Raw genomic sequence first — 144,179 nt, 5'->3', positions numbered from 1 at the left:
AGAGGACAGAGATGAGAGAGCTTGAGTTTACGGAGTTATGGATCAAATTAGGACTTTTTTGAGGGCACGAGGGTTTGATTCTGTAACAGCTCAGATGTGTAGTCTCCCCTTTCAAGCCTCCGTTTTGTTCATCCTGTCTCTTCTCATCCAGCTAATTGTTTTGTGATGAGAAATCACAAAACTGCTGGCCAGGAAATGGACTTCCATGAAAAAAAAAAATTTCTATAAAAACCTTTGTCCTGAATCAGGCTGAAAATCCAAAATCTTTGAAATGAAGAATTGTGGACTTCCAGTTTCAGAAATACCAACCTCAACAATATCTCTGAAACAAAATATGCTCCCATATTTCCTAGGCTTCCTGGCTTCCTGCTCCTGGACAGCCTGTCTTGTGTGCTGCTGAGAGCAGGGAGACTGGCAGCCCTGGGAAATTAGATGCAGGGTTCCCACGGCTTCCCATTCCTTGACAGCCCACCAGGCAGGCTGCTAGGAGCCTGCAAGCCCTGAGTGTGTGGAAAACTTTTCTTCAGAATATTTCCAGCCAATTCTACTTCCATAGCTCTCTCCTTCACTTCATTTCCATGAAATCAGCCATGCAGTGTGATATCTAATCTAATCTTATCTATATATTCATTATGGCTCCAACTTTAGCTTTAAATCCTAACTTCTCTCTCCAATTAGTTTTGAAACCTCTTTGCTGTAGTGTGTATATATAATCCCTGCAAATGCTTAGTTATTCCAGTTTGTGCAGTGCCCCTTGATCTGAGTGCTTTGCTTTTTGATACCTGTCTCTTGGGAGGAAGGAAGAGCGAGCACCTCCTTATCAGAAATATTTTGAGGTAGGCTTTCTAGTAATTGCACTGACAGTTTGCTCTTCCTGAAAAATCCTTTGGGGAGTACATCATTAGCTCATGTTAAATAGCACCATGGTGCTCTTCAGACCCAGTACTGGTTGGTGACAGCTTTGTATTAAATAATATGAAAGACCAAGTGAAAACCAAAATACAACTTCCATAGAATCATAGCAGCAAGTTTAGAGATAGAAAAGATGTGTCAGGTCACCTCATCCAGCTACTGCAGGGCTGTTTCCTAATCGTACCGCAATGCTTCCCCTTCACCGCTAGCTTTATATAAGTGGGGCTGGAGAGATGATATAAGAGAATGTAGACGCTAAGTGTTTTGCTGTGTTTCCTGTAGCCAGCTCTAAGGGAGACATCTGCTTTTGTAGTAGATAGGGCCCCGCATCCCAGAGATTTAGCCCTAATGATCCATCTGTTTGTGACTTCCAGGTTTGATTACTGCGTCTCAGCATTTATAACACAAGCATCATCACACCCTGAAATGGCTCCAACTGGTAGAAATGCAGAAGTTTGTCTATTTTGGCAACACAGCAACCTCTGCACTGTTAAAGGTCTCTGTGCTAATATTCTCAGTGCTAAGTAGCATTGACCTGAACTACCTGAAAGATCGCCTCTCTGCCTTCATGACCATTACGTTCCTCCACAGCTATGTACCTATAGAACTATTGCATGTATCAGCCAATAGCATGAGGTTGAGTGCCAAAAACAGAATATTCACAGGAACTGCCCATATGGTAGGGTAATAGCCATGGATTTCAGTGTTCAGAAATGAATTCAAAGCCCATCGCTTGACTCAATGTTCTCACAATAGCTTTCCACATACATAGTTAACCTTCACACACACTCTCAAACTATTACCCATTCAAGTTTTATTCCTACAACTGGGGAAGGGAGAATTTTTTTGTACATTGTTATTGTTACTACTTGGGAGTACTGTGGTGACAAGTGTCTTAGACCTAAGGAATTGTGGTTTCTGCCCTTCATTCAGATACAACAGAGTTTCCATTGGTGTCAGAGTTGCAGGATGGTGCTGAACTTGATCCACATGGGAATATAGAATAAAGATGTACCAAGCAAGTGTTACTGCTACAATCTGAAAGTAACAGAAGAGGCTAGATTTAGGGAAGACCAAGAAATGAAGGAGAGAAGGCTGAGACAGATGGAGGACATCCTATAGTAGGTGAACAGAGAAGATCTGATGCCAGCTAATGGGCTTGGAGAGCTTGGCTTATGCTTTTTGGTACATATTTTGCAATCTGAACTTTGTATAAATGTAATATAAACAGAATCCATTTGATCATTTCTAGTGTCTCAAACTTTTTCTTCCAGAACTGTAACTTTTTTTATCTAAGCCATCCAAGTATGAAATACCTGCTGACCTAAACAGGTACCAGTGGCTTGGCCGGAAGGATAAGTATTCACAGTGGTTTCAGTCACATGTTCCATCTGTAGCATATAAAATAGTGCAACTTTATTGAATTCAAATCTGTCCTGACATTGGACTCTTGTTTCTAAATAATATTGCATCATATGCTTTTAGACATTATTTATTGTTCATTGGACCAATTCTCTGTGAGATGCAGGAGGTTTAAGACTTTACTGAGCTCTTACCAAAGGAATTTCAGCATATCTGTTTGGACAATATTTTAAATTCTGGTCTCCTTTATTTTGATGGAATAATCTTGCACTGTTGGCATTATCCTTTAATAAAATATATATGTTATATTCAAAGAAAAATGATCTCACCTTGTTTATTCAGATGCTTCCATATAATCTCCAGTTCTTTGGGTACTGAACTGAGAGTCAAGAGACGTAGATTGAATTCCTGGCTCCGCCACTGAGCTGATGTTTGACCTTGGGAAGGTCATGCTGTGTGGCTAAATTTCACCATCTGTGAACTAGAGATGATGTTTACCTGCCATTGTAAAGTATTTGGCCATCTTTATTAGACAATTGAGTTCCAAGGAACTGAAGTATGGAAGGGTTACTACTTCTCTTGGGACTTTATTGCACAGTCGAATCATACTTAGTCTTAAAAATTTCTACTGATATTTGCCTAAATTTTGTTTTGCTCAATATCATCCCATTCCATTACTCCCTAGTTATATTCCCATGTATCTTCCTATATAATTCTCTAAACTTTATCCTGGCTCTTTGTTCATCACCTGCCAGATAACTTCTTCTCTCACTAGGTTTGTAAATCCTTTTGACAAAAGATAACATTTTCAAAAGTACCTAAATTACTTGGAAGCCTAAAATGCATTTTCAAATGCGTCAGTCACTTACACTGTTAGTGCCATGGGCTCCCATCTCTGATACACAAGTTGTACAATAGTATAATTCTCTTGAGTTTAGTGGATCAACTCCTGATTTGAAATGGTATTAGTTAGAGGAAAATTGGGCCTACAGTGTCATGTTAACAATTATCAATAATCAGAATTTTCATCCTGCAGAAAATTCTGATATTTTGACATTTGTGTTTTTTCCCCAAATGAGACAAAAAGTTGAAATATATATTAAAAAATAATCTGTAAAGAAAAGTTCCAAAAATTTAATTTGTTAGAAAAATGTCAAAATAAAACATTTCCAAAACAATTTTTTTAACATTCTTGACGTGTTTTAACAACCTGTTTTATATTGGTGAATTTGACATTAATATGGGCTTCCCCTGACCTCCCACAGTGCCTCGTGGGAACTGTAGCTTGGGTTCCTCAGGCCCCCATTCTCCTCTATAGGCCAGACTAATTGTCCAGACCACTCTATGTTCCATGATGCACCACACTCACAGGAAGTCCATGATGTATCATGGCATTCAACTAGAGGAGACTCCATGGTAGGTTCTGGGGCCTTCACTCATGGGGGAGAATAGGGGCATGAGTTACCTGAACTACAACTCTTATGAAGCATTACAACAACTCAGACAGACACAGATTAATGTCAAACTGATAACGGAAGTTATCAAACCAAAATATTTCAATATGCTTTGACAAACTGAAATGTTTCAATTCAAGACAACCCAACCCAAAAATTAAATACTCGATTTGGATTTTCCCAACAGAAAATTTAGACATTTTAGCAAAAACAAAATTTACCCTCAGAAAATGTTGATTTTGGGGAATCAACATTTTCTGTAACAATAACATTTTGATGGAAAATTCTCAACCAGTTCTAATAATTTGCATATATCAACAAGCTATCACTTCCTCTTTCAAAGTTCCTCTGTAATTGTTTTCCATTCTGTCAGACATTTACATTAGTTTGGTATTTCTGTCCTTCTAGATATGACTGTATCCTTTACAATCACTTCCGTTATCAGGTAGATTTCATGCAAACTACAGTACTGTGTGCCTTGTTGTATTCTATTTTCTGTAGTTAGACCTTTTGTGGTTTTGTATTTATAGCACACATACTCTGAATAACATCGGACCTTCTATTTTTGGTAGCCCACAATGTATTTTTTTTTAATTGTTGAGATATTACGGATCCTTCTCCTGCCTCTGTGTGTAAAGCAATCTTTTCATATCTGAAATTCCGATTAACTCCTCTTGGATTTCCTATATACTGAATAAGGTATTTTGCTGAACCTCTTAGGAAGTGGAATAGAGAAGCCAAAATACAAGAGGGGAAAGATGGGCATGGGGAGGTAAAAGTGGCTTGAAGCTGGAGTGGCCTAGTGGCAAAATCACCGCCACTGTTAGGGGCTACTCTGACTTAGGCAGTCATGGGGTGAGTGCCACAAGGGCTGCTGTGCAGCACAGAATAGGTGGGAGGCTCTGTGTTCCCAGAAGCCTTTACACTGGAACTGAGAGGTAGCATAGGGGCATATTCACCATCCCAGCACTGCTTCAACACCAGGAAAATTCCTCCAGGTGCTATTATGTATTCCCTTTACAGGTCCTATATGCTCTCAGAGGAGTGTAAACAAGGACCACAGTGGAGACCAGGATCTGCCCACTGACTTTCAATGTTCTCTGACTGTGGGAAATATTTCACTGAGTTGTCTCCCATTATTAAAGAGAAGATTTACTGAAACTGGAGCTCATACTTCATGTCTATATTGGGGAAGGCAAGTTCTGTAAAATTGTCAATATGGCCTAGCATTTACTTTCTCTTTTGAATGGTTCCTTTATTTATTCTCATCTCTGTTTTCAAATTAAACAAATGGTGCTCAAGGTCTGTCTGATATAAGGAAGGGGAATTTGATGTAGAATGGAAATCCCCAAATAAGTGCCTTTTTTAATTATTTTATTTGCTAGGATTTAATGTCACTAAAAAATTATGATGTGGACACACAAAACTGAAGTGCCCATTCCAAAGTATTCGGCAGTGCGGCATTGTTTGTGTGGAATTAAGAAGTGAGCATCTGGCCAAACTGTATCTGTCTAATGTTAATATGGTTTTATTCTGAATCTACTGTCTGATGACTTAATCATTTTTAATATATTGTTTCTGCCTGATGAACTCTATTATCTTCTCTTGCCTTGCTCTGTATCTGTTATGCTGTGTGGACTTTCCATTTGATAGAATTTTAATAGGGTTGTGCCTGCTACTGATTTTCAGAGGCTAAATGTGTTGTATTATTTTTTGACCTCTGATTTTGTTGTCTGGCTGGTGACATGTATACAATTTTCAAGAGAGGGGGAAAAAAACCTTTCAGACAAAATAACTTCTACAAGCAATGCTGCACATTAACGCTATTAGTAGAGGTTAGCAGAACTGTATGTAGCTTGTGTTGGGATTTACAGACCCCATACAAAGACTTGTCTACCTTTACAGCATTGCAGCAGCACAGCTGCGTCAGTGCCACTGTAGTGCTTAGTGAAGACTCTACCTACGCTAAAGGGACAGCTTCTCCCGTCAGTGTAGGTCTTCCACCTCCCCAAGAGGTGGGAGCTAAGTCGATGGGAGAAGCCCTCCTGTCGTCATAGCACTGTCTACACGGGGAGTTCAGTCAGTATACCTGTCCTGAGCAACATACTTATAGTGATGTATGTTTATAGAGTAGACCTGGGCTAAGGGAGTGGAGGAGCAATATTGGACCAATGGGGGCCCTGCTCCTCAGCAGCTGTGGAGCAAATTTCAAATGGAGGAGTCCCGGTGTCTGGCACTCTCAGTTGTGGGTCACATATCAATCTTAGGTCAGACTGTCAGAAAACAGGGCAGATACCCCAAACTGGAGTTTTATAATTATATAATTAGATTCCACCAAGCCAGTAACAAATGTATGCTCTGGATTACTATTAGTCTCACCATGGAGCCACTCAGTCCTCTTAAGCTCTCCAGCACATCTTGCCACTTAAACAAGCTGGACTTCTGTGATGAAAGATTATTAAAACCAAAAATCACCTCACATTAGGTTACTCCCAGCCCCAAAGGGCCGGTCACTTACCCCAGGTCGATGGATGCTCTGGATCTCACACCAAAAATAACTCTGGTAGCCAATCCTTTAGTAAACTAACTAAAGATTTATTAGCTAAGAAAAAGAAATGAGTTATTGAGAGGTTAAATCAGGTAAAGTACATAACAGATGAAGCAGAGTTTGTAAGTCCAAATGATAGCAGTGATGTGGTATCTGCTAGTTTCCCATGGGTCTCTCAGGGTTGCCCAAAATGGCTTTGGAGATCCCTGTCTTTTATCTGGAATGCCCCCTGACAATATCCAAATAGATCAGAGATTCAGAATTGCTCCGAGGGTTCCTTCTTATAGCTGAAAACAGTCTGTCAAGCATTTCCATCACAGCATAGGTTCATAGATTTCCCATTGTTGAGCACACAATGACCCACACTTTGAGGTCAACATGTTCCTTCATTTACATTCCAAAGGCTCCAATCTCCAGTGGGTAACCATAATTTAACCACAATATGATAAATAGAAACAATTCTTCATTAGTTTTCATGCAGCTTTACACATCAAGTAAATTCACATTTAAATTTTATTAGAGAATATTTAAAAAAATAAACGATACAGAAAATTTGAAGCGTTAGTTATTGGTCATTGGGGGTAACATGCAGAGTAAAGGGGTATGTTGGTGTTTTGGGGCTGGGCAGCACACATAGTATATACAGACTGCAATATCCCCAATGAGGGGTGGGTAACCGGTGGGCGGGATCAGGAGACAGTCGATAAACGGTGAGGGTCCACCACCCATACGGGAGGCAGGGACAGTCATGGGTATAAGCAAGCGGGCTGGGTAATGGGGATGGGGTGACCCTCACGTGGCGGGATTCAGCTAGGTTTGGTGGGTTTAGGGCTCGGGGGATAGGGTCCAGCAGGGGGTGTGTGTGGGTGCACGAGGTCTCCCCGGCTCACTCTTGGTATTGGCGGTGGCCGGTGATGTGCTCGATGTAAATGTCCCGGGACCAACGGATAGTGTCCGAGACAATTAGGCGTCTCATGAGCCGCGCGTAATGACGGCCCACCCCACAGGTCCTGAGCACGCGTTCGTTACACGGGTCCCAGGCACCCAGGGCCCCAACGAGCAGAGCGTCGACGTGCACCTCGTAACCCTTAGTCCGCAGGGTGTCAGCCAGGGGGGTGTATTTTTCGAGCTTGCGGGCTCGGGCTTTGCAGAAGGCCAGGGTCCTGTTCTCGAACGGAATCGCTACGTCGACCAGGATGATCTTTTTTCCCACCTCGTCCGTGACGACGATGTCCGGGCGCAGCGGGCTGTCGGTGCCGGGGACGGTGCGGTTGACAGCGATCTCTCCCAGACGCGGGTTGATGGCCTTCACTAGACGGTCCTGGACGGCGTTGGGGCGTAGTTGCCAGGCTCTGGCGTGGGGCTTGCAGCAGCATAGGACGTGGGGCAGGGTTTCGTTGATGTACCCGCAAGTAAATTCACATTTAAATACTAATGCACATTTCAATCTAAGGCTAATTAAGTACAGGAAAACAATACTGTCAGCATCTCTCTTGATTTCTATCAGCAGAAGTGAATTGGCCTGAATACATATTGACACACTCAACCCTTCTTTGATATTCAAACACAAGTGAATTGCCCTGTTGCTCTGATCTGAGGTGGTCTGTCTGCATCACAGAGCTGGTAACCTGTTTAGAAAGCATTACAGGAAGATCTGCTCGAAAGAGGACTTGACAGTTAAGTAGAGAGAGGGAGGCTGAGGCTTGGGTTTCTTGATGACCGGGCTGCTGAGGGTCGAGGTAGTAGCTAGGAAAACCAGAGTGCTGGCTGGCTCAGGGAAAGGCAGACCCAGTTTGGAGTGGGGGTGGCACTGGGGGAAGGGGTGCCTGGTCTGAAGACTGAGCTGCTCCACAGGACTAGGAAGGAGAACAAACAGAGATGGAAGATTTAATGAATGATACTGAAGCTAGTTTAGAAAATGTTGAAGGGGATGGCAGGGAGAAGACTTGGTTAAAGGTTAGAAAAAAGAAAAAGGTGGATCTGTCTGATCCAGAAGAAGGAGCAGCAAGGAATGAACAGTGGACAAAACTTCATAATTGTGAAATCACTGCTAGCTGATGTGAAGAGAGGGGATATTAATCCCCTGAGAGTAGCAGAGTGGATTCAGAAATGGGATGGCGATATAGTAAGAGCTGAGAAACTACAGGTGGTGATTTGTTAGTGGAATGTAAAAACAAAGAACAAGTGGGGAAACTACGTAAGGTTAAGGGTCTAGGAAAACTGAAAGTAAGCTGTCAGCTGCTCAAATTTCTGATGCAAACCAGACGGGTAGTTTATGCTACTCTGATTGAAATGATTAAAGATGCAATAATAGAAGGTATAGGTAATGATAAGGTGATTTGTGCTAAGTGGTTAATCAGCAGGAGAGGCGGTGAAGCAAACCCTCAACAGCTGTCCTAGTCACATATCAAAGGGTCTCTGTCAGAAAGAATGACAATAGGGTACCAGATTTCTAGATTAATCCATATAGCCTTCCTCTTTTGAGATGCTACAGTTGACAAGGATGGTTAAGAAAGCAGTAGGAATACAATTCAGAACACTAATAAGACCATTTATTGAGTATGGGTGTCAGGCTTTTAGTTTGGCATCAATACTGAATTTAAGAAAGCTCAACTCAGTCCAAGTTCAGGTGTTGTGAATTGCTTGTGGTACCTTCAACACAATACCTCTGTGTGTACTGCGGATAGCTGTGGGTGAAATGCCTATTACTTTAAGAATGACACTTTTAGACGAAAGCTTATGCTCTAATAAATTTGTTAGTCTCTAAGGTGCCACAAGTACTCCTGTTCTTCTTTTAGACTTAACCTTTTAGGCAAAAGTAATTGGAAACTGTGAAAAAGGAAATACTAAATTAATATATGATCAATGCTGGGAATTAGGCTGTCAATGTGTAGGACAAAAACTCAAAATGACTCAGGTGAGTAGGGTTAAAATTTGGACAAAGGATCTTAGTGAAAAGAAAGACCTAAAAGAGATTAAAATCTATAGCTTTGGGGAAATCCATTATAATTGGAAAATTTTACATCCTGAGCTAGATATGAAACTGTATATTGAAATGAAAAGAGGAAAAGGAGTGTTAAATGTGCAAGATATAGCAAATAAATACTTTTGTGATAAATGGGGATGCTACTGCCTAATGTATACTGATGGCTCCAGAGAGGGTAATAACAGGAAGAGTGGGAACAGTATTCTGTGTTCCTTTGCTCAGAATCAAGACAATGGTATGGCTATCAAAATTTGTAGCCGTTTTGATGGCTGAACTGGCAAGGATAATGCTGACATTAAATTGGGTCATAGATGTGCGCCCAGCTGCTGTGGTCATCCTCTCTGATTCCTTATCAGGATTACTGGTGAACAGAAGCGGCACTTCAGATAGCAGAAATTATATACTTAATGAAATATTGCTGTTAACAGAATTGATGCAGTTGGATGTAATCATAGTAATAGCATAGATCCCAGCACATGTAGAGGTTGTGGGTAATGAGACAGCAGACAAAGTAGTAAAAGATGCTGTCAAACACGAGCAAATTGATTTAGAAATTCCTTTAAGTAAACTGGAATTTTAAAATCTAATTAAAAATGAATTCAGAAAGGAATGGCAGGATATATGGGCAAAAGAAACAAAGGGAAAATATTCTGGGAAATATTCCCAAGAGTAGAAAATGCTGATATACTCCAAGGCCCTGACAGAGTGAAGTGAATCTATTTAGAATTTTAACTGGCCATAGTGGCTTAAATAGTAATTTGTTTCTAAGAAACAGACATAAAGATGGATTATGTGGGATGTGCAAGGTCCAAGAAACAGTTGATCAAAAGGAGGTATTCATATGAAAACTTAGAGGCTTTAAAGTATCAACATTTTAACTGCAAAACCTATTACAGGCAGTCAAGCAAATTGGCCCCTATATAAAAAAGCAATATTGAAATTCTTTAAGAATACTTGGAAAAGTAAAGGACTTTAATTCTTTAATTATCTATGGTGTCCAGTGCTCGGTTGGTCATAGACTCAACAAGTGAGTTTGCTTCTCCATGAAATAAAAGAAGTAGATGGAGAGTGAAGAAGAGGCTGTCGAGAGGGAGGAAGCTGGTTTTCAGCTTCTGGGGACAAACTGATCCACAGGAGAGGGTCCGGACCGTGGGTAATACTCAACTAGGAAGATAGAGGCCTGCCCCTTTTCATCTCCCGCACTCTCTGCTCAGGGAGAATTACTGGACACTAGAAAGAGAGCTGGGGCATTCTCAGTTGACTGACTGAGCTACTGGCACTGATTGGGAACTCCTGCTGGGGAGAAAGCAGGCTGTTACTACACCCCAAATTGAAGAGAGAGTGGGGAGGTAGTAAGCAACCCAGGGAATGCTGGTCAGATGCACCAGAAAGAGGTGACCAAGACATTATCCCCTTTGGGCCCTGGGCTGGACCCAATGGAGAGGGAGGACCTAGGTCCCCCTACCTTCCCACCTTCCCAGGGTGAGAGAACTCCAAGGGTACTGGGGAATTGATAGGCCATAGCCTGCCCACTAGGCATGCTGGTTGTGACACTGCACCCATATTCTTCATAATGATGTTATTATGATATTTTATGCAAGATGGGTCATGTGAGATGTCGTTGAAAAGGTTATGATTGGCTGAATATGATTATCCTATTTGTACGTGGTTGTGGGCAGACGGGATCGAACCTGGGGCTACTGGACTAAATGCATGAGCCTCTAGCCACATGCCTGTTAACTCAGGCTGTAGCGGACTCATTAATCTCTAAGTGGTCTTGGTGCCACTTCATGGGACAGAGCACCACACACAGGATGTGTGTGGTTGCATATGAATGTATCATTTTTGTATCTGAAGTTATGAATATTGACTATGTATCTATTTCACACGTAGCTATTCCTGGGCAATGCCCACTAGGCAAATTATTCTCAGTCTAGATGGCTGGCTTGGAAGGGCCCATTCAGGTTAATGAGCAATTAGGAAGAAACAATAGCCTTAGGAGAAGCTTCTCTCCCACCTGGTGAGCCTTCCTGTAAATGCTCCAAACAACCCATGGGGGATGGCTGCTATGACTCTACAGGGACATGTGACCAGGTCAACCTGGTGCTGGACTCTATCTTGTGATGTCAGTATTTTTCCATTAACTGGTGTGGGAGCCAAGCTTTGAAACAAAGGGTTCCAGCCATATGCAAAAGCTATATAAGGCAGAGGAGTGACATCATCTTGGCTCTTCACTGACTCCTCACCCAAGAAGACTCCTGGAAATACCTGAGGAACAAAGACTGAACTGGAGGAAGTGCTGGACCCAGGCTAAAGGGATTTTTAGCTTATGAATGGAACACCTGGGGATTCCAAGCTGTAAAGTAAGTGCAGCTTCCCCTTAGGCATCTGCACCCTGCTTGTATCATCACTTAGGGTGAGAATCTGCTCTTCATATCCAATCTATTTAGTATATTAAGCTTACTTTGCTATTTTGTTTATTTGCTAGTTAATCTGCTTTGATCTTTTTGCTATCCCTTATAATCACTTAAACTCTATCTTTTGTAGTTAATAAATTTGTGTGAAAGTTACTAGTGACCCCCCCCCCCCGCCCTTAACAGCTAGCAGCCTTTATGTCAGCCAGCGGCCATTAGGGGGAAGCAAATACCTCACTACACAGTAGTCTGAACTTTTGAACTGTCTTCTCTCCTCTGCCTTGAGGCAGAGGGAACAAGCCCCAAGCTGGTTTTCACTGACCAAATAGCAAAAGCCCGGGTCTGACAACCACCAATCAAGTGTTAACACGGCAAGGGCCTTTTTCTGAATGTGTATAAAAAATCTGTAAAATGTGTGTAAAACAGAGTTTTTGTACCAAGGTGCAAAGCTCTCCTTTCTTCTGCAGAATAAAGCAACTCTTCCTTATCCCTGTCTGGCTGTTATTGGCTCTCAGCTAGATGGACCCGATATTTCGGTGACAGTTTCTGGTGACTCCGCCGGGACTCTCCTAGCTCGGACATTGGACTCCGGACGGCTGCGGCGAACTGGTAACAGCGCCAACAGGGTGTTTTGCCCCTTTTCTCTGCTTCACCGTGGTCCCTGGGGTTCGTGTTCCGATAAGGTGAGTCCTAATAGGATAAGGAGACACTATCTGGTTCTGGTTCTGGTCTGGTTCTGTTCTGGTTAACCGGTTAATGAATTTCTGTCTTATACATTTGGGCGTTAGGTGTGTGAATGGAACTGAGCCTCTCATTTGTAATTCCTCAGAGTGGAAGCCATCGCGTGCGATGAAGCTCTGAGGTCTAGTTGGGATCCTTCTGTTCCATCCCCTGTAGCGGTCAGTATTAGTAGAAATTCCTGTAATAGGATCCTATTAGGCCATAATTCCCTCTGTTCTCTGTGTAATTCTCTGTTAGAGTGTCAGCAGGCAAATGGGTGGGTCTCTGGTAAAACCCTCTAAGGATAGCCCTTTGGATTATATGTTAAGTAAATGGCCTTTACCCGGTGTTCAAAAAAGAAATAGTTACACCTTGTGTAAAAATTGATGTGGCTAGTGTTGTAAAAATTGAATTGTGGAGAGGATGTGCATTTTCCCCAGAACATGTGCAGTGTATATTGTAGTAGAGGTAAAAGAAATGCAAACCTACCAATATAGGTTGTGTTGTCTTTTTCAGATCACTGTGTGTTTGAAAGCAGAAGTTAGAAGTAAAAGGCAATCAAAAGTCTGGGAAAGTTAATTGTGTCCCTTTTTAAGTAAAAAACGTTAAGCTGTGGATAGCTTTGGATCTGGAAGCAAGCCAGAAAGCATCTGTATTAATGCAATTTTCTAACTAATAAGGTAGAAGCCACTGAAACCTGGGCTGCCTATGAAACAAATACAAGGAAATATGGGGTAATTCCTCTGTTTTGCCTAAAATCAACAAGAGTATATGTATATAAAGAAAATATTTTAAGCAATGACTGACTTCCCAGAAGGGATAGACCTCTGTTCTTTTGTCTTTCAGATCATCAGATAAAACGGATGCCAGCTGAATAGCATTCAACGTACCATGCATTTACTGGCACAATAGACGTTATTTTTGTGTTCTATGGCCAAAATTGTGGTTAAAATTTGCATACCAACAATCTTTGGAAGCAAGGACATGGAAGGTTAACCCACTCCCCATATTGTCCATGGGATCCTTCTGGCTACCTCAGATTTCTAGCCAGAGGGCTGGGGAGGGAGGAAAGCTATTGGACACCAGAGGTTGTATCGAGTGGACTCCTCAAAAGTGTGTGTGCTTGTCTTGGTTTGTTGCTCCAAAGCTCTGTAATAAAGTTATTTTACTGGAAGGGTGTACATGGCATACATTAAGTAATAAGTCTAATGTACTGCATAATGGCAATGTGTATGTGTTCATTGTTGGAAAAAGGTGTATGAGTGAAGAGTGGAAGTTTCCTTTGTAGGTTAAAAGAACCCAAGAAGGAAAGAAGAAAAAAGAACAGAATGAGTTAACTGGAAAAAAATAGCTAGCAAGCTCAGTCCAAAGATAAGATGCTGGCCCCATCCAAGGACACTGCCCACAGCTAAGACTTGGCTGACAGCCAAGAAAAGGGGGGCCTGAATGTGCCCAAGCAACTATGAAATTTGCAAAACACTGCCAGGCATTAATGAAATGTGTTAGGTTTCTTTTCTCACAGATAAAAGAAGTGCTACCCAAAGACCCTAGCAGTCCTGCCATTCATTGAAACCAGGAGACTGAGTCTACATAAAGTCCATCAATGAAAGACTGCTTTGGCTCCAGGCTGGAAAGGCCCTTTCCAAGTCCTGTTAACCACCAACACCGCTGTGAAGTGCCAAGGACTGCCTACCTGGACCCATGCTTCTCACTGTAAAAAGACCCCTCCACCTCGGGAGGACTTCCGACTGATAAGCCTATTTCTTCTTCAAGCTCTGCTGTGCCTTCTGGACAGCAGGAAAAAGGAAAAAAAGACAAGGTGAAGTGCTAGTAACCTCTCCCTTGTCCACTGACAGACCTAGTGTGCCTTTGAATTTTTTTAAAAAAAATGCAAAACCATTTCAGGGTAATGTGCTAGTAACCTCTCCCCTGTATAATGCTGAACCATGACTGTTTCAGGAAAAGAGAAGAAGGAACATTTGCTCCATTGAAACCACCAAAGTCCAGGGATTCCTGCCTACAAAAAAACATTAAGAACTGACCCTGGTAAAAAAACAAAGAATTATACACTGGCAGGAAGAAACTTATGGAATCCATGCTTGGGAATGTGATATAGTACTACACCAAAGAGAAATGTATTAAAATATCAATAAACTGTAATTAACACTACACTATGGACTGTTAAATTTTCATTACCCTTATCCAGTTTCCAGATCACCTCTACATACCCAAATTTCTCCCGGGGGGCTGCCATTAGATTAGCACAACAGAGGGCTTGGGTTATTTCCTCTAGAAAGAAGAGAGACTTGACCAGATCCCTATGGGATTGGGCCAATAGTGCAGCAGCAGTTTAAAATATTTTTAGAAGCCAAAAACATAATAAAAAGTTGGGGCAATTAAAAAAAGGCCACTAGCCTTATTTTTGGGGCACAGCTAACCCAGGTACAGGCTGGAATTGGTAAATTACATGTTATCTCCGCCCTTAGTTCTATGACCCAGAAGTTGCTGACAGAAATAGTATTAAATATCACTAAGGCTGGGAAGGCATTGCAGTGGGATCTAGCATGTTCAGGCTTGGCCCACTGCCCTTACAGACACATCATGAGTACTATCTGATCTGTGCCCATGAATCCCGCCAGGTCCATGGAAAGGATGCATGTGGAATTAGGTAATTCACCGAGACATCTAAAAAATTAAACTACCGCCGATGCCCTGGTGGACTTGGCAACCACACAAAAAAAACTAAGGCAGATGGTTCTCCAGAACCGCTTGGCTCTAAATATCTTTCCCTCCAGCTTAATCGCAAATTGCGTAACGGGCCTGACAATTTTTAAGCTTGTCAGACCCGAAGGGGGGACTGTGAAAGTTACTAGTGACCCCGCCCCTCCCTTAACAGCTAGCAGCCTTTATGTCAGCCAGCGGCCATTGGGGGAAGCAAATACCTCACTACACAGTAGCCTGAACTTTTAAACTGTCTTCTCTCCTCTGCCTTGAGGCAGAGGGAACAAGCCCCAAGCCGGTTTTCACTGACCAAATAGCAAAAACACGGGTCTAACAACCACCAATCAAGTGTTAACACGGCAAGGGCCTTTGTCTGAATGTGTATAAAAAAATCTGTAAAATGTGTGTAAAACAGAGTTTTTGTACCAAGGTGCAAAGCTCTCCTTTCTTCTGCAAAATAAAACAACTCTTCCTTATCCCTGTCTGGCTGTTATTGGCTCTCAGCTAGGTGGACCCGATATTTCTGTGACATTTGTTTTTGCTTTATCTAAACTAGTATGTGGAAATCATAACCAAGGGGCAGAAAGCTGTGGCATATTCCTCTCCACATTGAGGGAGGGGGCGAATTTTATGAGCCTATGCTGTACAGTTCCCTGTGAAGCACAAGATGGTATAATTTGGGGTTTATACTCCAGAGAGGGAGTTGAGGAGCTTGAGGAGCTGGAAGGTACCCTAGCTGGAGCCTTCCCAGGCAGGGGATAGTCAGAGAGCTGCCTGCATGAAACTGCGGCTGAGAGTGTCCCTAACTGTATATATGCTGGTGAAAGTGCAGGCTAGAGAGCGCTTTGCAGCTTGCCACAGCAGTACAATGTAAAAGGGAGTCCAGGCTGGTGGGTCGGGGGCTCAGTGGTATTTCAATTCCAGGTGGCACCCCGGGTGAACCCGTCATACTGGTCTCTGAGTGAAACTTGCTACAAATTGGTGGAGAATGCTGGCAACCTGAAAGGGGCACGGGGGAGGGGAGAGCGGGGGGGACGGAAGAGAGAGAGAGAAGGGAAGAAAAAAAGGAGGTAGGGATTTGAAGATGGACATGGACGAACTACTCAACTGGTCACGGAGCAGCAACAGCAGCAGGTCCAGCTGCTCTAGCAGCTAGTCGCTTGGCATTGGCAGCAAGCCTAGCAGCAGCAGCAACTCATTAGAGAGTTATCTACACAGCGGACGGATCAGCAACAACAGCCAGTAGAACAGAGGCCCACAATTTTATAGTCCCAGAATGTGCCAGGTGACCCAGTACCAGGAGGTGTCAGTCTGAGTCCCACACTAAGGACTTGTCTACACTTACTGTGGATCGATGCTGTGGCAATCAATCCACCAGGGGTCAATTTAGCAGGTCTACTGAAGATCCACTAAATCGACCACCAATCACTCTCCTGTTGACTCCAGTACTCCACCAGAACGAGAAGCATAAGGTAAGTCGACAGGGAGAGTTTCTCCCGTCGACCCAGTGCAATGTAGACACCGCAATAAGTTGACCTAAGGTACGTAGACTCCACCTATGTTATTTACATAGCTGGAGTTGCATAACTTAGCTTGACTTAACCTTGTAGTGTAGACCTGCCCTAAATATCCACTCTGAAACTAACAAAAATGGGGCTGGATGAGAAACCTGTGGCATTCTTTGAGATGGTTGCCACAGTGGCCTGCTGGCCCGTGGATAGCTGGACCATTCTTCTAGCCCCAGACCTCATGGAGATGACCCAGGCTGCAGATCGAAGCTTCGATTCGGCAGCTTGAAAGATTACCCTAGGCTTAAGGCAGCCATCTTGGATGGCTTTGATATTTTATCTGAAACACACCACCAGCGTTTCTGATGGGAAAGGTTCCCACCTGGGTCATGACCTTGGAGGGTGGCACAATGTCCAAGAGAATATTGTTGGTGGTGGCTCCAGCCCAACAAGAAAATGGGAACCCAAGTAGCTTAAAGAGTTGTCTTGGAGCAGTTTATCCAAACCCTCCTGGCCAGGACAAGAGTGGGTGGTGTAGCACCATCCCAAAGTGTCCTTGGAGGCTGTAATGTTATCCAAGAACTATCTACTCACTACTGGGCCCAAAGTGGAGGACACCCACCCCCCCCAGGTAACTCAACCCCACCCTGGTTGAGGCAGGCCATAGAAGAGAGAGCAAGAAAGGGATGGGGGGCAGGAGAGGGACATGGCAATCAGACCATGGCAAGACCACGGCCACAGCTCAAGGGTAGCATGTGGGGGCATAACCCCTCCAGGACCCAGGCCTATGAAGTGCAACTCGCACTAGCAGGAGTTCCCACCCCGAACTATCCAAACTTCCCTCAGGAATGTTAAGCGACAGCAAGGACTAAGTGAGCTGATGAAGACCGATTTATTTTCTGACAGAGCTGAATTTATAGAGGAGCAGAGAAATGACCCAACCTTAATCCAAACCTATGAACAGCTCTCCCAGGTTAATCAGGAGGTGGCGGAACTGCAGCTTCTAAAGCAGTGGCCACATTTCAAGCTAAAAGATAAAGCATATAGAGCGGAGAAAGACCATGAGACCAGAAAGCTTAAGAATCAATGCAACTTCTCGTCCCAAAGAAATACCGGAGGGAAATAGTATGGTTGGTGAATGCAGTATCCTGTGGGGAACACATCAGTCAGGAGAAAACACTTGCGAGAGTGATGTTTCAGTTCTATTCACCAGGTGACTGCAAAGGAGTGTGAGAGTACTGCAACTCCCGCCCAGAATTCCAGGTGGCAAGTCAAAAGAAGGTACCCTGGACCCCATTGATACCACTTCCTGTGGTGGGAACTCCATTTGAGAGAATCAGCATGTATCTGGTGGGTTCCTTCAAAAAAAGCATGGCAGGTTACCAACACATATTAGTTATACTAGACTACAGCACATGATATACATTGAGGCAATCCCCCTCCATTCCATGAAGGCAACAACCCTCACACCAGAGCTCATAAAAGCATTCACCCAGGTGGGGATCCCTCAGTAAATAATTACCAATCAAGGTACTAATTTTATGTCCCAGCTTATGAGAGACCTGTGTGGCCTGTTAAAAATAAAGACCTTAAGACCATTGATGTACCATCCCCAATCTGATGAGTTGATGGAATGATGTAATAAGACTTTGAAAAGCATGCCAAGGAAGTTGGTAGCCCTGGAATCACACCACTGGCACCAGTTGCTCCAGTCCCTCCTATTTGCCATCTGCAAGGTTCCACCAGTGTTAATGGGGTTCTTCCTATTTGAGTTATTGTATGGAAGGCAGCCAAGGGGAATACTGGACCTCCTTGATGAGACATGGGAGGAGCAAATTTCCAAGGAAACTAACTTTAGTGTTCTACAACTGAGAGAGAAATTAAAGATCTAGAGCAAGTTCACAAAGGAGAACCTAGTAAAGGCACAGCAAAGGCAAGGGCAAACCTACAAGAAGGGGGCCTGCATCTGGGAGTTCCAACCAGGGGACCAGGTATTACTTCTACTACCCACGTCAGCATCCAAACTGTTGGCCAAATGGTAAGGCCACTTTGAAGTAATCAGAAAGATCAGCACTGTAAATTACAAGATTCACCAGCCTAGAAAGAGGAAAGACACCAACTTGTATCATATCAACTTGCTAAAGGCATGGAAGGATTGGGAAGGGCTACTGATAAGCCATTTTCCCCCAAACCAGAACTTGGCCACGGGTCTTCATATCGTCCAGCTCTGACCAAGTGCCACTGGGAGAGGGCCTGTGGGCGGAACCAGAAAAACAGATCCAAAAGCTTATCCAGTCCTTCTCTACAGTCTTTTCAGCGATGCCAGGTCAGACTCACCTGGTGCTGTACTACATAGAGTCTGAGCCAGGAAAAAAGATGTGAGATAATTTTCAATTGTTGCTGAAACACAACTGGTAAACAGTGCAAAAGGAGCTGCAGCCCATGTTGGACGTTGGGGTAGTCAAGGAGTCACATAGTGAATGGCGAAGCAGCATCATGCTTATGCCTAAACAGGATGGGCCAACCAGATTTTGCATTGCCTTCTAAAAAGTCAAGCATGGTGTCAACGTTTGACACATACCCGAAGCCAATGGGTATGTGTCAAACAAATTGTTGGAGAGGTTGGGGGCCACCAGTTATATTACCACCCTTGATCTCACCAACAGACACTGGCAGATCCTCTTGACCCCAGAGTCCCAAGAGAAGACAGCCTTCTATACACTGTTGGGCCTATATCAATTCAGGATGATGCCTTTTGGCAGACACCTTTCAGAGGCTAATGGATAAGGTGTTACAACCTCATGACTAATATGCATCCATGTACACTGATGATATTATTATCTATAGCAAGACTTGGAATGATCACACAAAACATGTTACTGCAAAATCTCAGGGCTTAAAGCCAACCCATCCAGCTGCCACTTAGCTAACCAAGAAGTGATGTACCTGTGACATACAATGGGGAAGTAGTGCCTACACCCCCTGGTTGGAAAGATGCAGGCTTTGGCAGAATGCCCTTTGCCACCAACAAAAAGTTCAGACTAAGTCACTTTTAAAAACGAGACGTAACCCTTTACGTCACTTTGGCCTTGCAGTCCTGAGCAGAGCAATACCTAAGTACCTTTAAAAATCTAGGCTTTAATGCATGGACTCTGTACACATTCACAATCACAGACCCCAAAAGCTTTGATTTTAGGAATGATTTTTGGGAGCCACTGAGAAGGGGAATCAACCAACACCTAGCTTTCACATATGTTGTGATGCTACCTTGTGGCACATCATTGTAAAATCCAAATACACTTATGATTCTTTAGTTGTCGTGCATGCTATTGTATACTTGCAGAAAAGGCCAGACCCATGAAAATAAGGCCTATTCTGCAAATTGTAGGAACAATGGCAATTTGCCTATTTAATAGAATGGACTATCATGCATGATAACTTAGTAGAGAGCTAGGGACAGATGATAATGCTGTGAGAACTATTTAATTTGAAATGGAAACTATGTTATTAGACAGCATATGTATATATAATAGTGTGTTTCCATAAATTTAACAGTGATCCTTGCATGAAATTATTCAGTCAGTCAGAGAATTGCTGGCTTCTGTAGAGAAGCATCATTATAATATCCCCTTTTGTGATTACTTGAGCCCTAAATGACTCAGTTTTATATTTGGGTTGTAATGAATTGGCTAGTGTATATGTGTACCGCTAGCTTCTAATGGACAGAATCAGAACTGCTCAGTCATGTGTTATAAACAGGCTTGGAAAGATTAGATTTTTATTGGTAAATGGTAGATGTCAATTTCACTGCACACACACAAACCAATAAAATAATATATACACCAATAATAATCAAAATATACAGGTAGGCAAAGTAAGAAAAATGCTGCATGAGAACTTATTAGAGGTGGATTTAAGGCAATGTACTTTGTACATTTTTATATGTGATCTTCACAAAATGTATTAATGGTTATAAAGCTTTAATTTCTTGAATCTCAACATCTACTGTCATTACATAATTATTTTCTGACCCGTTATTGTCTGATCCTCTCTAATTTTCCACAACTGTGAAAACTTAAATCGATAAAAATTGGAAAAATGCTTTGTCACGGGATAATTATACCGTCACCCCTTGGGGATGTTATGACCCTGCCGCCAAGTCCAAATAACCGCTCTTCTTCTCAGGCAGTATGACCTACTGGCCAGAGTCTGTAGGGCCTCCTTCCTGCACACGGCAGCGTGCCTCAGCGGCTGGAGTCAGTAGGGCCACCCTCCTGCGCAGGGTGGTGTGGCCTAGCAGCCTAAGGTGGGGTGGGCACCACCCAGGAGTTGGTTGCTGGCTGGGGTAGGGGGCCCCAGGCCCTCCTACTCCACCAGGTCCCAGCTCATGGCCCTATCAGTGGCAAGCATACCTGGTGGAGGGTCAGAAGGGATCCCTCTCAAACATGCTGACTCTGTTTCCAGGACCACAACCAGATCAACATCTGGTTCCCCTGGGTTACTTCCTACTCTGTTTTTCTGCTCCATAGTCTATAGGCCCTCTGGTTCTCTGGGGTAGGCGACGGGCCATGTTCCTGATGACACCTTCCCTGCTTGGGTTTCTGCAGACAGCAAGGTATTCTCCTGGGTCTTGGCACACCTGGTCTGGGGCTCCGACAGCTCCCAGGTCAGAGCCTGCAATGCACATCCTCTTTCCTCCTCAGTCAGGCCAGAGTGAGCTGAAATGCTCCCTCTTATACTGTGGGTCCAGTTTGAACTTGCCCAGCAGGAGAGAGGGGACATGGCCTCCTCAGTCCATAATATGGCGTTAACCCTTTCCGGCCTAGTGCAGCGCAGGTATACCCTGTCACCAGTGTTCCCTCTAATTTTTTCCTTCCATGTGCGGAATAAATTTTGTTATGTGCATCATATCAAGGTAATGTGCGGATGTGTGCCACTAGTAGAAACAAAAAAACCTAGATATAAGATATATTTTTAAAAAATTACCATAGGGATAATTACTCCAGCCAAGACAGGTTAGGCATTTTAGAACTCGCTACTCAAAGAATTAAATTTAAATGTAAGAGAAATAAAAATTATGAAAAAAAATTAAAAGTAAAAAAAATAAAACAACACACTTTGAAAGAAGTATCAAGTAACAACAACAATAATATAAGTATGCGTTGGGAAATGAGTGAAAGACAGTGTATGTTTGTGTTTGTGAGACAGAGACACTGTGTGTGTGTGTGTGAGAGAGAGAGTGTGTGTGAGACAGACACAGTGTGTGTGTGTGTGTGTGTGTGTGTGTGAGAGACAGAGAGATACACACTGTGTGTGTGTGTGTGAGAGAGAGAGAGAGAGAGAGAGAGACATGTGCTGCCCCTTTAAGTACGCTGTCCTTTTAAGTAGATCGGCATTCAGCAGTCTGTAGCCTGCTTGTTCAGACAGAGCTACAGCTGCCAACAAGCTCCCTCCATCCTGAGCCCTGTCCTGCACCCTGTCATGTCCTATCCCCCCACTCTGTGGAGTTGAGGTACAGAGGTGGGAGGAGGGGGACACCCTGCACAGCCAGCAGGAAGCTCTCTGGAGCAGCTGGCCAGGGACTCTAAGGGTATGTCTACACTACGGGATTAATCCGAATTTATATAATTCGAATTTTGGAACAGATTGTATAAAGTCGAAAGTATGCGGCCACACTAAGCACATTAATTTGGTGGTGTGCGTCCATGTACAGGGGCTAGCGTCGATTTCTGGAGCACTGCACTGTGGGTAGCTATCCCATAGCTATCCCATAGTTCCCGCAGTCTCCTCCACCCATTGGAATTCTGGATTGAGATCCCAATGCCTGATGGGGCCAAAAACATTGTCGTGGGTGGTTCTGGATATATCCTCCCCCCTCTCCCGGGAAGCAATGGCAGACAACCGTTTCGCGCCTTTTTCCTGGGTGAATAGTGCAGATGCCATACCACGGCAAGCATGGAGCCCGCTCAGCTCAAGACAGCAGTCATGAACATTGTAAACACCTCGCGCATTATCGTGCAGTTTATGATGAACCAGAACCTGCAAAACCAGGCAGCGAGGAGTAGGCTACGGCAGCGCGGCAGCGAGAGTGATGAGGATATGGACATGGAATTCTATCAAACCGTGGGACCCGGTGCTTTGGAGATCATGCTGTTAATGGGGCAGGTTATAGCCGTGGAACGCCGATTCTGGGCCCGGGAAACAAGCACAGACTGGTGGGACTGCATCGTGTTGCAGATGTGGGACGATTCCCAGTGGCTGCAAAACTTTTGCATGCGTAAGGGCACTTCCTTGGAACTTTGTGACTTGATTTCCCCTGCCCTGAAGTGCCAGAATACCAAGATGAGAGCAGCCCTCACAGTTGAGAAGCGAGTGGCGATAGCCCTGTGGAAGCTTGCAACGCCAGACAGCTTCCGGTCAGTAGGGAATCAATTTGGAGTGGGCAAATCTACTGTGGGGGCTGCTGTGATGCAAGTAGCCAAAGCAATCACTGAGGTGCTGCTATGAAAGGTAGTGACTCTGGGAAATGTGCAGGTCATAGTGGATGGCTTTGCTGCAATGGGATTCCCTAACTGTGGTGTGGCGATAGATGGAACCCACATCCCTATCTTGGCACCGGAGCACCAGGGTACCCAGTACATAAACCGCAAGGGGTACTTTTCAATGGTGCTGCAAGCACTTGTGGATCACAAGGGACATTTCACCAACATCAACGTGGGGTGGCCAGGAAGGGTTCATGACGCTCGCGTCTTCAGGAACACTAATCTGTTTAAATGGCTGCAGCAAGGGACTTTTTTCATGGACCAGAAAATAATCGTTGGGGATGTTGAAATGCCAATAGTTATTCTTGGGGACCCAGCCTACCCCTTAATGCCATGGCTCATGAAGCCATACACAGGCAGCCTGGACAGGAGTCAGGAGCTGTTCAACTACAGGCTGAGCAAGTGCAGAATGGTGGTAGAATGTGCATTTGGCCATTTAAAAGGTCGCTGGTGATTGTGACTGACTCGCTCAGACCTCAGCCAAACCACTATCCCCATTGTTATTTCTGCTTGCTGTGTGCTCCACAATCTCTGTGAAAGTAATGGGGAGACCTTTATGGCGGGTTGGGAGGCTGAGGCAAATCACCTGGCTGCTGATTACACACAGCGAGACATCAGGGCGATTAGAAGAGCACACCAGGAAGCGCTGTGCATCAGAGAAGCTTTAAAAACCAGTTTCATGACTGGCCAGGCTACAGTGTGAAATTTATGTTTGTTTCTCCTTCATGAAAACCCGCCCCCTTTATTGACTCATTCTCTGTAAGGAACCCACCCTCCCCCTTCCCCCAACTTGCTTTCAAAGGAAATAAAGTCACTATCATTTAAAAATCATGTATTCTTTATTAATTGATTATAAACATAAGGAGAGAACCGACAAGGTATCTGGGTGAGGTTTGGGAGGAGGATAGGAGGGAAGTAAAATGCCACTGAAAAAATTCAATATAATGACAGCCTTATGGTTGGGCTGTCCACTGGGGTTGAGTGGGAGGGTGCACGGAGCCTCCCCCCTGTGTTCTTATACGTCTGGGTGAGGAGGATATGGAACATGGTGAGGGGGGAGGGAGGTTATACAGCGGCTGCAGTGGCAGTCTGTTATCCTGCTGCCGTTCCTGAAGCTCCACCAGACGCCGGAGCATGTCCGTTTGATCATTCAGCAGCCTCAGCGTTGCAGCCTGCCACCTCTCATCTTGAGCGTCCCTCATGACCTCATGTTCACTGGCATCTTTCCTAAATTTAGATACCGTGTCCTTCCACTCATTCAAATGAGCTCTTTCATTGCGGGTGCATTCCATTATTTCCGTGAACATCTCGTCTTGCGTCCTCTTTCTCTGCTGCCTTATCTGAGATAGCCTTCGGGACGGAGGAGGGAGGCTTGAAAAATTTGCAGCTGCTGGAGGGAGGGTTGAAAAAAGGAGAGAAGTTTTTAAAATGATACATTTTACAGAACAATGCTTATACTCTTTCATGGTGAACAACACTATTCACATTACATAGCACATGTGATTTCAGTACAAGGTCGCATTTTCCATCTTAATATTGAGTGCCTGTGGCTTTGGTGTTAGAGATCACAGACGCAGGTCCGGGCAACAGAATTCAGCTTGCATGCGGCCATGGTAAGCCATTGTCTTTCGGCTTCTGCGCCCTCCTTTCTCACATACCAAGCAAAGCCCGTTGACTGCTGCGGTTTTCCTGTTAACCTTCAGCAGCAGAAAACAAACTAACCCCCCACATCCAATTCGCTGGGATGATCGCTTTATCCGTCCCCCCACCGTGTGGCTGGTATAAGGGAAGATCCCTGCAGAAACCAAACTAACCCCCCACCCTCCCCTCCCGCCATGAATCATCTGGGATGATCGCTGTACCCCTCCCCCCACCGTGTGGCTGGTAACAGGGAAGATCCCTGCTAGCCAAACGTGAAAAGCTCAGGGCCAATTCCTTCCCCCCCTCCCCCCGCTTGGCTAACTGCAGGGAAAGATTTCTTTTCAGCCACAGGCAAACAGCACAGTAGGAACGGCCACCTCTGTCCCCTTAGTTAAATTCCCATATTTCAACCAGGTTACCATGAGCGATATCACTCTCCTGAGGATTACACAGCGAGATAAAGAACGGATGTTGCTTGAATGCCAGCAAACACCAGGCCCATACACTGCCAGGCTTTGTAATGCAATGATACCAGATTACTTGCTGCAAGCATGGCGTGGTCAAGTGTCCTACCATGGAGGACGGAATAAGGCTGCACTGCCCAGAAACCTTGTGGCAAGGCTTTTGGGGTACCTCCAGGAGAGCTTCATGGAGATGTCTCTGGAGGATTTCTGCTCCATCCCCAGACACGTTAACAGACTTTTCCAGTAGCTGTACTGGCCGCGGATGCATCCCAAGTCCTCAGGGCAAAGTAATCATTAAAAAACACTTGCTTTTAAAACAAGTTTTATATTTTAAAAGGTAAACTCACCTGAGGTCCCTTCCATGGGGTCATGGTCTTGGATCCTGGGTTGGGAGGGTACTTCAGTCAGGCTGAGAAAAAGATCCTGGCTGTTGGAGAGAACGGAGTGCTGGGTGCTCTCCGCAAGCTCGTCCTCCTCCTCCTCCTCCTCTTCCCCGTCCGCAGAATCCTAAGGTGTAGCTGATGACATTATCCCCGCCTCGGAATCCACGGTCAGAGGTGGGGTAGTGGTGGCAGCCCCCCCTAGAACTGCATGCAGCTCGGAGTAGAAGCGGCATGTCCGCGGCTCTGACCCGGAGCAACTGTTTGCCTCCTTTGTTTTTTGATAGGCTTGTCTGAGCTCCTTGACTTTCACGCGGCACTGATCTGAGTCCCTATTGTGGCCTCTCTCCATCATGCCCTTGGAGATTTTTTCAAAAGTTTTGGCATTTCATCTTTTCAAACGAAGTTCTGCTAGCACTGAATCCTCTCCCCATATAGCGATCAGATCCAGTACCTCCCGTACGGTCCATGCTGGTGCTCTTTTTCGATTATCGGCCTGCATGGTTACCTGTGCTGATGAGCTGAGCTATCTGTGGTCACCTGTGCTCTCCACGCTGGGCAAACAGGAAATGAAATTCAAATGTTCGCGGGGCTTTTCCTGTCTACCTAGCCAGTGCATCCGAGTTCAGATTGCTGTCCAGAGCGGTCACAATGGTGCACTGTGGGACAGCTCCCGGAGGCCAATACCATCGAATTGCGGCCACACTAACCCTAATTCGAAATGACAATATCAATTTTGGCGCTACTCCACTCGTCGGGGTGGAGTACAGAAATCGATTTAAAGAGCCCTTTATTTTGAAATAAATGGCTTTGTTGTGTGGATGGGTGCAGGGTTAATTCGATTGCTGCTAAATCCAAATTAAAGTCATAGGGTAGACCAGGCCTAAGGCAGAGGGCAGGAGCAGCGCAGCAGTCGCGAAAGGGACATCTGAAATGCGTGGCACTTGATAGCCTACTGGGCAGCCGCCTGGCCAAGCAGCTTAGAGAGAACTTAGCACATCACATGCTTAAAAAATAAACACTGATATTATCCATAAAAATTATTTAAAAAAAAATAAAAATTGAATTCTGCCAAGCCTAGTTATAATCCTATAATCTGAACAGCTAATGGAGATTCTTGCTTAGACCAAGTGGTAGGGGCCTTTTGGAACAGGAGGATCTGAGCTTATCTCTGCTCTCTCTGTTCCAAATAGCCATTTTGCAAAGTATAGTGATAGCAGGGATGTACTAGATGGCTATAGATTTCCCTTTGCATTAATAAAGCTCCAATCTCTGCTTTTTTCTGCAAACATTATCTTTGGGGTGGGGGGGGGCAGTTGTTCACTTGTTATTTATTGCCCCTTATATTGTAATAAAGCTTGATGTAGCCATAAAAAAGATTGCTGTACTGTCATTTTATTTAAAAAGAGATAAACTATTTTTAAAGGGTGCTTAATCTTGTTCGTAAAGCAGTTCCCACTAATAGTGGAAGATTGTGAATATTTTATTGTATCTTTGAAGCAGCAGTTCTCCAAAACAAGACATGTCTGGACACAGCTTATACTATTTAAGTAGCTAACTTATGTCATGAATTAAGTTCCTCCAGGGAATCTATCTGTATCTATATTTTGTCTTTGCTACAGTCCATCTCCATAGCAACATGTTTGTTCCCATGGAGAAAGATGAATAATTTTGAATTGAGCCTGCAATTTTTAAAATATGGATCTTGTTTTTTATGGAATAATTCTGGACAAGAAGAGCATAAAAAAGACAGAAAATACAGCTATTTGCCTGGGCTTCTTTCACCCCACCCTAGATATTTGCTATAAACAATCCTTTGGTGTTTCTTTTCCCTGATATTCAGACTGGGAACAGCTTTATAAACATGACTTTAGGAGCTGTTATAAAATCTGTTTGTTTTTTCATTCCAATTTGAAAGGTTCACTTATTGTATTCACTAATTATGGTATCATACAGGGATTCCACTTTTTGGTTAGAAATTAAGATCTTAGTTTAAAAAAACTTTGGAGGAGGGGGAGGGCAAGATAGCTTTTAAAAGACTTTCAAGATAAGACAGGTCCTCTTCAGATTGTCTGCTGTAAATTACAGCTAGTATCACTTCCTGCTCATGTTTTCTGTGGTTCACTATTTGTCAGACATAGCAACAATATGGCCAGTATGGTTTTTTATTGTATGGTAACAGAAAACATAAGAATGGCCCTACTTGGTCAGATCAAAGATCCATCTAGCTCAGTATCCTGTCTTCCAACAGTGGCCAGTGCCAGTGCCCCAGAGGGAATGAACAGAACAGGTAATCATCAAGTGATCCATCCCCTGTCCATCAAGTGATCCATTCCTCGCTTCTGGCAACAGAGGCTAGGGACACCATTCCTGCCCATCCTGGCTAATAGCCATTGATGGACCTATCCTCCATGAATTTATCTAGTTCTTTTTTGAAACCTGTTATGGTCTTGGCCTTCACAACATCCTCTGGAAAGGATTTCCACAGGTTGACTGTGCGTTGTGTGAATAAATACTTTCTTTTATTTGTTTTAAACCTGTTGCCTATTAATTTCATTTGGTGATCCCTAGTTCTTGTGTTATGAGAAGTAGTAAACAACACTTCCTTATCTACTTTCTCTACACCATTCATGATTTTATAGACCTCAATCACATCTCCCCTCAGCTGTCTCTTTTCCAAGCTGAAAAGGCCCAGTCTTATTAATCTCTCCTCATATGGAAGCCGTTCCATACCCCTAATCATTTTTGTTGCCCTTTTCTGAACCTTTTCCAATTCCAACATATCTTTTTTGAGATGGAGCGACCACATCTGCACGCAGTATTCAAGGTGTGGGCGTACCATGGATTTATATAGAGGCAACATGATATTTTCTGTTCTATTATCTATCCCTTTCTTAATTATTCCCAGCATTCTGTTGGCTTTTTTGACTGCCGCTGCACATTGAGTGGATGTTTTCAGATAACTATCCACAATGACTCCAAGATCTCTTTCTTGAGTGTTAACAGCTAATTTAGACCCCATCATTTTATATGTATAGTTGGGATTATGCTTTCCAATGTGCATTACTTTGCATTTATCAACATTAAATTTCATCTGCCATTTTGTTGCCCAGTCACCTGGTTTTGAGAGATGCAAATAGTAAAATTGTTTTCAAGCTTTTATTGCTTTTTAACATTTTATGTTTATTTCAATGCTAGTAAAACAACTGATTTTTTGCTTAAATTTATTGAGTCACAATTCAGATAAACCCAGAAAAATTATTTTATTCTAAACTTATTAAGCACAAAAATAACCAGTGAAAATGAGAAAAACTGAATCTCTAACTATATACTCTGTTATTTTACAGTAAGATTTCATGTTCAATTTTCACTACAATGATTTGAGGAATTCACATTGAGTTGCCAAATTTGTCTGACCAAAATCAGCCTTCTTGCATTATGAACAATATACCAACACTGAAAAGGCTGTGTATAAATTAGCATAAAGGAAAGACCTCTTTTTGCGCAGGCAGGGGAATCTGACGGGGTTAACCTATTGAATTCAACTCAGATGGTGATAGTAAATGTTTATCAGCATTATCTTATGTTACTGCTACAAATTCAAAGCACTTCTGTAATAGTTTAAGACAGACCCAACATCTGCATCATCTGGAGATAATGGAGCTTTCATTTTTTTTATGCCAACTATTCAAGTCTTACATCTGAAATTCAAAAAGTTTTCACAGATGGTCTGTCCTAACCTGCTCTTTCTCTACATCCTCTTGGCCTGTATTTTTGTTAGGCATTTCCCATCTGCCTGCTCTAAGATCTTTAAATAGGTAGAATATTCTGGCAAAAGGAATAAATACTGTTATTCTGTCTGCACATTCTTTCCCAGTGATGCCACTTCCACATTAGTGCTGGCATGTGGATTCTTTGACAAGAGGCATACAGTCAAGAAGAAAATATGGACCTGCTTTATATAACAGTGAATCACACTGTTGTATTTCCAGCATAGACTATGAACAAAAAGGAGAAAATGAACTGTCTGTGATTTAGTTGATAACTTTAGATAAAGGCTGTCTGGAGACCCTATTGTCTCTCTCAGGCATGATCGGTTACAAGACAGGTATTATACCATCAGCCAACAGAGAAATGTTTTTAAAATCTTCTTGATATGATAAACATGTACAGTTCTGAAAATAATTTCTGGATATAAATTAGGACAGTATACTTAAATGGTATGAAAATGATTCAGGTATCTTTAAGAAAGAAAGAAAGAAAGATAGTGTTGTTCATCCTGATGAAGGGTGATGATATAAAAAAGATAGGTGCCTTTGCTTTCCTCTTGTGTGAAAACTAAAGATAATGAAAATGGACAACTGTTTGTAATTATTAGATTGTTAATCAAAATATCACTGAAAGATTTCTAACTTTGAGCATAATCATTTAAAGCAGGATATACTGAGGATCAATAGCATTTATCTAGGAAAAAATATACATGCAACTGCAGTGGTGCCTTAGTTAGGAACGAACATCAGTTTCCCTGAAAAAGAATCTGTGTGTGTGTGTGCACTGCATCTCAAGTTTTAAGTCTGAAATCCAGTTTATTTTAGTTAGTGCCTAGGGTGCTTGGGCATCTCTGAAAATCAGGCCCTAGCTATGTAAAGTTGGGTATCCTATAACTGAAATATTCAGAATTATAAGCTGTTTTTGCAAATTTGAGCTTCAATGCATAGAAAAGGATTTTTCTCTTGCAGAGTCCACTTAATGCTTGTCATTCAACAAGTCTTTGTTTGAATGATATGTGAAAAATACAGAAAAAGTTAAAGGATTTTCAGCAGAATTGAGGAAACTGAAGACGTTACAGTTGTGTTCAGCCCATAGTGCTTGAGTCTCTGACGTCCTGACGCTTGCATTCAACAAATATCTCATGCGGTATAACATCAGTGTACCGTACTACAGTGGAGCAGAATCATGAACACTCACCAAATGGACAGAACAAAACTGAAAGTGGGTCAGAGAAGCATTGAAAGACAATTTTTTATGTTACTTGGAGAAGTAGAACAAATAAATAGATAAAAAGGGTGACCCAAAGTCTTGAAATATGTAAAAAAAACAAAATTAACAATAGGCTGACTATGTTGCAAAAAACTGAGGTGCATAATATACTATATCTACAATTTAAAAAAATAATGACACAAGGAGCATGCACGGCAATGAGATTCCCATGTAAAAAGGAGAGGAATTAGTAGCTTTTTCATGTTAAAAGAATATTGGAGGGTCATTAGTTAATCACGTAGAGCGATGGTTAAATAAACTTCCTCTTGTTTAGACTGTCTCTAAAAGTATGGAGACATCTTTGGAAGCCCATGGGAATTTTGTGTGTTTTTGGATCACATAACAAGTAAATGCCTTTTGCCTGTAGTCATATTGGAACCTATGGTGTACCAAAGGTTGAGGTACGTATGATTCATATAGGATGGTAAACATATACAGTAACTAGTCAATTGAATAAAGTGAGCCATCCTCTTATTTATAAAACTATGACAATATCTATTTTAGCTAGACACACATACTATTCTACTCTATATAGTATTTTACAGTGTGCTCACCACCATTGTATCTGAGCACTTTCCAGTAGTTTGTTAAGTAATGTGACTAGCATTTGTCATGTGGTGTTTGTTCTCTCATTCCTTCTGCAGGGGGAGAAGTGTGCGCAGAGGAGTATCTTGCTCTCGTATTTTTTTTAAATATACATGTTGCTATGTATTTATATTAAAGATAGGACGAAGGAATGTGCCTTTCACTTGGAGTGGAAGGTGGTGAAGTTTGTGCTGGTCCTTAGCTGCTGTGGGAGTTCATTCCACAGTCTTGGACTGGAGCATGAGAAAGTTCTTCCTCCTGTACAGATTAACTTTACTCTTATTATAGAGTTTCATTGTGCCAGAGGAGTGTACAAGAGTCGTTCAGAAAGTGTCTAGCCTGACCTATTTAATGATATGTTAGGATCCAACACATTTAACAGATCAAAATACTGATATTTTGATGTGCTGCTTTGTTAGCAGCCATTTTTTTTCATTAGTGTAGATCTTGTACAAGGATTTGTTGAAGTGAGTCAGTCACCGAAGATTTGAAATATGGAGAAGAATGAAATCAGAGCATTTCTTGCTATTGTAGGGTATTTCATGGGTATTTTATTACTTGAAAACCATAACCACTTAAAATGTGGCAGTTTAGTAGGAGTTGCTTAGAAATTCAAATGTATCCACCTCAGAAGGCATTTTCACCACAGGGCAATTACCCACAACTGCTATTATTATTTATGTGAGCTGACAGCCAAATTCCTTCTCCATCACACTAGAACTGTACCGTTATCTCTCATAAACAAGGCTGGATCTTACAATCCAACAGAAATACTGTAACTTGGGAGATTATTTTTAACATGTTTCTCAAACTAGCATTTTAAAATCACCCATAACAACAAATTGCATGCCATTCCCTATGAAGTTAAATGTGTCACACAATAACTTATTCTAGCTCAGCGTGAGAGAGAACATAAATGATCCACTGATCACAGGTATTTGGACTATCACTGTGATATGAAGCAAAGGATCAAAAGAAATATTTTTCCTTGAGAGACTGCATGCCTGAATGGGATGTTTGCCCAGTGATACGTTATTTCATTAAAAACAAATGCATTTACCAGCTCTTCTTCTGAGGCTTGGTCTACACTACAAACATGTGTCAGCACAGTGGTGCGGAACATCCAGTGATGTAATTATACCAAACTAACTCCTGGTGTAGACAACTCTAAGTTGATGGGAGGGCTTTTCCTGTTGACACAGTTACCACCTCTTGAGGAGGTGGAGTACCTACACTGATGAGAGAAGCTCTCCTCTTGGTGTAAGTAGCTTCTTCACTAAATGCTACAGTGGCACCTCTGCAGCACTATAAATGTAGACAAGCCCTAAGAATTCATTCTGCAATATTTTGTTATGTAAGTGAGCATAAAGTGCCAGTATCAATGAAAATTTACACGAGAGAAACTGTTGTCATGTCTTCTGGATGAAAGACTCTAGTAGCCACTTCTAATAATTTAAATATCTTATGGCACTTCTTGCAAGTGTAGGGGAACCTTTTATTGTGTCCTGGCTAAATTCAACAATGGATAACAACATTCTGCTTACCTAAGTTCCTCTCTTACTTTGATTAGATGTGATATTCTTTACTTCCTTGGCCAAATTCAGCCAATTGCAGCTAGGAATAAACAGAATTCTCAGTGCCAAATCCAGAAATGACTTGCAAGGTGGGGAGAGTTGATCCAATAGTGGGTGTAAGGGGTTATAAAAGCAAAGTAGTTGCTAAACTTGCAGTCATTGGGAATTCAGTGGGTGTATACCATGAGTTTAATCAATATGCAGAGTGGAAGGAATAGCAGGAAAAGCAACTGTGTGGAAGGTGTCAGATAAAGCAAGCCCTTCTTACTTTCACAAATACCCATAAATTCAGCCCAGCATAAAATGTTGCAAGCCATTGAAATGGAAATTCATGGTTAAAATGGAAAGCCATGGTTAAAATGATGTAAACTGCTTGGCCCCTTACACATGTTTTCTGATGTGGAACATATACAACTACTTATATCACTGCTGAATGTGGATCACTGCTCCCTGTTGTGTAAGGTTATTAGTGCCATTATAATGAATACTGCAATTTATCCTAGCGATGGCAACAGAGCGTATGCTGCATTTTACTTTAGAGGTAGTTGCATTTTGCTACTGAGTAAACAAACTGATTCTTTTCCGCATATAGTTGTTAATTATGTACATCATGTTGAAGATTATAAAATAAATTTTTGCCGCTACATGAAAGTCTTTCAGATTTCCTATTTCTAGAACTGCAGAGTGTACACTGCAGTCACCAATTTTCTTATATGAAAATGATAGTATGGTAGTCCTTATTGTGACAGATCTTGGGTACCCAGGACTATGAATTACCTTGTTACCCCTGCCTCTAGCAAGAGGGAGTCTTGTCTGTGGTAACTGGGTGCTACCTTCTAACACCATCAGCCTTTCAGCCACTCCTTGTCTGGGCTATGCTACCCCTGTCTTTGCCTTGCAGGTTAACAATAGGTGCATCCCAGTCCCCAAGTCCCATTGAAGCATTCTTCTGTGATTTCCAGCCCATGACACTGGCTACTCACAGAAATCCCAGATCCTTTGCTCCCAAAGGAACAGTGTACCTCAGTTTACCAGTTTTACCTCAAATTACTGTTCCTGTATAATGCACAGTACTTGTGAGGATTTATAATAAAGCAAAAGAAGGTTTATTTAGAAAGAATACTAGAAATGAGAGAATGATGGAAACAAATGGTTACAATCCAAAACAAATTCATAAAATGAAAACTAGGGCCTACGCTTACTAACAGTGACCTTTCCTATCGAATAAAGTAGTGCTCCAAAGTTCAATCTGCTGCAGAGCTTGCTGGCTCCCTAAGAACCAGGATCCAATCTTTCATGAAACACCCCTGCTCAACTAGACGTTTCCTCAGTGAATGGATACAGAGTCTCTTTCTCCACCCTGTACTATACTGAGTCAGTCTTTTGTCTTTCTTCCCAGAAAGAGTGATCCACTGTCTGTTATAATGTTCCCTTGGTCCTCCAAGTGGTTTTGATGTTTATAGTTTATCTTCGATGGTTTTCCATTGACTTTTCTGGATTGGTGCAAAAGTAGACAATTGAGCAATACATTACATAATCAGCTAGCCAGGGAGGGGTGACAACTCCCTCCTGCTTGAATGAGCCAGCACTAAGACACATGATTCCCTGGTGACTCACTTTCACTCCAAGACCACAAGGCCATAATTTTCAGTATAGTTACATTATTCCTTATAAATCATTGTGCTCTGGCCCTGCTCTGTTGGCCAGTGCAGAGGGTGAAGGAAGAGTGATACCCCCCTCCTTCTTCCCCTTTCCAGATGACTTGGAGGAATGGAGAGGACAGGCAGTCCCAGCTCACAATAACTGTTATTGCTATGGGCCCTTGGGCAGGGTGCAGGAGGGAGGTGAGGAGAGAGATACCATCTTGTATGCCTCCACCCCACCTATGGATGCATGCCCCAGGACTAATAAGACCCTGACCCAGAGGTAGCAAGCCAGATTAGCAGAACAACTAGGATTTTAGACTCCATGGAAGAGGTGTTTTTTCAGAAGCGACTTGCAGGAGAACAGAGTGGAGGCATGATGGCTGGCTGGGCCAGGAAGGGAGGTCACAATTACATTCTAATGTGTCCAAATGTATATTTAGCAGACGTCTTGCTTTAAGTGTTAAATTTCTATTTAATTTTGCCTCTGGGTGGACTTGAAACTCATTCTTCTAATAGGTATTCTCTACATTGTTAGAATTAGAGTCCATAAACCGCACACAAGAGTAAATCTAGGAGTTCAAATTGTAGCCCTTGGCTGCCACCTAAAGGTTTCATATGTTGCTTTAAAGGGACACCATCAGCTTAAAAATCACACTTTATGCATGGAAAATGTTTTCCTGCTGTTGTTACAAGCAACAGCTAAGGTCACTATAGCTGCAAGAGATTAGAGGGACAAAACAGAATTGAAAAAATAAATCTTGTAGGCATCTGGCAGCCCTCCAAAAGGTATGACTCTTCCCATCTGCACATCCTCTGGATTTGTGATGACAGATCTAAAAATTAGGATAAATTTCTGGGTCACACCAATTGGCTTTAGTGAAAAACAAACATACCCCACACCTTTAAGCAACAGATGGCTCTTGAGCTAATTGAGGGCCAAAGTGTGTCCAACTACCTCATGGGTTGTGCAAAGGAGGAGGGCAGTATGCAGTGGTGGAGTTAGGCACCTGCAGCCCATGTAATCACAGGGTACCCTGAGGCAGTGAGGGGCCCTCTGACATAGTGACTCAGTTACTTCAACCTGGTGACAAACACAGTGTAAGTGGAGCCAGATTGCGCCCTACCTGTGTGGAGGATGCCATTTTGTAGAAAAAATGACATCTTCTGAACAGATAGGGATCCCATGGAACAACCACTACTACTCGCAGCAGGCAGGCACAGTTGCAGTCCTTGCATTCCCCATAGACTGTTCTCTCCATATATCCTCTGGAATGCAACCATAGCCATGGTCCCCTTATATACTCTCCTGCAGAACTCCAGTCTCTACTCTGATGCTAACTGCCTTGGTAAATCTGGTTAAGCCACTTAGCCTCATTGTACCTCATTTTCCCCATCTGAAGTAAGGGGATAATACCTGCCTACTTCAGAGGTGTCTGAAATCCATTATAAATTAGGACATTTCAATAAAAGGTCAGTTTTATACAGTGGAACCTTATACATGTAGGTAATTTATAAAAGGGGTCATGGATCAGCATTCATGTTGCACTCCCCGTCAGTACCCAGCCCGGGCCGGGAAAGCTAATGATGCAACCAGCGGACCAAATTCACTGATGAATCCTGGTCATGTGCCATCTGAAGCACGTTGAACATCCGCTAAGAAGAAGAACTTACAAAAATTGTTGTGGGCAATGCTACAGTTATTATTCAGATTATACAGTCAAATTGATCTCTCTCTAGATTGGTTAATCTAATACAGTGAATCTCATACTGTGGTCCTTTGATCACCAGCTGTTCCAGTGGACTGTAGAATTTTGAATGGGGAACTGGGATGTTGGAAAGAAGGTCCCTGAGGAGATCTGCCCATGACATTATCCATAGAATGATAGTATGAGAACCACTGAGCTAATCTATAGTTTTTTATAAAAGTTATACTGTCCTTTACAGAATTAGAGCTGTTTTAATGCACAGTTTTTTAATGTTTGGGTAATTTACATGGTACTATGCTTTAGAAAAGAAAGAAAGAAAGAAAGAAAGAAAGAAAGAAAGAAAGAAAGGCAAAGAGTCATAGGTTAAAAGAGTTGTTGGAGAACTAAGAACTCTTTTTTCTGTCAACCCCTGCAGACTCTGTCTAGCATAATATTGGTTGTGAAACTAACCCTGATTCACAAACCCAAATCTACTTGGCTTCTCGACAGAGACTGATTCTTTATTTTTGGTTTACCCTTTCCTCCTCCAGGAATGACACCTCTCATGCTTTTATGAGAAAGTGGATTAACCATCCGGCAATGATGTGGTATTAAGAAAGAAATCATGACGCCACAGACAACTGATGGCTTTCACCCACTAGTGGTATGAGAGTACTGACTGACATCTCCACTTTAACCCCGTTATAAAAATTAAAATCCACAAGTTTCCAATAAATGCATAGCTATGCATTTTCAAACTCTGGTGGTTACAATGTGTTCTAGACCCTCTCTTATACCTAGTCAGTTAATGGCAAAGAGCAAAAAAGTACCTATTGTGTTCTTCTCTTACCTGTGCTCCATATAACAAGGACAGTGTCTAAACCTTCACATTAAAAAAAAATGCATAAGATCATGTTTGCCTTAGTGTCTTCTAAAAATATTTACTCCCTTCTCAGAATGAATGCACAGATTATATTTTATCCTGATATTCTGATCTACTACAGCATTTTGTTTCTTTACTTTTTTTTGTTACGTATAAGGTACCCTGTCACTATGATATTTTTTCCGGATTATGGTGCTGATTGACTTGTCAATTACACTGATTTTACACTAGTGTTGGTCTATTTAAGTAAATGGCATTACTTATGATTCACAGCAGTGTACATGAGAACCTAGTCAGGTCCTATATGCCTCCAGCCACATGTAAACGATATTTCCTACCCCAGGTTTTTCTAAGGAAGAAATCTCAGGTTCCCACAGGAACAGCACCTATCCTGTCTTATGTTATCTTTCCTCCACTCCCCAGATATTCTTTATTCAGTACTTTGTGTAACATGATGATCATTAAACTCCAGAATTTCTGCATTATTGGCCACACCCACCTCATCCAATCCAGCACTCACATGAGGATAACAAACTAAATTGTTCATAGAACAGAGGAAGTTTAAAAGATTCATAGATTTTTTTGGAGGGCCGCGGGGGGTGGTGGTACAGAAGGGATCATCTAGTACAATGTCCTACACAACAAAGGCCATAAAACCTCACTCAGTAATTTCTGCATAAATTCTGTAATTGCAGTTTGAACTATACCATATCTCTTAGAAAGATATCCAGTCTTGGTTTAAGTACTGCATGTGATGGAGAATAGAATAGAGAAAAAGTCTAATAAGATGTTCTTATCTTCTACCACAGTTAAATTTTGGGGCATCTTCACAAATTTCTTTGCAATCTTTTACTTCCACTTGTGCCCCAAAATTCTCCAGTCTAGTACCCCAGCTAGTGATTAATTGCTGGTCATATTTTTCATTAACTAAATTCTAATGTGCTTTATTAATAGTTTAGATCTCATAAAATTACTTAAAGTACTTTCAGTTTGAGATACAGAATTCATGACCTAGCCCCTGAATTCCAAGTAGCTATATGCTTTTACCACATAGTAGTCCACAATCCCTCAGAGTTTGAGGATGATTGTCTTCCATGAAATGATAGTTAATTATTGCTGGTGGATCTGCAGGTGGCTAATGAGACCAATCCAGGATCCACAGATCTTATCACAGTTGGGGCAGATGTTTCCTGGTGGAAGGAGGGAATCTAGATTGTTGAGTCAGGCTGCAGCACATTCTTTCCTCCTTTCCTGTTTCTCCATTTCCTGTTGACTTCACTGGGTGTCAAAATGCTGGGATCCATGCCACAAGGTCCTTCTCCACTTTAATCAGTCAAGGGCTTGGGTTTCCCAGGAGTTTATGTTGATGTTGCACTTGTTCATGTCAGCTTTGAGGGAGTCTTTGATGTACTTTTTTTGCCCCACCCTCAACCATTGGCCTTGGCTCAGTTGTGAGAACATGACCTGCTTTGGGAGTCGATTGTCTGACATTCAAAGAACATGACCAGTCCAATGGAGTTGGTGATGAATGATCATAGCTTTAATGCTGGAAGTTTTGGCTTGGTACAGAACACTGATGTTGGTGTGTCAGTCATACCACTTGATTCAGAAGGTCTTGTGTAGGCACCATTGATGGTATTGTTCAAGAGCATAGAGGTGTCTACTGTACATGACCCAGGTTTCGGCACCATACAGGAGAGCAGGGATAACGATGGCCTGGTACACAAGAAGCTTGGTTTGGTTCTTGATGTCACAATCTTTGAAGACATGTTTTCTAAAGTGTCCAAATGCTGCACTGGTGCATTGGAAACAGTGTTGAATCTCCTAGTCGATGTTGGCTGTCTGCGACAGATAGCTGCCAAGGTAGGGGAAGTGCTTGATGTTCTCCAGGTTCTCTTTGTTGATATTGATTGCGGGAGCAGGATCCTGATGTTTCAGAATCTGTTCAGAACCTGTTGGGGGAGCACTTTAGTTTTCTTAGTGTTGAGCATGAGGCCTAGTTGGTTGTAGGCCTCAGAGATGTTGACTGTTAATTGAAGATCTTCTTTCTAATGGGTGCACAGAGCACAGCTGTCCACATATTGGAGTTTAATGACTGATTTAGTAATAGTCTTTGTCTTGGTTTGGAGGCGATTGAGTTTGAAGAACTTGCCATCCATTCTGTATTGGATGTCAGGTCCGCAGGGGAGCTTGTCAGCAATGAGGAGAAGGATGACAGCAAGAAAGATGGAGAAGAGGGTTGGAGCAATGGCACAGCCTTGCTTGACTCCTGTCTTGACTAGGAAAGGGTCTGTTTTAAATCCATTGCTGATGACCATCGCGGACATTTTGTTGTGGAGGAATTGGAGGACAGCAACAAATTTTGGTGAGCATCTTTTAATGTGGAGACACATTGTACACCACAAACCATGTGGGCCTTGACAGGATGAGGATCTTTATCCAATGGCAGGGGAACCAAGATGATTGGAGACCACCATCCTGCTGCAGCCTTTGTCGCCCTTCACAGGCATTGAGAGAAATATCTCTTCATCTCCCTGCACTGCCATTGAGGACTTGCGGGGGTGGGTTGGATCACTGTTCATCTGGAACCTTACCTTCGATCTTGCTGCCTTGGGTGACCCTACCAGGAGTGCAAGACTCCTGTCGACATTGGTCTCAGGATCATGGGAACACTGAAGCTGCTCCAACATGTCAAGGTCGCAATCCACTGGTGTAGGCTTTTACCGTGTATACAGAATTGGACTGACTGTGAACTTAGTGTAAGTTTGTCCCCACAATTTCTCCCAAAGTACCCTTCCTGTTAAAATATTAATGAGCACATTAGCTATGTCTAGAAGCCTCTCTGCCAAACTGAAGAAAGGAATGAGGAATGGATGAACTGCCATGTAGTGTTAAACCCATGGTCCATCTAATCCAGTATCCTGTCTCCACTAGTGGTTTGTACCAGATGCTTCTGAGGAAGGTATTATACCTCTATATAGATCAATTATGCAATAATATGCCTATGGGGGTCATTTCTCCCTAACTCCAGATAGTTAGTGATTGGTTTTTATTCTGGAGCTTGAAAATTTATCTTCCTTATGAGCTATTATCTTAGCTAATGTAGTGGCAGATAAAATTAATATAAATAACTTTTAAACTCCATAGAGTCCTTATCTTGAAGCAAAGAGTCCTACAAGTTAATATACTCATTGTTTGAAGAAGAGCCATGGCTCTACCTTTGACTTAACTGTCCCATTGTTCTAATGAGAAATACATTCTTTAAAATATTAACCATTCTACTTGCCCTTGGAATTGTGTCAGAGAAGAATTGTCCATAATAAATGAATTATTCTTATTTCAGAACTGGGGCTCTGTTGTGCTAGGTGCTGCACAAACATACCTGCAAACATGGTTCCCACCCCAAAAAGATTATAATCTAAAAAATAAACCTGCATCTGGTGGGGCGGGGAGAAGAGGGAGGCAAGTAAATATATCTACACTTTATATAAATAGACACTGGTAATATTACATAAGTCAATAAATGATTTTTCCAAATGCTCCTCAACTGCTGGACTCCATTATCCCTCAGCCTGGCCATTAAGCATTTCCTGACTGCTTGTAGTTGTCACAGCCTCAGTGAGTCCTCAGATGGGATTTGGAGGAGGAGAGGACAGCAGCTTTATGGATCAGGTCAGAGAGCGTGTTCCATACATAATAAGCACACCAAATTTCAAGACTGTAACTCCAAACATAGCACTTGAATAGTTGAAATGCCTCCCATTAGACTGATAACCTCTTGGTGACCTCTAATGGAAAAGTCAACAATTAAAGTTTGCCTTTGGATTTTTACCTCTATTTGTCAGTCCATAATTGAGTGCGCCAAATGTCACAAATCTAGCATGGAAAATAATGTGTCTGTCAGTCACTCATCCTGTATGCAGTGGACTTGTAGCCTGTCTAGTAACAGTAGTGATACTTTAAGGATCCTTTGGACACTCCTCTCTTTTATGTTCTAAAACTGACCCTATATTGTTACAGGTTTGGGGGAATAACTGAGGTGTCCGGTTAAAGTGATAGGGAAGAAAACAGTGGAAAGGAGAGTAAAATAAATAGAGAAAGCAAAGAGGGAAGCTGAATATGGAAAATAATCTTCAATACACAGGAGGAATTCACCTCTGGGAATTAGGGGGATGTGAAGAGTGCACAGTTCTGATTTGTAATATACATGCATAGATTCAGACATAGAATTTATTGACTGATGGATATATAGAGTAAGGGGAAGAAATGTACTGTTTGGGTGTTTATAATGATTTTGTACCTCTTTATTTATTTATTTTAATTTAAAGTAATAGTCCTGGTACTTAGAACCCAGGAGAGGAGATCTTTCATGTTATATTTAAATCCAAATAAAGTGTGAACAATATCACTCACAAATGCAACATACCAGACTCCATTGGGCTGAGAAGCAAGGAAAGGGAAGTTGCTACTAAACCTGTCTCCTGCATGACAATAACCATTGACACATATACTGAGTGAAGTCAAGAAGATAGGCTATGTCCACATTACAGCTTACGGTATAAATTATGTTACTCGGGGTGTGAATAAGCCATCCCCCTGAGCGACATAAGTTATACCGACCTAAGCACTAGTATGGACAACTCTATGTCGATGGGAGAGCTTCTCCCACCAACATAGCTACTGCGACTTGCGGGGCTGGAGTAATTATGTTGATGGGAGAACTCTCTCCCGTTGGCTTATAGTATCTGCACTAGCAGTGCTACAGCTGCATCGGTTCAACTGCACTGCTGTAAGCTCTGTAGTGTAGCCAGAGCCATAATTTTCTACACAGTACATCAAATCTTTGCAAGATATGCACTCATGCAAGCCTATGGAAATCACTGTGGTTGTGAAGCAGGGCAAGATTTGTTTTATTTGAGGCCTGATCCCATGCCTACTGAAGTCAGTAGGAGTCTTCATGTGCACCTACAAAGAGGTAATCAGTCTTTTTGGGAGGACTCTTTTTCCTGACAGAGAGTTACTTTCTTTTCCTCACATGTGCATTCTGAAGTTCAGTGATGCTGACCTAGTTACTTACGTATCTTTTCATGAATAATACCTAGCATTTTGTCCTCTAAAACTAGAAATTATTATCAAATAGTGTTATGCTATCAAAAATAAGTGCCAATGTGCAAAATGTTTACATCTTATAATGAAATGTATCACCGCTTTTTTCAAATATGTGCAGCATATTAAAAATATTAACCATATTGGATTAGGATAATTGAAATTATATGCATAATTATGATGGGCATGAAAAATGGTGTATTGTGTAGTCTGTATCACTAAAACAGAGAACTACAACTTTCAACAGGCGCACATCCTTGTGGGTTGATAGATAAGGTTTGTCAGGCAGTGGAGAAGTGCTATTTATATAGAAGCTACAGGTACCTCTATTCTATGAGACCAGCTGTTGAGTTTGAAGAGTTCAGCTTTTTCACATTTGTGGAGCAAGAAGACAAGTTAACACACTGATTTTCTTTATTCTTTGATATAATTGACTCACAAGATGCCTTTTAAATCAAATATAGAATAAAAAAAGCAAAATAAGTATGATTGTATGTAACGGACAAATATATGGCTCTTCTATACAGTTGTATGGCAAAAGACCAGGACCTGTTGAGATTAATGTAAATGGGAGCAAGAGAAGGCCTAAAATGTAAAACTAATTACCATAGTCTAAAAAGACAGTAAACTATTATTTAGAAAGTAATAATTCATAGTGAGGTTGTATAGAAATAGGAGAGGTAGAGAAGCAGGAGAAAATGTAGAATTAATTTAGTTTAGCTATATTAGAAGTTTTTAAATTTATTTTAATTGTGTATGAAGTAAACACTATATTAATGAAGCCGACTTGTGTAACTTTCATTATGTTTGAAATTATATATGAAAACCTAATCTTCATATTTTAAATAAAGTACAACTGTATTTCCAAAGCCATACGTTGCTTATGTGTAGATCAGTTGCTCTTGGTATATTAAATTATATTACTTTTAATTGTTTCTATTATTTTGCATTTGAAAACCATAACCATATGAAATGTAATATTTTTACTATAATTTATTCTGTACCAGAGACTGACTTGCTGTTCCATAGATGCATGTTGAGTCTCAGGATTGAGTTAATTTCAGACATGATTTTTAGACATATTAGGTTATTCTGCTACCATGTCAGATTTTATAATGCAGTTATGATGTCTCTGCATGCTTTGAGTTGCATGAGGTCTACAGGTTCAGTGAACTGTCCATATCTATATGTGGGAGTGCTATGCCAGCAATTCAAGTTCTAGTGACCATAGTTCTTAATCCTGTTGCAGATGGCAAGGGGATACCCTAAGGCCTTGTCTACACTACGAGAGTAGTTCGATTTTACTTAAATCGAATTTTTGGAATCGATATTGCAAAGTCGAACGTGTGTGTCCACACTAAGGACAGTAATTCGACTTTGTGAGTCCACACTAATGGGGAAAGCGTCGACATTGGAAGTGGTGCACTGTGGTCAGCTATCCCACAGTTCCCGGAGTCCCCGCTGCCCATTGGAATTCTGGGTGGAGCCGCAAATGCCTTCTGGGTAAAAAAAAGGTGTCCAGGGTGCTTTTGGGTAACTGTCGTCATCCGTCCATCACTCCCGCCCTCCCTCCCTGAAAGCGCCGGCGGGAAATCAGTTCGCGCACTTTTCTAGTCAGTGACAGCGTGGACTCCACAGCACTGCGAGCATGGAGCCTGCTGCAACCATCACTGCAGTTGTGGCCGCTCTCAACGCCTCGCAACTTATCATACACCTTTCCCTGAGGCAGATGCAGAAAAGTCAGGCGAGGAGGCTACGTCAACGCGGTGATGGCCTGAAGTCTGAGAGTAGCACAGACCTCTCAGAAAGCAGGGGACCCAGCGCCGAGAACATCACGGTGGCAATGGGTCATGTTGATGCCGTGGAAAGGAGATTCTGGGCACGGGAAACAAGCACTGAGTGGTGGGACCGCATAGTGCTGCAGGTCTGGGATGAATCCCAGTGGCTGCGAAACTTTCGCATGCGGAAGGGAACTTTCCTGGAACTTTGTGAGTTGCTGTCCCCTGCCCTGAAGCGCAATGACACCCGGATGCGAGCAGCCCTGACTGTCCAGAAGCGAGTGGCCATAGCCCTGTGGAAGCTTGCAACGCCAGACAGCTACCGGTCAGTCGCGAACCAGTTTGGGGTGGGCAAATCTACCGTGGGGGTTGTTGTGATGCAAGTAGCCAAGGCAATCGTTGATGTACTGCTGCCAAAGGTAGTGACCCTGGGAAACGTGGAGGCGATCATAGATGGCTTCGCAGCGATGGGATTCCCAAACTGCGGTGGGGCCATAGATGGAACTCACATCCCTATCCTGGCACCGGAACACCAGGCCAGCCAGTACATTAACAGAAAGGGCTACTTTTCCATGGTGCTGCAAGCACTGGTGGACCACAGGGGACGTTTTACCAACATCTACGTGGGATGGCCGGGCAAGGTTCATGACGCTCGTGTTTTCAGGAACTCTGGTCTGTTTAGACGGCTGCAGCAAGGTATTTACTTCCCGGACCACAAAATAACTCTTGGGGATGTGGAGATGCCTATAGTCATCCTCGGGGACCCAGCCTACCCGCTAATGCCCTGGCTCATGAAGCCCTATACTGGCGCCCTGGACACTGAAAAAGAACTCTTCAACTACCGGCTGAGCAAGTGCAGAATGGTGGTGGAGTGTGCTTTTGGCCGTCTCAAGGGGAGATGGAGAAGCTTACTGACTCGCTGTGATCTCAGCGAAACCAATATCCCCATTGTTATTGCAGCTTGCTGTGTGCTCCACAATCTCTGTGAGAGCAAGGGGGAGACCTTTATGGCGGGGTGGGAGGTTGAGGAAAATAGCCTGGCTGCTGATTACTCACAGCCAGACAGCCGGGCGATTAGAAGAGACCAGCGGGAAGCGCTGTGCATCCGGGAGGCTTTGAAAGCAAAGTTCCTGAGTGAGCAGGGTAACCTGTGACTTTAAAGTTTGTGTATTGAGAAGCTAAACCTGCCCCATTTCTTTGCCCAGTTAATGTTGACTATCCTATCCAGTTACATACCCCCTTCACCCCACTTCCAACACACATTTCAAAATAAAAATAGTTCTACTTTGTTAAAGCACACCGTTTTCTTTAATACTGTATTCGCGGGAATTTTTTAAAACTGGGACGCAGACTGTGGTGCGGAGCGGGTGTACTGTAGTGGCGCGAATGCAGCTTCTAAACTCAAGGATTGACAGGCTCCGCTGCGGTGGGATGGTTGTTTCAACGGAGCCTGTCACCCCTCCTGATAGGGACTGTGTGTATGGGGGGGTCTATGTGACTTTGTGGCAGGGGGAGGACGGTTACAGATCCCCTGCTGTGTGGCTCTGTGATCCTGCCTAAGGACCGCCGCTTAAGATCTGTAACTGCCCTCCCCTGCCACAAAGTCACAGAGCAACCCACCCCCCACCACATAACATGAAAACAACCTCCCAGACTAACCAGGGTAACTAGTCACTGCATCACTGCACTATGTATGTGCCCTGCTGCTGTGCCTGCCCCCGACTATATACCCTGCCAAAGGTGACTGTCCTGTCGAATTACCAACCCCCTATCCCCCCCTCCTGCAAAAGAACATGATGGAAACAGTAGTTAACAGAAACGTATTTTTTATTATCAACCAAACATGGAACTGGGAAAGTGAAACTTGGACGGGGGCTTGTGTCAGGCGGGAAGGAAAGAACTTGTCAAATTTTGGGGAATGAGAGCCTTCTGCTGCTCGAGCTCTCTGCAGGGGTGGAGTGAGAGTTAGCAGGGACTCTGCCGCCTCTCCTTCTGTGCACTTTGGGTGAGGGGAGTATGGGACTTGGTGGCGGGGGAGGGCGGTTAGAGATGGACTGCAGCGGGGCTCTGTCCTCCTGCCTCCGTTCCTGCAGAACATCCACAAGGCGCCGGAGCGTGTCCGTTTGCTCCCTCATTAGTCCAAGCAGGGTTTGAGTCGCCTGCTGGTCTTCCTGACGCCACCTCTCCTCCCGATCCATGTTGGCTTGGTGCATTCGGGTCAAGTTCTCCCGCCACTGGGTCTGCTGTGCTGCCTGGGCTCTGGAGCAGGCTATAAGCTCCGAGAACATGTCCTCCCGTGTCCTCTTCTTCTTATGCCTAATCCGCGCTAGCCTCTGGGAGTGTGATGACAGGCTAGGTTGTGAGACAGTCGCAGATGGGGCTGTGGGAATGGGAAAAAGGGAGTGAATTCCTCAGAAAGATAAACGTAGTTGTGAACAAAGAACATAGTCTTTCTCTGTTAACAAGACCATGCACAGCACCTCTCACATGCGCACTCAGCACAAGGTCGAATTCTCGGCCTTCGCATTCAGTGCCTGGGGTCTTGCACAGCACATTTGAGAACCGTGTCAGGACAACGGAATTTCTGTTGCAGGCAGACATGGTAAGCCGTAGACTTGTGGCAGCTTAAAACTTTAATATTAGCAATGGCCTCATTTCACATTGAAATCAATGTCAGTCCCTGCTGCCAGCAATTCGGCAAGCAGGAAGTCTGCTCCTGTCCCACACCCTCGCGGCTGTCCCCGGGAACGATCCCTTTCGGCTGCCCCTCTCCCGCCTCCACCGCGTGGCTGCAAACCAGCGGTTACAGTTCTGTAAAGGAACGGCAAAGCAGTCCCAACACTAACATTCCCCTACCTCATTCAAAGCAGGTCATCATGAGCGACATCACCCTCATGAGGATCTCTGACAGCGAGAAAGAGAGAATGCTCCGGGAAAGCCTGCAAAGACCAGGGCCGTATGCCGCCATGCTGTGCAGAGCAATGATTCCAGAGTACTTGATAGTCTCGTGGCGTGGCAACGTGTCCTACTACGGAGGACCCAATAAGGCCGCTCTCCCCAAGAACCTAATGCAGCGGATTTCCAATTACCTCCAGGAGAGCTTCCTCGAGATGTCACAGGAGGATTTCTGCTCCATCCCCGGACATATAGACCGCATTTTACTGTAGCTGCTGTAGCAGTGACTAACCAGTAGAGCGGCTTGGGCAGGACAATCATGCAAAACCGGACATTGCTAGATTTTTTTTCAATAGTTGCACTGCCCATGACTGAACCGTTAAGCTAATCAAACTAATCATGAGAAACCCATTTTTTAAATTGTTAATATTCCTGTTCTGTTACAAATAAATGTTTAGATTTTTACAACACTTACTGGCTGATCCTTCCCCAGATTCTGTGTCCGGGGTAACGGCTGGGGAGGGTTGGTAGGGGATCTCTGTAAGGGTGATGAAGAGATCCTGGCTGTCGGGGAAATCAGCGTTGTGAGCGCTGTCGACTGCCTCGTCCTCCTCATCTCCTTCCTCATCTTCCCCGTCCGCTAACATGTCCGAGGATCCAGCCGTGGACACTATCCCATCCTCAGAGTCCACGGTCACTGGTGGGGTAGTGGTGGCGGCCGCACCGAGGATGGAATGCAGTGCCTCGTAGAAACGGGATGTCTGGGGATGGGATCCGGAGCGTCCGTTTGCCTCTTTGGTCTTCTGGTAGCCTTGTCTCAGCTCCTTGATTTTCACGCGGCACTGCGTTACATCCCGGCTGTATCCTCTCTCTGCCATGTCTTTAGAGATCTTCTCGTAGATCTTTGCATTCCGTCTTTTGGATCGCAGCTCGGAAAGCACGGACTCATCGCCCCACACAGCGATGAGATCCAAGACTTCCCGATCAGTCCATGCTGGGGCCCTCTTTCTATTCTGAGATTGCACGGCCATCACTGCTGGAGAGCTCTGCATCGTTGCCAGTGCTGCTGAGCTCGCCACGATGTCCAGACAGGAAATGAGATTCAAACTGGCCAGACAGGAAAAGGAATTCAAATTCAAATTTTCCCGGGGCTTTTCCTGTGTGGCAGTTCAGAGCATCCGAGCTCGTACTGCTGTCCAGAGCGTCAACAGAGTGGTGCACTGTGGGATAGCTCCCGGAGCTATTAGCGTCGATTTCCATCCACACCTAGCGTAATTCGACATGGCCATGTCGAATTTAGCGCTACTCCCCTCGTCGGGGAGGAGTACAGAAGTCGAATTAAAGAGACCTCTATGTCGAACTAAATACCTTTGCGGTGTGGACGGGTGCAGGGTTAATTCGATGTAACGGCGCTAACTTCGACATAAACGCCTAGTGTAGACCAGGCCTAAGATAAAAGGACAAACCTTTGGCATTAGCTCCATCCCATCCTGGGAACACTCCCTTTGTAATGCAGAGTTCTGGGAGGCATGGTGTTTCTGAGAAGGTGTCTCAGATGTTTATTTCTTGGAAGAAGTCTGCCAAAAATATTTATAGTTCAGGTGAAGGTTTATGGTGTTGTACTCACAGGTCCTTTGGGTCTCCTTAACTGGTCCGCATGAACTGCTTGATCATCTTTCATTTGCCTAGTTTTCAGACAAATTGCATACTTTATTTATGGGGTAGATATATTGGCATCTCTGGACCTAAATGGAAGGTGGACCAGTGTTTCTGTAGCCCTTGGCTGTCCATTTCACACAAGGAAACCTATATTTAAAACTCTCCTGAACTGTGAGTTCTTAAATCCATCTAAACAAAATATTGTTGTGCTTAGACTTACTAATTTCCTGGTGACAATGACATCAGACTGCACAGCGAATGGTCTTCAGGCTCTGGTGGCTGATCCACACAATTCTATGTTTTCAGTGTTTAATTAGTAACTATATGTTCATTTTGGTGAAGTCCTTCTCCCCAAATTTGACATTAAAAAGATTGTGGTTTTTTTCTTAAATTAAAGGCATTTGTGGTCTATCCAGCTTTGTTTCTTCTGAGACTAGTTCCTTGGATCTCACTGTCAAAAAGACAACTGTGTTTCCATCTCTCATTAGTGCGATGAATAACTGTATAATTATAGTCTGACAAAGTGGGTATTCACCCACGAAAGCTTATGCTCCAATACATCTGTTAGTCTATAAGGTGCCACACGACTCTTTGTTGCTTTTTAAAGATCCAGACTAACACGGTTACCGCTCTGATATATAAGTTCACAAAATGGTTCCTGCTATTCAATGTAGAGCAGTTTTCACTGTCATGCTTATAGATGTTTTCATTCTGTTCAGATACAGGTAGCTATGTGACCCTTGTGGTATACGCTCATAAAGCAATATTGTTGGTATTCTTTCCCTGGGGCAAAACTCACTTGGATTACGGATAGAGTCCTGTGCGATACAGAATTTTTATCCGCATCCGAGCCGCAAGCCGCAAAAATGGTCCGTGGATATCTGCATCATGGATATCAATGGATATAAAGCGGATATCTGCAGATTTGTGGGCCTTAATTATGAAGAGCACAGAGGCCAATCTCCAAAGCAGAGGGGTTCAAGCTTTCTCAGTCCCTTAGAGCTTTTGTTTCTTTTGGCATGTCCCTTGTTTTTGCTTTTTATGAACTTTTTTCTTTTTTATGGAATGCATTCTTGAAGCTCTTTGAGTTCAGTTTTCATACTGTTTGGAGGTACTTGATCCCTTCCTTGGTTCAACCAAAAACGTTTCAGTTGCTTGTTTAGCAGGGCCCTGTATCTTCATCACTGCTTGAATTGGCGAGTAGTATTGCTTTTCCTCATACTATCTAATCCTTAAAGCAAGAATCTCCTGAAGGGAGATTTCTTACCTTGTAATTCTCCTTGTCTGCAGAGACCATCACACAAATTTTCATTTACCTACCTCCCCTTTGAGTTTAGAAACCTTGCTTTTAAAGTGGTAGGTTGTGTCTTTATAGCTGCACCCAAGCGAGTATTTCATTATTTTACTTGAAAAAGAAACTGACAAATGAGGTTACCAGTGGGCTGTACCACTCACATGTTCCATATACTGATGGGGCGGGACATGCAGGCCTCCCACAACTGAAGAGTGTTAAGAGTTCACAGCCAATATTGTGCTAGAGACCCAAAGAGTGAAAATTCTATGAGATATCCTCAAACAAATAAAATTGCAAAGTTATATTCCCTTCTAATGGAACTTTCTGACTTACAATATTTACTTGAAAGTAGAAAACAAGCTTTTCTTTGTATACAAAAACTCCAAGACTACATTCAGAAAGATGTTAGCCACCCAGATAACTTTGAACAGGTTTCTGATAATGCAGATCACCTGTAATCAGGTTGCCATTGCAGGATTTTTTAGGTCTTGCAAACTAATTAAAATATTCCAGATTTATTTGGAGTATCTTGACACAATGATTTAGACATTGTGGATAAGAGTGAACCAAGCTTAGGGTGTCCCCAACATGCTTCATTTCAGTCTCAAAATTACATAGGTTCCATACAAACTTGGCAGTCCTTCACTTTTATTGTTTTACATAATTTACATCTAAAACTGAAATTGTAGAGTTATTTTATGCCAAATGAATGGATCCCAGCTGCATTAAGGTCCTTGAATGAATAATTTTTGTTCCCATAATTTATGAGTCTGTTTGCATCCCACATTAGGGCCTTCACAGGTTGAGGTCTGGTACCCAAAATTAATTTTAGGAAGGGGGAAATGTTGAGGCAGAATCATAGTGTAGCATTTTAAAACACCAGATTGGCAGTGGAGATGTTGGTTGCATTTCCATCTCTTCCACAGATTTCTTCTGTGATCTTAGGCAAGCGATTTAACTTAAGCTTTACTTTCTCCAATTTCTAAAATGGGGATAATAAAATATCCTTATCTCACAATGTTGTGAGGCTTAGTGCCTTGCTTGAAAAAGCTTTGAGATCCTCACATTTTTAAGGGCATTAGACGTGAAAAGTACTGTTAGGTGTCAATTTGTCAAGAATTATGTTTCAGTTATCAATAACACAGACAAACTTTGATGCCATTTCTGGATAAGTATCCTGTCCTACATGTCCACTGAGGCCTGGTCAACAATAACGGAAGCTTAAGTGTGATGGTAAATGTTTAGATTATTATTAATTTGTATTATAGTAGTGCCTAGAGGCCCAATGAGGACTGGGGTCCAATTGTGCTAGGCACGCTTTAAAAATACAAAGTAAAAGACAGTCTCTGCCCCTGAAGAGCTACAATCTAAATTATCAAGAAAGACAGACAAAAATCAAAAGAACATGACTGTATTCATAGGCCCTTGAACTTTTGACTGATACAGAACAAGCTGTACGGATATGCATGTGTATCTACATGGTTTGAAAAGTGCCATGCTTGTCTAATTCCAAATGTGGCTGATTAGATGCACAAATCCCAGTCCTCTCAGATGTAAACAAAGCAACTTGTAATCTTTTGAAAACTGAGCCCCAAAATAAATGATTTAATAAACTAAATGTTAAATTTTCTTAAGCAGATTTGAGATGTTATTGTGATAGGTACAAGTGACAGAATGCACCTGGGGACAGGGAGGGAGTTTCCTAACTTTTGCTTGAAAGCAAGGTACTTTCCACTCACTTACTAACTCACTCAGGAGTAGTGTTAACCTTTGAACACTCCTACTTTGCCTGAGGGGGCGGAAACCCAGACTAGAAGACTGCCTGAGAGGGGTGACAGGAGGAGATAAAGGAGGGGTTACAAACTAAGATATTTTTGTTTTTACCTGATCTGATGTACAGTAAAATAAGTATTAAAAGAGAACCAACACAGAGTGGCATGGAAGAGGGCCAGGGTATTCCCATAGGGTCACAGGCATTCCCAATGGGGACAAGGCATTCTAGGCAGGGTGACCAGATGTCCCGATTTTACAGGGACAGTCCCGATATTCGGGGTTTTTTCTTATATGGGCATCTATTACCCCCCACCTCTGGCCTGACTTTTCATACTTGCTGTCTGGTCACCCTAATCCTAGGAGAAAAAGGAGCTAGGCAATCAAATGGTGGAGAATTGGGAGTTACAACTGGGCAGCACATGTGGTGAGATATGGGAGCAAACATATTATCCAAAAGAGGTGGGTGTGGGGGTGACAGAAAGAGTGCGGGTGTACAAGGACAGATGCCAACATTCAGCACAAATACCCTGGTCAGGCTTCATGCTTCTAGGTGGGATACCTTACAGTGAACATGGTACCCACTGCTGCCAGATCTGCCCTACCATGCAGGGGCTGGTGAGATGTACTGCTGTCTTCCCATTTTTGCACAGACTGAAGGCTAGGAGGATCCTGGGGTTGCAGAGACAACTGCAGCTCCTCACACGCATGGGATGGGTGCAAGACGGGGGGGGGGGTGAGGGGAGGAGGTGCAGAGGGATGGAGGACTCCGGATGGAGGGTGCATGGGAGCAGGGGACCAAGGGGCTAGGGGAGGAAGTGCTGGAGGGGGGCGAGGGGAGGGGTGCCGGGTGGGAAAGCCAAAATGGGGCTAGGGGGAGGTGGTGCAGGGGGACGGGTGCGGGGCTGAAGGGGGAGGTGCCGTGGGGCGAAGGGAGGAGGTGCCGTGGTGGGGACGGATGCGGGAGGGCTGAAGGGGGAGGTGCCGTGGCGCGGAGGTGCAGGGGGGTGGAGGACTCCGGATGGTGGGGGTGCATGGGAGTCGGGGGGTGCAATGGCCGAGGGATGGCGGGGCTGGGGGAACGGGGGGCGAGGCTCCTGAAGACTAGGGACGCCGTGCCAAGGCAGGCGCCCGCTCGGCCCCGCTGGAGCGAGGCACTGAAGGCAGCACCGCCGAAGACGGAGCTGGCGGGTGGGGTGGGGGGGGGGGGGGGACGCCGGGATTCTGCAGCTCAACGCAACAAAGGGAGCGGGCGGGGGGCGGAGACTTGCCGCCTCGCCCCGCCCCGCGCGCCGCAGCCGGAGCTCAGCGCCCCATAGCCGGACGGGCTTGGAGCCTGCCCTGCCGCTGGTGGTCTCCTAGCAACGCGGGACCCCGCGAGCCGCGCACGCCGGCTGGGGAAACGGCAGCCCCCGCGCGTGGAGTCTTCTCCGCTCCCGGGGAGGGGCAGCCCGGGGCCACCGACCCTGCCCCGGCAGAGCCCACCTGGCGGGCCGGGCCCCGAGCGACGGTGGTGCAGTGAGTTGGGGGGCAGCTTAACGCCTTGCTTCTGGGGCTTTGCCAAGTGCCTCCCCCACCGCCGGGCAGAGGGAGACAAAAGCCCTTTGTGAGCCGGGCTGGGGGCGGATGGAGGCGCCCGCCGTCCCTGCGCGGAAAGGACCTGGCTCCTGCTGCCGCCAAGTGGCTTTGCGCTGGGCTCGGGGGTCCCTACGCTCCCCCTGACATGCGGCGCCGCACGCTGCCCCTGCCCTGCCTCCTACCTGCGAAGGGTGCGCCCCTCCTCCTGCTTCTCCTCCTCCTCCTCCTCCTCCGCAGCCGCCCGAGCCCTCGGCGGGGCTGAGAGCGAGCGAGCCGCTCAGCCGAGACTTGGCCGCCAGGACAGGGAGAGGTGCCGTCTGCTTCGCATTATGTGGATCCCACTCCTGGCTTTTCTTACTGCTGGAATCGTCTCTCTGCAGAAATGCCAACGAGGGCCTGGCCCCATGCTGCGGGCAGCCCGTGTGCTCGCAGCTGTGCCGGGGCTGTGCCAGCGCCGTAAGTTGCCGGGCTTTGTTTTGGGCCGGTTTTTTGCATTCTCGTGAGTGGGTTGAATGGGGCGCCCAAGTGCAGGTGAGCAGTTGCCGGGCCGGTTTGGAGAAAGTGGCGCCTGGCTAATAGAAACTGCCCGCAGTAGCCATAAGGCTTGGGAAACTTGCACTTGACAGCTGGAGGGTTGTAGATTGAAACACAGATAAATTAATCCTGCAGGATCCTTCCCCGTGTGCCTTTGGAACGGGCTCCTCCGTTGAGGCCAGGTGCCTCTGGCCCATTTTACCCAATTTCTGTCCCTGATGTTGAATCGACTTTCTATAGAAAACTGCAGGAGGAGCAACGTTGCCATGGGATCAGCCATAAGGTTAAGGGGAGAGAGAAACTCCCTTAAAGAGTTTAATGGTGCCACCCTCTGTTTGCACTTTCAGTGTGTTATTCCTATGTGCTGTTTTCAGTATGGATAATGCAGGTCATTGTAGCGCTAAATGATGGAGCAAAGGTACCGTTTATAGTCAGAATGCAAACATTAACTGTTTCATCAATACTGTTCAGCCCAGTGCTGGGCCAGGATCTGATCAAAGTGAAGGGTGATTGTTTCCTCCCCTCATACTTCCCCCCAACCCCTCAAAAAAAGAAAGAAAAAGGGACATTAATGTTGAGAGAGAACTTAAATTCCTTACACACTTTATACAGGTGGTATTACAAACAAGCATTAGCCCAAAAGTGCAGGCTATGGGGCACTGATATGCAGAAGTTCCATTTACTTCAATAGGGGTCCTGCATGCAGACTGAGGGCCAGGCATGCAAATGGCTCTAAAGTCATAAAGCAATTTATTCATTAAATTAATCCCCCCCCCCCTTTTTAACCTCCTGCACTAGAAAGGGTTTAACCAATTTTAGTAATTTTGTACAGTGCAAATGTACTCTTATATATTAAAATTATATGCCAAGTTTCAGCCTGGAGTTAATTAAAATGTCCAAATTATAATCATATAAAATAAGATTTATGATGGGGACAGCATCTTAGCCTTAATTGTTGAATATGTAACAAGCTAATATCTAACTCAATAAGATTTGCTCAGTACTATTAAATGACATAACAATGGAATAACTTCAGTTAACTTCCATGGTGTGTTTTTTTTGTTTTTGTTTTTGTTTTTGGCTTTGTTTTTTTAATTAAAAATGAACCAAACTAAACGTCAATGAGAAAAAAGTTTAATATGAAAAAAGAACAGGAGTACTTGTGGCACCTTAGAGCATAAGCTTTTGTTGGCTATGCATCTGAAGAAGTGGGCTGTAGCCCACGAAAGCTTATGCTCTAATAAATTTGTTAGTCTCTAAGGTGCCACAAGTACTCCTGTTCTTTTTGCGGATACAGACTAACACGGCTGCTACTCTGAAACGTTTAATATGAAGTTTCTTATGAAACAATGACATCCCGTATTTGGTATCCTCTACACAATATGAATGAGCATGTTGGCCCTGATGTTTTGACTTATGATTGAGCTGAGTTCAACATAGGCTGGGTTTGAGGGAGTGGCTAGGGTGACTAAGGCATCTTTGCACTATTTAATTCTTTGCATCCCTGCCCTAACTCTCACTGTGCTGCAACAGCTCCCTATGGAGATATCCAGCAGTAAGAATAATTGGAGCAGCCATGCCTCTTTGCTGCCTCCCTGATATACCCCTATGTCAGGTGTGGTAGAAGATCATTTTTCTTGCTTCCATCCTGCCATACAGCCCTATTCCAATGGGGGTATTCCCTGTGAGGAGATCCTCTGGTTTGTGGCTTTTGTCTGTTTGCAGAGCTGGTGTATGGAGGCGACAATCCAGACCAGTGTATTTGCTGTATTGCACCTGCGAAAGAGAAAAAGAAACATGCTTGCATAGAGATATATAATTTAAAACACAGAATTTCACTCATTCTTGTTGACATATGTGTCCTGTATTATTGATAAATAGAATAAAATGGTATATTTTTAACTAATTACAATTAGCTTGTAATTCTACTTAACAGTTGCATTAAAAATAGCACCAAATTCTACCTTCACTTATACCCATGGAAGTCTGTGACATGGGGAGTTGCATGGGTGTGTAAATGAAGGTAGAATTTGATCCTTCATTTGGATTAAGGTTGGAGCACAAAATAAAATCTGAGAAAATACTGCAAAATTGCACGTCTCACTAAATGTCCTCTAAGCACAGATAAAAGATTAGTTTTCCTGCCAATGACAAAGGATCTCTTGTTCAGAAATTTTTACCAAAGGAAATTGCAGTTCTGTTAAGCCAAATAAAACAAATACCTGACACGAGAATGAAACTTTTGCCAAATGAAATTTGCCAAGTAGCAATTTACACAGATCCTGGGCTTATAAAATACTAAAAAAAGAAATACCTCTTTATTGAGTAAACCACTGAACAGAATAAAAGGTAAATACAAGACATTGCTATACTGGGCCATGTTAATCAGCTAGCTAATGCTATTGACTTCTATAGAGACACAGGATCAGTTAATTCATCTTGTTGACAAACTATATAGAACAATAATTCTACAGTTTGTCAGTTAAGTACATATATGAAACTTTTCAAAGAGCTAAATTCTGAGGAATAGTTGGTAAAGATTAACAAGAGATTGCAGGTTTAAATCCCAGCAGTGGCTCATTTGTTGGAATTCATATACTTTGGTCTTGGTGGGAGCCTTAGAAATACCTAGATTATGATCCCTGTGTTAACCTTAAGTAAGTAGGCTTTACCCTGACTTCCCATGCAAGGGTTGGATGGTGTGGAATCTTTATCTCTAATTTGGAGCACTCAGTAACAGTTCCCTGGCTGCCACTGCAGCATCCAGGGTTGACAAAACTTTTGATCGTTGGAGTTTATAGTCTCTTTATTTCAAGTTTCATGTGGAAGGGCTGGTTGGGAGGGGTAGGAGAGTGGAAGATCCTTTGATCATAGCATGGACAGATGTTTATTGGTCCGTCCCAATAGAATGATTTCTAACTCCAAATATAATGGTCAAGTGTTCTCTCTCCTGCTTCTTTGGTGTTTTGCCAGTCTTATCACATCTCATTCTCATGTCTGTTTGTTCTAGCACCGAATGTTTCCTACTTTGTTATTGTGTTACTTCTCTAAGGTATAGGGAAAACTATTCAAGCCCCTCATGAAGGAAATATATTTTAAAAGGAGGAGTCCCTCAAGAAAAAAAATGAAGCAAATAGTGTATTTTGGTAGTTATTTTAAGCATGTGGACAGACCTGCCTGTTGATTTCTTTTTCTTGCTGGCTCATTTCCATTGAGGACTCAGTGAAAGCTGTATTGTATAGAATTCTCAATATTCAGACAGCTCTGCTTTTCCTGAGTCTTAAATGAAAACAATCCAACAAGAAGAAAAATCCTTTTTTCATTTTTCTTCAGCCTGCTTGGGTGATCCTCTTCTGAAAGAGACTTGACCCTCCTCCGGGAAACAAGCCTAAGTGAGAAAAAAAAAACTCTAGGACAGGGGTAGGCAACCTATGGCACGCGTGTCAAAGGCTGCATGCGAGTTGATTTTCAGTGGCACTCACACTGCCCAGGTCCGGGCCACCGGTCCGGGGGGCTCTGCATTTTAATTTATTTTTAAATGAAGCTTCTTAAACATTTTAAAAACCTTATTTACTTTACATACAACAATAGTTTAGTTATATATTATAGACTTATAGAAAGAGACCTTCAAAAAACGTTAAAATGTATTACTGGCATGCGAGTGAATTACTGGCATTTACTGGCATTAAATTAGAGTAAATAAATGAAGACTCGGCACACCACTTCTGAAAGGTTTCTCACCCGTGCTCTAGGACATGTAGTTCTTCTGTTTTTTCTGCTCACCTATTCATGATTCCCCTTCTACTATGCCTGATAAATACCTTTTACCAAAGGCATGAATTGCTGAAACTGTTTCAATTTCAGGATACCCACTTCATATGGGCTGCTAATGCACTCTCTTAGTTTCTATGTTCTTTCTTATGCTCTAATAAATTTGTTAGTCTCTAAGGTGCCACAAGTACTCCTGTTCTTTTTATGTTCTTTCTGTTGCTTGTTCATGAGGAAGGAAACTAGCACCTTTGAGGAGGGCCCATGCACAACGCTTCACACTACAGAAGCCTTATGATTGATTTGTTCTGGAATGGAGTAGGGTGTAAGCTGTGTGTCTATTGAAGGGGGCCCTCTGTACTCCTTATGCGCCATTGAGATTAGCTGCATGTAACTAACATGCCATTGTGGAAGGGAGCATTAAATGGAAGCTGTGGATTGCACTGGCCAGGAATACCCTTACAGGTTTCCAAGGGACAGTGGTTGCTTTTCTGGTCCTTAGGCTGGACTGGAGTAATAGCTGCAAAAAGGTTGAGCTGCAGTCCCATGGCCTCTGTTAGAAATGACAATCGTACTCTACCAATCAATGGATCTGAAATGGATGGCTCTCGTCATTAGAATAGAATCCAGGTCAAACATCCTCTCCAGAGCACAAGTAAAATGTTGCAGTGTGCTCTTTATCAGAATGTTTAACAAAATTAAGAAAATCTGCATCAAATAAACCCTGACCTGCTCAGCCATTCAACAAAGGTGACTAACACATGGAATCAATGAATATTATAATCTGCCTTTGAATTAACAAAGGGCTTGGATGCTTGAAATATTTTACAAACAAATCCCTAAAGAGAGGAATTAAGATAAGAATATTAGGAACACCCTTCACAAAGACGACTCCTGAGATGAAAACACATCAGTACCAGAAATAAGCACAAATATAACAAAATATAAAGCCACAAACAATAGAAATTTAAAACTTAAAAATCAAAATGTGAATAATCCCCTTTAATATGCTAATTATCAGATATTGAGCACTCTTTGAGGGAGGAAGCATATGACAGTATAATTAGATTGCGTAAGCTGAAAATATTTATTTGATGGCTGCTAGCATTTTTTTGAGACTACAGTCACGAGGCCAAATTAATCATTAGCATAGTTGATTCTAACTCCATTATAGTGAATGGAGACTTATTTCCTTTCTTGAGCACTAAACTAGGCTCACAAATGTTAAACCCACAATGCAGAAAAATAACTGAGGTCACAAACATGGGATATTTTTGCATGATGGATATACACCTTAAAAGCTGCTCCACACTAGTATTTAAGATCAAATAATCTATATAAATATTGTGACCATTGTATATCTTATCTCCAAAGCACTTGTACAAACATTAAAGACCCAAAGCCATATAATATGCTTAATAGTGTTATATGGGTATGGCTTCTGGTTTGCGGGGGTGAGTTAATTTAATTGGGGAGGTGGTATATTTTAGCAATTTTTGAGTTCTGTGAAGGTGTCCACAAACTGGGGTGTTTGGGGGACTTTCCCTTGGTATATATATGTACTATACTGTATTGCTGTACTGTAACATGTTATGTTAAAGCACACTAGGGAACCTTTAGTGTGCATCAGCAAGGTCTACAGGGATGAATTTATGCATGACAAGTTAATGTGCTTTGGAAATCACATCCTCTGTGTAGACAACCCCTTAGATGAAAGACAGGGAGAGTAGGTAGCGCCTGAATAAACAAACTGCACTGGAAAGGGGTGAAATCAGCACAGCCTGAGTACTTTCTGGTATATTTCTGTTGTTTATTGGATAAACACCAATTTCGGCATGGGTTATTTATTTATTTATTTATTTATTTTGAGGGTGTTTTATCAGTTTTTTTTATCAGTGTTTTTTGGTTAAAACCTAAAATCAGAAGCCCCATGTATGGAAAATACTCTGTGCTTGTACTGGAGGCTGGTAGTCCAGATGCTTTGACGTAAACCTGGCTTATCAAGCCTAATGCTTTGAAAATAAAATACTGGAGGGAAAAGTGATTTTTTTTTAAACTGGACTCTTATCAAACTTCTAACATCTAAGAGGCTCCATTCCAAATTATATATCTCCCTTCCCAGCCAACTCTAAAGTCAAAGCTCTTGTCCTAACTTCCGATTTCTCTCCAGCCTAATTAAAAGACTCAATGCCTCCTTCCCATCTGCTTAGAACAGGCATAAGTTGTGATGAACAAAATAGAATATGCCTTATTATTCTGTTCTAAGCTGCTTGAATGTTATTAATTAAAATCATTCCATTTCTGGCAGTTCAGTATTGAAGTTGATTGTTAGTATAAACGGACTTGGCTATTTTGTGCGGTCTTTTGAGAAGGAAGAACATCTCTAATGAATTAGTGTACTGTCCATTGTAATGGAACCTTTCGGGAAGAAAAGTAAACTCCTTGCCAGCCATTCAGGATTCTCTCTTGTTCTGGTGGCAAAATAAGAATAACCCCTTGAGCAAAATATAAGCGTTTCAGGAGGATAGGAATTTACAGCACCAGCAAGCTGCCAAGAAACAACTTTTATGTTTGCCTAAGTTCAAGTATTTGCAAAGTTGATAATTGAGTATTCTCTTCAGATGTTTTTGCGTTTTCCATTGCTTCATTGTTATGGGTCTGAAGTAATTTCTGCCTGCTATTACTCATTACTTTTGCGTATGACTAGTAAGAATAATTTATAACTATTAAAAAAAATCTAGAGACTGTGCCGTTTTCCCTCCTCTTTAATTTTCTTTAATTAGTGGCTCAGGTAAGGAATGTGCCCTTGCTGCAGGCAATAGAGTGTTACTTCTAGGGGGTGGATTTTTCAAATTTTCAAAGTACTTTCTATTCCCCTTGCTTTCTTTGGGAGTAAGGATGCTCATTGCCTTGCAGGATTGGACTCAAAGCTTTAAAATACCCGAAGTTTTTGGCACATTGCTTTTGTACCTTTTGTATAAGTATAGCTGCATGTTATGCTTTAGTACAAGTGTAATTAAAATAAGTACCAGTATGTTCCATTTTCTGTTCATGAAGAGGAGGAGGAGTCTCCTCTTAACATTCCCTCCAATCGCTGAAGGTCCTCCATATCTCTGTCCCCCTTTTGCTTTATAGTTTGTCCTCAAAACCCCATGTTATGGCCACCTTCCTTCCAGTCATTTGACTGATTTCCCTTCAGACCGCATCCATTTGTGGTGCCTATATTCCTCTACACAACAGAATTGTTGCTTAATTGGCTGAGGGGATCACTGTTGAATGACTTAAGATACCTGTATCCTAAGGAGATGAAGGCTGTTGGCAGCTATTTGTTTTGGTAAAGTAAAGATCAGAACTAGGAATCAAATCTGGGACCCTGGTGTGAAAATACAGAATGAGTTTTTAATAAACCCCATGTGACGGGCTGGATCACAGAAACCTCCTTAGGGCTGCCAACTGATGTGCCAAGACTATTTCTGCCCCTGCTTTCCCTGCCAGCTTGGGACTCCAGCACCCTGTCTTGTTGAGCCAGACACGCAAGTCTGCTCCAACACAGACCCAGGGTATGACCCACGTGCCCCAAAGCTGCAGACTTAACTGAAAGCAACTTATGAAGTGTTCCTAGCTTTAACACTCGGATTCCCAACTCCCAGTGGGGTCCAAACCTTGTATAAAACGTATACAGGGTAAACTTATAAATTGTTCGCCCTCTATAATACTGATAGAGAGATGTGCACAGCTGTTTGCCCCCTGCCCCCCAGGTATTAGTACATACTCTGGGTTAATTAATAAGTAAAAAGTGATTTTATTAAATACAGAAAGCCGAATTTAAGTGGTTCCAAGTAGTAACAGACAGAACAAAGTGAATTACTAAGTAAAATAAAATAAAACATGCAAGTCTGAGTTTCTTTCAGGTATCCTTGGGGATGGAGAGGCTATCTCTTGAGCCAGCTGAAGACCAAATAGAGGAGTCTCCCAGGGGTTTAAATAGACTTTCGCTTGTGGATGGAGACCCCCTCCTCTCTCCTATGCAAAGTCCAGCTCCAAGATGGAGTTTTGGAGTCACATGAGGAACTCACATGTCCATGCATGACTCAGTTTTTACAGGCAGCAGCCACTGTTTACATGCTACCCTGAATGTCCTCAGGTAGACTTCTTATATGGATTGGAGCTTCCCAAGATTCATTGTCCTTTAAGTGTTTCTTGATTGGGCACTTAATTTGCACATTCCTTTCTCAAGAAGCTGACCAAATACTTGCAAGTACACAGCCAATATTCATAACTTTGAATACAACAATGACATATGCATACAAATAGGATGAATAGATTCAGTAGATCATAACTTTTACAGAGATATGTTGCATGGCATATGTAGCATAAAACATATTCCAGTTTTGTCGTGTATATATACATTCATAAGAATATTTCCATGAAGCCTTATGGGGTGCACCATCACACCCCATTTTCAGGTCTTTATAACTTGGTTGCTATAACTTTCTTTATGCTGAAAGATCCACTCATTACTGAAAAGTGATATATAGCACATCTCGCTTCTGTAGTAAATTGTGTATATATGTACGTGCACAATGGGACAAATTAAAAAGTGAATAGACGTCGTATGCTGAGGTGTTGAAAGAGCAGAGTTAGCAGAAAAGCAACTAACAGAAAACTGTAAATTTTAAAGTATGCCACCCCTTATTTTAATTTAAAACCTTTGGACTCCATATGTAAAATACTCTGAAACACACCTATTTACTAGTATTTCTCTTTCTTGCCTATCACTGTTGAAACTGAGCACCTCCCAATACTGCCTCCCACCTCCTCTTAGGTGGGGAAAGTATTACATGGGGAACTAACACTGCAATTTGCATAGGAAATCTGTGACAGAGCCAGGAATTAAGAACATCTAGTGCCTTAAAAACAAGATCCTCTCTCCCACAACATCTTTGAATCTAGCCCACTGCATTGCCTGCTGATGTCCATCAGGATATGTGTGTTTTCTGCCTGATTCTGGTACATCAATAAAATATATAAGTACTCTAGCACGGACATATGGTAGGTGGTGCTATGAGAGAAATACTTCTATGTTTTTATGTTCATTTTCCATAAGAATGGTAAGTGTTTTTGGTAATACTAGTGGAATAAACTTCTTTTAGTTGCTGTAATTTGTTTCTTTTATAAATTACTTTACATTTTCTATCATCTTGGCAACTTCAGAAATAAAATTATTTAACAATGAACAATTACAGTACATTGTGCTGGACTAGCACAAATGACCTGATGAGAGAACACCAGAACTCAAACTGTAAAGCTTGTTCACTGGAATGAAAATGTTATTACCTTTTTGCTCACTTTTGTCCAACGGAATATGTAAAAGATGATCTTGTTGACTTGAAACCAGCATACACATTTTAAATACTTGTCTATATTGATAATGGGAATAGTATTGTAATACTTAAAAAGGACACGCTGGGCTAGTACAGCGGACAAAGTAGGTTAGTTTAAGGTCACTGTAGAACAAAAAAGGATTTCAGGAAAGTTCAGCTCCGCTAATGAATAATTCTTCCTTCTCTCTCTCTCTCTCTCTCTCTCTCTTCCACACTGTTAAATCAAATCATAAACAATTTCCTGTTGGACTAAAACATGTGTATTATAATAGCCAGTACAATAGATGGTTCTTCAGTTATTTATTGATTATCAAGCCTAAATGGAGGCTCATGGTTTAATTTGTGCCCAGTAATTTTAATAGCTGTATATTTTACAGTAGTATTGGGAAAAGGACAGATTTGAAAATAGATGAGGGCAAACGTAAAACAACAGCCTGACTTTGCTTCACACAATAATGAAAGGTAAAACAGCCCCTCACCGTGGCATGTATCAGTCAGGCAATATCGAGGACATTGGGACCTGGTACAAGGAATCCATTGGGGTTTGTAGAGCCAAGGGGGTGAAGGAGTGAATTCCCATTCTCCTCTCAAGCAGTAGTCCTCCACAAATCTTGGTTCCTCCCTTACCAGGTTATGGCAGCCATGATTACTGCCATGTTAGAGCGGTAGTACCCCAATCAGTATAGGGAAAGGGTTACTTTTGCCTGTACTCTGTTCTGTTTCACATGTCAACTGACAGAAGTCTTGCCTAGACTTTCAGTTATTTGGGAACCTATTCTCTTCTTCCACTAAGCTGGGATGGGGCTCTCTGTGTTGTCAATGGCTCCCAAACATCCCTTCCAGCTCAGAGTTAGGGTGGAGTCCAACACCATCTCTAGGCAGGGCTGGTAGGGCCGGCTCCAGTGTTTTTGCCTCCCCAAGCGGGGAGGAAAAAAAAAACCACGATCGGGTTCATTCTTCAGCGGCAATTCGGCGGCAGGTCCTTCCCTCCGAGAGAGACTGAGGGATCTGCCACCGAATTGCCACTGAAGAGCAGGACATACTGCCCCTTTCCGTTGGCCGCCCCAGGCACCTGCGTGCTGCGCTGGTGCCTGGAGCCAGCCCTGAGGGCTGGGATTGGGTAGCTGCATTGGGGTGGGGTGGGTTCCTTAAAGAGTTGATTAAGCTGCAGCAAACTTCTTATTGCAGAGGTGGTAGCAATGGTAGGGCTCAAGGATTCTCAGGCCTTGGCTACACTCGTAGTACTCCACCTCTCCGAGGGGAATAACTTGCAGCGCTGCGAGCGAGCGTGCAGCACTGCAGGCGCTGATTACACTGGCGCTTTACAGCGCTGCACTCGCTGCGCTCAGGGGGGGTGTTTTTTCACACCCCTGAGCGCAGCAAGTGCAGCGCTGTGAATTGCCAGTGTAGCCAAGGCCTTATTGTCTCTAAAATTCATAGCAGTTATCCTACTAAGAACAGTGGCTCTTCCCTCCCTCCCTCCCCCTTCAGTATATTCTGACACTACTTGAAAATTCAGGATAATTTTGTCCATTTTTATGGTGGCTGGCCAGTGCCATTGCAAAAATGGGTGTATCTGGGTCAAGTGAGAGCACCTAGAGGAGTAACTGATTCAACCAAGCAGGTCCCCTCTCCCAGAGTGAATCCCTCCAGTATACAGATATCTGTGCTGGTGAACTGGGGTGAGTCATGTACATTTCTGCTGTACTTGACACCTGGTTTCATTCCCATTTTCAGCTTTTCAGACTGATAGAGTTTTGCGACAAAAGCACATTTCTGTGGGATGGGAATTCCTTGTCACTCCATGACCCTTAATGGAGAGCTTAGTAAGTTTCAGGGAAAACACTGTGCTTGTATAGAGACCCCCACACTCCTCCACCGCCCCCCCCCCCCCCCCCCCCCCCGCCCAGGAAATATGAAGTCTATCAGGGATTTAAAGTTTGGCAAGAATGACACCGAATAGCTTTTGCTCAAACAAAGCTCATGACATAACTAAGTGTGCTCTTCCAATCTAAACAACTGTAAATTTTCATTTTGCCTTGGAAGTGCTGTGGAATGGTTTTGAAACATTAAAACACTAATTAACTGTTTAAAGTCTAGCAATGTATTGTCTGTTTTCCCCCATTGGACACCTAATGGTTGGGTCATTACACTAATTGAATCCATTTCCCCATGTTAAGTATCCTCACACCTTCTATAGGTCATCTCAATTATCACTTCAAAGTTTTTTTTTTTCTTTTCTCCTGCTGATGATAGCTCATCTCAATTGATTTGCCTCTTACAGTTGGTATGGCTACTTCCACCTTTCCGTGTTCTCTGTATGAATAAAATATCTTCTTGCTGTATGTTCCAGTCTATGCATCCGATGAAGTGGGCTGTAGCCCACGAAAGCTTATGCTCAAATAAATTTTAGTCTCTAAGGTGCCATAAGTACTCCTGTTCTTTAAACTGTACCTGCAAAACATAGGAATGAACAAATGAAATTTGCAAGCACAACAGGAAAATTGCATGTAAAAATGTGTTTGCACATATGATTACAATGGGTGTATGAGTCTGCATATTTTGTGCGCACAACTTAGGGTTTTTTTTTTTTTTTTTTTGCTTTTGTTTTTAAATTTTGGCCTCAACATTAGCAATAAATACAATTAAAAAAAATAATTCTGTAATCTGTTCCTTCACTTACTTGTCAAGTCATGCATTCAGGAGTGTGATCCTTCTCCCTTTGAAAGCAATGACAAACCTCCTAATTGACTTTATGGAGAAGAGGATTCTAAAAACCTAAAATAGAACACAGGAACTGCCTGCTCTTTGGTGTGTTCAAGGTCAAAAATTGCTGCAACAAAAGCACAAATCCTGAACTCATAACTTCACAGAACAATAAAAGGAACCGACCATACCGTATTGTGTTATAAGATGTAGTAGTGTATTCAATAATTTTAAGCCATACACTTACAAAAGTTCTATACCTTAGCTGATCTTTCTGAATTTATGCTTAGGCAATTCATCGATTGCAGGCACTGTCTATTGTTTTGTGTACCACATATTGAAGAGGATATTTCTTAATTAACTATTCTAAGTTCAGAGGTTGCAAAACCAAACCAAAAAAGCTTCACACCTGAAACTCTTTTCCTGAAATGTTATTTACCATACTCCCCGAGATTCATGTTAATCATTTACCATATTTTAAGATTAGAAAATTCCATTGAAAAATTACCAAGCACTGTTTTTCCTTTTTCTTTCTGTATTCCAGAAGTCAATAAAAACATTAAAATAGCCTCACAAACAGACTATATCTTCAAAAGGCTAAATATTGCCACTGAACACAGAGTCCCTGAAGGATGGGGTTTAACCTGTCTGATATGAATTTTACTTTTTGTATAAATAGTGATTTTTAAATCTGTATGTGATTCTAAAACATGTATTTCCCCATATTATTCTAGACTACATGGAAAGGGCCTACTGTTATTTCTATGTTGATGAGGTACTAATGGAAGTGCTGCTCATAGATATTAGGCTAGAGAGGGAACTTCAGCCTAGTCTTCACTTACCGTCTGGTCCGGCGGCACGCCATCGATGTTCTGGGATCGATTTATCGCGTCTGGATCGATCCCAGAAGTGCTCACAGTCGGCGCCGGTACTCCAGCTCGCCGAGAGGAGTACGCGGCATCGACGGGGGGAGACTTCCTGCCGCGTCTGCACCGCGGTAAGTTCGGACTAAGGTACTTCGAATTCAGCTACGTTATTAACGTAGCTGAATTTGCGTACCTTAGTCCGATTTGGGGACTTAGTGGGGACCAGGCCTTCGTTGTAGCTGAGATATTGGCTCCTGGTTCCCAGTGCAACACAGAGTAGAGTTCTGTCTGCTCTAAATTATGCGCAGCTGTAAAGGACCATTCCACCATCTGGAGATCAGGGCATAAAGACACCCACATCCACGTTTCCTTCCAGGAATGCCCCGAGAGCAGGAGCCAAGGGGTTTTTTTCTTGTAGCTGGTAGGCTAGCTCTATGCATCCTGAGGTCCCCTTTACACAAGGATAATCCTCAAGGATGCAGTTAAGACAGCTTTCTTGCTACTTTATACCATCACTTTGGTGCAAAGCAACTTGAGTAAATCCATCAAACTTAGGACACAGCAGCTAATGGCTGTGGGATGAGTATTTCCAAACAATACGATCATCTGAAATTACTGTGTACACTTGTATTTGTGAGAGACAGTTTCAGAATAAGATGGCTTCAGAAACAGAATATTCTTTGACTCGGTGTTTACAGGCATGCATCACACCAAGGAATTGTAGCCATCTTGTCTAAAGGCAGACAGCTCCACAAGAAAATGCAGGGAGAGAAGAAGGGCTAAAAATGAATGATGGGGATATTCACCAACTTCAAGGATGACTTGAAAAATGTTCCAGGCACCTACTAGCTGTAGGATTAAACCTGTTAGACAGAGGAAGATATGAAGGCTAAGGCTAGGTCCAGAGGCAGCAGCCTTATGAAGGTCAGCTCCATGTTATCGCCCTTCTGCTAGAGAGGGGGAGGGTGCCCTCTATGGGCACCACTTGGTGGTTCCATCTCTCCTCCTCTGCCTTAGGGTAGTATATTTCTGATAAACTTGCTCCAGTCCCTCCATCCCCAACTGCCTGTCTCCTCTCTTTCCTTCACAGCCTCTTGGATGCTGTGTTGGCAGAAGTCTCCACCGCTCTACCTCTACCCCAGAGCCCTCTGGCTACAAGGAGGGATGGAAAGAGATCTTGGTTACTCTTCCCCTAACTTCTGTCTCCTTGGTTGATCTTCCCAGTTAATAATTCCTATGACTGCCTCTGTTGCTCGTAGATTTCCCATGCAGCATGAAACTGAGGTGAGTCTTTGCTGTTTGACTGCTGCTGCCCACAGGTTTATGACTAGTTATGACTAGCGACTGGTTTCCTTAATTCTCTGGCAACGTCTATACCAGGGGTCGGCAACCTCTGGCACGCGGCTCGCCAGGATAAGCACCCTGGCGGGCCGGGCCAATTTGTTTACCTGCCGCATCGGCAGGTTCGGCCAGTCGCGGCTCCCACTGGTGGTGGTTTGCCATCCGAGGCCAATGGGGGTGACTGGAAGCCGCGGCCAGCACATCCCTCAGTCGCGCCGCTTCCCGCAGCCCCCATTGGTCTGGGACAGCAAACCGCGGCCAGTGGGAGCCGTGATCGGCCAAACCTGCCGACGCGGCAGGTAAACAAACTGGCCCGGCCTGCCAGGAGGGGTAGCAGCAACGGAGGCTGTCAGGGTCCAGTCTAAATTTACCACTTTTTTTTTTTTTTTTTTAAATCTTCTAGACTTGCTAATTTACATCTCCGAGACCTGCAAACCTATGAGCAGCAAAGATGCATGGAAATAATGCTGCATCACGTAACATTTTGAAGATTTTCTTTGCGACCATAAAGGCTTAGAAACTGCTTATTTAAAAATAAAGTTTACAGTCTTCAGAAATTGATCTCACATGTCTTAGGATCTCACGTACCTAGTTTTTTAAAATCCTGACTGTGTGTCAGTCTATACTGTGCACGTGCAGGTAGTGCTTTTTATTCCTAGATCTCAAAGTGACTTGTAAAGGTTGTTATTTCCACGTAGGAGTAAGTGAGAGACAGAGAGGTTAACTGACCTACCAACAGCACACAGCAAGACCATGGTAGAGTTAGAACTAGAATCCAAATCCAGCTCCCAGTCTTGCTTGCTAGCGATGCTTTCCACAGTATTTATCTAGATGAGCGCGTTTAACTTTTACGGTTTGATCTCTTTCAGTGAAACTGCCAGAAAACTTCATTCAAATTGACAGTGTTCCTTAAAATAAGGAAGTTTTTAAGTTAGCCCTTTAAAAAAAAAGTCTAGACATTTTAAATGGGGAAATAAATCTTAATGGTTATGGGAGTGGATTTTACTTCCTTACCATGTTGACAAAAGTCTCTTTGGTGGGCCCAAGAGCAGCAATACCAAACCTATTCAATCCTGCTCTCCTCCCCATTACCATTCTCTTTGTGCATGCATCTGCCTGCTACCTCTTCAGTTTAATTGCAGGTTTGCTCCTGCTCTTGCTGTTAAGCACCCTCTTTCACATCCCGTGGAGGAGCATGCAGCTGAGATCCCATCAAAGCACTGTGTGAGAGTGATGCAAGTGACTGTCAATAAAATAGTGAAACAGGCTAAACTCAAATTACTGTCAACTGCACAAAGTACGGGGGGAAAAAAACAGAGGAAAAATGTTTTTCTCTAATGTTTCTTTTCTAGTAATCTGAGGGATTACTTGTAAAAATAGCAGATACACAGGTTTTCATAAGGAAATGTGATTTTTTTTTTCAAGTTGGTGTTCCTTTACTCTGAAATTCTGTCCTTTGTTACACCTGTGCTATTCTATTGGGAAATTGGGTGTAGCAGAAATCAATTTAAAGGCATAGGTGCAGCTCCCTGGAAACAGCCAGTATTTCTACACTGTCTTGTAAACATGGGTCTGTGGAACCCGGCCTTTTGGACTCAGTGTTTCCAAACCCGTGCTTTAGCATCTACACTGTATTGTAAACCTGGGTTTACAATTGCTGGACCTTGGTCTCCTGACTGTGCTGATATGTCCACCTTCTGACTTGGGTCTGTCACTTGAGTTACATCCAGACTGCAGAACAACAGGGCTTGGACCCAAGTGATAGTGGGACTCAGACGATGACCCAAAACCCTAGCTGAGTCCTAGGTCCTGAGTGCTTGCTGATCCAAGTCAGATTGATTTGTGTGTGGGCAAAAGGGGAGCTTGGGCTCAAACCTGAGTCAGGGCTTGGACTTAATGTGCAGTGTAGACATATCCTGATAGCTTAGTTTACCCTGTACAATATTGTTTATGGTGGAATGCAAGCAGGAAAGAACTCATGTTGATTTTCAGATTCCAGGATGAGTTTGCAGGATTGGCAATTAAAACAAACCTTTTTCCCACATGGAAAGTAAGCAAGAAGTGTTAGACACAATCATAATGGAAACCCTCCTGCTCCGTGCCATTTTTACAATACTTTTTCAGTGTGCATCTGCACTTTCAGTCAAAATAAACCAGGAAACTGTCTGTTATCTGTGGCAGTTGCTGGCTGTCCTACTTATGGGAATGAAGCTGTCTGGCCTGTCAAATAAGATAGAAGGGTGAAAGCAACTCTAATATACCTCATTACAGACACAGGAAAAACCTGTGGCCTTCTTCCAAAGTGTTGCCACATAATGGCTATTATGGAGCATAGTAACTACAGAGAGGCCCATATAAGGAGTTGGTGTATTTAAGTCTTTCAAACAAGATTGGATGTCTTTCTAAAAGCTATACCAGGGGTCGGCAACGTTTGGCACGCGGCTCACCAGGGTAAGCACCCTGGCGGGCCGGACCAGTTTTATTTACCTGCTGACGCGGCAGGTTCGGCCGATCGCGGCCCCCACTGGCCGCGGTTCGCCGTCCCGGGCCAATGGGGGCAGCGAGAAGCAGCGCGGGTGAGCGATGTGCTGGCCGCGGCTTCTCGCTGCCCCCATTGGCCCGGGACGGTGAACCGCGGCCAGTGGGGGCCGCGATCGGCTGAACCTGCCGCATCAGCAGGTAAATAAACTGGCCCGGCCCGCCAGAGTGCTTACCCTGGCGAGCCACATGCCGAATGTTGCCGACCCTTGAGCTATACTTTAGTTCCCCGAAAGTTTCTGATCTTGATACAGGAGTGACTGGGTGAAATTCTGTAATCTCTGTTATGTAGGCTACATGATCATAAATTCCCATTCTCACCTTCAACTCCATGTACTCATTTATTAAACAATCTGAGAGGGTACAAGTTGATGGTTATGATTTTGGCTTGCCATTCTAAGAGTGTGCCCTCCAGAAAGCAGTGCATTCACTTCTTCAATACCTGTGATAATTATGACTTGTGTGGGGAATTCTTCTTTGTATGTGTGGCTGGATATACGCAGTTTAACCTGCTACACTTAGTTTTTATTATGTGCAGATGCCTATGTGGTTCTCAAGCCAAAATTTGGCCCTTCTTTTTTAAAAGACCTTTTGGCATACATCAGTTCTAACTAAGCCAATAGAAACTTGCTCTCAACTTTGGCTGTATAGTAAGTCAGTCTTGTCTGGACTCTGTTGTTGGTGAAGTGGCAGGAAAATTCTCTGGTTTTTACAGAGCCAACTCATAAAAATGTTCCTTATTTTTTGGAATAAGATATTTTTTAAACTGATTTAGTATAAGCTTTTCATTTTAAAGTTTTAGAATAGACTTATAACTAAATAATAAATACTTTGGGAATGAACACAGGTCCATAAATGTAACTGTTATAAGAGATCATATTGAAACAGAAACTTAGGAACAACATTAATGATCTAGCCAGAGTCTATTTTGGGTATCAATAAATCAGTTTCAAGATTTCCCTCCTCCTCATTCCAAATGAATTAATCTTTTAAGCCAGTGGCAACAAGCCTTTCAATTGCCAGGCATTCATTTCATGATTGGAAAACAGAACTTCTGAGGAGTCATCAGCAAAAAGATCTCTAGATCTCATTTGTTAACAGTCTTCCATGTGTTAACTATCACATAGAAAACCACAACTGGAGTTTTAGGGCCTTCTCCTCTTTCTTGCTGTTTTCACTCCTGGCTATTTCTAACAAAATAGACTCTAGCTATATTCATAACCAACAATAACATTAATAAAAAAATCTGGAAGAAGTTTTGTGCCTATTCAGCTTCCTGATGCTGTCCACTCATCCTGTTGATGATTGACATTCATTATCCTTCCTGGCAGGTGTGTGTGTGGGAGTGGTCATGTTACACATACAGTAACATTTCATTCTGGGAAATGTTTAAGAAATACATACAAGAACTCTGCAAGTAATTTACCTATATTATTCATATTGGAGTCTACATCTATAGTGGGGACTCTCTTAAATGAATATAAGAAATTCACTGGACCAAATTCATTTCTGGTTTAACTCCATTGATTACAATGATTACAAGGGATTAATTTGGCCAGTTTTTGTCTATTTAGTCATACAGGCCAATATACCATATTAAAAACTCTTAAGGGAAATGGCAACAGTAGAATTGATCTTTTCCATGTAATGAACAACCTTCTCCTTATTTCTGCTGAAGGCACTTTCTCCCTCCTGGTTTTCCTTGGCCTTAGTGCAGCCTTCAGTATTGTGGATCACTTTCTCCTGCTGGTTTCCACCTGTAAACTTTCTGCTCTTACCTGTCAAACAACTCTTCTGCTAGAAGTGGCTGCATCTCAGTGGATCCCATCAAGGTTTAGGTCTTAGCCTCTTTTCTCTTCTATCCAGCTTCTCCCTACCTTTTCTTTTAATTGCCACACCTATGATGATGATCAGCCATTCTATACCCTTTGGTACCTTTAATGACTTCTCTCTGTTCCTCTCTCTGTCTGTCATGACTAAATAAACATCTGGCTTCATCTCTGCTTCTGAAGACGTTGAATTGAAGAGAGAAGGGATTCTCTTGAGCAAGAAAATCCTCAAATGCAACTCCATCCCCTCTATTTCCTCCTCCAACACCTTGGCATCGTCCTGGGCCCTCTTATTCCTGCAGATCTGTCTATCGCCAGCTTCACATCCCTGCCAGTGCACTGCCTTGACTGAAATCCTCATCTGTGCTGTCTTCTCCGATCCTTTCAATTTGTAGTGCCACCTTCTCCGTGGCGTCCAAGTTCCAGCTCTCTAGATTTCAGTACGTGGAGAACGCTGCTGCCCATCTTCTCACAAATGCAAAGAAGTTTGATGGTAACAAAGAACAACACTGTCCTGCCTTGCACTCATTTCAGGTCTAGTCCAAATTTACCATGTTTCTTTTTTTAAAGTATACCGTATAGACTGGTTTTTGCTCTTTTTACCTTCCTTGATGCTCCCTCCACTTACCTAGCACTGACATCCTCTTTGTCCCTTCAAGCAATTTCTCTTCTGCTGCAAGAACCTTCTCCTCTGCATCTCTTGCCATCTAAAATTGTGTTCCTGTATCTCTTCAGTTCATCAGTACTCTGTCATCTGATAGCACACTTTTTCTCCCTTTCGTATATGTATTAATTTCTCTCTCTGCATTATTATTATTATTATTATTATTTTATATTTTATAATATATTTTGGATACAGCTTGTATAAAATAGAAGGCAGATCAAGCTTCTATTTAAGTCATTGTGAGTTTTGCCACTAACTTAAAAATGTGAGCAGGATAAGACCTTAAGGTTATATTCTATTAGACATTGATCTATTTTGTTTATACCAATAGTTCCCAAGCTGTCATCAAGTAAGCATCAGTTATGCAAGAAGCTCTTGCTGGTTGCCTGCGGAGAGCTGGCTGATCGTGTAATGCTGGTTCTCTTCCTTGAATCCAGTTACTAAAATCACATTAAAAGAAGCTAAAATATTAAATACTTTCTCAATATTATTTTTAGTGTGAGCTGTTTTAACTGTCACAAGGATTTTGTTCTGGAAGGGGAATTGGCTTGCATGATAATGAATGGGAAGGAGGTGATCTGTGAGACAATATCTTTATTAAGGTGTGGTCAAAGCTATGGAAAAGTTAGAGAACCCCTGGTTTATACAAAGTTAAAATCTTGAATGAAAAACAAGTGTCTCTTAAAGCAGCATGCACATGTTCTAATGGATGCAAGATTGTGTAGTATACTATGCGCTGTGTACTGGTGGATCCCATGTGCTGTAATTTACTACATTTGCACTTACTGACTTTGTTACCATTACAAATTACAGTTTTAACATTTGAACCATATGAAACTAAAATGCTATCTTCCAAAATTTTAGCCTTAGAGTCTCTGCCGGCTTTTGTGCAAATTGATTGTGACATTTGCCGGCAGTGGTGTTGATCACTGTGTCTGCTGCACTCCAATTTAAATATACTTCGCTGAGTACTGAAGAGCCATAAAATACACTTTCCTAATGCCTTTTGTCAGGAAGACTCTGTGCTACCACAGACTTATGCTCTGATGTGAGAGTCACTTAGGCTACGTCTACACTGCATACCTTACACTGCCGTGCTGTGGTAAGGTATGCAGTGTAGCCATTCTCTTCTGTGAGGAGAGAGCTCTGCTAATGACAAAATAAAACCATCCTTACTGAGGGGTGGTAGCTTTGTCAGCAGGAGAGTGTTTTCCACCAACGAAGCGGTGTCCACACCTGCACTTTTCATCATTAAAACTTTTTTTCACACCCCTGAGCGACAAAAGTTTTTTAACGACGAAAGTACAGTGTAGACATAGCCTTAGACTGAATATGCTGAAAGAGTCTGTTAATGTTGATGCTCAGAGAGGGATGATTGACAGGCTCAAGAAGAATAGATCTCCTTTCAGAGGCAAACTGTCAATATTCTGTATCAAAGGTTTGAGATTAGTAAGAGTTGACACCATGCCCTCCAAAAACACAGGCATGAAGCGATATGCTAAGCAGTGTAATGATGGGTGGGAAGAATATTTCCAGTATCTGAATATAGTCATTAAGATTTGTATAGGTGCTCTCTACTCAGGGCCGGCTCCAAGCACCAGCAAAACAAGCAGGTGCTTGGGGCGGCACATTTCTAGGGGCGGCATTTTGGCGCCGGCCATTATAGGCGTCGACTCTGGGGCATGGGGAAAAAGTGCCCCCGCTGCCCCAGCTCGCCGCCTCTGCTCACCTCCACTCCGCCTCCGCCTGCTCCCCCGAGCGTGCCGCCACCGCTCCGCTTCTCCCCCCTCCCTCCCAGGCTTGCCGGGCGCAAAACAGCTGTTTCGTGCAGCAAGGCTGGAAGGGAGGAGAAGCCGAGCGGCGGGTGCTCGGGGGAGGCGGTGGTGGTGGAGCGGAGGTGAGCTGCAGCGGGGAGCGGTTCCTCTATCCCCCGTTACATCCTGCGCCCCACTCTAGCTCACCTCCGCTCCACCTGCTCCCCTGAACGCGCCGATGCTCCGCTTCTCCCCCCTCCCTCCCAGGGTTGCCGCGTGTGAAACAGCTGTTTCGCGCAGCAAGGCTGGGAGGGAAGAAGGGAGGGAGGAGAAGACGAGCGGTGGGGTGCTCCGGGGGCGGCGGCGGTGGTGGAACAGAGGTGAGCTGGAGTGGGGAGCGGTTCCTCTACCCCCCGTTACTTCCTGCGCCCTCCACCCTAGCTTACCTCTGCTCTGCCTGCTCCCCTGAATGCACCGCTACTCCGCTTCTCCTCCCTCCCTCGCCTGAAAGGGAGCGGGGAAAAGCGGAGCGGCGGCATGCCCAGGGGAGCAGGCGGAGCGGAGGTGAGCAAGGGCAGAAGGTTGCGGTGTGGCCCGCAGGAAGCAATGGCGGGGGGGAAATGTGGCACGCCCAGGGGAGGAGGCGGGGCTGGGGATTTGGGGAAGGGGTTCGGAAGCGGTAGAGTTGGGGCGGGGCGGGGGGCAGGGAGGCATGAAAAAAAGGGGGATGGCCAAAATTTTTTTGCTTGGGGTGGCAAAAATCCTAGAGCCGGCCCTGTCTCTATTTGCCTGTCTTTTATCCTGTTCTTCTCTTATTCATAAACTTTTTATCGTCAGTCTTAATCTGCTAAACAGTAGTTTATTTAATCAGAGTTTAAAATTAGGCATTTTACAGAGTTCCCACATACCATTATGAATCATTAATGTTTGTTTTTATATTTCATTACAGCGGAAAACAGATGTGCCACTTCAAATACACTAACGTGCACAATGTGTCTTGCCCTGGGCCCAGAGTGTGCATGGTGTTCTCAAGAGGTGAGCTATTTCTTTGTTTTATTGTTGTATTTATTTATTTTAGCTGCTTCTAACACACTTACGCAGATGAAGGAACTCCAGAACATGAAAAAGAAAGATATTGAGAAATAACAGGGAAAAATTATTTTGACTTATTCTTGGAGACAGCACCTGAGAAATCATGTGAAATATATTTGGTTGTGAAAAGAGAAAATGTTACTTTTTTTTATCTGGAAAATTACAGTAATTTTTAAATAAAGTGTGAACCTTTTTATGCTTTCCATCTACTTTATAGACAGCATTGGCAGACTAAAAGTAACTTTGGGGAGTTCAAAAGTTTTTGGTCTCAGCAATATAAAATTACTTATCAGTAATTTGTATTAAACACCCTCATTATATATCAGAAGCAAATCATTTTCATATCTGTGCTTATTACATTTCAGCAAGTTACTTTACTAGTAATGTTTTGGTTTTGAATTTCTTGGAGTCAATTTGATTTCATCAGACATAATTTCCTTTGTCACATATGGAAAACTGATGCTTTGCTATTTTTGACACAAGAAACCTTCAGTTTTGTGACTTGCCAGGGATTGTAATGCTTTTGTGATTAATTGAATTATTCTGAAATCAGTACTGTATTGAAAACAGTGAGGTTTCTGTTTTTGACAAACAACCAGTTAATTTCAATTTGTATATACCCAGTTATGAGTTTTCATGTCTCTGAAGAGTGTTAAGGGTGATTTGTAGGTTTTTATTTTATTTTATTTCCTTTGCAAGATTGTTTACTGGCAATTAGAAGTTCACAAAAACTTTTAAGGGCACTTTTAGGCAATTAGTAATAGGGTAATATGTCATCTGCTGACTTCACAAGGGTTCGTTTATTTTGATGCTCACATTGCAGCCAATGGGTTTCTCTCTCTCCCCTTCATGCCAGCATAATTTTAGAGGCTGAATGGTGGGTCAGTTAAAATACTACATTATTGCATTCAATCTTTGTGTATTTTTCCATATTGTTTTGTTACAAAATCATTTTTAAACTTTCCATTTTGTATATGCAATTTTAAAGTGTATATTTTTATATTTCTTCAATACACTACAAACATTGCTAATTTGATTGTTTTAAAGCTGTTAATTAGAACTGATGGTGCTATTTTTCTCTTTCTATTTATGCACTGACTGCAACTTCTACAAGTGTATTTGTTATCCCCAAGTGTTCATCAAGTAGTTTGTGAACAAACGTCACCCTTTCTCTGTCACTATGAGTATGTGTACACTTTAGGGACTATACTGGCATAGGTACAGTGCTGTAGCTTTGCCGCCATAACACATCACTGTATGAACACCACCTCCCTAAACAATGGCAGCTAGGTTAATGGGAATATTTTTCTATTGACGTAGCTGCGTGTAGACTGGGGGTTAGGTCAGTATAGCAACGGCACTCGAGTGGATTTTTCACACCCCTGACCAACATAGCAATGTAACCTACATTTTAAATGTAGAACAGGCCAATGTCTTTTACCCTTGTGCTATTTCTCATGGCCATGTGTAGTTGGATGTTATTGTTTCTACTCCCCGGTTCAATGATTGTCTTGTTTTATTTTTTTGCTGAAGAGAATTCAGATAGTGACTAGCAAATAATGAATAACACTTTTGTATGAATATTTTAGATGAATCATCATTCCTGTTTAAAATTCACTAAATGTTCTGTATTTGTCGACCCTTTCATAAATAACTGGTGGCATTCATACTCACAAACTACAATTAACATACCCCAGAAATGATAATTTGCTATATTATTTGCATGTAAACACATACAAATTGAAACTATTCAACTAGCTCTCATATTACTAAATGAAAAACTTTCTGGCATCAAAACTAATTATTAAATTTTGTCTGTGCCTGTTAAAACCATCTTTCAAAACTCTTTGTGTAGGAGAATTTTTTTTGCAACCACACTTTTTCTTTTTCTTTCCCAGTTTATGTTTTCTGCATTTCTTTGTTAACAGTGTGTGCTACTATGGGAGTATTTTATGAAGTTCAGCAAATGAAGCCTGAATTTCTTTGTTAATAAAACAAAAATTAATTGATCCACTTCTGTTTGATATTTTTAAAAAAAGTTTTTATACATTGAATTTGTTCTTTGAAAACCACCTGTTTTGTGAAAGTAACCCATTAAAAAATCTGTGGCCTCAGAAGTTAATGGAGTAAGGTTCCATGAAAGATCATCTCATTCTATAGCATGGGTAGGCAACCTTTCAGAAGTGGTATGTCAAGTTCACTCTAATTTAAGGTTTCGCGTGCCAGTAATACATTTTAACTTTTTTAGAAGGTCTCTCTCTATAAATCTATATGATATAAATAAACTATTGTTGTATTTAAAGTAAATAAGGTTTTTAAAATATTTAAGAAGCTTCATTTAAAATAAAATTAAAATGCAGATCTTATCAGTTTAGTGTGATCCTTGCCCTCGCTTTTCCTTGCTGAGTTTTCCAATGTGGGCTACAGCAGGGGGTGACTGAAGAGCGCTGGGTCGAGGCCAGGAGCAGAGCCCCAGGCTGGCTGCCAGTACCCCAGGCTGGCAGTGGGCTGAGCGGGGCCGGCGGCCAGAACCCCAGACCAGCAGCGGGATGAGCCACTCAGCCCACCTCCGGCTCCGCTCAATCCACTGCTGGTCTGGGGTTCCAGCAGGGGTGAAAGTAACTTAAATTGCTTACAGGTACTGTCATATTGCAACCTCCCTCGGGGGGAGGAGATCAGGGGCTGGGGATGTGTGGGTGTGGGGGGGAGCACTCAGGGCAGGGGGTTGGGGTGCGGGGGGTTCAGGGCAGAGGGTGGGGATGTGGATGATGCAGGAGTCAGGGCTGGGAGCATGGGGGGGTGCAGGAGTCAGGGTTGGGTGGCATGAGGGGCTCAGGGCAGGAGGTTGGGGTGTGTGTGTAGGGGGGAAGTCCTGGGGATGTGGAGGCTTGGGGATGGCCTGGGACAGTCCCATTTGCAGCAGGGTTACCTGGATGGTGGATGGGTCCCTGCCCCACGCTGTTCCTGTTCCTGCCAACGGTGATGTGGGCCAGCTGTGTGTGGGCACTGCATCTGCAGGCAAATGGGGGGCGACAGCAGAAGACCCCTGGCCTGCCGCTCCCTTCCCCTTCCCACCCAGGGGCCGCAGCTGTGCACTCTGCAGGGACGGCATGTGCCTGCAGTGCCCTGGTATCCAGCCACAGTGGCGAGAGAGGGGCAGCAGGACAGGCTGGGATGTGGACACCTTCTGCCGGCCCCTTTCACTTGCCTGACTGCCTGCTGCTTAGTCCGATGCACGGGGCCGCCGGCACCAGCCTGCAGGAGAGTTCCGGCAGCCAGCAGGACCCCAGCTGGGAGTGCGCCACGCGCCGTGCTTCCACTCGCAGTGGAGCGCCCCAGCATCGGCTGGCTCCGAGCGTGCATGCTCCGCCTTACTTTCACTTCTAGGTTCTGGCTGCCGGCCCCTTGCCAGCTGGGGTCCCGGCGGCCAGAATCCCGGCTGGCCAGGACCCCGGCTGGCAAGGGGCCAGCAACTGGAAACCCAGAGCGGTGGCGGGTTGAGTGGCTCAGCCCGCCGCCAGTCTGGAGTTCCGTCCACCGGCTCCTGCCAGTCGGGGTTCCAGCCGCTGGCCCCACTCAGCCCACTGCCAGCTCGGGGTTCCGTCCATCCAGGCCAGCAGCGGGCTGAGGGGGACTGGCGTCCACAACCCTGGGCTGGCAGCGGACTGAGCAGGGCCAGGGCCCCGCTCAGCCTGCTGCCGGTCTGGAGTTCTGGCCAGTGGATCCTGCCAGCCAGGGTCTCAGCCGCCGGCTCCGCTCAGCCCGCTACCGGCCTGGGGTTCCCTTCACCCAGGCCGGCAGTGGGCTGAGCGGGGCCGGCGGCCGGGACCTCGGTGTGCCATTAAAAATCGGCTCGCGTGCCACCTTTGGCACGCGTGCGTAGGTTGCCGACCCTTATTCTATAGTTTGCTTAGTCTGACACTCAAGCCATCCCTAAGATTTTGGAATTGGGGAGCGGGGGAAACAAACCCAAACCCACCTCTGTCTAAAAGTTTTGGAGCTATATACAAGGGAGAGCTCCTTTACAAAAACTCCCTTTTGCTGTCATCCACATCTCCCAGTATTTTGACAATTTAAAACTACGTCTGTCAAGAGATTAAAAGAAGTAAATATGGGATTAATCGCGCAATTGAACAATAATGAAATACCATTTATTTAAATATTTTTTGAAGTTTTCTACATTTTCAAATATATTTATTTCAATTACAACACTGAATACAAAGTGTACAGTGCTCACCTTATATTTATTTTTGATTATGAATATGTGCACTGTAAAGAAAAAAAGAAAAAGAAATAGTATTTTCAGTTTACCTAATACAAGTACTGTAGTGCAATCTGGTTTATCATGAAAATTGAACTTATATATGTAGAATTATGTACAAAATATAACTGCATTCAAAAACAAAACAATGTAAAACTTTAGAGCCTGCAAGTCCACTCAGTCCCTGTAGTTTCTGCATCAGAGTGTTGTTCTTTTAAGACTTCTGAAGGCATGTTCCACACCTCGTCCCTCTCAGATTTTGGAAGGCACTTCAGCTTTTAAACTTTGGGTCGAGTGCTGTGACTATCTTTAGAAATCTCACATTTTTGTGTTTTGTCAAATCTGCAGTGAAAGTGTTCTTAAAATGAACAACATGTGCTGGATCATCATCCAAGACTGCTATAACATGAAATATATGGCAAAATGTGGGTAGAACAGACTGGGAGACATACAATTCTCCCCAAGTTGTTTAGTCACAAATTTTACACATTATTTTTTTAAAAAGCATCATCAGCATGGAAGCATGTCCTCTGGAATGGTGGCCAAAGCATGAAGGGGCATATGAATGTTAAGCATATCTGGCACGTAAATACCTGGCAATGCCGGCTACAAAAGTGCCATGTGAATGCTTGTTCTCAATTTCAGGTGACATTGTAAATAAGGAGCCGGCAGCATTATCTCCTGTAAATGTAAACAAACTTGTTTGTCTTAGTGATTGGCTGAATAAGAAGTAGGACTGAGTATACTTGCCCGCTCTAAAGTTTTACATAGTTTTGTTTTTGAGTGTAGTTATATTTTGTACATAATTCTACATTTGTAAGTTCTACTTTCATGATAAAGAGATTGCACTACAGTACTTGTATGAGGTAAATTGAAAAATACTATTCCTTTTTTTACAGTGCAAATGCTCATAATCAAAAATAAATATAAAGTGAGCATTGTACACTTTGTAATCTGTTGTATTTGAAAATGTAGAAAAATATTTAATACATTTAAATTGGTATTCTATTAAAGTGCAATTAAAACTGTGATTAATCGTGATTAATTTTGTTGAGTTGATCGCATGAGTTAACTGTGATTAATCGACAGCTCTATTTAAAACATTTCCTGCCCCATACACAGGCAACCACAAAACAAGAGGATACTGGCATAACTGTCTCTTATGGCTTATATAGGGGGAACAGATGGGCTCATCAGCTTGTAGATTTTTAATGGGCCAGAAGGGACCATTAAATCATATAGTCTGTCATCCTGTATTGCATGGGTCATAGAACTTCACCTCTGTTTTGAGCACAGTACAGCTCATACGCAGTTGTGCAATTGCTTGGAAGATGTAGTAGGCTTCCTCCTCACCAAACACTCAAATAACCCTTCATGCCCCCTACAAAAGACTTTCAAAAATCTGGCAGTTCCCACTGGCCTCAGTGGGAGCTGCTAAGTTTCCAGCACACTTGAAAATCTGGCCACTTGTTGAGCAACTTAACTATAGATATTGGTCCTAATTTTGAAAATATTGTCTTAAACAAAATTTCCAGTAGACGTTTTCTGAGAAATGAGCAGTACATTTTGAAGTAAAATAGTAAGTGTGGCTCACACTACTTTGGTGGAACTGCTTTAGTGAACGTAGCACAAACAATTTTACAGTGACATAATGACAGTGCATACCATTCTTTTTCCAAAGGCAGCTTGTTCTAAAAGTTCTCTCTCTATTCAAAAAGTTTTGTCCTTTAAATCTAAAATTATTTTTCTTTAAGTTCTATTTTAAATATTTTCTTGTTATTGTTCTTATTAAAAACATGTGGTTTCCATTGCCTTGCACAACAGTCTTTGCAATTATAGTAGCATGTTCTATTGTTTGAAACACTTGTTATTTGGTAACTTGGTTTCCTTTGAAGATTATGTATTTTCTAACTTAAAATGGCTTGTACTTTTTGCCTCTTTTCAACCAGGATTTCATGGCAGGAGCAACACAGAAGGGACGATGTGACATGGTTTTTAATTTAATAAAAAAAGGCTGCCAATCAGAATTTATAGAAAATCCCACCATTCGTGTAACAATACCCAGCGACCACAAGGCAAATACACAAGTAACACCGGGAGAGGTTTCAATCCAACTGCGTCCAGGTTTGGTTATCTAAAGCATTGCTACTGTATTAAATCTAAACTAAATTCAGGGACGCTTCAATCCAGTCTGTGAGGCAATGGCTGTAATTATTATTTAGAAGAATGAAACTAACTATCTTTCATCTATAAAACTATTTGTAGAAGTATAACTGCAATGTTCCTATGGGTATAGCTAAAAATTGGCAGCTATGCCCATTAACTCAGGATTAGGGCTGCCACTGAGTTTCACAACAGTGACATGGAGGTGAAGGTGAAAACTTTTTGCAGTGTTTTGTTTCATTTTTATTTGTTAGCTGTTTCCATCCTGATCCACCAAGTTAATGTCAAGAATGGAGTTTTGCACTTGGAAATATGCAGGTTAAGTTCCAGAAACTCTCAAAAGACAGGTTATAATTCTGTTGCTTGAATTATCCCAGAATTGGAAGAATGAAACCCACCTCATTAAATTAAATACCAAGACATTGTTTGGTCCATAATATTGACTATCTAAAAAAATTGTTACAAAGTGACTTACTAGTTCATGCTCCCAAACACAAAAAAGACTTTTAGGATATTTTTGGATACAAGATTTTTTGCTTTTTTCTGTAGTGTAAATTTAATGCACATAAGTGCTAGAGTGAGAATGCTGGAGTATATTGTGTTAGAATAAAAGACTGTACAGTAATAGGGTTGTTGTAAAAACCCTCATTGAATTTCTTGACTCTCATGCAATTTAAAATTTCAGTAGTATTGTTGTAATATAGTTATTTTCCCACATATAATCTAAACCATGCCATATCATATGACCATGTCATCCCATTTGATGAAAACTACCCAGAAAGGGAAAAGATAATACAAAATATACCTACTTAGAAGCCACACGACACCCCAGAAATTACCTCGTCCAGAAGGAAGGGGGAGAATCTAGTGGCTTCATGGATGGGAGCAGTAGTTGTAGATCTTCTAATCATGAACACTCAAGAAGGTTCTGTATGGATGACCCCAACCTTGTGGATCCTGGAGCATAGCTTGGAATGCCTGTCCCTCTAGACTGCTCCCCAGCCATCTTCCTATTCCTTCAGCCCCAAACACCTGGCTAGCTCAGTGGCCATGTTTCAATTCATCCCTGTCCCACAGCTATCCACTCTACCCCTGTTCTCACAAGGGGATAGACATCATGTATTAGAGATTAAAGTGTGTGTTGCTTGTTGTGAAGCTTGGGACATCACGTGAGACTTTCAAAGGGGCCTAAGGGAGTTAGGCTTCCAAGTCCCATTGACTTTCAGTGGGAATTAGCACCTATTTCTTTTTGCTCCCTTTGAAAATCTAAACCATTATGTACGCTTCAGCTTTATTGTGCACTTCAAGTTCATAAATCATTAAATGGATTATGTGCACTTATATGCACAGACTTTTTCATAGGTATTATATTTAATAAGTAATCCAAGTAACTGTAAAAATACAGTAATTTGCATTTTACTTTACTGTTTCAGACCATGTCTGAGATAACACAATTGAATGAAAATTGAAAATACTATATGCCTCTGCTGTGCATCCCAATGAAGTGGTGCACCACTCTCTTACTGAACCTTGCCTCTCAGTTTATGGTCTGTCACAGTTATAAAATATGCCTTTATTCTCTCAGAAAAGCCATATATTTCCAAATTAACACAATTTTATCTGCAAAATATTGCAATCCGTACTTCCCAAATAAATGGTATTGTTGAATCATGTTGGCTGTCAGTGCAAGGGTCATGGATCAGAGATGAAAAATAGAGAATAAATGTTATAAACTGTGAGATGCTATTCCTTATAAATATACTGGATAAACTCTGCAAAGTTAGACTTCTGTTTAGATACAATGCTTATAACATTTACGTCTCTTTTATCTGGTGAAGAAATGGGAGGAAGATTTTACTGATGGGACAACTAGAATGAAACCCAGTGTAACAGTAGATTTTAAAAAGTGCATAATAGAAACTCATTGTCATAGACCTAGGTTAAACACTGACCATTTTTGGGAGAAGCAGTGATATGAAATCATCTCCCACAGCTATATTCTCACACATGTTCTGTCAGAACAAAGAGAAGAGTGTCCAATGTAAGTTGTGCTGCCCTTAGCAGATGCATCAATAAACCTATTTTATTTTTCCCATTTTCATGCAAGAATCTGAATGACATGTTTTATGCCTGTTTATTTTGCAGGACTCATAATTTCTAGTACTGTAACATGAGGGTATAACTTGGAGTAGTGAAATGAAGAAAGAGAAGATTTAGGCTGAATATATGGAAGAGACTTTCTTATGGTGATATCTGTTAGGTCCTATCTATGATACTAAAACAAACTTGTTTAAGCACAGCTGTGAAATATTGCTGGGACTCAACTTTGTTACAATAATATTTCTTCTTTACTGAATAGACCAAACCATAATTCTTATATCTATACTGCGAAATTTTAACCTAGGGTGTTACCTGAGTTTAAACACTATTCCTTAACAGGTTTATAATCTAATTGGGTGGGGAGTATTTCACACCGGCCAGAAGAAACATTTCTATAATGCATTTGGGCCACAGCCATGTTTCACAGTCATGTTCAAAGAGGATTATTTTTGTAATGTGGATGGCGGCCCTGAAGTTGTAAAAAAGACTTTTGAGAGGAATGGTGGAAAACTAGATTGGACAAAGCAGTAGACAGTGCACCATAGGGAACACCTGCCCTGGCAGGAGATAAACTAGATGTTCTAATATGTCCCTTCATTTACTAGTTCCTGTTGGCCAAATTCTGTGGTCCCTGACTAAGGAAAACTCTCACCAGAGACTGCAGAATTTGGCACTATAACCTTAAAATTGCTACTTTTTTTTTCCTGGTCTTGTCTGTTTTGTGTTCTTCCTTTATCTTCTAAATTTAGATTCTCCTATAAAAATAATCTTCCTTTGAGGATACATAATCTGTATTACTTATGAACCCATACAATAAATGTATGAGCTAAAATTCCTAGATTGTAGATTTGTTTGGTTTTGTTTTTTTTTGTAGGGCTGTCGATTAATCACAGTTAACTCATGCAATTAACTCAAAAAATTAATTGCAATTAAAAAAATTAATCACAATCGCACGGTCATACAATAGAATACCAATTTAAATGTATTAAATATTTTGGATGTTTTTCTACATTTTCAAGTACATTGATTTCTATTACAGCACAGAATAAAAAGTGTACAGTGCTCACTTTATATTATTATTTTTGATAACCAATATTTGCAATGTAAAAATGATAAACAAAAGAAATAATATTTTTCAATTCACCACATACAAGTACAGTAGTGCAATCTCTTTATCATGAAAGTTGAATTTACAAATGTAGATTATTTTTGTTACATAACTACACCCAAAAAACAAAACAATGTAAAACTTTAGTGCCTACAAGTCCACTCAGTCCTACTTCTTGTTTGTCTTAGCAATTAGCTGAACAAGTTTGTTTACATTTACAGGAGATACTTCTGTCTGCTTCTTATTTACAATGTCACCTGAAAGTGAGAACAGGCGTTCGCATGGCACTTTTGTAGCCAGTGTTGCAAAGTATTTACGTCCCAGATATGCTAAATATTCATATGCCCCTTCATGCTTCAGCCACCATTTCAGGGAACATGCTTCCACACTGATGATGCTCGTTAAAAACAAAATGCATTAATTAAATTTGAGACTGAATTCCTTTGGGGAGAATTGTATGTCTCCTGTTCTGTTTTACCCACATTCTGCCATATATTTCATGTTATATCAGTCTTGGATGATGACCCAGCACATGTTGTTCGTTTTAAGACAAAACGCAAAGAAGGTACCAATGTAAGATTTTTAAAAATAGCTACAGCACTCCCAAGGTTTAAGAATCTGAAGTGCCTTCCAAAATCTGAGAGAGACGAGGTGTGGAGCATGCTTTCAGAAGTCTTAAAATAGCAACACTCAGATGTGGAAACTACAGAACCCGAACCACCAAAAAAGAAAGTCAGCCTTCTGCTAGTGGCATCTGACTCAGATAATGAAAATGAACATGCGTTGGTCTGTTCTGCTTTGGATTGTTATCGAGCAGAACTCATCATCAGCATGGATGCATATCCTCTGGAATGGTGGTTGAAGCATGAAGGGACATATGAATCTTTAGCGCATCTGGCACGTAAATATCTTGTGACGCCTGCTACAACAGTGCCATGCAAACTCCTGTTCTCACTTTCAGGTGACATTGTAAACAAGAAGCGGGCAGCATTGTCTCCGGCAAATTGTAACCAAACTTGTTTGTCTGAGCGATTGGCTGAAGTAAGACTGAGTGGACTTGTAGACTCTAAAGTTATACATTGTTTTATTTTTGAATAGGGTTTTTTTGTACATAATTCTACATTTGTAAGTTCAACTTTCATAATAAAGAGATTGCACTACAGTACTTGAATTAGGTGAATTGAAAAATATTTTCTTTTGTTTTTTACAGTGCAAATATTTGTAATAAAAATAAATATAAAGTGAGCACAGTACACTTTGTATTCTGTGTTGTAATTGAAATCAGCATATTTGAAAATGTAGAAAACAACCCAAAGTATTTAAATAAATGTTATTCTATTATTACGTGATTAATTGTGATTATTTTTTTAATCACGTGATTAATCGTGATTAATTCTTTTAATCACTTGATGGCCCTATATTTTGTTTGTTTTTTGTTCACATTTACTATCTGCTTGCAAAGGCGCCTAAAGTTGATATAGGGAATAACTTCCCAGGTACCTCTGTATACCTAAACTTGCCCTCGAATGAATGGAAAGTCTTTGTCTGACCAACTCAAATATGTGTGATGGTGTGTCCTTCAACTCCCTGTAGCCTACAGAAGGAGAATAGCCACCATCACAAAGACAATTCCACATTTAACGAGGAAGATGGGCCTTCTGTAGAAAAGCATTAAGGGAATTAGATCTGAGTCATCGTCAAGTCTTACTGCAGGAGTGAAGCACAAGTGAAAGTTAGTGAAGCACAAGTGAAAGTTAGCCGTCCACCTTTTCCACCCCTCAAATTATTAAAATGGTGGGTCACATTCTGATACCCTTAGTCACACTGAATCATACTTTACTTCTCTAGAAATCGCATTGACTGCAGTAGGACTACTTGTAGAGTAAGGTGGAATTCAGGCTGAGTAGGGGTCTCGGAATCTGGGCCTCTCTAACAGCTGTCATTAAATTATTTTAGGGGCTCTGAAATGTTTTGGGCTAATGTGGAACACAACCTTCTGAAAAGCTGGTTTAAGTCATCTGCTTTTTATAAATGAAAAGAAGCTTAGAGATCCCCTCCTAGTCCTAAATGAACATCTGTCCACATCACAAAGTTTCACAGAGTAAGAACAACTGCTGGTTTTTGCTCAAGAGAGGCATAAGACTGAAATTGCCTACGGTGCTAAGACTCAGAATTGAATAGATTGGCCACAGTCTGCCCTTAGTTATACCCAGTGGTGTTGCATAGGTATAACTGTGGAAGGAATTTGGCTCGCTATATTGCGTTTGTATGGTATGTTATGCAGAATAAAAGTGTGTATGTGTGTGGGGGGGGGAAGGATTTTTGTTTTGTTTTTAATCCTGGCTTTTAGGATTCACTTACGTAATCAGAAAAGCTAGGATTTATGTGGAAGAAAATAAAAGCTCTATTTATGACAAAATATTTTACATCGTGGGAGTTGCATTGCAAATTAAAGACTGTGAGGTTCATTTAAAAAAAAAATTGTTTTCATTGGCAAGTAGGAAGCATAAAGGTGGAGTTTCAGCATACTGAAATTTCCTTTTGTTCATACAAGAGCTGGTCATGGACAAAAGCTGAAATTTTCAGACGGAAAATGTTCACATATACCCCTCCCTGCCCTTAACCCTCCCCCCCAAAAAATCATCAGGTAAATTGCCTTTAAAATAGATATATTTGCAGTTTTCATTTTAACTCAATGGGGCAGATCCTCAGTTGGTGTAAATTGCAATAGCTCTGTTAAAGTCAACGGAACTTCACCAATTAACACTAGTTGAGGATTTTGTCTAGCAGTGTCATTATAGACTAATATCTGGCATAAATGCATAGCCACATTTTTTATGATTTTTTTTTTAAATAGCTTCTGGTCAAGCATGTTGCACACTAGCTTTTATTGAACAGCTACAATAATCTCTGCTGTAACCTCTATCCTGCACTTGTCCCTCCCTATTGGTTTGCTATTTCCTCACTGTGTCATGTCATACTAGATTGTAAGATACTTATGAAGGGATAATGCCATTTTATTTATTCTGTGAAGCGTCTAGCATATTTTTGGGTGCTGTGAAATAACAAATAATTTAAACCCTCACAATGTTGAAATTAAATGCTACCCAGTTGTGTATTCATGTTGCTGTTTTTTGCTGGCATTGCAAAAACAACAAATAATAATGCAATAGGCTGATCTTTTTAAAGGTTAGTGATTTTTGTTACATAACAGATTGTAATGTGGCTCTGTGTGACAGACAGACATTTGACATCCTGAGATAAAAGGTTACCTGTGTTTGTTTTTGTCTGAGGTCAGCATAGGGATTTTTCTTCTTAAACTCACATTTAGTTTTTCTTTAATCCTTGAAAGATTTCTCATTGACTTCTTTAGCACTAATGTAACTTGAAGCCCTACATAACTAGGCATTTCAGGTCCTGTTCTCTTTGGGATATGTGTAAATATAATTAGGGTTGCCATACGTCCTCTTTTTCCCGGACATGTCCGGCTTTTCGGCAGTCAAACCCCCGTCCGGGGGGAATTGCCAAAAAAGCCAAACATGTCCGGGAAAATGGTGGCTCTGCTCCTCCCCGACTCTTCGGCTCTGCTTAAGAGCCGGGCTGCCCGAGCGCTACCAGCTTCGGGCAGCCCCGTGCCTCTGGACCCTGCGCCGCCTGAGCCCGGGAGGGGAAGTGCCTGGCTGGGGCGCAGGGTCCAGAGGCATAGGGGCTGCCCAAAGCCCGAGCGCTACCGGCTTCACGGTTTGTGGGCAGCCTCCAGACCCTGCGCCCCCGGCTGGGCGCTTCCCCTCCCGGGCTCCAGCTGCGCTGGGGAAGCGCCGTCTGGGGGTGCAGGGTCTGGGGGCTGCCCGGCAAACCCTGAAGCCGGTAGCACTGGGGCAGCCCTTTCCCCCTGGCTGGGAGTGGAAGGGAGGAGGGGGCGGAGTTAGGGTGAGGAAGGGGCGGAGTTGGGGCGGGGCTATGGGGTGGGGAAAGGGGCGGGGCCAGGGCCTGTGGAGGGTCCTCTTTTTTTATTTATGAGATATGGTAACCCTAATATAATACCTATAGATTTAGACACACCCCTCATGGGGATACAGACCCATTTGTTAGCCAAGTAAAATGGTACAGTTAGAAACTATCATCCTTGAAGTGATTGAAATTCTTTCAGTTTTTGAGTCCTGGTTCCTGTCTGGTATAATGCCAAATGGATTGTGTAATCAAGAATTTAAAAGATAATAGGAAAAGGCCCATTTTTAACAATAACCCATATAGGAGACCAGCTACATAAGTTTTATAACAGGACCTTTAAGATTTATTTTTGATGTACATTTAAAACCCTCTTTGACTTTTTTAATTTATTTTTTCTGTTTGCCTGCAAATGTTTATAGTGCCTGAAACATTAAAGGTAAATTTGCAGTATTTTTAAAAGGGTACATTTGAAAATATGTAATACATTTGTTTGTTTCCTTTTAACCAGGAGGTAAAGCAAGCTTTATGTTAAAAGTCCATCCTCTAGAGAAGTATCCAGTGGACCTTTATTATTTAGTTGATGTCTCAGCTTCTATGCACAACAACATAGAAAAATTAAATTCTGTTGGATTTGATTTATCTAAAAAGATGGCAAATATTTCTCTTGATTTTCGACTTGGCTTTGGATCATATGTGGACAAGACTGTGTCACCCTATATTAGCATTCACCCAGAAAGAATCCATAATCAGTGCAGGTATGTAATCATGTGTGTTTATTTGGGTAATGCCAAGTGAGAAAAACTGTATGAATAAGAACTTAATTAACATGTTATGCTACATTATAATTTTTTTAAAACTTCACAGTGAGTCTTTCTCTTTGATATCAGCTTGGTTTCCCAGCAGTGTTCTCTTTCTTAAGAAAAAAAGGCTTCTTTCACGCAGTATTCGGTGATTATTTTAAAATTTCAGAACCGCTCAAGGCATATGTTTTGTATATTTTGCTTTTGTGTTTAAAACAGTCAGATATTGTGATTGATTATTTTGCATGTTTATTTTCTAGTTACAGTACTTTCAAAACTTGTGTGTTAAAATGCTTTCCTTTAAATTTTCCCTTTCATCCCTGTAATACATATTTCTCCCAGTCTATTTAACGAACAAAATAAGAACCTTTTGGGTTTGCTTCTGCCATTCTTACTTGGCTAAACCCTCATTTTCCCCAAGTGAGAAGTACAGGATTGGACCAATTATTTTTGCATGTCACAGACTTTATTCCTTGTATTCAACATGCATGTAAGGTGAGGGATCACTGTCCATAACCGCTACAGAACAAGACTCCACACAACAAATCCAAATACCCTTATATGTAAATCAGATTGTTTGTGAATAATTAATATTAATCTTTTTTACATCATATATACAGTAACTCCTCACTTAAAGTCGTCCTGGTTAACGTTGTTTCGTTACGTTGCTGATCAATTAGGGAACATGCTCATTTAAAGTTGTGCAATGCTCCCTTCTAACTTCGTTTGGCAGCCACCTGCTTTGTCCACTGCTTGCAGGAAGAGCAGCCCGTTTTAACTAGCTGGTGGGGGCTTGGAACCAGGGTGGACCGACAGCCCCCCTATCAGCTGCCCACTCCCCTAAGTTCCTTGTGCAGCAGCTGCCCAGCAGGCTATCAATTGCCGGCAGTTCAGCAGTCCCTCCCCCCGCTGCCATGTGCTGATCCTGTCCTCTGCCTTGGAGCTCCTGAGACTCCTGCTTGCTGTGCGGGAGGGAGGGGAGAAAGAGGGGGGCTAATGTCAAGGTGTCCGTCCCATCCCCGCTCCCGCACCCCACTTACCCCATCTTCCATAGAGCAGGGGGGACACACGATAGGGCTCAGGACAGAGGGAGCTTGCTGGCAGCAGCTGCGGTCTCAGCAAGCTGATCTAATTAACAAAGCAGTGTATTTAAGAGTAGGGTCCACGTACTTAAAGGGGAAATGCGCATCTCTCTCTCTCTCACACACACAGAGTGTGTCTCTGTCTGCAATGCTGTCTCCCCTCCCTCCATTCTTGCTGCCTTGTAGAGTGTGAGAGTTAACCCTTGAGGGCTCAGCCAATTGCTAGTTCATCATTTAGCAGTAAGGTATTCCCTGGGAAATATCCCACCCTCTGACTCCTCCACCTCAACCAAGCTTCACAATCATCATCACTGTGTACCAGTATTAAATTGTTTGTTTAAAACTTATACTGTGTGTGTGTATATATATATATAGTCTTGTGTGTGTGTATATATGTCTTTTGTCTGTTGAAAAAAAATTCCCTGGAACCTAACCCCCTCATTTACATTAATTCTTATGGGGAAATTGGATTCGCTTAACATTGTTTCGCTTAGTCACATTTTTCAGGAACAGAATTACAATGTTAAATGAGGAATTACTGTACTTGTTGCTAGGTATTAGCTCTACTGTAAGGGCCTGAACCCAAGTCCATTTAAATCAATGGGCATCTTTTCTATTATTTCATGGGCTTTGGATCAGGAACTGTGTCTCTGAATCATTTAAGCACTTATGTAGGTGCCTCAGTCCCACTGAAGTCAATGCTTAACTGTGTTACAGAAAAAGGGCCTAATCTATGGGTTCTGGAATTAGCTCAGCTATCTCTTACTCAAAGCTTCCTTAACATAAAGTGATAAAAATTGTTTAACCTCTGAGAATTTGAGAACATAGTCTTTCATCTGTGTGGCTATGTAACTATTATTAATCTCAATGTGAGGTATATTCATATGTTTATGCCCTTTAGAGTTGATGGGTTTTTAGGTTTTGATTCTGTAGCTCATAGTCATGTGAAATTGTTACAGGATCTGGTCCTTAGTGTGTAGTATTTCTTTATCAGGACACAAAAAAATTAAATGTGAAGTCTAATTGTTCCCTTTCTTAGGGATTCCAAAGGGATAATGTTCTTTTTGAGGTTATATTGTCTCTTGCCGTATTTTGCTGTACATTAAATTCTATACTTCAGCATTGTTTATTTTTTGTTATGATTGCATGAAAGCAATTAGGATTGGGTATACTTTTCACATAACTAGAAGAAAAAAAAGTGCACTAATTTTTGTTCAACATAAACTAGAAATATTTCTAGTTCAAGCGAGTCTAATAAAGATTCTTTTTTATATATATATATATTTCAAAATATCTATATTCACATGTTCCATAAAACCCATCTAGTACTGGAGTTATTAAAATTATTTTTAAATAATATAATATGTTGGGCTTGCTTTGTTTTCTCCTACAGTGATTATAAGTTAGATTGTATGCCACCTCATGGCTACATTCATGTGCTGTCTCTGACTGACAACATAGCAGAGTTCAAAAATGCAGTGAATAAACAAAAGATCTCTGGGAATATTGATACACCTGAAGGAGGGTTTGATGCTATGCTTCAGGCAGCTGTGTGCCAGGTAAGGAGATTTCTGAACAAAGAACTGAATGGCAGTTCAGCAACAGATCTGTATTTATCATTGTTTCTGTTCTCAATGATACTGAGCCATTTATAATATAATAATCATGCTCCTTGGCAACTTTATGCGTGACAGAGGCATGACATTTCCCCCCAGCCCCTTTCCAATCTCCAAGCCGTCATCAAGGCTCCCTGTGAATGTCCTCTTGCTGGAGGAGGACTGAGGAGAGGAATCCCTTTAAGTGCTGATAATTGATGTGGCTCTTGTATGGGGAAAAAAGGTTATGGAAAAATTAGGGCTGTTGATTAATCGCAGTTAACTCATGCAATTAACTCAAAAAAATTAATCATGATTACAAAAATATATCACGATTAATTGCCATTTTAATCACACTATTAAACAATAGAATACCAATTGAAATTTATTAAATATTATAGATGTTTTTCAACATTTTCAAATATATTAATTTCAAATACAACACAGAATACAAAGTGTACAGTGCTCACTTTACATTATTATTTTTATAACAAATCTTTGCATTGTACAAATGATCAACAAAAGAGAGAGTAGTATTTTTCAGTTCACCTCAGACAAGTATCGTAATGTGAAACAGGTAAACAAGTACCCTTTATTGTGAAAGTGCAACTTACAAATGTAGATTTTTTTTTTGTTACGTAACTTCACTCAAAAACAAAACAATGTAAAACTTTAGAGCCTACAAGTCCACTCAGTCCTACTTCTTATTCAGCCACTCGCTAAGACAAACAAGTTTGTTTACATTTACGGGATATAATGCTGCTGGTTCCTTATTTACAGTGTCACCTGAAATTGAGAACAGACATTCACATGGCACTTTTGTAGCCGGCACTGCCAGTTATTTATGTGTTTACCAGATGTGATAAACATTCAGACGCCCCTTTATGCTTCAGCCACCATTCCGGAGGACATGCTTCCATGCTGATGACACTCGTTAAAAAAATAATGCATTAATTAAATTTTGATTGAACTCCTTGGAGAAGAATAGTATGCCTCCTTGTCTGTTTTACCCGCATTCTGTCATGTATTTCATGTTCTAGCAGTCTTGGATGATGACCCAGCACATGTTGTTCGTTTTAAGAACACTTTCACTGCAGATCTGACAAAACGCAAAGAAGGTACCAATGTGAGATTTCTAAAGATAGCTACAGCTCTCAACCCAAGGTTTAAGAATCTGAAGTGCCTTCCAAAATCTGAGAGGCACAAGGGGTGGAGCATGCTTTCAGAAGTCTTAAAAGAGCAACGCTCTGATACAGAAACTACAGACCATGAACCACCAAAAAAGAAAATCCACCTTCTGCTGGTGGCATCCGACTCAGATGATAAAAGTGAACATGCGTCAGTCTGCACTGCTTTGGATCGTTATCGAGCAGAACCCGTCATCAGCATGGACACATGTCCTTTGGAATGGTGGTTGAAGCATGAAGGGACATATGAATCATTAGCTTATCTGGCACATAAATATCTTGTGGCGCCGGCTACCACACTGCCATGGGAAATGCCTGTTCTCACTTTCAGGTGACATTGTAAATGAGAAGTGGGCAGTATTATCTCCTGTAAATGTGAACAGACTTGATTGTATGGGTGACTGGCTGAACAAGAAGTAGGACTGAGTGGACTTGTAGGCTCTAAAGTTTTATGTTGTTTTATTTTTGAATGCAGTTTTTTTTGTACATAATTCTACATTTGTAAGTTCAACTTTCATGATAAAGAGATTGTGCTACAGTATTTGTTTTTGGTGAAATGAAAAATACTATTTTGTTTTTTAGAGCACAAATATTTATAATAAAAATAAATATAAAGTGAACACTACACTTTTCTGTGTTGTAATTGAAATCAATATATTTGAAAATGTAGAAAACATACAAAAATATTTAAATAAATGGTATTCCATTATTGCTTAACAGTGTGATTAATCATGATTCATTTTGTTAATCATTTGACAGCCCTAGTAAAAATGGCACTTTCCTTCTTAACATATTTGGTCCGTGTGTGTGTGATCCAATGCAAGTGTGCTGATTTCGGTAACAAAAATAAGTTTTACTGTGTCTTATTCCTGTTAGCACAGCAGAGTCAACACCGCAATGGGAGACAGAGCTGGGAGCAAGTTCTCCTGTATCAACAGAATCATTTACTAAGCTCCAACCAGTTGCATTTACACAAGTTATTAAAGGTGTAATTTAAAGTCAGGAGTTGAATGAGTGTAACTGAGGATCAGATTTGGCCTGAAAACTTTTATTATTGGTAATGGAAAATTCCAATCTTGATTCTCCTGTCACGGGTTGGATTTTCAGGGTTGGCAGTTAGAAACAACTAACTGTAAATATATAAACTGAACATATTTGATATTTTTAAATCAATGAGACACAATAATGATAAAATCCAATGTAACAGTTTTAGGCTCTTTAAAGAGCGGACCTGCTCTTCAGCTGACCAATGGAGGATCCCACTGAGCAATACAGAATCCTCCCTCTACCTTTGTTCTAAGGGCTGCATATGTGGTTTGAACTTTCTAAAATCCTCCATTTTAGAAAATATTTGAGTACTAAATTGTCATTGCCTTGTATGGTTTTAGCATACAGATGCATTTCAGTGTCAGTTCAATCTTGTAACGAGTTTGTACTTTAAGAAAACAAAAAAAACCCACCTTACTGCATGCCTACAGAAATATCTTCATACTCCTTGAAGTAGAAAAGAATGAGGAAAGATCTACATGACACACAAAGTTCAGTGTCCATCCAGTCCTCTTGCTTTTTGCTTTGTCAAGCAATGCAATGCCTGTCCAGCTTAGCTGGTAGGACTTCTGGACAATGGTGCTGTTCACGTCAAGAGGATCAGGCTTCTTTTTCATGGATCTTCTCTTTTATCCATTTATACCTTTTCTTTTAGGACAGGGGAATGAGTTGAGAGAATAATCACACAAAAAACACCCCACCAAAAACAGATTAACTTTCGGATTCTTTATATTAAAAAGATGAAGAGTGTAAAGCGGGAAAATAAACACAAAACATAGAAGTCCTGTTCACAGCTGCTACAAAAATAACTTTGAAGCACTGAAAAGCTTTCTTGCTTTTAAAGGTTGATCACGGAATACATTCCATACCTCTGACATTCAAGTTCGAAAGGGGTTATATGCTTCCAAAAATAATAGAATGGAAACATTCATGAGTATAGACAGTCCTTCCTGTTAATTGAATTGTGGACTAAAATGGATGAGAACAATGTGCATTTCATAACAACAAGTGTGAGCTGTAAGTTAATTAATACAAACTAATTTTTTCATAGAGCAGAACTTTCTAACTTGCTCTGAGTAGGAGACTCGTTGCCAATTACCATTTTTACAAATTAGAGAGTGAATGAAAAAATCTGAGAGGAAAAATAAAAGATACCATATCATGATACGTTCTCTGGTCACTTAATTTTTACAAGTGTAGTTTAGCTTAATTATTTAGGATAATACTTCACAGCCCACTCTTTTCCCATCCTACAACTCACCATCCTTTGGTCTGTGCTTCTCAGAGTCATAGCTAATAAGTTTTGTGCAGCTCCATGTGACATTTTATCCAGTTATGTAATGGACTCATTTGCATATGTCCGTAAACTTTATCTTACTGTTGACATACCCTGTCCCAAGCAGTGGCAGGTTAGGACATGGAGCTGCACAAATTTTGACAGAGCAGGCACCACAGCACCCCTTTCCAGCTAGAAGGAGCCACAGGCCAGCTCTGCAGCCCAGCTGAATATATGCCTGGGTTGCCGAATGTCTGGGTGTCATACCTGATGCTGAACTTGATGTCATACATGATGCTGCCAGCAGCAGTGAGCGACCTGGCCCCAGCTAGCCCCACCTCTTCCCATCACTGCTCTGCCTCCGCCCCCATTCCAACTCTTCCCCTAACCCCCCGCCTCTTTCCAGCTTCCACCCCTTCACCAAGCAACGCTGGGAGCCGGCGGGGCAGAACAGGTTGGGGCCGGGTCGCTCGCTGCTGCCAACGCCAGGCCCCCCGCTAGCCCCGAGGCCACCCTGGATCCCATGTCCCCCTGAAGCGTGGGGCCCCCCAAAGTGTGGGGCCTAGGGCGGTTGACCTGGTCCGTCCTATGGACTGGACGGCTCTGTTTGGAGCCGTTCTGGGCACCACCAAAAATTACACAAACCTGGCGCCCATGATTGATAGTTGTGATTTTTTTTCATGTTAAATTTTGTTGAGTAGAATGGGTGCAATATCCTAACTGATGCTATGTTTTGTGTCCCTTTTGAGACGTGTAAAGAATTTACAAAAAAACTGTTTCTCTTATTTTGACTCTGGTATCATTAAGTATATTCAAAAATGTGTTGCATTCATTCAGAGAATTGCTTTGTGTGTTTCTTCTACGTAGTGATCTCAAATCAAAGAATTTTACAAACACTGTGCAGTTGAGTTGATAGGTACTAACATCACAAATGGAATTTTGCAGTTGTGTTATACCAACACGTGTATTGCACAACAAATATTTCGGACTCAATTTTTATGGGTAATGTCTCTTTTTTTTAAAAAAGGGAAGCGGGGGAGAGGAGACAAGTCAATGGAAAATAAATCCATCTGCTCCAAGATGGATTGAAACTAACAGAACTCACTTCTTGTGGACTTGCTAACCCTATGCCTCAAATCCTTTAAAGCATTTAAACATGTGCAGAACTTTGCTCACATAAGTACTTTGCAGGATCAGGATAAATACCCAGCCCCATATGTAAAGAATTAGTGCTTTAACTACTTCATCTGCCTTGAGTGTGTGCTTACACTCTCAGCTTCAGTGCTTATGTTTTGCTTTTAAGCAGTGCAGTACCTGAAAATAGACGTACATTGGACTTCCATAGACATATTTACCATTTATAGAATTAAAAGAGTTAAATTTCATTCTCATGCTTACTTTTTTTCTTTTAGAGCCATATTGGTTGGCGCAAAGAAGCAAAGCGATTACTTCTTGTGATGACAGATCAGACCTCTCATCTGGCCCTTGATAGTAAATTGGCCGGGATAGTAATTCCCAATGATGGAAATTGCCATCTGAAAGATAATGTGTACATCAAAGCTACAAGTATGGTAAGGTATATGTCATACTTTCTTACCTTTGGGAAGCCAATGCATTGTCAAATTTAAAAATCAAGATTTTAAATTGACACTAAACTGATGCGTCTACTTAAATTAGTAAAACATTAATATTTGCCTTAGTAAGCAGGATGTAGAACCAAGAACAAATGTGATGGAAGTAAAATTATTGACACCCTTTCTATCGGATGTAAAATATTTCAGTAATCCATTTTGGTGGGGTCAGCAGTGTTCTGCAAAGCACAATATAATAAGGTATTTTTAGGAGGTAAGTTACTATCTGATAGATCTCCTGCATCTGTTGTATAGAATGTAAAAAGGAAGGAGGGAAATCATCATTTTGTTGCATTACTCTGCACGAGACTATGCTATCAATTTGCAGGAGTCTTGCATTATATGGTAGAGACTCGTTCTAGTAAATCAAACAGTGATGATAGTGCTTTCAGGTCAGAGAGGATGCTTTGTGGCATTGAAGGGAGTAGAGGATAGGGCCTTGTAGAAATCAGGCAGGGAAGATGATGTATAATAGTAAGAAACTAATTCAATCTTGGCACACTAAAAGGAGTCTTGTGCCAGAGGGGTTTAAAGAGTTAGCACAGTTTTAGATACATCTGAATTCCACACGGCATGACTTACTGGTTTATATATTTGTGCAAAAAATGCATCAAATACACTGGCATGCAATGATAACCTGTTTATATTCAGCAGGCTTGTTTTAGCTTTCAAAAGTCTTCTTCAATAATGTATGAAAGATTCTATAGTTTTGGAAAGCAATTTTTCTCAGATTTGTAGGGTTTAGTGAAATTGCTTAATCTTAATTCAGTTGGGAGAATAGGAATCACTGCCTAACTGATACATTACCATAAATAAGCAGATACCGGAAATATGAAATGACAGGTGGATCTTTGGTTTGTGCAGTGCTATTGCAACACAGCATCGTCCATGAGACAAACATTGCCAACAGGCAACTTTTCTGCCTCCAGGAGCTCACACTGTAAGACACACATTTAGCTGTAGTGTAAGATGGCAGTAGTCCCCACTAACTCAGTAGGAATTCCATCTATGTATGCCAAGGCTAACTTTGATCCCAAAAGCCCAGTGTACACAGGAATGGCACAATAGAGCTAACAGTGTGAATGTACAAAAGCAGTAGAATACCTTCCAGAACAGTGTGTGACATTGAAGCTGAAATGCTTCTCGGAACAAGTGGGTGTTTAGAAGCTTGGCAGACTGACTGGAAGGCTGTTTGGATTTCAGATTATCTAATGTTCTTTCATTAATTTACTCCTTCTGTCACCTTTTGTATTTCCCCTCGCTTATCAGGCTTGTTTATTCCCCTTCAACTAGCCTGTTTGGTTTCAGTATTGTTATACTGCTCCAATTATGTAAACAACTATTCCATTTAATCTGTTTCATGAAAGTAATCCCCAGGAATCCCTTCATCAGAACGAAAGACTATATACTTGTGAGCTATAGTATCTTTTCAGTTCCACCGGTGTGTGACCCCTTTTACTTCAGAGGAGTTGCACTACTATAACAGAGGAGAATTTGTCTCTGTATATTAAACAATTGCTTTAAATATTGAACTTTTCTCTGGTGCCAAAGACTCTTCTGATGTTCTAGATAGTCTATCTGTTACAAAGCAAGTCCATTATTTTCTGTGTTGAGAATTTAGCTGAAATACTGAATACTTCAGTTTTCAACTGGAAACTGTCACCAGTAGAATACAAAACAAAAAATGAGCTACTCTATTAAGACAGGTTGGCTGCTGATTGCAGAAAGGGTTTTAAATGCTCTTTCTGAACTAAAGGCTTTTGGAGTCATACTCCTCTGTGCATGGATACTTCCAAATGGGGTCAAACCTCGCCCTGAGTTTTTTGTGGTGGAGTTTTTGTGGAATAGGCAGTAGGTTTAGCCTCCCAAAGCAAGTCATCAATGGATTTCCCACAGTGAGGCATGTTTTGATATAACTGCTCTGCTGACCCTCTTTCCAGTTTTGCCATTGGCTGATGCATGCAGACATGTGGGAAGTTGTGTAGCAGTAGACATGGGAAAGAGTTTCTCTACACTGTGGATCTTTCACAATATCAGACTTTTTGGAATAGATGTGATTCAGCAGCATAACGCTTATTCATGCAGGGCTGCTGTGCAGTTTCCTACACAAATCGCTGCTGTGTTTTTCTCTGTAGCTTTTCTCCATACAGAGTACATGACATGTCCAGTGGTCCCTGCCAGCCTGATCTTAGAGATGGAAAAGATCTAATACAGCGGTTCTCAAACTGTGGGTGAGGACTCTGTTTTAATGGGGTCGTCAGGGCTGGCGTTAGACTTGCTGGGGCCCAGGGCTGAAGCTGAAGCCCGAACCTCACCACTCGGGGCCAAAACTGAAGCCCAAGGGCTTCATCACTGGTCAGTGAGATCCCTGGGCAGTGAGGCCCAGGTTACAGGCCCCCCACCTGGGGCTAAAGCCCTTGGGCTTCAGATTTGCCCCACCCCCCTCCACCGAAACACACCCGGAGCAGTGGGGCTCAGGCTTTGGCTTTCGTCTCCCCCGCCCCTGCCTGGGGTGGCGGGGCTCAAGAGATCTCAGGCTTCGGTCGCCTCTCCTGGGGTCATGTAGTAATTTTTGTTGTCAGAAGGGGGTTGCGGTGCAATGAAGTTTGAAAACCGCTAATCTAGTAGATCATTAGGTCCTCATTTGTGCACTACAGGCTGCTTCCCTGCCCTTTTAATAAATCAAATTAGTTGTGGCTTCTTCTAAGCATGACCAGAAAGGTGTTGGGAGAGATAGGGATTGATGCTGTTTATTGCTTATAGAACACCTGGACAGACTGATTAGTTAGGTGATTCTGGTTTTCTAATTACTATAGGAATAGGATTTTCAAGTCTTGTCTACCCTGTTTTTGATGGGGGGGTTCCTTTTATTCTGCTTTAATTAAGGGACTGGAGGGACTCACTTTTTAATAAGATATTTAAAAATCTGGGGGGAAAAGTCCTCCTCCTCACCATTGATTAAGTTTTACTTTCTTGATACCTTTGATAATCCTACTTAGCCTGTAGTCACCTAGAGACCCTTCCAAGAAAAACAGACACAGACCTGACTTTCTAATAAAACAAGCAAAAACAAAAATAAAACTTTTCTGCTTTGGCGTAGAAAGAAGGCATGTCTGTTTTTCCTCTTTAAAAATACATCCTACAAAAGAAAAAGCCCTCACACCTATTTGTGTTTGGTTTTATTTTTCTCCTTTATAGATCACTTTCCAACAATATTTTTACAAAGTGGAAGAACCATTTGCCATTAGGCTATATTCCTACTAGCCTCTAGAAATCAGCTAGGGAATAATAGAAGAGAGTGTAATTGGTGTGTTTGTGTTTTCACTTAGCTGTGGAATTAAGAGGATTCCACTGTATTTACATACAAATACTTCCCTTTAAGACAGAAATTGTTTCCAGTTTTTTCCTTTGTTTCTTTGTGGCTTTTAAAGGTCGCCAAGAAAGCATGAGTGATGGGAGGAAAGAAGACTCTCCTTTTTTAATTAGAAATGTCCTTGGTTCACTCCCTCCCCTGAAATATTTAATATCTCTGATCATTATCTTCTAAACTCAAGAAAACAGTAGGTTGGAGTAGGGAAAGAGCAATGATGTAACTAAAACTAAACAGGCTATCTAAAAGGGGAGTACATTTTCCTGGCTAGCAGAGAGAAAAGATAAGATAAAATACATAAAACATAGTAAGATTCTTACAGGAAGCAGAATGGAGTCGATGACTAATCCTGTTGCCAGCTGTGCCTTGTTATGATATTGTAATATGTTTGTAATATAATAGAAAATTTGGTCTCTCTGGAATTTTCAGATCACTTTTTTTACTTTGGCCTTATTTTTTTAAAATAAGAAATAGGTTTTCAAAGTCATCTATAAGTCTAATGATATTTTAATACATGACATAACAAATTTGGACATTACAATGAGTTAACATGAAAATATAGGTAACCTGTAGTTGCACTTATAAATTAACTAGCTGAGGCATAGACTTGGGACCCAATCCTACAAACTGTTACTTGCATAAGACTTCAGTGAGCCCCATCTAAGTAAGAGTTTGTGTCTTCAGGCCTAGAAGCCCACTCCTGCTCCCACAGAACTCGTTAAGAGCTTTTGCCATTGATATCAGACTTGCCGCTGGCTGACCTTGCTTGAATGTTTGTTCCTGCATTTTGACTACTGGGCTGGGCCTCACAAACTCAGAAATAGAGCTGAGTGAATAATTGATTTTTGAGTTCAGTGGTCAAACTAAAAAAAATTAGTTTATTTCGAACCACAGTAGATTTTTATTTATTCCTCTCCCACCCCCCACCCACCCCCCGGAAAAAATCAGTTTTAGTTCAAAACTGTTTTGATCCTTTCAAAATTGCTTTCCTCATTTTTTTTATTCAGCCCAAATTGAATTCAACCCAAATTCATAAACTGCATTTCACCAGCTGAACTAAGCCTTGTCTACCCTAGAGCATTTTGGTGTCGCAACTCTATAAAAAGCACCTTGCATCCACTCTCACAATTCCTCCTTTGGTAAATGGGCTTTCAGTCTGCTGTTGTGACAGCACTTGTTCTGAGTAAAGCTGAGCACTGTTTCACCCATCGTGTTTTGCTGCTGTGCCAATATAAACAGGAGCTGTTGCAGCTGCAATCGTACAGTTGGTCTTCCCATTGATATCCCATAGTGATCATAATAAATGACATCTCTACAACTTCCTCCCCTTCCCCCCATTCATACAGGCCAATCGTGCTGTTTGGGTGGTCCTGTCTTATAAAAGCACAGAGACCTATTATAAGTAGATTTTATTTCAGTTTTCTCATTAGTTTTTTCTACAATAGTCTATACAGTAGGAGTTTTGTGGAAATGCCACATGGGCTACCAAAATAACTTTTATTCCAAAGTTTGCTACAAATATTGCAAAAAAGTCACTTTCCATTGTTAGATCTGATTTCCTTGCTGGACTTAAGAGTTTGATCCAGCCAGTGTGTGTCTGCCTTATTTTGGCCTTATTTTTTTAAAATAAGAAATAGGTTTTCTTGAGTGGTGGGCCCCCCCAGGGATTGTGCTAAATTAGTCTGGGGTGTGTGGGAGTGATGTGAATAGGAAGAAAGCAATGGTAGGGATGGGTCTATAACTCCTGTTATCTTACTCCAACAATGATGGGTAAGGTGCATGCTCCTGTGGTTGAATTATGAGCTTCCTCCCTTCCCGCCTTGACACAAGTGAAAGCAGCCGCATACTGGCACTAGCACAGCTATTCTCTGCTTCCATGGCCACCTAATTTGTCAATAACAGGCATATGCAGCCTGCCTTTATAGAAACACCACCAAATGCCCCAACCTCTATGTCCTTACCACTTTCATCATCTTGAGTAGCATGTTGTCTTCTGGTGAACAAGGGAATGTAGAAGCTTGGTGCAAACAGAAGAAGGGAAAAAAACAATGAAAAAGAAGCTGAAAAATTAGATGAGATAGATGGGTAGTGGCAGGAGAAAACAGGCACAGAAAAATACAAGAAAGGTGTGGGGGAGGAAGGTTAATAGGCAACAACTGTGGTACCAGGGCCTGGCATCGGTGGATCAGGGCCCATAAAGCAATACAATGGAAGATGATGTCTCTATCAAAAGGTTGGGAAGCATTGAACGAAATCCTGATTAATTCCTACTTTCCCAGGAATCATATGTGTTTAATTTATTTTTTGTTAAGTATTCAAAGTTTGGAATAACTCCCATGTATGTTTATTTTACTGCTCAGAGACCACAGAATGTGATTTAAATGGGTTTAGTCTACCAAAACTGAAGTCTTTTTTATAATTTATTTTATTTTTCAGGAGCATCCATCGCTTGGGCAACTTTCTGAAAAACTGATAGACAACAACATCAATGTTATCTTTGCAGTTCAAGGAAACCAGTTTCACTGGTATAAGGTGTGATAAAAGTCATAATTGCAATTGATTTCTTTTTAAAAGTGCAATTTTAAGATTCTGATTGTGAATAAATTATTGCATTTTTCATAGGATCTTTTGCCTCTGTTGCCTGGTACTGTCGCAAGACAAATAGAATCGCAAGCAGCTAATCTCAATGATTTAGTGGTAGAAGCCTATCAGGTATGTTTCCCATGAAGATTATGTAATTTTTTTTTCTTGTTTGTGCAGTTTTCCTACATATAATAAACTACAGCCTAAAGCTGAGATTTTCAAAGGTGCCTAGGGAAGTTAGGTGCCAAACTCCTATTGAAAGTCAGTAGGAGTTGGGTACCTGGCTCCTTTGAAATTCCTAGCATGAGGTCCATATCTGGTGAACATTGTAAGTGACCTAATCCTCTGATGGTTAAGATGAGTTCTCAGTTTATTGGTGCCTTCATTGCTCCTAACTGTCCCAGGGGATCTTTTGCACTGGTTGCCATGCTATTTCCTAGGAAGTGGTTTGTGGGTTTAGGTGCATTTTCTGTGTCTCCACCTTCCTTAACTGTTTTCTGTCACTTCTGCCTTCTCTAATTTTTTTCCTTTTTGGTCTCTCTTTATTTCTCCCTCTTAGTTTTATATTCTGTCTCTGTTCTCTCCTTTATCCTCTTCCTTTTTACCCATTTTGTTTTCCCATACATATGCTTTCTTTGTTAGCTGTTTTCCGCAAAACCGATATTACATAAAGGCTCAGAAATGTAATACAAAACTATAGACATTGCATCCATGATATGGCTGTATATTGCAACATTTTTTAACTTGTAGGAGTTGGGAGTGTCTTATTTACTGATGTCCACTTGTGATATAGTCTTAAAGTAGGTTTTGCCGTACCAGGAAAACTGTGTTAAAATTGGACTTGCAAGGAGATCTCAGAGCATTTGCCATCTTTTGTGTAAGAAAAAAGTTTTACAAACCATTGTCTTTTGAGGTTTGAGGATTGTCAAGGCATACCAAATAAGTCACTAAAGTATATCAGTGCACATTTAGCTTGCAGTGCTGTTAAAGACAGGCACTATGAAATAGCCAAAGACAGACAAAATAGGGGGAGTTGAATTGATACAAATCAGTTTATTTCAATGAATTTAATCTGTGTGTTATGTCTTCTCTCATAACGTTAACTTTGAAAGTTGATTTCCAGAAAACTTCCAAGGTTTGTGCTAAGCATCATTTGGTTAAGGCCACTGTCCTCTTTAGCATTCCATAGTATCAATGGATTATTTCTTGCTATGCAGTTTCTGACCAGTAACATGGCACATTTTTGTTAGTCATCAAATATCCTACCCCAATTTCTATAAGATACCCCTGGACAGATACGCAGTGAGAAGAAATGAAAATTTCACAATGCAATCTTTTTATTTCATTGAAGATTCTTTGGGACTTTCCTGCTCCATCCACCCACTCTCTCGTCCTGTTTTTTACTTCTCTAATATCCATTATTTCTCTTCTTCCTTCCTTCCTCTCTTCCTTATGGATTTGGTACTTTCCGTTTTTAACATGGTTCTAGCATGTGTGCTACACAAATACATTGGGAACTGGCCTTGGATGTTTTGCCTTCCTGAAAGTAAATGTTTTAATATAAGAAAATAAATGTTAATGTTAGATAGTGGGCCTTTGGCACTTGTGTTCTAAGCAGGGAAATCTGTCGGCTTATTTATGGAAAACACTGCCTGAATTTCCTTGGCTAAAAAACCATAGATGAGTCACTAATTTTCAGAGGTCACAAAACATGTTTTCAGATTCGTGTAATTGATCTTCCTTTTATAACAGTGAAAATATCCAATTAAACAAATATTTAAAACCCACTAAAAAGGGGAAATTATACATACCACTTTTGTATAGATAGTAGTAGCTTTTATCAATCAGTTTTAATAAATCTGTAATAAGCCAAATACAAGCAATATTCCCTCTAAGATGAACAGTCAGACTCATTGCACAGTAGAGCAATTTTTGATGATGTTGGGTTTTTGTTTCATATGACGGTAGCACTCAAATGCCCCAGTCAGGATTGGCTAGTTGCCTCTTCATACCATCTGTGGTGAATAAATCAGTTAGTCTAATCCAGTAGCTTTTAGAATAACCTGAGGCTTGTCCTGAGAAAATTCTTCCTAAATAAATGCAAAATGTTAGAAGCGGAAATTGTCAAGCTAATTTGGAACCTTTCTTGCTAGATAACAATAGATGCATACTTTCTCTTTTATTTAAAGTGTGCTGTTAAGACAGCATTGTCGCTACAATAACCAGTTTTTGTTACACACAGTCATTAGAATAGGTTTTTCAATGGTCATAAATACACAGTCACAAAACTATGTAAAAACTGCAGGAAACTTGAATGTGGATACCCTAATCTTCTTCAAGTGCTTCCTCATGTCTATTCCAATATAGTTGCATGCACGTCATGTGCACCATCACTCGAAGTTTTTCCCCTAGTTGTATCCGTCCAGTCGATTCTGGTACCCCCTGGAGTGGCGCCTTCATGGTGTAGTATATAGACACCTGCCGACCCTTCACCTCCTCAGTTCCTTCTTTCCATCCATGACAGTTGCCGGAATGCTCTCGTTCTCTTGCTCTTTATGCAAATACTCCTTACTGGTTCTCTGTAAAATAGAGTGTAAATAGTTCAATTAGTCGGTAGTTAGCAAATAGTTAGATAAGATAGAGTATTTGTAAGCTCCTGCGCCACTGCACCTACCGCCACGGGTCCTGGGACATGCCTTGGTCTCAGAGATTCAAGTAGTGTGCAACGTGCCACAAGCCCATGCCGGTAAGCAACCCGCATGATAGCTGCCTGGGAGAGAGCCACGTTCAGGATAAATGCCGAATCTGTAACAACTTTAAGCCCTGGACTAAGAAGAAGAGAGATAATAGACTAAAATTTCTCTTAATGGAGGCAGCACTTCGCCCTTAATCAAAACCCAACCCAGCTCCGAGCACTTCCTCTGTCAGAAGTGCCCTGGCCTCATTTACAGAGACTTAGCAAGACCCAGGATCCCTGGCACTGGTTATGCAGCACCAACACACTTCCCCGGCTGCCAAGAAGTCAACCCTGGCTGGTTAGGACTGCTCTCCATCACCAGTGCAGAAGTAAAGGACAAAGAAGTCGGACCGGGAACAATCCCCTCTGAGAAAAGTGAGTGAGAGGCCTTCTGTCCCTTCCAGCGTCTTCTCTGAGCCGAGGCCCGTCAGGGGCAGCCCCGATACTGTAGGAACCTGTCCCACAGAGGCAAATGCTTGTCTTGGGCAAGCCAACAATGATGGTGAGACATCGCCTGGCATCTCTCATCCTCTAGGGGCTCCACTCCTCGCTGATTGCAGCCCCGGTGCTGGTCACAGTCCCGGCGCCGGTCGTGACCCTGGCACTGCTCCCCATTGAGGTGCTGATCGCGTTCCTGGAGCAAATGACCATTGAGGCACCGCTCCTCAACGCGGTTTCACTGCATGGCAGTGATGGGTACGGCACCGTCATGATCACTTAGGAGCGGGTCCTCAGGCTCCAAAATTGCTGGCAGGGTCTTATACCTCACGATAGAGCAGACATCAGGTGGACCTTGGGCATCCTGTGCCAGTGACCCAGGGGTTGGTCCAGCCGACATGGGGACCAGCCCTCATGAGGTCCAGAAAACAATTCAGGACCTGCTGTTTGAGGGAAATTTCCTCTTTTCAGATTAGATCTTCATAATCTGAAGGATTCCAAGATGACTCTGAAGTGGTTAGGACTTCACACACCGGCCCTGGCTCATAAACATTATAAGCCCCAACCTAAGAGTCGATGCTAACAGCCTCATCAACAGCAGAGGCAGGACTTCGGTCGGCGGAGGAACAAGGGCTTTAGGAGGAGGCATACACCTCATGCCCCTTCAACATCCACGTCTGTGCCCTCAAAACAACCAGCGGGGTCTATGCAGTCCTTTTGAGGGTGAGCCCGAGGATGGCACACCAGACCAAAGCCTGGATATTACCTCTATGTTTGTGGACCATTTGTCCCATTTTTACTGTGCCTGGATCAACATCACTTCAGACCACTGGGTGCTCTGCAGGATAGAAGTGGAGTTAATTTCTTCCCCTCCTTCCCCTCCTCCCTCCCTGTCCCTCTTCAGGGACCCTGAGAATTCTGGCCCAGAAAGTACAGTCGCTCCTAAGGGTGGGAGCCGTGGAAGTGATTCCTGTGGAGTTAAGAGGCAAAGGGTTTTACTCACACTACTTCCTGATCCCGAAGATCAACAGGGATCTCAGACCCATCCTAGACAAGTTCATGAAGAAGTTGAAGTTCTGTATGGTTTTCCTGGCTTCTAATCTCCCTTCCCTAAGATCCAGGGGACTGGTTTGCTGCCCTGTCAGCAGCTCCACAAGTATTCATGACGTGCATGGCAGTGGTGGTGGCCTTTCTCAGGAGGCAAGGAGTGCACGTCTACCCTTACCTGGACAACTAGCTGATCAAAGGTTGGTCGAGAGATGTGGTGGAAGAGCATATGAACCTCGTACAGTCCACTTTCAGGAACCTGGGGCTCCTGATAAACGAGCACACGTCGACTTTCTCTTCTATTCAAAGGATAGAATTCATAGGAGCGGTTCTTGATTCAAACCAGGCCAGAGCCTCCTTGCCGGAGAACTGGTTCAGGGCCATCCAAGAGATCATAAACAGCCTGAAATCCTTTACCATCACCTGAGGCTCCTGGGACATATGGCCTCTTGTACCTACATGGTGCAGCATGCGCAGCTGAGACTGCGGCTTCTCCAAGCCTGGCTGGCATCGGGTGACCAGGCCATCACCCATTGTACAAGGTGATCACTCTTCCCTCAGCAGGAATGCTCACTCTCCAGTGGTGGCTGGACTGAGACACAGTGTGTGCCGGTATCTCCTTTACAAGGCCCACCCATTTGATGTTGCTGGTCACTGACAATTCGGACGTGGGATGGGGAGCTCACTTGGGGCTCCTCAGTACTCAGGGCCTCTGGATGCCAGAGGAATTAGCCCTACATATCAGTGTCAGGGAATTAAGAGTGGTGCACCTAGCCTGTCAGGCATTCTGTCACAACCTACATGGCAAATGCATGTCACAACCATAATGTTTTATATAAATAAACAGGAGGGGGGGCTCGCTCCTCTCCTCTGTGCCAGGAAGTGCTGAGGCTATGGGAGTACTGCACAGTCCACTCCATTTCCCTGGAAGCCTCCTATCTACCAGGCACTCAGAACAGGCTGGCAGAACAGGTTGACAGATCCTTCACCAATCATCATGAGTGGTCCATCTGACCAGACATCTTGAATGCAGTTTTCCAGAGGTTGGGGTTTCCCCAGGTGGAACTGTTTGCAACCAGATTTAACAGGAAATGCCCCCAGCTGTACCTGGGGCACAGCTCAGGCTCGCTCTCAAATACCTTTCTCGTTCCCTGGAGAGGAAGGTTTCTCTACTCCTTTCCTCTCACGCTTATCCATAGGGTGTTACTCAAGGTAAGGCGGGACAAGGTGCACATAATCCTTATAGCACAGGCATGCCAGTCAGGCTTCCGGTGTTCCCGGACTTGATCACCCAGGAGCACAGATGTATGCTCCACCCAAACCTAGAGTCCCTACACTTGTTGGCCTGGAAGCTCCATGGCTGAGTGAGACAGAAAAGGACTGCTCGGCACTGGTGCGAGCTGTCCTTATGGTTATCGGAAAGCAGTCAACTAGAGCGGCCTATTTGGCTACGTGGAAGAGGTTTATGCTGTGGTCACCGCAGAGAAAGATCCTACCTTTGGAGGCCCCACTGCCCGTTATCCTGGACTACCTGCTGTACTTGAAGAAAGAAGGTCTTGAGGTATCATCCATCAGGGTTCACTTAGTTGCAATCTTGGCCCCAGCAGTGAATGGACAGTCGGTATTTTCAAACCCGATCTGTGCTCAATACTTGAAGGTATTAGAGCGTTTGTATCCACAGGGGTGCCAACCCCTGCCTCCTTGGGACCTCATCTTGGTACTGTCAAGACTGATAGGGCCACCGTTTGAGCCAATGACAACATGCCCCTTGCTCTACTTGTCCTGTAAGACAGTCTTCATGGTAGCCATTATTTTGGCCAAAAGAGTCGCAGAAATCCGGGCCCTCACCTCTGAACCACTGTATACAGTTCTCTTCAAAAACAAGGTCCAACTTCGACCACATCCATCCTTCCTTCCGAAAGTGGTCTCTTATTTTCACAGTATCCAGGACATTTTTCTTCTGGTATTCTATCCCAAGCCTCATGCTAATAGGCAAGAGCAGAGGCTATGGTCTTTGGACGTTAGATGTGCACCTTTTTACATAGAAAAGGACCAAGCCGTTCCAGAAGACCACTCAGCTTTTTGTCGCTATCGCAGAGAGGATAAAGGGGAATCCTGTCTCATCACAGATAATCTCTTCTTGGATCACATCCTGCATCCGCATGTGCTACGACCTAGCTTAAGTGTAACCTCCGTGCTTGCCAGCACACTCCACAAGATTGCAAGATCACACTCTTCAGCGGCATTTGTGGCTTGAGTCCTGATCCTGGCTATCTGCAGGATGGTGACCTGATCTTCTATCCACACATTCACCTCGCACTATGCCATCACTCAACAGGTCAGAAATTCTGCAGCTTTTGGTACAGCGCTCCTCCAGTCTGTGTCTCAGCGAAACTCCGATTCCACTACTTAACTGATTGCTTGGGAATCACCTATATTGGAATGGACATGAGCAAGCTATCAAAGAAGAAAAAACGGTTACTAACCTTTCTGTAACTGTTCTTCGAGATGTGTTGCTCATGACCATTCCGCAACCTGCCCACCTACCCCTCTGTTGGAGTTGCTGGCAAGAAGAAACTGAGGAGGCGGCAAGGCGGCAGATGAATATATACCGCGCCATGAAGGCACCGCTCCAAGGGGCACCATAGTCAACCTGACGGATACCACTAAGGAAAAAACTTCTGACGATGGTGCACCCTACACGCGGGCACCTATATTGTAATGGACATGAGCAATACATCTTGAAGAACAATAGTTACAGAAAGGTTAGTAACTGTGTTTTCTTTTTCAGGATTACTAGCTAACTGGTTGTATGTATTTGGAATATAATTGGCTCTTTATATGGAAAAGAATGCTTTAATTCATTCCTTTATTCAAACAGACTGACTAGATTTATTCATTTCAGTTAAATCCACTCAGTCAAGCATGCTCATGTTTTAGACGCTAATGTATATTATATGTTGAAATGCAATGTAACTAAAAATTGTTTTTCCTTACAGAAACTAATCTCTGAAGTGAAAATTCAGGTGGATAACCAGATCCAAAATCTACACTTTAATATAACTGCAATCTGTCCTGATGGAAGTAGAAAAACAGGCATGGAAGGATGCAAAAATGTGGCCTATAATGAAGAAGTATGTTGAGTTTCTCAGTCGCAAAGGGATTGAGCTATTTATTATATTTTTCTTAGTTGTATGGTATCTTCTAGAGCTTTTTTAAGACTGAAAGTAGATTTCTGTGTTCTTGATCATCAACTCTCCACATTCTCCTTGGCATTATTTCTCCTGAACCTTATTTAAAATCAAAAGCTACTGTTTGTTCTCAGTGATCTCATGGAGATAAGGTTCAAAGCATTGTCAACCATCTAAATAATATTTATGAGGACCATTCCCCACAGCCCAGCACTGAATGTGCTCATGTTCTATATGAAAGGTCTCTTCAGCTGAAGAGCCTTACAGATATGCAAGGAGAAGAGAAGAGTCATTAGAGGCAGATTGACAGCTGCTTGGCCATGGCTTGGGGCATTTTTTTTCTGCTTCTTTGTTTAAAAAGTGTGTCTTCTACACATGCCCAGAGATCCTGGTAATTGGTATATTGTGTAAATCAGATTAAAGTGTCAATTTATGTCCATCTGGAGCATTATCCTCTAGTGGATGTAATTGGTTCTATTTGTGTGTGCATTTATATCTTTATTCTATTGCTTAAATTGGCAAAGTAATTTATTTAATTCATTAAGAAGAGGTCTATGTTTTTTGGAGTGTAAGTTCAAGGAGTTCTGTTCCTGTTACCAAGTTTATGTAGCTTAGCTAAAGTCACTCATGTCTTTGTATGTATGCAGTCACAAATCAGTGAATTTGCTGTGTGAAATTTAGAAATTACACCATGCTTTATACTTGTGTAGATTTTGTTTGCATGACTAGTTCCAGATGGGCTTGCTAGTTTTTTCCTTTAAGCTCAGCTACAATATTCCCACCTATGTTTGTCATAGGTAGTATCATTGTAATTAGTTCTGTTGTCCTTTTAATAAAAAAAAGCCATTTGATTGTAAAGGATAGCAAATGTGGTCCAAAACCAGCAGCAGCTGAAAATTAGCCTTCTTCAAGAGGTTAACTTCTTAACAGTAAATCTTCCTTTTAGTATTTGTTTACTTGGAGAATGCTTTTCCTTAACTCTCACATTCCTTTCATTGCACAATCCTCCTTTCTTTCTCCTCCTACCAAAACACAAAACTGTTCTATGCTTTGGAAGATTCTGTGACCTCTTCAGGGTATAAGCACTTCAGCTTGTCTTTCTAGTAAGGCTGGTCATAATGTTTGGTGGTATTCATACTGTGTCCTAAAAGCATGTTACTCCTTTAAATGTTGTACAGTGATGGCCCAGGATTTTAGGCTCATGCATCAAAAAAACACGGGAGAAAGACAATATACCATGTCCTGTTGCTTGGAGGCACAGCTTTTCTCTTTGTTATCCATGTACAAATCAGGTCTAAGGCTTTCTTCAGTCTGGTCCCAAGATAGAGGTAACTGCCAAACAAAGTCTGGCTTTCTCCAGGTGGGGGTCAGAGAGGTAGGGGGAGGGCGGAGAGAAGAAAAGGAGAAATAATAAGCAATTTTAATTTCTTGTACTTAGTCCAACTTCTTGTGTAATACAATAGTCAGTTTCTTATTTTCGGTATCTGGGATTTGATTTGGAAGTCTACAGACCTAGTTACCTCCTTTAGACTGGAGGAAACATTTCCTTCTTCCCTAATTTCCCCCCCCCCCCTTCTTTCTGTTTATATTCCTGCTCTGATGAATATAGATGGGAGATTTCCCTTTCCAATCAGCAAGCTGAGCAGCTTTTCAAAAGAGGCCCCTGTGCATGGTTGCCTTCACAGGCAGTACCCTACCAATGAAAAAGACAAACACCAAATGTAAAGGTTTTAATACTCGGTTGACCCAACCCATGGGAAAATATTTACTGCCTTCAAAGTTTCCAAAGGCCATGGGTTTTAGTTCATCAGTGGGCTGGCATATCAAAGAAGATGCGTATACCATGACAGACGGACCAGAAGAAAAAAGGACAGCTCTGCAGAAGTGATTTGCAGAACTACTACTGCCTTTAGCTCTCTACAGTTCTATGTTCTGGATCTGTCTGTCCTTCTCCTGCCCCTGTTAGAATCTGGATAGCCACCAAGTGCTCCCATAGCCCTCTCTGCACCACAGGGCAAGAGTTGGATGTGCCCTGGGCTCAGACTTCAGGCTGGTTCTTGTTGTTGTTTTTGTTACATTTGTATAAGATCCAGGGGGTTGGAGGGAGGTTTTTCCCACGCCTAACCATTTGAAAGTAGTGGGGATATATTGTTGAAGATTCCTTGGAGGATGGTCTACTCCATCATCCCCTCCAGCTGGCTTTTTTGTCCGGTGGAAGAAGGTTTGATGAGTCCCTGGTTTCTGTTTGCTTATAGCGGGAATGAGTTGGCAGCCAGAAAGATTTCACTCTGTGCAGTCCTTACTTTTTTCCTTGCTCATTTATAAGTCATGAAGGGAAGAACCTACCCATGCACTCATTAAGCTGCCAGCAACACACAGTGTTAAGGGTCCTAGTGATCTCATAGTTTGCATATTGGAAACTAAGTGTATGTAGTCCACAAGTAGCAGAGGTCATGCCTGGCCAATCCAAGGTATTCATGCAGAAGTCCTAAAAAACAGATCAGGTCTCCAAAGGAAACATACATGTGGTATAATTCCGATTGCATAGTGAACCTTCAAATATTTACTATTTGAACTTTGTTTTATTTGCTGAGCTAGTGTTGGTGAAATGCCAAAAAGTATAAGTGATGTTACAGGTTTAACAGCAATAGGCATGAATATGTTGTTCAAACAAATACTTTTATTTTTGTCTTAAAGTGACACAAAGGTTATCAATATGTTAACTCACTGATGTTAGGCTACTCCGAAAGGTTGATACAATTTATGCCAATACAAATGTAAACTCTTCATAGCAGGGACGTGTCTGTTGTACGGTGCAGAATTCCGATTCTGATCAAGGTTTCTAGGGGCTGTCATAATGTAAATAATAACAAGACAAGGAAATTTCTAACATCACTGTCAGAAGTTAGAAATAGAACAGCTACCTTTGCAAATTCTGTATTCCTTTGTTTAAATCTGCATTCTGCAGATCATTTTCAACATGAAATGTAGGCTGCTGTTGGTCTTGTACTATTGGGTTTCACTATGCTTGTTACTTTTGTCATTACTAAAATATGATGCATTCATCAATTGCTACTGTGTCTTCAGTCTTATTGCTTGGTAAGTATTACAAGTGGTATGATTTCTTGTTTAATTTATGATAGAATGTTGAAACAATTTACAGGAAATAATTACTACATTATAAATGCAGTATTTATTTTTTCTTAGGTGCTTTTTAATGTATCAGTTGCAATGAAAGGATGTGGTATAACTGAAGGAAGAAAATATGTGATAATCAAACCTATTGGTTTCAATGAAACCACCATAATTAATATATATAAAAACTGTGCCTGTCAGTGTGAGGACAGTGCAAGGCACAAAAGAATATGTGTCGATGAAACTTTTCTCGATGGTGAAAGGACCAATTGCGAAGACACTAACTGTAGTTCCAGTGAAGATACATTTCCTTTTGAGAGATGTAAGTTGCACCCGGACCAGCCCATCTGCAGTGGTCAAGGAGACTGCATAGGTGGAAGATGTCTCTGTCACAAAACCAGGCTGGGCAAAGTGTATGGCAAATACTGTGAAATGGATGACTTTTCTTGCCCGTATTACCATGGAAACCTGTGTGCTGGTAAGCTACCAAATTTAAGTGTGTTTTTGCTCAACCGTGTGTTTATATACAGTATGTAGTCTAACAATAATGAATATGGTTGTCAAACACTAAATGTTTCATTAAGTTAATTTATTTATTTTTAAAATCTGGTAGAGTGTCTGTAGCTCTGGAGACTGAAGTCCTCTCTTAACTACAGGTGGTCTCAAAATCTCCTAAACTTTTGAGATTGTTTGAGTCCAGGGTTTTGGTTCAGACAATCTCTAAATTCAAGAATTTCAAGACTAAACTCGTACATCTTTTTCCAGAGAGAGCTTATCCCTGATACCAGTATTGTTATTTCTGTAAAAGAAGAGAAGCAACTTCTACATATGAATCTGTGTGAACACCACCAAACTTTGGGAAATATCTTTCTGGATCTGGATCTGATTTTGTGTCTCAGGCTCATCTCTGGTTATTATGACATGAATTCCAAAGAAGATGCAAGTGCATAGCACAGTATAACTACAAGTCACCCCAAATTAATGCCATCAGACCTTAGGTTGATCTTTCGTATGCTAACAAACAGACTAAAGTAGCTCAAAACAACGAAGCAAAAAACAGGACAATGTGAGCAGAATGAAACCAAATGAGCTCTTGATTTGGTACTTGAGACCTTCATTCCATTCTTGGGGTGAAATTCTGTTCGCAAAGAAGTGTGAAAATGAAAATGTTGCCTGAGGCAGGAGTGTGACATGAATGCCAAAACACCATACAACAGAAGCAAAGATGCAGACTGTACCCAGTACCATTGTTATCTGTCAGCCAAAATTATTTTCTCTTTCTCAATGGAAGTAAAATTTAAATGTTTATTTTTTTTTTAATTTTAAAATAACTTAATATGTAAATATCTTTTTTGTAGTCCTCACTGTTCAATTAAATGCATCCATGTATTTAATTTCACTTCACTGTATAGTGCCCAACATGTGCATTGATGGTCAAACTTAGGTCACATTTACAGTAGTGCAAATTTAGAACTCCTCTGACTTCAGTAGAGTTATTCTGGTTTAACGCTACTGTCATTGTTGCAGTACCTGAGTAGGCTGCCCACACGGAGACCCTTTTCCAGTCCCTTGAGAGTGCATCCCTTTCAAGTGTCAGGCATCCACTTCTCTTTGGGGTGAGATCTTCCAATCCAGCCACTCTCTAGCTGAGTTTCTGGGTTACTTCCCCGGTTGCCAGCCGTGTTATTTAGCAGGTTCAGTTAGCTTAGCACCTGCAAGATCTTTTTCTCTGGGCGCCTATGACAGCCTACATTTGCAATAAAAACAACGAGGAGTCCTTGTGGCACCTTATTTGGGCATAAACTTTTGTGGCCTAGAACCCACTTCATCAGATGCATAGAGTGGAAAATACAGGAGCAGGTATATATACATGAAAAGATGTGAGTTGCCTTACCAAGTGTGAGGTCAGTCTAACGAGACAATTCAGTTGACAGCAGGATACCAAGGGAGGAAAATAACTTTTGAAGTGGTAATGAGTGGTCCATTTCAGACAGTTGACAGGAAGGTGTGAGTAACAGTAGGGGGAAATTAGTATTGGGGAAATTAGGTTTAGGTTTTGTAATGACCCAACTACTTCAAGTCTTTATTCATGCCTAATCTGATGATGTTCAGTTTGCAAATTAATTCCCGTTCTACAGTTTCACGTTGGAGTCTGTTTTTGAAGTTTTTTTGTTGAAGAATTGCCACTTTTAGTTGGTTATTGAGTGACCAGGGAGATTAAAGTGTTCTCCTACTGGTTTTTGAATGTTATGATTCCTGATGTCAGATTTGTGTCCCTTTATTTAGTTTATTCAAACCAAAGCATGTTTTATTTTTCCCAACAGGTACACTGTGTTTAGAGAAGTAGATTTAAAATAACTGACCTACACAAAAGTTCCCTTACCTAAGCTTAACATTTCTATCCAATGCTCGGGTTGGTCCGACTTGTTCCCCATCTCTGAGCTGGGAGAACCGCCTGTACTGCTTACAGCCTTCTTCACTGGAAACCTCACAGCCTGTCAGCTTTTTCCTGACACACCTAGGGCCACCTCTCCCAGCTGACCCCCTCTCTCTTCCCCCCCAAAAAAACTCCTTTTCCAGGGGTACCTTTGAAAGCATTCCTAGTCTTTTGATCTTTTAGGGTCTCTTTTGATCCCAGGCTTAGTCTTGGGAAGAGTAAAACATCCTAACCTGGATGGAGCCAGCCAGGCAAATTCTCCACTAGCTGGAGGCCCCATCTATTATATTAATTCCATGGAAGAAAACCAAGATACCTGAGAGAATGTCTTACCTGTGTCGTTGTTTTACCTTTCCTGTTCAGTTCTGTAACATCTTCTTTACAGCCTCCTTTGATATAGCTGTGTGCATTCAGTTAGACAGCAAAACAAAACAGAACAAGAAAACAGACTTATAATACATTCATAAAAATACATGTTCCCAGTTCATCACAGTAACTCTGAACATAACTTTGCTTAGATGAAGTAGAAATAATAGTGTGTGATCATTTAAATAATTACAGTATTGTAATGCATATGCACAAGGGGAGGGAGTTAAGGTTTACTTTTCACTTTGCCTGATTTTTGAATGCCTAACTTTGCAACTTTACTGTTTTCTTAACATATGCTTTATATATTAGAATATAATAATAAATGTCTATGGTCTTCTTTTCCCCCCCAGAAAATGCAAAGTTTAAAAGTATCTTTAGTCACATTTGGTGGGAGGTGGGGGAGGAATAGACACTACTATATGTCAAAAGTGAAACTATACAAGTGTCTACAACATGGAAAACACATGCCTGAACATATTTTTAGCTGCCTCAGGCTCCCACAGTTTCACATAGAAAACTCTAAAGGAGGTAAGGGCTTTTATATAGCCCTTGACTTCTTTAGAATGTATGCTTAAATTCCCATTGACTGAAGCAGAGCTCATTACATGTTGTTGTTGTTGTTGTTACTGTGGTTCTAAATTAGATACAGACCTCTTTCATTTAGAACACTAGGAGATGGTTGTTATAGTCCTGTCTTTAAAAACAAAAACAAACTACCATTCGTACATAATTTTTTTCAAACCTTTAGAGCTTGGCCAAATCAAACTATTTTTCACTAAAGCACTAAAATGAATTTTTCATCCCTAAAGACTATCTCCTTTCTAGATGTGCACTTTTTAATCCTATCTGCTTCAATGTGAGACCTGTTTAGAAAATTTCAGAATAACACTGTATGATGAGAACAGTGTAACTGTTTTTTTTTCAGATTTTCAAAAAAAAAAAAAAAAAGTTGGGTATATATCACGCTGGGGAAATTTCAGCCTGAACGATGAAAATTTCAGTAAGTTATGAGCCAAACAGGTGCTTAGGCTGACTTAGTTTTTCCATTCTAACTCATTCATTTCTGAGAGATCATAGAAAAAGGCATCTGAGACAAAAACACAGAACGCCATTTTGACCTCAAATGGCAATACAACCTAATAAATAATAGGATAGATCTTCCCCTTACCCTGAGCTGCATGGACAGCGACAGTTATGTTTCTCCATGTCAGTATATCGGCCATCTAAGTAAGCTGTCTGCACGGTTTGGAAACGGAGTACTGTAAAGGCCCTTCTCAGTGAGTTATTAAACAGACTGTCTAAATATCTGGCATACCCATGAGTCTTTTTAATAAGGGAAAACTAAGGTGACATTTGAAATAGAAACAACTGCCATATATAGTTGCTTATTAATATCTTTTATTCTCCACTTGAATAGGGATTTCACACTTCTAAATTTAACTCTAATCATTTCCGATTCTGAGAAATCTAGAGAATGCTAAGGATTTTGAATATGCTCTAGCCAAGACGCACACTTACTAAGGCAGATGGAGGTTTAACTGAACACTTATATACTCTCTGATGTTGCAGGCAATGGTGAATGTGAAGCTGGTAAATGTAAATGCTTTCGCGGCTGGGAAGGTGACCGCTGTCAGTGTTCACTATTGACAGCAAAACATTGCATGAATTCCAAAGGCCAGATTTGCAGTGGAAGAGGAGCATGTGTATGTGGAAAATGCGAGTGCACTGATCCAAGGAGTTTTGGCCGGTTTTGTGAATATTGCCCTACTTGTAACAATGCCTGTGACGAAAACAGGTATGTTTCTAATACTAGACTTAATTTCCATTTTTAATGTTGTTGTCCTTTCCCAGAATATTCCCATTTAGATGCTGTATACATTAGAATTTTATTCTCAGTGTAACCTTACTTAAACATGAAGCTTTGAGTCTCGACTTGAGGCTTGGACTGCACAATTCATCTGCAGCTGAGGTATTCATGCTGACATGCTCAGATCCACGTGCACTGCACTGAAACTTACTTTTTTTTTTTTTTACCTGTAGTATCCCATTAATTGTAGTCAAGATGGTTGTTTTATATATTTCTCCATAAATACAGGATTATCATGGCAACATATTTTCCCACTGCGTTATTACTAAACTGGAATAATTTAGAGATGGTCTGAAAGTGGTATCTGCTACACACATCACTAACCCTTTATCAGGAAGGTTAAAGCATAAAAAATAACGTTGCTGCAATGAAAACAAGGCTATTCATAAGTGGTTAAGGGAACACTGTTGTTTTGGGAACAGAGTATTAAAGGAGGGTAGTATATTCATTCATTTGGTTCCGAATACATCATCTACAGGGCTTGGGGGAAAAGTGCACCTTTGAGTTTTAAAGATGAATACATAGGATGAGTAGTTCTGCTCCCATGTGCGAAGAGGTAGAAAGGGATCAATCCTGTTGCCATGCTTACCCTTGTAGAGAGACTAGTCGCAACCCTGTCCTTGTGCTCTCTCCCCAAATAAGACAAGGAAGAATGAGCCTGGAGACAAAGGGCTTGTCTACAGTCAAAACATGACAGCAACACAGCTGCACTGCTGCATCTGCACCACTGTAGCGCTTCAGCGTAGCCACAATCTACGCTGACGAGAGGGATTCTCCCATTGGTGTAGGTAATCCACCTCCCTGAGAAGCGGTAGCTAGGTCGACAGAATTCTTTTGTCAACCTAGTACTGTCTGTGCAGGGACTTAGGTCAACTAAACTAGGCTACTCAGAGGTGTGGAGTTTTCACACCCCGGAGCAACATACTTATGCCAATCTAATTTTCTCGTGTAGATCAGGCCTCAGCCATGTGTCTCCCTCCCCACTAGCCAGCAGAGCTGGGCTAACAAGGGGGAGTAAATTCTCCACTCTTTCAAAGATTGTAGCAAGAACTACATGCTCCTGAAGGCTGCTTCCAAAAGCTCCTGCTGGAATGTTGCATCATTCTGCAGTCCCCATTGTGGGCAATTTAACCCTTCATCTAAAAAAGTAAACAGTAAGAATAGAAAGAATTAATATTCGTCAGTTGAATTCTGAGCTGTTTAGTATACATGCTGTTGGAGGAAAACTCCAGACCATGTCTGAAGAGGTGAATGCTAAGACAGAATGATGTGAAAATACAATATCTGTGTTATAACTGAAAGTCAAAGGGAGTTAGTGCCCATGCCTTTGAACAATCTATCTCAATTTGATTAAAAAGTCAATTGCATTTTTTGTAACATTAATGATATTTGTTTTCTGTAGTCATTTAAAGTTCAGTTCTACTCCGAAAGTAGTATTAAAGATGGCACTACCTACTCCCTGTTTGTATTCAGAGTCTGATCTGTTGACATTTAGTCACAACAGTTAGTTGTTTGCTACTTTAATTCTGTAGGCCCTGCAGACCCAGCCCTGTGTAGACAAAGTGTTCATGTCTATTCTTCCTAATGTATCATCAAAAGAATTCCATTTGCAAGGCTAAATGTTTCCCTGTATTATTACTGTGCATCTCATTGAATGCCGTGAAAATGTGGTGTAAGGGGGAATAAGTGGACTGCAGGATCGTTATTACTATTGATGATGCATGAAAGGAAAGAACCCACCTTTATTTTAGTAGCTCATGTTGAGTTTTTGGATCTGATAGCTAAAGAAACCACGGGGTAGATTCTGCACCTCCTTAGATGTACAGCATGAAAGGTTTCAGAGTAGCAGCCGTATTAGTCTGTATCCGCAAAAAGAACAGGAGTACTTGCGGCACCTTAGAGACTAACAAATTTATTAGAGCATAAGCTTTCGTGGACTACAGCCCAAGGTGTAGTCCAGGTTCAGGGGAGGGTGGCTTTGAGCCAGCATCTGACTATTTTACTTCACTCCTTTTCACCAAATAGTTTTGACAACCACATTGGGCTAAAGTAGAGAGACAAGGTGAGTGAGGTAATATCTTTTATTGGATCTGTTGGTGAAAGAGACAAGCTTTCAAGCTACACAAAGCTCTTCTTCTGGTCACTCTATTAGCTCTAGGTAGCTTGAAAGCTTGTCTTTCACCAACAGAAGTTGGCCCAATAAAATATATCACCTCGTCTCTCTAATATCCTGGGACCAACTCGGCTACAACAATACTGCAAATAACAATGGGTTAAAATATTGCAAGAGAGAGACAGCATGTCTCAAAGTTAATAAATAAATGCTTCAGTATTTTTCTAGCAGCAAGAGAACATTATTTGAACACAATAATTATTCTGTTGATTTAATCGTTTAAGGAAAATGCAGTGAAGTTATAATGGTGGTTAAGTGCTATATTTATATGTTCATTTTCAGGAATTGCGTTCAGTGCCATTATTCTAACAATGCATCACAAACTACACATGACCAGTGCAAAACCTCATGTGCTTATATGGTGCATTATATTGATCCCACATCAGGTATGTAAAAACCTAGCTTTGCCTAATCATTTTATTAAAAGTGTGAAAGCCATCAAAATTCATAGTAGAAGATCCACACAACCCACTTGGCATCACTTAAGAATCATTTAATTCTTTAAAATTGAGTGTAAGTTATGTATAGGACTCGGTATAGGCCCTCTGCATTGTGGTGAATTTTTCCCCTCAGTTAACAGTCAGGGCCGGCTCCAGGGTTTTGGCCGCCCCAAGCAGCCCAAAAAAAAAAAAAAAAACCCGCGATCGCGGTCTGTGGCGACAATTCGGTGGGAGGTCCTTCGTTCCGAGCTGGAGTGAGGGACCATCCGCCGAATTGTCGCCGAATAGCTGGACGTGCCGCCCTTCTCCGAAGTGGCCGCCCCAAGCACCTGCTTGTCAAGCTGGTGCCTGGAGCCAGCCCTGTTAACAGTTAATACTTAATTGTAAAAAAGCCTCCACTCTTCCCTTCCCTTTTGCCTTCCTCAGCCCTGCAAAATGCAGTACATCTTGACGTGTTATTTTGTAACAAAATTAAATCTGATATCGTCCTGCTTAAATATTCGTATGAATGATGGATTTAAAAATTGGCACTGATGCACAGATATTTCTGTAATAACATTCCTTGCTCTAGTTAGCATTTATATTCTTCAAGAGTAGATTGTGATTGTTTGAAGAAAGTTTGTTTTGCTTCAGGGAAAATGAAAGATAAATAATAACAGGAAATGTGATTGGCAAGCATTGCTAAATCAGATTTCCAAGATCCTTGAGAAGTTGCATCCAATAGTGAATCCTGCCTCAGTAATGTTTAAAGAAAGATTTACAGAAATGTATTATGGTAGCCATATGTTTTACTACTTCTCATATGTTTACATTATTTCACATTACGAGAGCTGAACAAATGAAGTAGAACGCATAGCTCAATGAAACATTTTAATGTGTCTTAAGTATACACAGCTGTAAGGTAATGAGCGTGTGTAAAAGTCTTTCTCTATTAATAAACACATCCAAAGCCCATTCAAGTGACAGGGCCCAAATGGCTAAGAAAATTACATATATGTAATCACTTTTTGTCAGTTAATAGCTTTACGTAGACATTTTGTTTTAAAGAGTCATATAAAAGTGACAGAGATTCTATTTGGGATTTATGAGAAGGATCTGTAGATTTTTAAAACTATTAGAGGCCCAGACTATTGAGAGAAGCGGTGCAGTGCATAGGGCCTGGGACTAGGAGTCAGGAGACCTGGGTTCTATTCCTGACTGTGCTACTTACCAGCAGGGAAAGTGACAAGCCTGAGTTTTACCTTCCACACTTTGTCTGTCTTGTCTGGGGCAGAGACTGTCTGGTACTGTGTTGTGTGCCTAACACAATGGAGTCCTGACCTCTAGGTGCTACTGTAACATTAAACAATAAAAAAGTTGTGACCTTGTATCTGGATCTTCCTAATTGGAATTTTTTTCCTGATAAAGCTATTTTAAAAATAGTTTGCATATGGCAATGCGAATAATTATTCCTTCTTCATTAAATACTTTCACACATGCAATCGTTTGGGGTTATTTTAGAAATTTGGTTTAGTGAAGCTATGCTAAATTAATGTGCACTGTTAAATTCAAACTAGGTTTAATGGGTGCCCCATATCAATATTTTAGCTTTACACTCTTGTTTTCCTTTTATTGCAGAATGTTTCTCTGACCCAAACTACTTTAGAATCTTTTTTATAATCTTTATAGTTACATTTCTGATTGGGTTGCTTACTGTACTTATCATCAGGCAGATAATTCTACAGTGGAATAGCAATAAAGTTAAATCTTCCTCAGATTACAGAGCATCTGCAACAAAGAAGGTAATTGATTTCAGAGAAAATCATATTCAGTCCTTTTTTTTTTGCTTGCATATAAGTGTTAGCTATTTGTTGCTAAACTGTATCTTCTCCTTCAAGGATAAGATGTTTTTGCCTACTGTTTGTTCAAGAACAGTAACATACAGACGTGACAAACCAGAAGAAATAAATATCGACATCAGCAAGTTACGATTAAATGAAACTTTCAAGTGCGAGTTCTGAAGACTGTTTTCTGCAAATCTCTATTTCCATCATTTTCTAATTTTAAAAAGCTATCTTATTTTTACTGTGTAAGAGTCTTGACTGATGCTATTTGTTTTTGTGGCATGCATTTTTTGAATACTGTAACAAACCAACATGTAAGCATAGTCACATACTGTGACTACGTTTGAAGTTATGGCTGCTGTATTTTATGAAAGAGAAATGTGCATTACTACTGTTCAAGACCATTAGTGTTGGTGTAGCACTTTAATGTAAAATAATTTATTTAGTTATGGCATAGAATGTAGATATGAACAGGGGGGACAAAGCACTGATCTCACTTTACATGTAGCTAGTATTGATGTGCGCTGTGGGAATGGGCAAAACTGTGATTAAAATATTAACATTCCTATACATTATGGCAATAGATGGCGCTATTGGAGTACTTGTACATGTAGAAATGATACTTCTTAAAACATTTATGGTTTTCCTTTCGAAGTTCCACTTGTCTGCTTTGACATCAGTTTATCTTCTTATAGTTACTTATCAAAAATAACTGGATTAATGAGTGCTTAGTTACTACTGGTATTTTTAAATATCTACAGATTATAATGTCACTTAAACAGGATTTATTCTTCATATGTGATAAAGTGTATACATTTTAGTATTCCCTTTGTTCCAAAATAGAGACTTTTATATATATTTTAAGATATGTGAAAACTGAGTCAGTATAAAAAGGGGAAAGGGGGGGAGAGTTATTCTAGTGTGTTTTTGTTTTAGCTGACTGGAATACGCTACATAATAATTAAACACACTGGCTAAATTCAGCTCTGGGGTTGGCAAGAGGAGCTGCACTGAAGTCAGTTGAATTACAACAGGGCTGTATTTGGTCTGCTAGCTACAGTCCAGTGTTTTGCCGAATAAGGGCTCTCTTCTTGTTAAATATCTGATATGCCTGATTTTTCCACATCTGCTACTTTTTAGCTGAGAGAATCAGTTTGCATGAATCCTTTATTTAACCACCTAAATTGCGGGGATATGTATCCAGTAGGATGTGAAGGTGTCAACTTCAGAAGAAGAAAAAGAATACAGAAAAAAAGGAGAGGAATTTTCCCATGAGAACTAGTTGAATTGACCAATGTAGATTCAAATTCTGCCTTCAGAAGTTGGCAAGATCCTTCCTAGATTCAATGGGACCAATATGGATGCGTCTGAGGGCAGAATTTGTGCCACAGAATAAATTGTGCAAAGATACTCCGCTTCTCCATAAAACAAACTCTGCAACAATGGAGGCTGTCGTATTGTTGCTATATGCCATATAAAGTGCACAACTAGTAATCAGACTGACTTTTTTACATTGTCATAAAGTTAGGAAGTCCTGGTAACCCTCTTTGAAATATGCACTAAAATTTAGTTGGCAAAAAATTCTCTGACATAACATATGTTATCAGTGCTAAATACTGATACTCAATACTAATCTGTGCCTTTTGCAGAGAGTATTTGTTTCACTGAAACAAGGGGGAAATGTCTTTATTTAAAAAAAAGGCAGAATAGACATGGTTGAGATACTTATAAGAAATGAGAAAAATGAATTCCCCCCATTCTGCATTCCTTCTGTACAAGTAAGTCCCACTGAAATCTGGGAATGATGTGCATGTGAAAGGAATGCAGGATTTGGAATAGATAATCAGCTTTATGGGTTGTGTTTCACAGACAGCATTCCCTAATACACTGATCAAATGGAGGTTTGAAAAAAAAATCCTACAAAGACAATGGCTCAAAATTTCCATTGTCATTGTTCTAACAGCTCTAGATATCAATGGTAGTCACTACATACTTCCCCCTAATAAGCCACCTTTTAAACTCCTCTATTAAGTATTTCTATGTCACACATCACAGTAGTATTTGAACTTCAGTTCAGACAACTTAAAAACATCTCGCTAGAAATTGGAATACATTACACTGATTTTATTTGTGTTCATGATAACCTTCATTTTTATTTGTTAATTATTGATTATTGAAAAGTATACTACAGTGAATCAGTTCAACTTTATACTGTATTAACTTGAATTATTTTTCTTTATACTGCACAGTGTGGGACTCAGTCCTTCTCCCATGGAAGTTAATGGGATGATTACCATTGACTTTACTGGGAACAGAATAAAGGCCCATGTGAAATAAGCATACTTAATATTGTTCTGGCCACAACTTGTTAAAGAGAGGAGGAAACAGGGTACTGTCTGGATATCAGTAACTGTTTATTTAATTGAAAGATTCCATGTGCTTCACAAAAGATATGAACCTATTCTTTAAATAATGGAATATGATTTTTAACCTAATTCTCTTGGAATGAAATACAATAGCCCTTAAGACAACATATACTTAAGTGATATAATTGGTAAAAATAACTTATAACTGTTTAAAATAACTTCTCTTCATTGTTCACAAGTGTCAAATTCTTGAACAGAAATGGAGTTGGGGACTTCATATACAGGAGAGAAAGGGGTCTTTATGGTAACATCTCCCCCCTACCTCCAAAATACGTCCTATCGCTGTTTCTCTCCTTCTGTTGCACTTTGTTGGAACTCCAGCTCTACTCAAATGGGGGCATGGCCAGCATGTTGCCATCAGAGCAGCTGCTCAATGCATTATATTCCACTCGGATCAGTGGAACTTCGCAACATAAATTTAATTGTAAGCTGCTGCTGTCCTGAGTAGTTGTAACTCCCCCTTCCACTGCGTTAATGTACCATGGAGGAGGTTACGAGCGGGCTACTGACAAAGAATTAGCTGCTAGCAATGCAGAAGGCCAAGAGCTAATCTTTAGAAGGTCAGACAGAACAAGAGCCTCAAGATGGTGCCTGATTCTCATTGATGGCTGCCATGCATGAGAAACTGTGGCCTTGCCTGCTAGCTGTTCCCCTTGGCCACTGGCCCTGCTTTTCAGAAGGGATGGTGCAGAGGAGGAATGACCCAACAAAAGCCTCACAATGGTGGGGATCTATGCTCCCATTTGCACATAACCTTAAATGAGAAAGCACTTAGTCCATAATTCACAAAAAATTTGATCAGCACTTACGGTACTGTGGCTGTGCTTTGTGTAGCAGTTAGTGTGTGAGTTACTGTAAACAAGTTTGTGCTACATAGTTCATATCACGATTTCTTCTCTCTATATTGTGCCTCTAACGTGTTCCCTCCAAACAAAAAATATAACATTTGGCCTCAACAAAAGTCACTACAGGCTTATGGAAGAAAGTTAAGCCCACTGAAAAATGAAACATTTCAAATAATTTGGCAGTAGGCCAGCTCCAAAATATGGAACACTTCATTAAAGAAATACACACAGGTACTATATTTGTATTGTTAACTGGTCATTTGGGGATCTTTTTATTTTATTTGTTTTACTTTATGCTCCATAAGCGCAATATTTACATGAGCATCTGCAGAAAAATTGTTGTTCCTTGTTTAAACATCTCTATGAATGGTTTCATTATTCTAGTTCTTAAACTAGATACTTGAGTGTAGAGAGGGCTGAATCCTATTCATCTCTAACTACTTGTTCGTGTATATTTTAGAAAGGACAGATGCTTATGCAGTAAATATGTGCACATTACTTCTGATTTAAAAAAAAACACTCATAGAATTACAGTGACTCAGTGTCAATTACTTTCAACCTCTATGAATACATTTATTATAGTGTCACAAGTGAGTATGGGGAAATGGTTTGTTCATTCAGAAAATGTGCACGTGATGTATGTGGAATTTTCATTGTGACAGATTGAAATACTCCCATATATTCACAAGCGGTGTTTAAAGTGGACCTTCAAAAGAAATCACATTTGTCTGGACATACTTTACATGTTATCAGTTATTTGAATTGTATTAATTTTTTTCAGCGAGAGGCTCGAAAATCTCCTATGTAAAGTATGGTTTTGTATTAGAAGAAATAATTTGCTGTGGGTGGTAAAATATTCTGATACCCTTGCTTTCTCCAGTCACACAGGGGAATTAGTTCTTTTTTTCCATACATGGGTATGATTGTGACTGTGTTGTTAACTACGACAGTGAACCTGTGAAACTTACTTTCAGGCAACACCTACTCTTCCAACTAGCCATGTTGGGTTTTATGATGCCCTTTAAGGCACAGCTCGGGGTTGAGGGATGTGCAGAAATATACTGCCTTAGGAGGGGCTTGACGAGGCACAATGTCTAAAGCAGGCAGAATGCATCCAAGAGCTCTGGGGAGCGAGGTTTGAGTGCACTCCTTGAAGAGAATACAGTATCCATCCTCTGCGCCCAACCTGTTCTGCTAGCCAGTGCAGGGAACCATGTCCTTTCCCAGATACTTTGAAGAGGTTAGACTGGCAGAGGCACTCACGAGATATTCCTTGTGCATAGGAGAGTGTAAGGGCCATTTTGTGTCCAGCCCCTTCATAGATGAGGAGGCTGTTTGCACCCTCTGTACCTAACCCTGTTCCCTGATGTAAACACAAAGGGCAATGTTGGCAACTGACTAAGAGGGACTACTTGATGTAGGGTTGTAGAACTGGACCCTATGAGCCTCAATTGAAGCCCATTGAAGTCAGTGGGAATTTTTTCATTGACGTCAGTGGGCTTTGGAGCAGGCCCTAAGTAAGCAGTACAATTCACAGTTAGAAAAATGCACTTCTGAAAGATACATCCGCTTTGATTTTTAGTTGGAAATGCCAAGGTGTGGAGCAAGAAATGTTATTGATTCACTGCATTATATTTATCAAACTGTCCAATCAAATTAGAAATGAAATGTATCCGTAGCATTTATGCCATGCATTTGAAATCTAAAAATAAGATTTACATGGTAAACAATAATGAAGCAGTAGTTAGGAAGAATGTTACTGTTTTTAGCTATTGCTCTATACCCAGAACTCTGATAGAAGTCAAGGGAAATTTGAGTGTACTGTACACTGATGTTAGCAATAGGTTAAAATTACCTAGCAGGAATAATTTGTATATAATGGGACAAATCAGTGCAGTTGCACAGAATACAAGCTAGCTTAGAATTAGAGCCCAGTATATTTTAATGTTGTTCAAGATGATTCTTTCTGAAAATAAATGTCCAGGAAGTTCTTTTGCTTTAGAAATTCCTCTTCAGCTACCATTTCCTCTTTGTTTTATTTTTCTGTTGCACACTCTTGAAACAAGGTACGTAGTTAGGAAAAAATGAGTAAAATGTCTGGCATATGTTGATGTGAGTTGAAATCCTGTCCTCTTTCAAGCCAATGGGAGTTTTCATTGTGGCCACAGCTTCACCCCAGCCACCTTCCTTTTTTTCCTGTTTGCAAACACATTCGTGTTAGACACATTCACTGTGCTGAGATCTATTTCACACTTACTACTGTTTTCAAAAAATAAAACTACTTTAAAGTGTCTCATTTAGCAAAGTAGTGAGAAAATGACTAATATAATATGGGGGTTATCTTCATGTTTAATGTGCTGCCTTTTGTTTAAAAAAAGTATGTGGATATATAATGATTCTTTAGATTTAAAAAGTTTGATACATAGAACATTTTAGAAAGGGAAGCAGGTTTTTAATATATTTGTAACTCTTATTGTTCATTTCCAGCTTGAAATGACATTTTTAAAATGAATCACTACTTAAATTTGTCTGAAAATGTTCTGACTATTATCTTTAAAATAATATACTTTTGTAGCTGGTTATTCATTTCAGTTGACTACTAACTTCTATTTTGATTATATTTATTAATGAATTGACACTGTAGTGTACTGTGAGATGTTTATTTTTCTATCAGAGCTGTAACAGCTATGACATAGCATTAAGTTAATGCAACGTTATTGTACTTGCTCTCTAAAAAAATAAAAAAGCAGTATTTCATCCCTGTGGAGTGTCATGTTTTGTAATACGCTTGTATTTTATCATTGACGCTTTAAAAAAATGTTTGTTATCCTCACTATCACACTTCCTCTAGGAATATAAAGGTAGTTCATTAGTCTGTAGAACTATGTTAAGGAAAGAGGAGTTTGCTTAAAACTGATCTATGATGGAATAGGACTGTATAAGGAGTGCTGGATGAAAATCTTAAGATGCATGATTATTAGGTTTAGGTAAACATATGAAAGCATATGATGGTCCTTTCTGCCTGACACTGTAGCTAGGAATTTATCAGCAAACATATGGGCAGCATTGAGTATGTTGGAATAGTATCTGACTCCCCTTTGGGCATGTCTACGCTGCATCTGGAAGTGAGCCTTCCTGACTTGTGCTAGTAGCGCTCCTGCTAGTGCTCTAAAAATAGCTTTGTAGACAGTGCTTTGAGGTTGCAGAGCCTCAGCTCCAGCCTGAGCTGCGAGGACTACACGTGTATTTTTAGAGCACTAGCATGAGACCCACTGTCACAAGTCTGTGGACCTGGGCTGGGAAGCTCACTAGCAGATGCAGTGTAGACATGCCCTTTAAAACATTGCTGAGACACTACTCAGTAAACTGTCTCTGAACCGCAGAGGAGTGTAACATAGCATAGCTGAGCGCATGAAGGCATGATTTGAATATTAATACGTGGCTAAAAATATTCCTCCTCCCTCTCTCTACACATTGTTCCTACTCTGGGTAAGAATTGGCTTGTTGGGGTTGGCTTGGAATAGAGTTGTACTTTTGAGCATACATCTGTACCCTCATAGGACACAGTTATGCTGCTTTTCTAACACTGGCCAAAATGGTGTCTGTAAATTGTGAAAGGGACATGCACTTCGTTCTTGTGTTGATTCTGGTCATAATGGTTTCCCTACAAAATTCTAGGCCAAACCGTTGACATGAAAAGGACGTCTATGCTTTAAGAACATACCTGATCAACTACAGAGACCGACAGGGGGCCAAGAAAATCTAAATGAGCAGAACTGTTTTCAAAACTTGCCTATGATGTGACCACCAAAATTACCCTTTTTAGCTCAGTTTTGTTTCACATAATCACTTCCTACCCCTTAGTCATTCTTTCACCATGACCATAAATTGCTAATTCTAGCAAGAACTGTTTTTGTTTAATTGAAAATAGCACAACAGTGCTAGGACAAGAATTAGCATTCAAGTAAGGGCTGCTGTGTTCATGACAATCTGTATGTCACTTACATGAGCCCTTGGACTCAGCAACGCAAGAGAGAAACCTTGGAAATGACATAGGGCAACATAAGAAGAGAATGTTCTAAATGTTAAGAAAAGGAAAAATGTACCATTTTACCTCTTTTTTTTTTCTTTCAAAAGTTAGAACGATGACCACAATTTTCATAATTTCAGTGGAAGAGGACGAAGTTGAGGAACTGTTAGAGGCAAAGTATCAGCTATAGCAAATAAACGTATGCCCCTACAAAGCCCTCTCCCCATTAACGACAGTGGTCCTGGTACCAAACTATGTGGTGCATCTCCCAATGCTCACACCTGTTGTGGAATGATGGTAAATGAGCTTTATGAAGCCTTTCTCTTTTTCCACATAGGATGTGAAATGCAGCTATTAAATTGGACTATTATGCAGTTATTTGTCCACATAGTGATAGTTTTTGGCACCATTGTAGCATATAATATCTTATTATTCACGTCATTCACCTCATTGCATAGTCAGTGACCCTAATGGGGATTAAGGTGGTTTGGCTCCAATCTAATGTTACTCATACTGTTTTGCAGATCCCTTTGACAAGAAAAAAGCTTGTAGTTCAAGCTCTCAGAAGAGGAGGGAAACCTACCTTACAGCCTCTAGAGCCTAGGGATGAAAGAGGCCCTAACTTCAACTACTTATTTGACAACAGTGATGTAGGTGTACTCCCCTATTGTGTAATTTCAGTCTCTGCAGGATTCCCGTTGTGCTAAGGGCAAGATTTCACTCAACATACCTAAAGAAGTGTAAGAGTCGTCTGTGTCTGTGTGAGTGAGAGAGAGAGCTGACCAAAAAGATCTGTGTTAAAAAGCACAATGATAGTTTGAGTAAAGATCTGGAGTACATGGTGGCACTATAGCAACCGGAAAAGGATCAATGGGACGGGGCAGAGAGGAGAAGAAGTTGTTATTGAGCTGAACATTACTAGCAGAAGAGCGGATTTTGAAGGGTGTTGGAGGGTTTTATTTTGTTGATCTACAATAAAGAAAAGAACCTTGGAAATATGTGCTTGCAACACTGGGTTTATAACAAAACATTTAAAATGTACGAAATAAATAAAACTTACTTGCCTGGCCTGAAACTGTTTGAGAAGGTGAATAGCTTGTGGTACTGAAGCTGCTAGCTCCCCTTGATGCTGTTGGGAGAGTGCATGTGTGCGCACGTCCAAAGAACTGACCCCTAAATGTTTAGCTAACCCAGTAAATAAGATCTGTTCCCCATGATAGGGAGTAATGGGTGCACAGCACTCACCAACCTCTAATACCTGGACCCAGGGCCTACCAAGGCTGCATGGCGAGAGTGTGTCATGCTTCGCGTCAGCTTCTGTGCTTTTCACTCAGCCCAGATCATCATCTGGCCTTTAATCATTTTCTTGCCTTCAAACCAAACAATGCCCCAAAATATGAATGTTGTTGTTCTGTAATGACATTAGTGAATGTAAATGGAGATGCAATAAAACTATTACCAGTAAAACAAATCATTCAGGTATCAGTTACTGAAGGGAAGCTCTCCAATATATTTTTAAATTCAGTCAAATTTTAATTAGCAAACAGAAACCAACACATTTGGCCAGATTCATTACTGTTGTAAAAGAGTGTGCAGCTCCGTTGATGGAAATCAATTGAACTGCACTTGAAACAGGTCTGAATTTGGCTGATGGAGAATGTGATGTCCACCACTGAGGACTCCTCACTGCAGATATCTCACCCATTGACCCAAACGGCCTTCTTAGCAATGTTGGTAATTATTTTTTGGTGAGAAGGAAGTCTATTGTGCAGGGCACAGCGACTCTCAAATGGGTCAACTTGACCTGCTCTGCAGCCACAGCCTTCTGGGTCTCTTGCAGCATGGAAAAGACACAGTTGTTTCTTTTGGGATTATTCAGCCTAAAATAAATGGGGTTCTCAAGCTAAATTGTAGTCTGTGGGTCCCATTGTTTCATGGCCTCTGCAATGGATATGCCACACAATGTGCACAGTACCCATCAAATACCTTAGTTGTGGGTGAGCATAAACATGCGTTTGTGTAACTATGAAATTTCTCTGTGTATCTGTGCACATGGGAATACATGGAGTTTACTCACATGTATATTTTCCATGGCTCAGTTATTGTAAAGGACTTTGAAAGTGAGACCTTGTATATGACAAACATTAGGAGGTCAGTGTTTTCTCCTTCTTCTTCTTCAAGAATAGATATGAAGGAGAATGCTTATGCAGACTGTTCTGCAAACCAGCAGAAAGTTGAATTTCCTATTAAGAAAATACATTGTTGTATAAAAGAAGGAAAAAGGACCAGCTACTGTGTTACATATTATCAAAAATAAAAATTAGTTGGATCAAATTCCAGCCAAAGAACCAGGCCCTTTTGGTTTCCATGATTTTATATTAGCCTTGACTTAAGATTTTCTTCTCTGTTTTGTTTCAAGTGTCTCCAAAGCTCCAACGGAGAAAATTCTTATCAAGTGGTTGAAGAATGAAATTAGGACTTGAGAATTCTGGCTTGCTCACTGACTGTTCTCTGTGTGATTGGGCAATCACTTAATAAGGCCAGATTTAATTGCTGACCACCAAAATACCAGTTGAAGTCAGTCAGAACTATCAGTGCTTTAGCACCTGAAATCTCGCCTCTGAAAATGGGTATAATGTAATTATATCTGATTTACAAAAGTGAGTGCATCAATTAATATTTGTAAAACCTTTTGAGATCCTCTAATAATGTAAAAAGTAAAATTCTTACATATTTATTTTTATTTTGCAGACCAAAAAATGAAAAACTTCATTTGTTGCCTAATATGTTCCTGATTGGATTGGGAAGCATTCATTTGTGCTTCCCCACCCACACGGTTCTTTCATTTTAGATTTATCTCTATTTGTTTCACTGAAAATGGAGAGGTTGGAATAGAACTACTTGAAACTGTAATGCAATGTGCAGTTTAGTAGTTCAGGTTTTTTCCTAAAAGGATCCTGCTTTCCTTGTTAGTTACTTTTTGTTAAGTATATTAATAAGAAATAAATATAGTCCTATTTTCTTGAAAAATAAAAATTCATCAAATGGGCAATACTTCCAGCAACACTGTAGAAATCTTCATGGGGCAAAGTGTGGGGTTACTAAATTTAATTAATCTCATATGAGCAATTTGATGCTGAATAGTAGTGACCTAGTTCACATGGAATTTAAGTACCTTAACTTGCCAAATTCTTTCTGCTTATTTGATCAGTACCTGGTTACTATGTCTCTTAGCATTATGCGTGTGTTTGCCAGCAAATTGAAGCCTGCAGTGGCCTTTGAGATAAAGGAATTGTTATTCTTTTGCAAACTTAGGCAGTGTTATAATTTTGTTATGACTACAGTGCCTGGATTACTGCAGTTATATCCAATGTAAAATCACAAGTGACACTCATAACTAGGTATCCCTGAAACATCCAGAATAAACTCTAAGTGGATCAGAAATCTCAGTAAACCCAATGATTGTGGGACAAAGTAAAACTATTAAATAAAGTGTTTTTTTCTAAAATTAAATCACTGTGAAATGTCTTTTTGGCTGATTATAATATCCTTTAAAATATGCAGATTAATATAGACCAATATAATATTTCACCTTCCTATAGCACCTTTCATCATACAGGATCCCAAAGCACTTCACTCTTCATAGAACAGTAGGGTCCAAAACACCGTAGCTTATCTTAGTGATTCTGTACCAAGAAATGGATAGGCGAGAAAAAGAAAAAAACCCAGAGTGCTGCTGGTGCTCATGTGAAGGGCAAATCTCATCCCCATGCAAGAAGGCCCTTAGAAGATTCTCTGGAGTCCAAACCACTGAGGCTTCATAAAGGAATTAACTTGGGGCTAAAGTGTGGAGGCCCTTGCAAGGTGAGGCAATACCATCCTAAATACAAATCTTAATCAATATAGTTCCACTTTTGTTTTACTTTGAGCATGAAAACAATGGGAAGGGGCAGCTGAGGGCTTGCATTTACGAAAGTCTGCTTAAAGGACCAAATCCTGTCCATTTGAAGAAATAAGTAAATTCCACACAATGACATCTAAAACAGGAGACCATATTCTGCTGATAGGCATCCCTCTAACTTCAATGGGAATTGCACGTGCATAGCTGAAGCCAGGGTTTGGCCCATAGTGTTCTCCTAAAAGCTAGCCAGCTCTTTATCTTGCATGTTTTTCTCTTAACATACATCATTTTGCCTCCTAGAGGTGCCAGTGTTGTTTCATCTGGTGAAAATACAGTGATATAATCAGCCTTACTGGGAATATCTTTGAAGTATAATTATTATAATTATTATTTTCTGCAGAAATACCTAGGTCCCAATGGATAATCTGAAATACAACTCCACAGGCTCATCTCCAGCCCAAAACATTACACATCAAAATAAGACCAAATGGTATTTGCTCCAATTCCAGCCATCAGTAGCCAGCCGTGCGAGTAGCTCACCCTTCTTATAAATAAGGTCTTGCCTGCACTGGAGATCTGTCCTTATTTCAGCCACCAGTGGCCAGCCACCTATATAGTTGGTCAGTTTCAGAAAGGGTAAGTGCCACTGGTGCAAATAGTGGCTTTGCTTGTCTCCATTGTAGAGGGTTTACACCAATTCACTTTTATTTGTGGCTGGCCACTAGTGGCTGAAATCAGGACAGATCTCCAGTGTAGACAAGGCCCAGAAAGAATAAACTGGGCTACACTGATTAGGGTCTGGTTTTGTATCTGTCAGGAATGCTATATGTATCACTTTAAGAAGTTTATATATACACACATATGAGAATATGTAGGAAATGTTTCTCTGTAATAGTGCAAAGTTTTCCAGCAGGTCTGGAATTGCCAAATAGCTCTGAGGATAAATCGCATAATATTTGCCACATGAGACACTTCACTTATGCAGCCCCTCCCAACTGAGTCTCAATACAAACAAGGTAATTTCTATTGCCATCTTCAGAAACAATAAAAACAAATCTGTAGGATTTTACTCGGCTGCTTGCCATTTTTATTGAAATTACATCTAGCAGCTAAATCTTTGTAAAGCTGCAATTTCACTACTATTACTTTTTATTATTTGTATTAGGGCAGGTACTAGACACTATCCACATATGCAAGGTCAAGCAGGCTTTTGCCTCTTACTAGATTGGCTGCAAATATAATTTATAATAAATAAATACGGATTCCCAAATTTTCAGAGGGTAATACTGCTTGCTTAGGCATGGTCCCCACACAAAAATTATGGCACTATAACTTTGCTGGTTTGGGGGGGAAAGAAGGGATTTTATTTATCTATTTATTCATACTTTATTTGACAAATATAACTATGCTGCTATAAGCCCTACTGTGGACGCATTATACCATTACGTCTTGTTGCACCATCTGAACCAGAGTAAGTTTTTCTCAGATTTTTAAGGCCAGAAGGGAGCATTAGATCATCCAGTTTCAGTCTGACCTGTATAACATAGGCCATTAAATTTCACCCAGTTACCCCTATATTCAGCCCAATAGCTTGTCTCTGACCAATGCACATCTTCCAGAAAGGCATCCAGTCCTGATTTGAAGACTTCAAAAGATGGGGAATCCATCATTTCCCTGAGTTAATCACCGTCACTGTTAAAAACGCCTTCTTCTTCGAGTGTTGTGGGTGTTCCACTCTAGGAGTACGTCTACACTACTCGCCGGATCGGCGAGTAGTGATCGATCTATCGGGAATTGATTTATCGTGTCTAGTGTAGATGGGATAAATCGATCCCCGATCGCTCTGCCGTCAACTCCGGAAGTCCACCATGGCAAGAGGCGGAAGCGGAGTTGAGGGGGGTGCAGCAGCCATCGATCCCGCACCTCAAGGACACGAAGTAAGTGAGTGATTCTAAGTCGATCTAAGATACGTCAACTTCAGCTACACTATTCTCATAGCTGAAGTTGCGTATCTTAGATCGATTCCCCCCCTCGCCCCTCAGTGTAGACCAGGCCTAGGTGACGGTGCGTCCTGGCGCCATTGATCAGAGATCTTCAGTAGCAGTGCCTGGTCGGGATGCACGTGCTCAGTTTGTATCTCCCATCTCGCTGGAATCTTCCTGAGTGCGTGCGTCCCGCACCCTCCTCAGTTCCTTCTCAACCATCCTCGGCTGAAGACGGGACTCGGGGCAATGCTGATCCTCTTCCCTGGTTAATGAAGGAAACAATTACAAAGAACATAGAAATAGTTAGTAACATTCCAGTTGTTTCCCCTCCTATAGAAAAGGTACTTAATTAAAAAAAAAATTCTTCAAGTTTGTCTCCCGCTGAGACACTCTCCCCTGGCATTACTTGCGCAATAATGCCCAGGGCTTCAGGATTCAAGAAATGTGCTTCCTATCAGGACTTTATGCCAAGGTCCGATGGATACTCACCTTGTGTGAAGGACCTCAGCGAGACACACGTCCTTGCCAAGTGTGTCTACTGCACGAGCCCAAAACCTGGTTGTGACAGGGACCTGTGGCTGAAAATGCTTCTCATGCAGAAATTCTTGCAGCTGCCTCTGGAGATGGGCAATGGCAAACCCTCTCTCTCATGCTCCCCAGCCAGGTCCGAACGAACCGGGAGCCCGGCTTCACCCTCTCTGGAGCAGAGGCAAGAAGCTCTGCCGCTGCCTACGAAGCAGGGCACTAAACCCTCTTCTCTCTGGCTCCCCTGGCAGGTCAGAACAGACTGGGAGCCTGGCTTCACCCTCTCAGTGAAGAGGCAAGAAGCCCTAATGTCTCCTCTCAGAGATACTCAAGAGGGTAACGGATCTCCCTCAGAAGCTTTACCCTTGGTGCTGTCAGTGCCGAGAGCAGGCAACTCTGACCGCCCCTGCGCTTTACAAACAACTCACACTGGGCTCAAAAGCAGGGACCTGACTACCCGTAGCCGGAAGCTCTCCTCAGCACCGGTTCTCCGGCACCGACATGGACACAGTGCCGACACCGTGTTCCACCCCCACCGAGCTGCCTGCCACCCCCGGAGCAGATTCAGCCCCCCTGCGGGGCTCTCACAAACAAGGCCGCCCAGAGGGGGAGATAAATGGGGCAATTTGCCCCAGGCCATGGGCCCGCAGGGGCCCCCACGAGAATATAGTATTCTATAATATTGCAACTTTTTTTTATGGAAGGGCCCCCTGAAATTACTTTGCCTCAGGCCCCCTGAATCCTCTGGGCGGCCCTGCTCACAAACGGCTTTCAGTTCTTGCAAAAGTGAAACTAAAATCATTCCAGGCTGCTGCTCATACTTCACGCTCTGCAGCACACCAGCCTAGGGAGCAGCAGCAATTCCTGCATCAGCAGCATATCTCTGTGGCCCCTAAGCCTGACTCTCCGCTCCTAGACAGGGAGCACTCACTGTTTGAACAGCAGCTCTCACCACCTGACCCTGCTGCTTTCACTGATAGTGAGAAGGGCACACAGCAGCAGGCAGAGTTCTTCCTGCCTGAGTCTCCCCCTCACCGGAGCCATACACACCCCAAGACATGGGGCATCATAAGAATCAGCCTCAGTGTCCCTACTTGGCCCCCAGTCAGGGGCGGCTCCAGGCACCAGCGCACCAAGCGCGTGCCTGGGGCAGCAAGCCATGGGGGGCAGCCTGCCAGTCGCTGTGAGGGTGGCAGTCAGGCTGCGTTCAGCGGCATGCCTGCGGGAGGTCCGCCGGTCCCGTGGTTTTGGTGGCAATTCAGCGGCGGGTACGCCGAAGGCATGTTACCAGCGGACCTCCCGCAGGCATGCCGCCGAAAGCCGCCTGACTGCCGTGCTTGGGACGGCAAAAATATATAGAGCCACTCCTGCCCCTAGTGGCTGGGACCCAACTTTTTCCTACCCTGTGCCCTGGCCTCAGTGTTACCCGTGGTCGGCTCCTGCCACCGCTCCTCCTTTCACCCCTTCTACCAGACCACAAGCTTGTCCTACGCCTATATCCCCAGCTCTATCACCCTCTAGAGCTCCTGAACGCCCTCCTGAAGACGTGGGCTATGAACCCTTCCCAGTTTTACCATCTCTTGCCTCACCATCAGCCGCAGAAGTCGCCATCATGCCTCCACCTCCACAAAACGTGGACGACTTTAAGCAATTCAAGGAACTTTTTAAGAGAATGGCACTCAGCCAGGACATCCCTTTGGAGGAAGTCCAGGAGACACAACATAGGCTTCTCAAAATCCTCCAATCCTCTGCACCTTCAAAGATAGCACTATCCATAAACAAAGCTCTCCTAGAACCAGCTGGTACTCTCTGGCAGACCCCTGCCTCCATTCCAGCAACATGCAAGAAAGTTGAACATAAATACTACATGCTCGCGAGGGACGTCGATTTCTCATTTTCCCACCCACAACCCAATTCTACTCTGGTGGATGCAGTGACGCAGAGAACAAAGCAGCCACACTACCGGCCCACTCCGCAGGACAGGGACCTCAAATGCCTTGACCTCCTGGACTGCAAGGTTTATACCTTTTCTACTCTACAATTTAGAATTGCAAATTATTCCGCCCTCCTTGCAAGCTATGACCATGACAACTACAACAAGCTCTTTGATTTGCCTCCCACATACCAGAGGACAGGAGAGTGGACTTCAAGTTAGTCCTCGTCGAAGGTGAATTGGTGTCTAGGACGGCACTACAAGCGTCCATGGACATGGCTGATCCAGCAGCCCGATGTGCCAGTCTTCCTGGCTCTCGGCAGCCGGTATCCCCAAAGATTTGCAGTCCAAAGTGGAGGATCTCCCCTTTGACAAAGATAAACTCTCCCCCCCCCCCCCCCAAAAAAGATGAAGCCCTTCACATGATGAACGACTCTAGAGCCACTTTGCACACACTGGGCATATACCCATTCATCCCCAGGGGACCACGGTCAACCTTATCAGAGGCCCAGCGCACAACAATATCACCGACCCCAGTCCAGACCATATGACACTGGGAAAACCACAACAGACCTCATAGGCACAGGCAAAACCAGGTGCAGCCAACTAGTGCCCACCATTGGGTAACAAACAATTTGGAAGTGCTGGTCGGGGGTTTGCTCGACCACCTTGACTCTGCCGCCTATTTGCCCATTTGGCTACTGCCGCCAGGCTTTCCACCATGTCTGGCAACAGATCACGCAGGACTGCTGGGTCCTGGAAATAGCTCAGTCAGGTTACTCCATCCCTTTCCTATCTTCCCCGCCCACCCTTTCCCCTTCCCCGTCCCTCTTAGGGACCCCTCTCACGAGCACCTTCTCTGCATGGAGGTGGCTCATCTTTTCCACCTAGGTGCAGTCAAACATATACCGACGCAACATCGGGGGAAAGGAGTCTACTCCCACTACTTTCTAAGCCAAAAGAAAGGCAGGGCGTGGAGACCTATATTGAACCTACACCGACTGAACAAGTTTGTACGTGCACAAAAATTCAAGATGGTCACGTTGGACACAATAATACCCATGCTGGAACAAGGGGACTGGTTCACAGCCCTCGCCCTACAAGACGCCCATTTCCATATATCCATTCATCCAACCCAGCAGACATAGTTTCTGCATAACTCTGACTCTGCCACTGAACGTATTGGCCTCCCTAGATTGGTGGACAAAACCAGAGAACCTATGCAGCAGTGTTCCCTTCTATCCACACTCCCCAGTACTCATGCTGACCATGGACACGTCCCAGATAGATTGAGGAGCAAACTTAGGCAACCACAAGGCACGGAGCCGCTGGTCCCTATCAGAGACGCATCTGCATATTGATCTCCTAGAACTCAGATCCGTCAGGCAGGGAGGAGCACAATCTCACTCCCTATGCATAGCAGCCATTAAACTATGGAATTGGTGCATACAACATCACATAAAAGTCACCACTTCCTACCTGCCCGCGTGTCACAACACTACTGCCAACACACTCAGCAGATACTTCTCCGAGGAACACGAATGGGAATTACATCCCACGATATTCCGACAGCTCTCCTCCCACTGGGGCACTCTGTCGATAGACCTGTTTGCCACTCCTCAAAACTGCAAATGCCATCTATTTTGCTCCAGGGCAGGACTCAGAAATGCATCTCTAGGGGATGCGTTCCTTGTTCCTTGGAACAACTCCCTCATGTACACTTAGGGTGACCAGACAGCAGATGTGAAAAATCAGGACAGGGGGTGGGGGGAATAGGAGCCTATATAAGAAAAAGACCCAAAAATCAGGGCTGTACCTATAAAATCAGTACATCTGGTCACCCTATGTACACTTTTCCACCGATTCCACTCATACACAGGGTTCTAAGCAACATCACAGAGGACAAGGCCCGGGTCATACTTATTGCCCCAAGCAGACATACTATCCTTACCTGCTACTCATGTCCATCCATCCTCCTTGGACTCTCCCTGACAGACCATATCTCCTCTCCCAGAACTGTTGTTGGCTTCTTCAACTCTAGAAACTCCATCTGACGGCGTGGTTCCTTCATGGTTTCAATCCCATGAATTAGGCTGCTCGGAACAGGTCCAACACATCCTCCTGCACAGTAGAAGGCACTCCACTCCTAACACTTACCTGCAAAAGTGGAAATGCTTCTCCATCTGGTTCTTCCACAGATGCCTAATATCCCAGACTGCAACCCTCTCTGACATTTTAGACTATCTTTTCGAACTAAAACAGGACGGGCTTTCGCTCACTTCTATCAGAGTACACCTCACGGCCCTTACCATCTTCCATGACACTCTGGACAGCTATTCACTTTCGCCCACCCCACAATCAAATGCTTCCTCTCGGGCTTTCAAAATCTCTACCCTGAGATTCATTCAGCAGTAGCCTCCTGGAGTATCTACCTAGTTCTCTGCACTCTTCTGAAACCCCCTTTCAAGCCCCTGGCCACCTCATCCCTGCTCCACATGTCCATGAAAGTGGCTTTCTTGGTTGCCATAACGTCAACAAGAAAGGTTGGTGAAATAAGCTCCCTGATGGCCTATCCTCCTACAGTAACTCCTCACTTAAAGTCTAATCACTTATCTTAATTGGAACTGGAAAGGCACTTTTAGCTGCAGCCACCGTATTTTTTTTATTAAACATAATACTGAAGACTTGTTAATCTACCACCTTGTTTCAAAAAGCTGACTTATAAATGCTGAAAATTAGCTAATGGACTCTTAGACCTAAGCGACTAACTTGGAAAACATAATGAGAAATGGAACTACAATACAGTAACTCCTCACTTAAAGTTGCCCCCGTTAACATTGTTTCTTGTTATGTTGCTGATCAATTAGGGAACATGTTTGTTTAAACTTGTGCAATGCTCCCGTCTAACGTCGTTTGGCAGCCGCCTGCTTTGTCCACTGCTTGCAGGAAGAGCAGCCCGTTGCAGCTAGCTGGTGGGGGCTTGTAACCAGGGTGGACTGGCAGCCCCACTAGCAGCTCCCCTAAGTTCCCTGTGCTGCAGCCACCCAGCAGGCTATCAATCAGCAGTTCAGCTGTCCCTCCCCACACTGCCATGTGCTGCTCCTGCCCTCTGCCTTGGAGCTGCTCCCAGTGACTCCTGCTTGCTGTGAAGGGGGGGTAAATGGGGGAGGTAATATCAGGGTGTCCCCCTTCCCCCTGCTCCTGCACCCTGCTTACCCCTTCTCTATATAGAGCAGGGAGGGGACACGGAGGGAGAGAGACAGAGAGAGCTTGGGGCAGCAACTGCTGTCTCAACTTCCTGATCCACTTAAAAAGACAATGCACTTAAGAGTGGGTCAGCTTACTTAAAGGGGCAGTGTGCATCTCGCTCTCTCTCCCCCACACAAGATGTGTGACTGTCTCTATCTGCTATGCTGTCTGCCCTCCCTCGTATTCGTGCTGCCTTGTGTGAGAGGCTACATTAACAACAATGTGTTAACCCTTGAGGGCTCAGCCGATTGCTAGTTCATCATTTAACAGCAAGGAATTCCCTGGGAAATATCCCTCCCTCTTCCACCCTCTGACTTCACCACCTCAACCAAGCTTCACTGCCATCATAGCTGTGAATAGTATTAAATTGTTTAAAACGTATACTGTGTGTATATCTATATAATATATATTTTTTTCTCTGGTGAAAAACATTTCCCTGGAACCTAACCCCCCCTATTTACATTAATTCTTATGGGCAAATTGGATTCGCTTAACATTGTTTCACTTAAAGTCGCATTTTTCAAGAACATAACTACAACATTAAGCAAAGAGTTACTGTACACCATTTTCTGTAAACATACGCTTACTATATGAACCTGCCCCAAATTCCTCCCCAAGGTGGTGTCTACCTTCCACCTTAACCAGTCAATACACTTATCTGTATTCCATCCCAAGCCTCACACGACTCCACAGGAAGCTGCATTACATATCCTCGACGTCCGACAGGCTCTTGCATTCTATCTTGACAGCACTAAATCATTTCATAAATCCCCTAGGCTATTTGTTTCTACTACCAAGAGATCAAAAGGTGACACTATCTCTAAGCAAACACTCTCCAAGTGGATTTCAGTCTACATCAGATACTGCTATCAGACCCAGAATGTTCAACCACCAGAGCATGTTAGGACTCATTTTACTAGAGCAATGTCAACATCCATTGCCTTCCTCCACAATGTACCTGTTACAGACATATGCAAGGCGGCCACATGAACATCTGACCACACATTTGCCAAACATTTTGATATCACGGGATAACATGGCAGACACCATGGTCAGCCATATGGTACTGTCTACCGTTGTCCCTCACACAACTCCAAAATCCCCACCAGCCATAGTGGGTACTGCTTCACATTCACCTAGAGTGGAGCACCCACAGGAACAGCACTCGAAGAAAAAGAGAAAGTTACTCACCTTGCAGTAACTGAGGTTCTTCGAGATGTATGTCCCTGCGGGTGCTCCACTCCCCGCCCTTCTCTCCTCTACTTTGGAGTACTAGTAGGATTTCTCCACGGTAGAGAAGGAACTGAGGAGGGTGCAGGACGCACGCGCTCAGGAAGATTCCAATGAGATGGGAGATTCCAACTGAGTGTGTGTGTCCCAACCAGGCACTGCTACTGAATATCTCCGATAAATGGTGCCGGGACGCACCGTCACCTAGAGTGGAGCACCCATAAGGACACACATCTCGAAGAACCTCAGTTACTGCTAGGTGAGTAACTTTCTCTTTCTAACTTGAATTTGTCTGCACTTTTTAGTGGTGTAATTCCATCTGCACTAGATGGGGAGGTTGTACCGTATCACCATGGTTAAAGCACCAAAACTTTCTAGTATAGACAAGGCCTAAAAGTCTATTTTCTCCGCTATCTGCACTTAAATCTGCATGTACCAATGGGAGAATTTAAAAATCAAACTTTATACTCAGAATGATGTTATTTTAACTATTTTTATTTGACTTGTCTATGTCTTGCTCAATTTTTATACAAGCAAACTCGTGTGTGTGTTACATTAAAAGAACATGTTAGTTATATATATATAAACTTGTTCTTATATATATAAGAAGTTCTCAGCCTAAA

At 42.0% G+C, this 144,179-nt stretch overlaps 1 protein-coding gene and 2 long non-coding RNA genes across 8 annotated transcripts; 1 reads left to right on the top strand and 2 right to left on the bottom strand.

Moving 5' to 3' along the window:
• Positions 1-46,149: 46,149 nt before the first annotated feature.
• On the bottom strand, positions 46,150-47,403 carry LOC128830852 (uncharacterized). The gene is made up of 3 exons (XR_008443702.1): positions 47,320-47,403; positions 46,806-46,888; positions 46,150-46,329 (listed from the first exon to the last, which is right to left on the bottom strand). It is a non-coding gene; the product is annotated as an uncharacterized LOC128830852 (long non-coding RNA).
• Positions 47,404-52,852: 5,449 nt separating this feature from the next.
• Positions 52,853-134,207, top strand: ITGB8 (integrin subunit beta 8). Of its 6 annotated transcripts, XR_008444029.1 has the most exons (16): positions 52,853-53,601; positions 75,479-75,564; positions 81,832-82,006; positions 89,713-89,959; positions 92,480-92,645; positions 97,604-97,762; positions 103,629-103,724; positions 103,815-103,904; positions 110,997-111,131; positions 114,396-114,801; positions 118,699-118,924; positions 121,452-121,555; positions 123,227-123,390; positions 131,258-131,383; positions 133,153-133,393; positions 133,485-134,207. XR_008444029.1 is itself a non-coding variant. In XM_054020220.1 (15 exons), the coding sequence occupies exons 1-15, from the start codon at positions 53,475-53,477 to the stop codon at positions 133,201-133,203; spliced, it is 2,358 nt and encodes a 785-aa protein (XP_053876195.1). In that variant the 5' UTR covers positions 52,853-53,474; the 3' UTR covers positions 133,204-134,207. The 6 variants fall into 6 exon arrangements, 5 of the variants coding, with proteins under 5 accessions (XP_053876195.1, XP_053876194.1, XP_053876198.1 ...); XM_054020220.1 differs by having other exon boundaries at positions 133,153-134,207; XM_054020219.1 differs by lacking the exons at positions 133,153-133,393; positions 133,485-134,207 and having other exon boundaries at positions 131,258-131,936.
• On the bottom strand, positions 105,998-118,692 carry LOC128832671 (uncharacterized). The gene is made up of 3 exons (XR_008444030.1): positions 118,298-118,692; positions 117,094-117,160; positions 105,998-106,354 (listed from the first exon to the last, which is right to left on the bottom strand). It is a non-coding gene; the product is annotated as an uncharacterized LOC128832671 (long non-coding RNA).
• Positions 134,208-144,179: the final 9,972 nt, after the last annotated feature.

Source organism: Malaclemys terrapin, chromosome 2 (assembly GCF_027887155.1).
Source record: "Malaclemys terrapin pileata isolate rMalTer1 chromosome 2, rMalTer1.hap1, whole genome shotgun sequence".
NCBI lineage: Eukaryota > Metazoa > Chordata > Testudines > Emydidae > Malaclemys > Malaclemys terrapin.
The sequence above is the reverse complement of the archived record's forward strand: the minus strand, read 5'-3'. Positions and strand labels throughout refer to the sequence as shown.

Excerpts from the sequence above, each read along its gene's own strand:
- ITGB8 (XM_054020219.1), top strand. The coding sequence starts at position 53,475 with ATGTGGATCCCACTCCTGGCTTTTCTTACTGCTGGAATCGTCTCTCTG. Across the intron at positions 53,602-75,478 it reads GCCGGGGCTGTGCCAGCGCC|CGGAAAACAGATGTGCCACT; the intron begins GTAAGTTGCCGG and ends ATTTCATTACAG. Across the intron at positions 103,725-103,814 it reads ACCAGTTTCACTGGTATAAG|GATCTTTTGCCTCTGTTGCC; the intron begins GTGTGATAAAAG and ends CATTTTTCATAG.